This window comes from Amphibalanus amphitrite, unplaced genomic scaffold (assembly GCF_019059575.1).
Source record: "Amphibalanus amphitrite isolate SeventyFive unplaced genomic scaffold, NRLGWU_Aamphi_draft 000124F_arrow, whole genome shotgun sequence".
NCBI classification, from domain to species: domain Eukaryota; kingdom Metazoa; phylum Arthropoda; class Thecostraca; order Balanomorpha; family Balanidae; genus Amphibalanus; species Amphibalanus amphitrite.
In genome coordinates this window covers 259,778-386,727 of record NW_024881619.1, presented here as the reverse complement: position 1 = coordinate 386,727, position 126,950 = coordinate 259,778, and the positions used below count along the sequence as shown (strand labels likewise).

The following is a 126,950-nucleotide window of genomic DNA, read 5'->3' as shown; positions in this document are numbered from 1 at the left end:
AGTGGCCTAAAACCGGTGAGAAAACTAGATTTGGGGGTACCCTAGGGTCCCTAGGTTAATCTCTATTATGGTGTGCCCCCCCAGTCGGAAAGTAGTTCCCGCGCCCCTGTCTTAGATCTTTGCGATCGATCGTTGAGTCAAAGACTGCACCGACTGTACACTTGTACGGTAAGGTGAAATTAACATATGCTACCTCAACCTGTAACAGCCGTTCTATCATCTTTCGAGTAACCAAATGTTAATTTTCAGCCTAGCTCCTACTATCGTGATGCTCATTTATCCTCCGATCAGTGGCGTATCCAAGGGGGGACCCTGGGGGTCCTAGGATCCCCCCTGGAGCAAAAAAAAATTTTTTACTCGAAAAAAAATTGAAAACACTTTGAGGGCCCTTTTCACCACTTACATTTTTTTTACATAATGAAAAGAATCAATTACATTTTTAGGGACCCTTTTAGGACTATCAGAGGACCCCTTTAGGCCAACGAGGGACCTTGTAGAGTAAATTAAGGGCCCTTTACAACGAACAGGACCTTCTCAGGCACACAGAGGGCCCTCTCAGACACACAGAGGGCCCTCTCAGGCTTTCAGAGGGCCCTCTCAGGCTTTCAGAGGGCCCTCTCAGGTACTCAGAGGGCCCTCTCAGGCACTCAGAGGGCCCTCTCAGGCTCTCAGAGAGCCCTCTCAAGCACTCAGAGGGCCATCTCAGGCCCAAGGGCCTTCTCAGACATCTCAAAGAGGTCTAAAAGAGCCCTCTGAGCTCAAAGAGGGCCCTCTGAGATAAAAAAGGGCCCTCGGAGGCAACAGAGGGCCCTACAATGCAACAATAGAGCCCCCTGTGGTCACCAAAGGGCCCTCTGAGGCGAATAGGGGGTCCTTTTAGGCAAACAGAGGGCCCTTTGAGGCAAACAGAGGGCCCTCTGAAGGGGCGAATAAAGGGACCCTCTGAGACGAACGGGGGCCAGAGCCCAGAGGGCCCTCTCAGGCACTCAGAGGGCCCTCTCAAGCACTCAGAGGGCCCTCTCAGGCACTCAGAGGGCCCTCTCAGGCACTCAGAGGGCCCTCTCCGGCACTCAGAGGGACCTCTCAGGCACTCAGAGGGCGCTCTCAAGCACTCAGAGGGCCCTCTCAGGCACTCAGAGGGCCCTCTCAGACATCTCGAATAGGTCGAAAAGAGCCCTCTGAGGTCAAAGAGGGTCCTCTGAGATAAAAAAGGGCCCTCGGAGGCAACAGAGGGCCCTACAATGCAACAATAGAGCCCCCTGTGGTCACCAAAGGGCCCTCTGAGGCGAATAGGGGGTCCTTTTAGGCAAACAGAGTGCCCTTTGAGGCAAACAGAGGGCCCTATGAAGGGGCGAATAAAGGGACCCTCTGAGACGAACGGGGGCCAGAGCCCAGAGGGCCCTCTCAGGCACTCAGAGGGCCCTCTCAGGCACACATAGGGCCCCCTCAGGCACACAGAGGGCCCTCTCAGGTACACATATGGTCCTCTGAGACACACAGAGGGTCCTCTCAGGTACACAGAGGGCCCTCTCAGGCTCACAGAGGGCCCTCTCAGGCACACATAGGGCCCCCTCAGGCACACAGAGGGCCCTCTCAGGCAAACAGAGGGCCCTCTCAGGTACACAGAGGGCCCTTTCAGGCACACAGAGGGCCCTCTAAAACACACGGAGGGCCCTCTCAGCTACACAGAGGGCCCTTTCAGGCACATAGAGGGCCCTCTCAAACACACAGAGGGCCCTCTCAGGCACACAGGAGGCCCTCTCAGGCACACAAAGGCCCTCTGAGACACACAAAGGGCCCTCTCAGACACACAGAGGGCCCTCTCAGGTACACATATGGTCCTCTGAGACACACAGAGGGCCCTCTCAGGTACTCAGGGGGCCCTTCCAGGCACACAAAGGGTCCGCTAAGACCAGCAGAGGGCCTGTTAAGACGAACAGAAGGACCTCTGAGGTACGAGGGTCAATTTCAGGCCACAAGATATCCTATGAGGCCACCAGACGGCCCTCTTAGATCAAAGATGGTCCCTGGAGGTCACCAGAGGGCCCTCTGAGGTGAACAAAGGGCCCTCACAGCCACCTCAAAGAGGGCCCTCTGAGATCGAAGAGATCAAAGAGATCAAAGAGGGCCCTCTAAGGCGAATGGAGGGCCTTCAAAGGCCACAAAGTGCCCTCTCAGGCCACTGGAGGGCCTTCTGAGGTGATATGATGCTATGTCAGACCACCATGAGCCCTATGAGGTCATCAGGCCCTCTGAGATCAAAGAGGGTCCTTGGAAGTCATCGGAGGACCCCTTGAGGCCCCTTGAGGCGAACAAAGGCCAGAGGGCCCCCTTAGACACCACAAAGAAGTAAAAAAGATCCCCCTGAGTTCAAAGACAGCTCTCTGAGATGTACCTAATAGGGCCATTTGAGCCTTTGAGGGCCCTCTGATGCCACAGAGAGGCGCCCGCTGATACCAAAATAGGGTCCTCTGAAGTCTGAAGCCACCAGAGGGCCCTCTGAGGCGAATAGCGGGTCCTCACATCCACTTTAAAGAGGGCCCTCTGAAAATCAACTGGCCCTCGGAGTCAGTGTCCCAAAATTGTATTTTGGCTTGGGTGTCAACGTCCGTGAAGTTAGCGTCGTATTCCGCGACGGATTCAGCGTCGAGTCCGAATTTCAACTAAACGCAACCTATCCGATGCAGTTTGGGACGCTGATTCCGAATATCGTATTCATTTCAAATTTCAAGGTCATCTTCAAGGTCAAATCACGGATTGAAATTGAGACCCCGATTTTTCCTACACCGATCGTCCGATCCGATTTCTGAAGGTCGCATTCGAAAGCTAGGGTCTGAATCTCGAGTTCCCTAATATATACCTTATTAAAAATATTTGACCTTCAAGGTCAAATCACGGATTGAAATTTTGAGTCCCCTATTTTTTCTACACCGATCGTCCGATCCAATTTCTGATGGTCGCAATCGATAGCTAGGGTCAGAAACTCGAGTTCCCTAATATATACCTTATTAAAAATATTTGACCTTAAAGGTCAAATCACGGATTGAATTTTTGAGTCCCCCAATTTTTTCAACACCGATCGTCCGATTCGATTTCTGATGGTCGCATTCTATAGCTAGAGTCAGAATCTCGAGTTCCCTAATATATACCTTATTAAAAATATTTGACCTTAAAGGTCAAATCACGGATTGAAATTTTGAGTCCCCCTATTTTTTCTACACCGATCGTCCGATCCAATTTCTGATGGTCGCAATCGATAGCTAGGGTCAGAAACTCGAGTTCCCTAATATATACCTTATTAAAAAATATTTGACCTTAAAGGTCAAATCACGGATTGAATTTTTGAGTCCCCCAATTTTTTCAACACCGATCGTCCGATCCCATTTCTGATGGTCGCATTCTAAAGCTAGGGTCAGAATCTCGAGTTCCCTAATATATACCTTATTAAAAATATTTGACCTTAAAGGTCAAATCACGGATATTCAACCTTAAAGGTCAAATCACGGATTGAAATTTTGAGTCCCCCGATTTTTTCTACACCGAACGTCCGATCCAATTTCTGATGGTCGCATTCGATAGCTAGGGTCAAAATCTCGAGTTCCCTAATATATACCTTATTAAAAATATTTGACCTTAAAGGTCAAATCACGGACTGAAATTTTGAGTCCCCCTATTTTTTCTACACCGATCGTCTGATCCAATTTCTGATGGTCGCAATCGATAGCTAGGGTCAGAAACTCGAGTTCCCTAATATATACCTTATTAAAAATATTTGACCTTAAAGGTCAAATCACGGATTGAATTTTTGAGTCCCCCAATTTTTTCAACACCGATCGTCCGATCCGATTTCTGATGGTCGCATTCTATAGCTAGGGTCAGAATCTCGAGTTCCCTAATATATACCTTATTAAAAATATTTGACCTTAAAGGTCAAATCACGGATATTCAACCTTAAAGGTCAAATCACGGATTGAAATTTTGAGTCCCCCGATTTTTTCTACACCGATCGTCCGATCCAATTTCTGATGGTCGCATTCGATAGCTAGGGTCAAAATCTCGAGTTCCCTAATATATACCTTATTAAAAATATTTGACCTTAAAGGTCAAATCACGGATTGAAATTTTGAGTCCCCCTATTTTTTCTACACCGATCGTCCGATCCAATTTCTGATGGTCGCAATCGATAGCTAGGGTCAGAAACTCGAGTTCCCTAATATATACCTTATTAAAAATATTTGACCTTAAAGGTCAAATCACGGATTGAATTTTTGAGTCCCCCAATTTTTTCAACACCGATCGTCCGATCCGATTTCTGATGGTCGCATTCTATAGCTAGGGTTTAAATCTCGAGTTCCCTAATATATACCTTATTAAAAATATTTGACCTTAAAGGTCAAATCACGGATTGAAATTTTGAGTCCCCCTATATTTTCTACACCGATCGTCCGATCCAATTTCTGATGGTCGCAATCGATAGCTAGGGTCAGAAACTCGAGTTCCCTAATATATACCTTATTAAAAATATTTGACCTTAAAGGTCAAATCACGGATTGAATTGTGTATTGTGCCAAGCCAACCACAGACCCAGCGGCCCATTTACAGTGGCAGTCATGCCCATAAAATACAAAAAAAAAACACTACATACTACTACAAAGCACGATACATTGTCTCAGATGAATTTTTGAGTCCCCCAATTTTTTCAACACCGATCGTCCGATCCGATTTCTGATGGTCGCATTCTAAAGCTAGGGTCAGAATCTCGAGTTCCCTAATATATACCTTATTAAAAATATTTGACCTTAAAGGTCAAATCACGGATATTCAACCTTAAAGGTCAAATCACGGTTTGAAATTTTGAGTCCCCCGATTTTTTCTACACCGATCGTCCGATCCAATTTCTGATGGTCGCATTCGATAGCTAGGGTCAAAATCTCGAGTTCCCTAATATATACCTTATTAAAAATATTTGACCTTAAAGGTCAAATCACGGATTGAAATTTTGAGTCCCCCTATTTTTTCTACACCGATCGTCCGATCCAATTTCTGATGGTCGCAATCGATAGCTAGGGTCAGAAACTCGAGTTCCCTAATATATACCTTATTAAAAATATTTGACCTTAAAGGTCAAATCACGGATTGAATTTTTGAGTCCCCCAATTTTTTCAACACCGATCGTCCGATCCGATTTCTGATGGTCGCATTCGATAGCTAGGGTCAGAATCTCGAGTTCCTTAATATATACCTTATTAAAAATATTTGACCTTAAAGGTCAAATCACGGATATTCAACCTTCAAGGTCAAATCACGGATTGAAATTTTGAGTCCCCCTATTTTTTCTACACCGATCGTCCGATCCAATTTCTGATGGTCGCATTCGATAGCTAGGGTCAAAATCTCGAGTTCACTAATATATACCTTATTAAAAATATTTGACCTTAACCCGCGCCCTGCTGGGGGGGGGGGGGGTGTTTGAACACCCCCCCTTGTGGTTTTTCGCGAATATCTCAAAAACGGCGGCGTGGAGCGCCGCCGTTTTGGTACACCTTATCATACATCAATTCTACACATGTTGTGAAAATTTCAGACCAAGGTCGTTCAAGGTCAGGTCACCAGGTCACTTGAAGTGACCTCACCTCATAAAAAGTTTAAATGTCTGTCATAGCTACACCGAGTGACCGATCGCTTTGAAACTTTCAGCGATTGCTAAGAGCAATAGCATGTACAAAATGTATATCTCAGAATTTTGATATCGATGACCTAAGGTCAGGTCAATTTTGCGACCTCCCCATTATAAGTCAATGGGAGAAAATGGAAATGAGCCTCTTTTGGATGAAAGACATTATAAACACTCCCAAACACCGAATTACAAGTTGTTTAGACACACTGAACTTAAAAATGGTGTCCGTGACCCTTGTTTATGCCCTGAGGTCATCTTAGGTCACGAACGGTATCTAACAGTTTTTCGCAAATAACTTTTGATAGAGGCATGCTAGAGCGATGAAAACGCCTTAGATGTGTTCAGGTCGATGATACGGATCAACTGATATGCAACATGACCCTTTCCGGTCAGGTCATGACCTTGACCTGAGGTCAAATTTTCAAGTTGACCTTTCAAGGTCAAGTCATAGTTCATTCGATGCGCCTTGACGAGAGGAACACGATGCCGGTAAAAGTAAGCTCGTACAATGCTTGGGTCAAAAGTTATTGCAGAAAAACTGTTTCCGAAAAAATCGGCTATGTTTGCAGTTTTTGCCCCCTGCAGGCAAAACCGTTGAAGTTAGGTCAAATCTGAGAGAATTACTCAGAAAGGGCGTTAATAGGGCTATCGAATGCGCTTTTCCGCGGCGCTGTAGCTCTATTGGTTCCCGAGTTATGCGTTGGCTTCTTGGAAATTTTCGACATTCGACCTGGAAATCGGCGAAATTTTGCCTTCAATGACCTCTGGTGACCTGACCTTTGACCTGACCAAAAAATTGACTGAAGTGATTTCGTCATTATATTTTACGCTCTTTCGAACGCCGCCTTCCGCGTATCGCTACGTGGCCCAGGAGCCGAGTTACAAGGGGGGGTGTTCAAACACCCCCCCCCCCAGCAGGGCGTGGAAATCCAGGACCCCCAGCAGGGCGCGGGTTAAAGGTCAAATCACGGATTGAAGTTTTGAGTCCCCCTATTTTTTCTACACCGATCGTCCGATCCAATTTCTGATGGTCGCAATCGATAGCTAGGGTCAGAAACTCGAGTTCCCTAATATATACCTTATTAAAAATATTTGACCTTAAAGGTCAAATCACGGAATGAATTTTTGAGTCCCCCAATTTTTTCAACACCGATCGTCCGATCCGATTTCTGATGGTCGCATTCTATAGCTAGGGTCAGAATCTCGAGTTCCCTAATATATACCTTATTAAAAATATTTGACCTTAAAGGTCAAATCACGGATTGAAATTTTGAGTCCCCCAATTTTTTCTACACCGATCGTCCGATCCAATTTCTGATGATCGCAATCGATAGCTAGGGTCAGAAACTCGAGTTCCCTAATATATACCTTATTAAAAATATTTGACCTTAAAGGTCAAATCACGGATTGAATTTTTGAGTCCCCCAATTTTTTCAACACCGATCGTCCGATCCGATTTCTGATGGTCGCATTCTATAGCTAGGGTCAGAATCTCGAGTTCCCTCATATATACCTTATTAAAAATATTTGACCTTAAAGGTCAAATCACGGATATTCAACCTTAAAGGTCAAATCACGGATTAAAATTTTGATTCCCCCGATTTTTTCTACACCGATCGTCCGATCCGATTTCTGAAGGTCGCATTCGAAAGCTAGGGTCAGAATCTCGAATTCCCTAATATATACCTTATTAAAAATATTTGACCTTCAAGGTCAAATCACGGATTGAAATTTTGAGTCCCCCTATTTTTTCTACACCGATCGTCCGATCCAATTTCTGATGGTCGCATTCGATAGCTAGGGTCAAAATCTCGAGTTCCCTAATATATACCTTATTAAAAATATTTGACCTTAAAGGTCAAATCACGGATTGAAATTTTGAGTCCCCCAATTTTTTCAACACCGATCGTCCGATCCGATTTCTGATGGTCGCATTCTATAGCTAGGGTGAGAATCTCGAGTTCCCTAATATATACCTTATTAAAAATATTTGACCTTAAAGGTCAAATCACGGATTGAAATTTTGAGTCCCCAATTTTTTCTACACCGATCGTCCGATCCAATTTCTGATGATCGCAATCGATAGCTAGGGTCAGAAACTCGAGTTCCCTTATATATACCTTATTAAAAATATTTGACCTTAAAGGTCAAATCACGGATTGAATTTTTGAGTCCCCCAATTTTTTCAACACCGATCGTCCGATCCGATTTCTGATGGTCGCATTCTATAGCTAGGGTCAGAATCTCGAGTTCCCTCATATATACCTTATTAAAAATATTTGACCTTAAAGGTCAAATCACGGATATTCAACCTTAAAGGTCAAATCACGGATTAAAATTTTGATTCCCCCGATTTTTTCTACACCGATCGTCCGATCCGATTTCTGAAGGTCGCATTCGAAAGCTAGGGTCAGAATCTCGAATTTCCTAATATATACCTTATTAAAAATATTTGACCTTCAAGGTCAAATCACGGATTGAAATTTTGAGTCCCCCTATTTTTTCTACACCGATCGTCCGATCCAATTTCTGATGGTCGCATTCGATAGCTGGGGTCAAAATCTCGAGTTCCCTAATATATACCTTATTAAAAATATTTGACCTTAGAGGTCAAATCACGGATTGAAATTTTGAGTCCCCCTATTTTTTCTACACCGATCGTCCGATCCAATTTCTGATGGTCGCAATCGATAGCTAGGGTCAGAAACTCGAGTTCCCTAATATATACCTTATTAAAAATATTTGACCTTAAAGGTCAAATCACGGATTGAATTTTTGAATCCCCCAATTATTTCAACACCGATCGTCCGATTCGATTTCTGATGGTCGCATTCTATAGCTAGGGTCAGAATCTCGAGTTCCCTATTATATACCTTATTAAAAATATTTGACCTTAAAGGTCAAATCACGGATTGAAATTTTGAGTCCCCCTATTTTTTTCTACACCGATCGTCCGATCCAATTTCTGATGGTCGCAATCGATAGCGATATATATAAGGGAACTCGAGATTCTGACCCTAGCTATAGAATGCGACCATCAGAAATCGGATCGGACGATCGGTGTTGAAAAAATTGGGGGACTCAAAAATTCAATCCGTGATTTGACCTTTAAGGTCAAATATTTTTAATAAGGTATATATTAGAGAACTCGAGTTTCTGACCCTAGCTATCGATTGCGACCATCAGAAATTGGATCGGACGATCGGTGTAGAAAAAATAGGGGGACTCAAAATTTCAATCCGTGATTTGACCTTTAAGGTCAAATATTTTTAATAAGGTATATATTAGGGAACTCGAGATTTTGACCCTAGCTATCGAATGCGACCATCAGAAATTGGATTGGACGATCGGTGTAGAAAAAATCGGGGACTCAAAATTTCAATCCGTGATTTGACCTTTAAGGTTGAATATCCGTGATTTGACCTTTAAGGTCAAATATTTTTAATAAGGTATATATTAGGGAACTCGAGATTCTGACCCTAGCTTTAGAATGCGACCATCAGAAATCGGATCGGACGATCGGTGTTGAAAAAATTGGGGGACTCAAAAATTCAATCCGTGATTTGACCTTTAAGGTCAAATATTTTTAATAAGGTATATATTAGGGAACTCGAGTTTCTGACCCTAGCTATCGATTGCGATTTGCGACCATCAGAAATTGGATCGGACGATCGGTGTAGAAAAAATAGGGGGACTCAAAATTTCAATCCGTGATTTGACCTTTAAGGTCAAATATTTTTAATAAGGTATATATTAGGGAACTCGAGATTCTGACCCTAGCTATAGAATGCGACCATCAAAAATCGAATCGGACGATCGTTGTTGAAAAAATTGGGGGACTCAAAAATTCAATCCGTGATTTGACCTTGAAGGTCAAATATTTTTAATAAGGTATATATTAGGGAACTCGAGTTTCTGACCCTAGCTATCGATTGCGACCATCAGAAATTGGATCGGACGATCGGTGTAGAAAAAATAGGGGGACTCAAAATTTCAATCCGTGATTTGACCTTTAAGGTCAAATATTTTTAATAAGGTATATATTAGGGAACTCGAGATTTTGACCCTAGCTATCGAATGCGACCATCAGAAATTGGATCGGACGATCTGTGTAGAAAAAATAGGGGACTCAAAATTTCAATCCGTGATTTGACCTTGAATGTCAAATATTTTTAATAAGGTATATATTAGGGAATTCGAGATTCTGACCCTAGCTTTCGAATGCGACCTTCAGAAATCGGATCGGACGATCGGTGTAGGAAAAATCGGGGTCTCAATTTCAATCCGTGATTTGACCTTGAAGATGACCTTGAAATTTGAAATGAATACGATATTCGGAATCAGCGTCCCAAACTGCATCGGATAGGTTGGGTTTAGTTGAAATTCGGACTCGACGCTGAATCCGTCGCGGAATACGACGCTAACTTCACGGACGTTGGGTGTCAGAAGGGGAAATAGGTCACCCAAAAGGGGGATAAGAGTGGACAATTGTCAGTCACAGGGCAGCCGGAGCCCTCTGAGAAGGTCACTTGAGCCTTACACCAGAGGGCCCTCTGAGGTGATATGAAGGCTATGTCAGGCCACTGTGGGCTCTATGAGGTCAGCAGGCACTCTGAGGAAAAGACTGGCCCTCTGAGGGGAACAGAGGGCCCTTTAGGACAATCAGAGGACTTTTTAGGCCAACTAGGGGCCTTAAGAGGTCAACAAAGGGCCCTTTGGGACACAAACAGGGCCTCTCAGGCCACCAGGGGCCTCATGTATTAGACAAACATACGGCCATCTGAAGTAAAAGAGGACCTTTTGAGGTAAACAAGGGCTCCTGGAGAGAAAACAAAGGGCCCTTTCAGGTACCCAGAAGTTCCATGGAGGCCAATAGAGTGCCCTTTGAGGCCAGTGATGGTCTGCAGAGGCCATCAGAGGGTCCCTCTGAGGGTAACAGAGGGTCCTTAAGACGACCAAGAGGCCCCCTTGAAAATGCAGGTGTCACAAGGCCCGGTTTGCATCAAAGGTCAGGTAGCTATGCCCAGTTTTTGCTCTCTGTTGCCGACGTGTTCCGAGCTGTCGCAAAAAAACAACGATGTGGTGGTACCCACCCTCCCACTCGGCCGGCCAGGGTCCTTCTAACCAGGGATGCGGAGCCGTGGAAATTTCAGACGTCTCCGGCTCCAGCTCTGGAGAAAAAATCGGATTCGGCTCCGGCTCCGGCTCCGAGTAAAATGGTCCGGCTCCGGCGGCTCCGGCTCCAATACTCAGTACATCCTCTATACAATTAAATACGGGTGGAAGAGAAAAGATGAATGATTCGTTCACGTTGCTTCTGTATTTGCATAACAAGGCTATTTTGAATACCACATGTTTTACTGCCTTGTACTGTCAAACCGAACTATGTAGGTCAATAATTTTTTCCTCTTCAAAAAAAGCAGCCGGAGTCGCCGCCTTTTTGGACGGCTCCGCTCCGGCTCCGGCTCCGGGCAAAATATGCCGGCTCCGGCGGCACCGGCTCCAGCTCCGGCTCCACACCCCTGCTTCTAACTCGGCTTCTGAGCCACGTACCAGCACGCCAAAGGCAGCGTTCGAAAGGACGCAAACAATAATGACGAAATTACTGTGGTCACTTTTTAGATCAGGTCAAAGGTCAGTTCACATAGGTCATCCAAGGCTAAATTTCGCCAATTTTCTGGTCCAATTTCGACAATTTTCAACAAGCCACCGCATCACTCGGAAATGAATGCCGTGCCGGGGAAAAGCGTAGTTAATAGCTCTTTTAACCCGCGCCGGGCCGGTGCTCTGAGATTCCGCGACGGGCCGGAAGGGGGTGTGTTTGAACACCCCCCCCCCTTCTAACTCGGCTCCTGGGCCACTTAGCGACACGCGAAAAGCGGCAATCGAAAGAACGTCCAAAATAAGGACGAAAACACTTAGGTCATTTTTTTGGTCAGGTCAAAGGTCAGGTCACCAGGGGTCACCAAAGGTAAAATGTTGACTATTTCAACATTTTGGAAACTGCCAACGACTATCTCGGGAACCGATAGAGCTACAGCGCCAGAGAAAAGGGCATTCAATAGCCCTTTTACAGACCTTTCTGACTAATGTTCTGAGATTTGACCTCAGGTCAACGGTTTAGCCTCCAGAGGGCAAAAACTCCAAAAATAGCCGTTTTTACAAAAAGCGTTTTTTTTAATAACTTTTGACTCAAAAGAGTCATGACATTACTTTTGCCAGCATCGTGTTCCTCTCGTCGAGACGCGTCGAATGAACTATAATTGGACCTTGAAAGGTCAACTTGAAAATTTGACCTCAGGTCAAGGTCATGACCTGACCGGAAAAGGTCATGTTGCATATCAGTCGATCCGCAACGTCGAGTCGAACACATCTAAGGCGTTTTCAGCGCTCTAGCACGCCTCTATCAGAAGTTATTGGCGAAAAACTGTTAGATTCTGTTCGTGACCTGAGATGACCTCGGGGACATGACGAGGGGTCACAGTTGCCATTTTCCGATTCAGGGTGCCAATTTTACTTACATCTCGATGTTAGAGAGTGTCTAGAATAGCGTTCGTGCAAAACAGACGCTTTTCAATTTTATCCCATTGACTGATAGGTAATGGAGAGGCCGCGATATTGACCTGATCTTAGGTCACCGATATCAAAATTCCGAGATAAACATTTTATAGATAATGTTGCTCTTATCAATCGCTGAAAGTTTCAAGGCAATCGATCAATCGGTGTAGCTATGACGAGCATTCTTATTTTTTCTGAGGTGAGGTCACTTGGCGTGACCTGGTGACCTGACCTAAGGCGACCTGGGTCTGAAATTTTCACAACATGTGCGGAAAAGATGCACAAACAGGTGTGCCAAAAACGGGCGCCGCCGTTTTTTGAGATATCTGCGAAAAACCGCAGGGGGGTGTTCAAACACCCCCCGGCCCGGCGCGGGTTAACACCCGTTTCGCCGTTTCCATCCTCAGGACATTCAAATCCTTCTCCTCCATGCCGCAACCCATGATCCAGGCTGGACCTGGACGGGAAACTTTATACCATGCGGGCGGCTCCCATTGGAGCGCACTGCAGCTCCTAAGGAAGCACACTCGTAACCGGGTGCAGTGAGCACTTGGGGGGCTGGTCGGCCTGTCCTGTTGGACAGGCTCAGCCCCGGTGACTCACCAAGGTGCCCGCCCAGACCAATGTCTCCCTCAATTCCTATCATCCTTCCGGCCCTGAAATGGTCTGGTCAGACCGAAAGGGCCGGAAGGATGATAGCCCAACAAAACAAACAAAACTCTTTTGACATTCTTTCTGTAATTTGTGCTCAGATTTGACCTAGGGTCAACGCTCCAGCCTGGGCCCAACCCAAGGCGGGGCTAAACTGTGCTCAGATTTGACCTAGGCCTGTTAATTGTACACCTTTTATCTCGGAACATTTTTATGTATCTACAGCTCTGTAGGGCTGACAGCTCTTCCTGCGAAACCTTTTTTGGGTCGAAAATGGCAGAACATGACGTCATTTGCGGCCAACCTATCATAGCCTCTGGAAAAAAAAAAAATTGGTCATAATGTGTAAAATGGATGCCCGTAGACGTCCTGAAAGTTTGGTTGGGATATCTGCAGTCATTTAGGAGATAGCTACGGAAGAGGACAGGGGGCCGTTTCGTCCCCCCCCCACGGGACGCGGGTTGAACGCCCTTTCAACTCAAGCTACAAGGGCCCTTTTGCCACTTAAGGGCCCTTTAAAACCCAGTCAGTCAAGGGCCCTTTTGACTGCGGATCCCCCCTGAGAGAAATCCTAGATACGCCACTGCCTCCGATCTTGTTTTGAATGAACCAAGAATGAACAGCCTTGTTCAGAATCCCATTCGGAGGTTCAACCCTCGCCCGTATTGGTGTTTTCCAGCCGTGAACGTATAAGGGGGGGGGGGTGGACCCCCTCACTGGCGGATCCAGACTTGCGTTTTGGGGGGGGGGGGCCAACTCCTGCAAGTAACCAAACCTAGGGTACCCCCAAATCCTGTTTTCTCATCGGATTTAGGCCACTTATTTTTTCGTCACAGCCCTGAAACGATAATTTTTTTTAACTAAAAAGAAAAGAAAAAAGAAATGGCAGCCCACCCAACCCGAGCCTTATATTACTTTGAAAACACTTCAAATTGCTTTTGTCGACCAGTTAGACCGCTCCGGGCCGGCGCTTGGCGCAGCCTTCGCGGGCTGGAAGGTGTCGGTTGGACTCCCTGCCGTTCGGCCCCTGATCAAGCTAGAGCTCGCGGAAAAAAACAAGCGTGTTGCCCGTGAGTGACGAGACGAAGCCTATGATACCCGATTTTAAGGTCCTTGGTCATTGGTTGACCTTCCAGGGCGGTGTTTCACGGTCGCGCTGACGCCTGACAGCCGCTGCCAGCGCATTCCGCGAGCTAAGGTCAACCTTCGGTAGTGTTGTGGGTTTGGCTTGTTGATGTCTCCATTGAAACCAAAAGTGTCATCAGTGCTGGCAGCGGCTGGTAGCGTGCCGTGAAACATCGCCCAGGTCAGATCACAGACCCAAAAGACGGGAAAATCAGGACATGTCAGAACCTCCTAAAGTAAGGCTGTAATAGTTTTGTTTTGTGCTGATCATGAATTTCATGTTAGTTTGGATCATAGATGATGTCTTCATGCGTTTAGGCCATGTCAGGGTAGGTCAGGTCAGGTCAACCAGTAGGGGTACTTTACTTATGGGCGTCCGTATAGCAGGTGTCCACTACCACTGGCAGCTACATACGAGTACGTAACATGATACGAAGGCATCAAAACTACTTCGTAAATGTTCAAATGGTTGCTAAATGCTAAATTCAAAATCAGCTAAACGAAACTATCCTATGAAACATGTTAAACTCGGAAAAGTGCACCGAGGTCATCAAAGGTCAATGACCTGACTTGACCGTAAGGTGACATTGACATCCACCCTAATGCATGTGAGCAACATCATATCACATGTTTGAGCGTTTTAAACCACGAAAAGACTGTAAACGCGCGGATAATGTGAGCCGACATACCTATACGCCGAATCGCGATTCCGGCCAAACATGGCCTCAAGCATGGCCAAATATATGGTGCGTTCGGAGAGGCACATTCCACGTGGAATCCGTTGAATATTCCATGCGCGCGGAATATTCCCGGAGATTGCCGCCGTTCAGAGAGATATGCCTCCGAACGCGGCACGGGGAATATTCCCGGGGACGGTGAATATTACATGTTCTCCGAACGCACGGATAGTCTCGAGAAATAGGCCACAGGTCAAAGGTCACTTGGGTCAGGGTCATGAAGTTTTCAGACTTTGTAAACATGAGAGTACGTAAGTTTCGTCGCGATCGGCTTCATGATAACTTACACGATAACTTCACACGTCGATCGAGAGGTAAAGTATGCAATAAGAACTTCTTGGGTGAAGACAAGACCAACACTTTTATCAAGCTCACATATTTTTAATGATACGGTATTTTCTCTCTACCTACTACGCTACCTTCTCACATTCATTTTTCTTAAGTGTTTTTGGGGACCAAAATATATGTTGCCCCCCTTTCAGGCTTGGGGGGCATGACCCCGTGGCCCCCCTGGATCCGCTAGACCGAAACTAACTAGGCCGTTTTCAAACGGTCTGATATTTCAGGTCATGGTTTGCAAACGGCCAGTGTTTTCAGGCTGTTTCATATGGCCTGACTGGACCAGGCCGTTTGCAAACGGACCAAATTTTCATATGGCCTGTAACATATATTCATATTTCAACATCTGTTGTAGCATCAAATGCTGATGAGGTGCACTCAAAAGCTGGAATTGGTCCTCGGATGCCGTAAGGACCCTTTTAAGAAATAAGTGACCCGACTGACCCCATAGAGATTGGCCTGAGCTCTGATCGAAATAAGTCTTTTACTGTTTCGCAGGAAGGGACAAAAAGGTCCCTCATATGCTTCTTGTGCAATTACCAAACAAAACAAGTTTTTTTCAACGCAAACTCAGTGAGTGTTCCTAAAAAATTTATTGCGCATATTCCGTGAATGAAAAATTGCCGGGTCATGTCAGGTCAGGCTGCCAGAGCAAGTTTATTAACTTGACAGTTGTCAGTTCAATCGATATGTATGCAATAAGACCTTCTCGGGTGACGACAAGACATGACGACACTTTATGAAGGAAGCTAGTAAGCCCGGTAGTTTCTCCATAGGCGCGGGAACCGGGGGGAGGGGCCAGTGGTGGCAGCTTGCCCCCCCCCCCAACTCTGGGGCCGTGCGGGCGGTTCCCCCACAACTTTCAGACGGAATACCGCCCTTTTTCGCCAATGTTTTCTTTTTTGTTGAAAAAGCCAAGGGATGAAAAATAAGTGGCCTAAAATCGGTGAGAAAACTAGATTTGGGGGGACCCTAGGTTGATCTCTATTATGGTGTGCCCCCCCCCCCCCCAGTCTGAAAGTAGTTCCCGCGCCCCTGGCTTTCTCTACGCTATTGAATCACGCTGCTGATTCTAGTAGGTATAATCTACTACGCAACACCTTCTTACATTAATTTTTCTTCAAGCGTTTTTGGGGGGGGGGGGGCAAAAGATATGTTGGCCCCCCCTTTCAGGCTTTTGGGGGGGGCCATGGCCCCGGTGGCCCCCCCCCCTGGATCCGCCAGTGACCCCCCTTGCCGTTTCGCCCCTGATCAAGCTAGAGCTTCGCGGGAAAAACGAGCGTGTTTCCTGTAACGAGAGGAAGCCGATGACCCAATTTTAAGGTCCTAGTAGGTCATTGGTTGACCCTCCAGGTCAGGGCAATGACAAAAAGTCGGAAAAATCGGGACCTGTTAGAACGTCGTAAAGTGTGGGTGCAATAGGGGTTTCGGGGTGCTGATCACGAATACCTACCATGTTAGTTTTGATCACAGATGATGTCTTAATGCATTTAGGTCAGGTCGGGTCAGCGCAGGTCAGGTCAACCAGTAGGGGTCCTGCCGGGCATTCGTAGTAGGTAGGTGTCAACCGCCTCTCACAGCTTCGCAACATGTTACGAAGGCGCCAAAACTACTTCGTAAATGTTCATATGGTTGCTAAATTCTAATTCATCTCCAAAAACTGGCCTAGTAACATGTAACTGTCGAAAAAGTGAACCGAGGTCATCAAAGGTCAATGACCTGACCTGACCTTCAGGTGACTTTGATACCCACCCTAATGCATGGGACCAACATCATTTCACATATTTCAACGCTTAAAACCACGAAAAGACTGCAAGCGCGCGGCTAATGCGAGCCGACATAGACGCCGAATCGCGATTCCGCGGCCAAATATGGTCTCGAAAAGTAGGTCACAGGTCAAAGGTCATTTGGGTCAGCGTCATGAAAATTTCAGGGTAGGTGTAAATTTGATCAACTTGAGGGTACTGAAAGTTTTGTCGCGATCGGCCGCTTTTCACGCGAGTTATTCGCGAAAAACCGAGGGGGGGGGGGTCCGTTCGACACCCCCCCCTACACGGATGAGAGTTATTGACGAATCTGGCGTAGGTCAGTGTATCGTGTCCCTCCGCCAGACCACTCGAGTGCTGACATAACACTTGACAGTGCGGCCTGCCCCCTTCGAACGAGGTCATCTCCCGGCGTCGCCGTCGTCGTGCCCGCTGACCTGACGACTGGTGTACCGCGGCGAGCCGCTGTTTACTGCTTACAGGGTGCAGCAGTGTCCGGCGAGGACGGCTCGCGAGCACATCTCCGCTGCCCCGCTGCCCGAGCAGCATGTCCGCCATAGCTTTGTTGGCCATTATTGTGGCTTGGTATGTGCTGAAGAGGATTGTGTCGTACCGTGGGAATTTGCCGCCCGGTGAGCATCCATCTGAACGTTGAATTCTGATTTCTGACACAGAACAGAAACAGAGGAGATCAACGAAATCTAAACAGCTTCTGTTCAAGGGCTAAATAACCCAGGGCCGTTGCTAGGCAAGTTTCGTCATGCGCGACGAATGCATGGAAAAGGGTTGGGACGCTCGACCCTTCGACCGTTCTCCCCGATTCTTACCAGACACCTCGAGCCATTGCTCTGTTTTCCGCCCCCACTCCTGACGCACCATTACACCGGGCCAGGTCCGGTCAGCATCCCTCTGCTGGGAAGCTGGGAGTTCATCCAGCTCTGTTGGACCGGTGGTCGCCTCGAGGACCTCTGCCGACGACTCGGGGCCAAGTATGGACCCATCGTCTTCTTCAGGATCGCTCTGGATACGCCCGTGGTCGTCATCCGCACATATGACGCTCTTAAGGTACCTACTGTGCGGCCATCGGCGCTACCGTTATCAGGTTGTTTTTAAAGGAGCTTATTTTGAGCTTGAATGATGCTGCCTTTACATATAGGGTCACTGGTTGTCCTGCAATTGTAATTGCGATTCAGCCATAAAACTTTACCACAAGTCTAAGCAGATCATGAAACCTAAATGTTTGATTTAAAATGTTATGTGGATAATCATATCTAGATAATAGAAACATCCGATCTACAAATGTTCTGCCTTATGCATCCACAGGAGGCAGCCAAGGATGTTCGTCTACACGGGATGACCGGGACTTACCTGAATCGTCTGGCCGGGCATTGGGACAACCTCGGGGTGAGCTTGGCCGACGGATCCAAGTGGCAGCACAACAGGAAGTTCATCATCCGCACGCTGGGTAGACTGGGCTTCAACAGAAACAAACTTGAGACTCTGGCCAGCGCAGAGTGCTCCAAGCTGGTCGAGGACCTAGTGGAGTTGAAAGGACAAGTGGTCAACATTGAACGGGAACTTACCGGAGCCATAGCAAACGTCACGCTTAAGTTCATCATGAACTTTGAATTCGAGTCGCATGATCCTCGAATTGGCGAGCTTAAGGACGCAAGCTTTCACATCGTAAGACTTTTGGCAAATATTCAGTCTCACCTGGACTTCTTTCCGTGGTTGGCACACTTCTCCAGTCAGAGATCAGACGTGAAAACATTGGCTAGATCCCTGGACAAGGTGAGCCACTTCATCAAGGCTCGAATCGACGAACATATCGAGACGCTAGACGAGGCTCATCCCCGGGATTTTATCGACGAGTACCTACTGCAAATCCCCAAGGCGGACCACGACACCTCCATCGAAAACCTGCTGGTGATGCTAAAGGACCTGCTACTGGGCTCTCTGGAGCCCCCTCCCATCGCGCTCTCCTGGACCATCCTCCTTCTGGCGAAGCACCCGGAGGTGCAGGAGCGGGTTCGTGCCGAGCTGACTGAGCTCCTGGGAGACCACCGTGCCCCGACGGTGGAGGACGAGCGCCAGTGTCCCTACACCCAGGCCGCCATCGAGGAGACGCTTCGCTTCGTGACACTGACACCCATCAACCGGCACTCCACCACGCAGGGCGCCACGAGCCTGCGCGGCTACCACATCCCTGCGGGCGCCATGGTACTAGCGGATCAGCACTCACTGCACCATGACCCAGCCGTCTGGGGCGACCCGGACGTGTTTCGACCGGACCGCTTCCTAAGCGAGAACGGCGCCAAGCTTCGCGAACAGGTGCGGGCGTTCGGCTTTGGGCCTCGCGTCTGCTTGGCAGAGGCTCACGCCCGGAGTCTTCTGTTCGCGTTTTTGGCCGGTCTGCTGCGAAGGATCGAGTTCCACCTTCCAGAGAAAGGTCAGGTGGCCACCATGCCTGTGCATCAAGTATTGTCTCGACCCAGTGAGACGCTTGTGGTGCCCTTCCCGCGTTAGTGGATGCGTGACGCCGGGATACATGCTTGTGCCGGTGAGCGACGAACTGGGCAATAGCAATAGTTATGGCCGTTGTGTTAGTTGTACCATTGTACCAGTTGGACTTCTGGGCTCTACTAGCGGGAAGATTGTTCAGTTTTGTTTAAAGCTGATCCGTCTTTGCGAGTTAAGCTGGCTATTTATATATTCATTACCTTGTAAAAGAACAAGCTTCCGACGCTTTTAATTTGATGACGGTCAATATTCAGTGGTGTGAAAGTGGCTAGTCAACGGTCGATTAGATTGTTTGGTGCAATGTAATGTAAGGTAGTTCCATGTCCAGAAGCCATTGATAGGTATTGATTTCTTTTAACACACGACGCTTTTGATTTTTGAGGTCAGTAAACGTTCACTAACGCCAAGCATTTGCGATACTCTCCATTGGGAAGAAGCGTCTGAAGTGCGTGCAGTGAGGTGCTGTTATAACACGCGTTTGTAAGAATAAATAAATCGTACTGACCATTGCTCTCGTTTGGTTCGTTTCGCTTATATAAGTACGAGTTAGTTTCGTCTATTTATTTCGTTGGCATTTATTTGTTGTATATTGAGCAATGAGCATGACCATCACTTTAACATACGATAACAGCAGACGTTCTCATAACATCCTATGGTTACCTGGCAGCATTCAACAGGAAACGACATCGGCATCATTACACACGTTATTCCCTTTATTCCCAGAACTGTCCATCTTTAGGCAGCACTGATAAGTGATCATCCTCCCTGCTTTAGGACGACGGCTAATCCAGGCAGCCGGCACGGTGAAGGCAGTTTCAGAAGGAGCATTTACCCCGGAGAGACTGAGAGGCTGAGAGGCTCGTCCCACTGTCCCAACGGGACGGACTCGGCCACAACAGCGCACTGCTGGATGTTCAAACCAATCCAATTTCCTCTTCTCTCATCTCGGGGCTCTAAGTGGTCGAAAAGCTGAAACGGTCGTCCTCTCTCCCCAAAGAAGCCATCACAGTTCAGAAGAACGATCTTCGCCCGTCGCCGTCTGAGATGTTGGTGGAATATTTCCTTAAATGGAAACATCTTTAGCAGTGTCGTTATGCAGTACAATGAAAGCCACACCATTCAACACATTACCCGCAGTCACAATTTCCCACCCGCTTCCTCTGTTATCCCCTGCAGCAGTGACCCGGCTCCCGATCTCCATCCACTTCACACAGAATGTCCAGCAATTTAGAGATGAAGCGCTGACGGAGCGCCGGCCCCGCGTGGATCTCGTCCTCGCACTGGTCGAACGTGTCCTCGATGACGGCGTCTGTGGAGACGTTCAGCTGTCGCACGGGCCTGCAGACCCGCTGCGCCACGTCCATGGTCTCTGGCAGCATCGAGGACCACACCGCCAGCCGAGGGACCTGTAACGGCGGGAGGGCGGAGCGGCGGTTATAGTGGTGGGCCGGGAGCGAGGCTGTGCTGCGTGCGGAGTCGGGCACTCAATGGGCAGCCGAGCTTTTACACTTTACAGTTATGCCCCAGGTCAGAATTTGACAAGACAGACAAACAACGAGAACTTTCTTTTGACAATAACCTATGGTCTTTTTAGATGCACTGATTTGAAACAAACACTAATCGTTTCACGTTTGACCTAAACAGAGAAAATTAATTTGCTCCCCGCAGTGAACTGATTGGAAGAGATCTAGCAAAGGTTACTTGTTCACATGGTTCGGATTATAAAAAAAAACATTTTTTTGCAGCCTATAGAAGTAATAGCAATCAAACTTTACCGGTAATCCTCGACCGCTTCGACGCCTGGCCTAATGTACCGAAGTCCGAAACCCATAACGCGTTTTTTATATCACAAATAAGACATCTCCAGCCACGACTCACCTGTCTTTGAAGCTCGTAGAAGAACGGGTGCGACGCGGTTATCCTTTTCTGATAGTCCATATCCTTTTTGCCGAGACCGAGGGCATCTGAGGTGATGGCCTCTTCGAGCCTCCAGACGACCGTCACTAGCTCGGAGAGCTCGCGCAGCACGGCACGCAGCTCGGTCACGTGCTCGCCCAGCTTGATCATCCAGGCGGTGGGCGAGTTTTCGATCACCACTAGCTGCTGGATGCGCATTTGGATGTACCAGAGGCCGCCGTTGAGCACCACGAGATCCGGACAGGCCGGCGGCCGCGCGCGGCACTCGGTCGCTATCGCCCGCAGTTTCTGCACGAAGAGTGTGTAGAGGAACGGTCTGCGCCAGAACTCGACGCTCAGTACGTCACTGGTCAGGATGTTGCTGCAGAATTTTCCACGGATCGGACACATGTCGCGCGTGGCGAACAGCTGAAAGTCGTGCAGCGGCCCGGGCGGCACGTCCGCGGCGCTGATGTCCTCCGGCTTGGGCCCGATGGAGAGGTGGACGAACTCCTTCAGCTGCTCCTGCAGGATGCGGCTGCGCGAGTCGCCGATAAGGACCAGCCGCGCCGGCCGTCCCAGGCGCGCCGCGCGCCGCCGCAGACAGCCGCTCGCCTGCTCGGCGGTCTGGGAGTCTGAGTGACACGGGTCTCGGATGGTGTGGAAGTGGTGGTCCACGCAGCCGAGCAGCGAGGAGTCCAGCTGCAGGATCCGCAGGCAGCCGGCCGATGGCCACCCGCTGACCGGAACACGATCTGGCGGCGGGGATAACGGTTAGGTTATCGTCATCAGACAAGCTCGGGTGCCGTGCAATTATGAGTGCGTGCCTGCCCACTGTTAGTTGTAAGGCCTCACTTATTCAATAATTTTGAGATATTTATGACTGAAAGTATTTCAGACTCACAATACTCGGCATAGGGCATTGCATTGTTCTATGACCATCTTTTTTTTCAAAACAAAATTCCATCGCCTCTGTACCTAAATTATTGCACAGCTGCCACGTCAAATTAATGTCACAAATGCATGTTCTGGGCTCTGGCTATAATCATGATGGTCTTCAGGATACTCACCTGAATTCAGTCTGACGGTGCAAATGAACCCCAGCACAGCCAGTCCACAAACAGCGTAGAACAGCTTCTGCTGTCGTTTCAGCCCGACGGCCATCGAGCTGGAGCAGCTACAGCCGTCTCCACGCCGAGCTGTTGCAGCTCACCAGACTGCTGGCTTCTCTTCAGATCACCAGAACACGGCAAGATCCCCAGAGTTTTTTTTTCAGCTTGCCGCGGGCGCATGGACCCTTTCTTCTGTCGATGGTTCGTCACATCACTTCAAGCCATCTAATCACAGCTCCAGCCCAGCCCTTACCACAGCACCTTCATAGTCGACACACCAGTCTCTTCTGACCACTGACCACCGAGAACTGAGCGCACTGCTGAGAGCCGACTGCTGGTCACTGAGAGTGCACGCGGCGCCGTCCACCGGTGTGCCGCAGCCGCGGGCGCCTCTGCACTCACCGTGCAAGGGTCAGTGACCCATCTCCGGACCGGCGAGAGGAGAGCAGAGACGGCAGCGCCGACCGTGGCCGTGAACCGAGTGTTAGAACCGCTCAGCAGTCAGCACTGCAGCGGGGAAGGTGATTTCTGTTGTGAATGACCGCGAATTCTTTATTTCAAAGGACTCTATGCACGTTTGTTCAATCGTCAAATGAAGCCGAGACTTCTGATGCTTTTAACATTCATCTCCATTTGGCATTTAGATTCATTGACCACTTGTACCATTGTGATTGTTGGTTTGATGCTTACTCAATTCTAGATGTCTTTTTTAATAAATGCACACTACGAACGGATTTGCGGACGGTTCTCGATGCAAAATCAGCCTGCCGTTGCACTCATGCTGCATACCTAGATAGGTATCTTACTTTTCATACGCTTATGTTATTTGCGGTAATCAGGTAATAATTGTGTTAGCAATTCTTTTATTACGAATGACGTTAGTAGGCATGCACCGTTGTCTTGTCACAATATCTAACTATATATAGTCTGTAACATTCAACTATTATAGTCTTCAACTATTATAGTCAGCTACCCTGCAGCGGTGCGCGGAAACCGCAATGCCTACGATACTTGAACATTCGACGCATAGATGTCGCTAGTATCGAGCCCCTGAGGGTATGCTGTACCGCAATACAGTAACCCGACTGCTGCCAATTAGGGACTTTAAGGCGCGATTGGAAGGTACCTATGCTTCTGAGCAGGAAATGGGATTGCGTCTCGCTTCGTGCGAGTGCGATGAAGCCACTGGCGGATCCAGGGGGGGGGGCCACGGGGGCCATGGCCCCCCCAAAGGCCTAAAGTGGCCGGTTTGGCCCCCCCAAAACGTCCGAAAAAATGCTAAGAAAATATACCTTGAAGGAGGTTTTTAGCCACTTGGTGAAGTAAAGCTTTCCACAGCATAATATGGAAGCAATATGGTAGCAGTGAGGGTCAGTCAAAAGTTGCGCGAGAGGAGTCGACCTTAAAAAAAGACTGTTGTTGGCACGTGTTTATGGCGCGGCAGCTGGTAGTTGGCGGTGTTTCGCGTGGTGTGGCATCACTGGCCGATCCAGGGGGGGGGGGCACGGGAGCCTGAGGTGCCCCTGACAGGTCCATGGTGCCCTTGCTAGGCCTGTGGTGCCCCTGGACCCTGGCAGGCCTGTGGTGGCTCTGGCGGGCCTAGGGTGCCCCTGCTAGGCTGCTGATGCCCCTGGGACCTGACAGGACTGCGGTGCCCCTGACAAGCCTAAAGCGCCCCCAACAGGCCCGTGATGTCCCCGACAGGCCCAAGGTGCCCCTGCGTGATGCCGTGATGCCTGCGAGGCCGGCAGGGCCCCTGACAGGACCATGGTGCCCCTGCGAGGCCGGTGGTGCCCCTGGCAGGTCTCTGGTGTCCCTGACAGACCTGGGGTGCCCCTGACAAGCCTGTGGGCCCCTCACAGGCCCGTGGTGCCCTTGCTAGGCCTGTGGTGCCCCTGGCGGGCTGGTGGTGCCCCTGCTAGGCCGGTGGTGCCCCTGACAGGCACCACCCGGGCACCAAGGGGGGTCATGACCCATGTGGCCCCCCTTGGACCTGCCACTGATACATAATATATTGATTTGTAAAGGCTACACCGGTGGTGCCCCTGGCAGGCCTGTGGTGCCCCTGCTAGGCCCCTGGTGCCCCTGGGCCCTGACAGGACTGTGGTGCCCCTGCTAGGCCTCTGGTGCCCCTGCAAGGCCGGTGGTGCCCCTGTAAGGCCTGTGGTACCCCTGCTAGGCCTCTGGTGCCCCTAACAGGCCCATGGTGCCCCTGCGAGGCCGGTGGTGCCCCTGGCAGGTCTCTGGTGTCCCTGACAGACCTGGGGTGTCCCTGACAAGCCTGTGGGACCCGTCACAGGCCCGTGGTGCCCTTGCTAGGCCTGTGGTACCCCTGGCGGGCTGGTGGTGCTCCTGCTAGGCCGGTGGTGCCCCTGCTTGGCCGGTGGTGCCCCTGCTTGGCCGGTGGTGCCCCCGGGCACCAAGGGGGGTCATGACCCATGTGGCCCCCCTTGTATCTGCCACTGATACATAATATATTGATTTGTAAAGGCGTTATGGCTTATGCAATATGCAATTGCAGGCACTTGGTATCCCTCACTTATCCCTCATTGGGGGCTCTGGCAGGCTCCTGAGGGCCCACGTCTATCTCCATTCTCCGGGAGCCCTAGACGGGCTCCTTTGGGTCCTTTCAGTCCACTACAGCATAAGAGGTCTCCACGCAAGTCCTATACATCTGAGGGCGTACCCTGACGTCTGAGGTACCCAACTGCAGCTCCAATGGTGTCTTTCACTGGCGGATCCAGGGAGGGGGCATTTAGGGCCATGCCCCTTTCCCAGAGGCCTAAAGTGGCCCGTTTGCCCCTCCCCAAACGATAATGAAACATAGTTCAATCAGTGCGTGGCCCAGGAGCCGAGTTAGACTGGGGGTGTTTTACCACCTCCCGGCCCGCAAAGGGACCCAAGAACTGACTCGAAGCGGGTTAACTGGTCGACAAAAGCAATGGTAAGTGTTCACAAAGTAATATAAAGGCATGGGTCGGGTGGACTACCATTTATATATTTTTCTTTTTAGTTAAAAAAAATTAATAGTGTCAGAGCTGTGACGAAAAATAAGTGGCCTAAATCCGATGAGAAAACAGGATTTGGGGGTACCCTAGGTTTGGCTCCGCATGAGTTGGCCCCCCCCAAAACGCAAGCCTGGATCCGCCAGTGGATGAAGCTGTTGGCGAATGAGCCTAAAGATCGTAAGGCTGTTGGAGACTTTGAGCTGGGAGTGTGGGCCATCGCGACCGGTCCATGGTAACCCATTTATCTACTGTAAATTTGTGACTGTATCTAAATATCTATTTTATAACGATCATGACGAATCTATTCCATGACGCGCCCGGCGACACACACAATCTGGCGAATCTGGCGAAACAGATGACACCAAAATGTCAAACGAGGGCCCGGCCCATGCCTTCCTCGCTTAGTGGGTATAGGTATTGTTGCGATAAAATGTATACATATAGGCTATAATAGGCACTGAATATGACCGACACATATAGGTAGACGTACTTGCCTAACCGGAAAGTGTACCTATACCTAATGTCTTAGAACGATCTTCGTTATGTTTCATACTGTCACGGGTCTCAAGTCATTTCAGCTGTGTTTATCAGCATTATTAGGCTCCTAAATACTCAGCATATTGATATAAATGCAGGTGCAAATAGGGTTATGTATTAGAGTCAGGGCCTCGGCCAAGGAATTTTGACTACTGGGGCAAATCGTCAAAGTGTGTTGGCGCCCTGCTGGGGGAGGGGGGGGGGTGTTTGAACACCTGCGGTTTTTCCTGCGGTTTTTCACGGATATCTAAAAAACGGCGGCGCTCCATCATCCATCAATTCTACACGTGTTGTAAAAATTTCACACCAAGGTCATTCAAGATCAGGTCACCAGGCAAGGGCGCACACAAGGGGGGGGGGGGCACACGGGCCCGTGCCCCCCCATTCGAGTTGGGAGGCCCAACTCGAAGGAAGGGGCCCATTTGAGGCGGCCGAAGGCCGCCTCAAATGGGCCTCTAACTAATCCTTAGACCACCGAAGACCGTGTACAAAGGGCCCTCAAATGGCCTTAAAGGGCCCTCAGATGGTCTCAAAAGGCCCTCAGATGGCCTCGAAGGGCCCTCAGTTAGCGTCATAGGGCCCTCATCTGGTGTCAAAAGGCCCTTAGATGGTGTCAAAGGGCCCTCAGATGACCTTAAGGAGCCCTCAGATGACCTCAAAGGACTCTCAGATGGCCTTAAAGGGCCCTCAGATAGCCTCAAAGGGCCCTCAGCTAACGTCAAACGGACGTCAGAAGGCCTTAAAGGGTGTCAAAGGTCCCTGAGCTGGCGTCAGAGGGCCATGCCCTTGCGTCAAACGGCTCTCCGAAGGCTCTAAAGGGTCCTTTGCTGTTGACAGAGGGCCCCCAGCTGGTGCCAAATGGCCATCAGAAGGTCTCAAACGGTCCTGAGCTGGCGTCAAGCGGCCCTCAAAGCCTCAAGGGGCCCTTAGAAAGCCTCAAGGGGCCCTTAGAAGACCTCAAGGGCCCTCAAAAGGCCTTAAAGAGCGTCAAAGTGCCTTGAGCTAGCGTCAGAGGGCCCCCCAGCTAATGCCAGAGGGCCCTGAGCTAGTGTCAAACTTAAAGTGCCCTTAGCTGGTGTCAGAGGGCCCCAGTTGGTGTCAGAGGGTCATCCATTGGCGTCTAATGGCCATCAGAAGGCCCAAAAACACGATCCTCAGCTGGCGTCCAACGGTCCTCAGCTGACGTCAAGAGGCCCTCAAAAGGCCTCAAAGGCCCCTCGACTGCTCAAAGGGCCCTTAGAAGGCCTCAATGGGAACTCAAGAGACGTTAAACGGCCCTCAAAAGGCTTGAAAGGGCCCTCTGCTGATGGCAAAGGGCTCGCACCTGAGTCAATAAGAGCCTTGTCAAAAAACGGACCTGAGAAACCTCGCCGGCCCTGGTTATCTGCGGGACTCCTACACTTACCTGAATGGCCCCCGTTTACTGAGGGGCCCTGGTTATTGATGGGGTCCCTGGTTACTTAAGGGGCGCCTGGTTACCAGAGGGGCCCATGGTTACCTGGTGGGCCCCTGATCAATTGAAAACCCCTGGTCATCTGAAACGCCCCTGATTACCTAAAGGGTCCCTAATCACTTGGATTCAGTGACATAGCAAGGGAGCGAGGGGGTACGTGCCCGTTCTCGGGTTTAGGGTTCCTCTCGAAACCGAGGGGCCCTGCGGCGCCAGTTGGTAGCAGAGGGTTCGCGCTGGCCGCACTTCAACTCGGAAGGACACCACAGGGCTTGTGGGGGCACGTTATTGGCTCCTATGTAGCCACAATTATCTTCATAAAGGCCCAATGCCGGTTTCTGAGAGACCTCGCCGGCCGCTCAGGGCCCTAATAACGGCCAACGAGGGATTGGCTGCTATGGCTCCACATCCGTCTGTGATAGACACACGGTCCACACCAGTGTTTCTAAAGGCACCCACAACGGTAACTGCGAGGCCCCTCGCCCCACCTCCAAGGGACCCCCACCAGCGCATCTTAAGGGCCTACATCGGCGGCTCTGAGAGTCCCCACACCGACGCCTCTGAGGGCCACGTACCAGTGACTCTGAGGGCCTCTTACCAGCCTCCGAGTGTCCTTGCCAGCCTATGACGGGCCACTTTCCACTTGCAGGCCATTTTGCAGGGCCACACACATGCCAATGATGGCCCCACCTAAGCCCTAAGACCCCGCAACGGCGCATGTGAGGACCCAACACCAGCGCATCTGACGGCCTTTCACTGGCACCTCTGAGCGCGCCACACACCGGTGACTCTGAGGAGCTCGCTCGCTTCGCTCGCTCGTAAAATACCATGTAAATTAGGCATTAGTGTACATTAGGCACACTCCTCGGGCATAAATGATACTTTTGCTTGCCGATTTTCCACATTTTCTCATGCAAAGACCGTTTTAAAGAGCCCGTCTGCCAGTGAGACTGGACCCACCGTGCCTCCCTCATCGAAAGGTCCAGGATACATCCTTGCCTGAGCTGACCCCGGGCCCCCGGGTGACTCGCGGGTCCGGGATCCGCGAAAAAAAAACATACTAAAAAACATGCTAGCGTAAAAATATATATGTTTTGAAAATTAAGCTGGTACCGAAATAATTGTTTTACCTACCATGCATTGACAAACCAATTGCTCAAGCTTCAAACCAACCGAAATATAGCCCCGTGGGCCGTTTTTTTGGGGGGGGGGGCCTTCGGCATGGGGGGCCCAGTTCGAAGGTCGTGCCCCCCCCATTCAAAAATCCTGTGTGCGCGCCTGTCACCAGGTCACTTCAAGTGACCTCACTTCATAAAATGTTTCAATGTATGTATGCCGTAGCTACACCGAGTGACCAATCGCTTTGAAACTTTCAGCGATTGATAAGGGCAACAGCATGTACAAAATTTATGCATCAGAATTTTCATATCGGTGACCTAAGGTCAGCTCAATTTTGTGACCTCTGTTATAAGTCAATGGGAGAAAATTCAAAACCACCTCTTTTGGACGGAAGTTATTCTAAACACTATAAAACACTCTACGTGACTTTGACACTCTGAACAGGAAAATAGCACCCGTGACCCTTGTTTATGCCCGAGGTCATCTCAGTTCACGAATGGTATCTAACAGTTTTTCGCTAATAACTTTTGAAAGAGGCATGCTAGAGCGATGAAAATGCCTTAGTTGTGTTTGGCTCGACGATGCAGATCGACTGATATATACAACATGACAATTTCCGGTCAGATCATGACCTTCACCTGAGGTCGAATTTTCAAGTTGACCCTCAAGGTCAAATTGTAGTTAATTTGATGCGTCTTGACGAGAGGAACACGATGTCGGTAAAAGAAAGCTCGTGCAAGGCATGAGTCAAAAGTTATTGCAGAAAAACTGTTCCCGAAAAAATCGTCTATTTTGGTAGTTTTTGCCCCTTGCAGACAAAGCCGTTGACGTTAGGTCAAATCTAAGAGAAGTAACCAGAGAGCATGCTAATATGGCTATCAAATGCGCTTTTCCGCGGTGCTGTAGCTCTAATTGGTTCCCGAGTTATGCGTCGGCATCTTGTAAGCTGTCAATCTTCGACCTGAAAATCGGCGAAATTAATCGCCTATTCCACCATACCGCGCATGGCCGCGTATTGGCCCAATCTACCGGGCCGTTTACGGTTAGTAAATAACTACTCCTATACCCACCTGTGTAGCGGCACACCAGCCAGGTGAGTGACGTCCCCAATGACGTCACTCATCGTCACTGATGACGTCACCGACACGGCGCGGCACCGGTGGCCGGTCGGTTGCCGTCGGTCGCCAGCGATTGGGTCAGTTGTGTTCGGCGACGGCGTGGCGAAGGTTTCCCGCACGCAGTCGACGCTACAGTAGCGGTTCCAGACGAGGAAGAAAGAGGACGAGAGGAAATTAAAGGTGAGGATGGGACTGAGGGAGGTGGGTTGCCCTGGTGGGAGCTGTGGTGGCGATGGGTTGGTTCACTTGCAGGTTAGCTGCGTAGAAGGCCCCGGGGGCATGTGTGGATCGCCGGGTGCGACGCACACTGCGCAAAAACCGGGGCTGGACTCGCTGCGGTGTAATAGAGGCACTTTTTAGTGAATTTTTGTGTGCTGTTATCTGTTTTATGTCGACGGCCGTGCGATTTTAATGGCCCGTTTTACGTCAGATCACCATCCAATAAAAAATTCATGCTCATGGGTGAAACTTTGACATCACCATTGGGGTCCCAAACGTCCAATGGGGCCTCCATTTAGTGGGGGCCTCCAAGCAATTAGGGGCCTCCAATTGCGAAAGCGGTAATTTACGAACCACGCCAGGGCCTCCTCTAAGAAATTTTCATTGGGGGACCAGAGGCTCAGAAGCCAAACCTGGGTACCCCCAAATCCAGTTTTCTCATCGGATTTAGGCCACTTATTTTTCGTCACAGCTCTGATGCCATGATTTTTTTTTTGAATATTGATAAAGAAATGGTAGGTCACCTGACCCTACTGGTGGATTCAGGCCAGCAGGGTGACATTGTATGTAAATATCCCCCGCAGCATCCGAAATCGACGAAAATTTCTGGCTTTTTCACTTTTGACAATAAAACACAATGCCTTTATTATAGAAAAAAAATTAACGGCACAGCATTGCGCAAGGAATCTAGCCGTAAGCCGACCCCAGAAAGTGTGAGGGTTAACCTTCGCCCGCACCTGGGGGGAGGGTCGCCACCCCCAAGTTAGTTTTTCTGTTCTACACTTAACATTTTTAAAGCTAGAAACCTGATTTTTTTGTATAGCTGCTTTTCTATCTTTTCTCAGCGTCCATTGAGAATTTCAAGTTTCTGTGGCTTTTGGGTTTGAAGATACGAGTATGACCTTGTTCTTCAGGTCATGTCATGTCCTAAATGACGAATACCCAATATCTTGCGATGGCTATGGGCCTTGTGAGCTTTTGACACGCTGATTTCGGCTTTTTTTGCCAGTCTTACCTCCCACCTATCATTGAACATGTTGTTCTGCGATGTACAGATGTCAGGGTTAGGGTCAAGGTCAACCTAGGTCATCTAAAATTATTGCGCTTTAGGCAAGCTGAATTTACTTTTCGTGAAATTTCTTTGACTGTATGTTTAGTAAAAGCTTCTCAGTTCATGATCAAGTGTAATAGGGACACACAAACCGATCTGTGCACACATCAGTACATAACAGGCATACACAGACATACAAACACATATCATTGACCTTGACCTAACTTGACGTGAAATGACCACAGCCAGCAAATTAGTCGGATAGTGTGACAAAGAGCTGTTCTAGCTGGCTTGGCACTAATACGGCAGCGTCATCGGTATATGATGGGTTGGCCCGCTGCTTGTGTAGGTATCTTATTCGACATCACCACAATTTTTTCTTACAAGATTTTAAGCCTTGCGGTCAAGAGCAACAGATTCTTTGGGAAGAGACGGATCCAATGATACCAATTTTACCTCATCAGGTCAGTCATTGACCTTCCAGGTCAGGTCAAACTAAAGAATGTTGCTGTTTGGGGTCACCGTTGCCCGTTGGAATATCACGTGCGCTGCTCATCATATACCGATGACGCTGCCGTATTGTGGTGCCAAGCCAGCTAGAACCTCTTTGTCACACTATCCGACTAGGTTTTTGCTGGCTGTGGTCATTTCAGGTCAAATTAGCTCAAGGTCAATGACATGTGTTTGTATGTCTGTGTGTCTGTGTGTATACTGATGTGTGCACCGATTGTGAATGTGTCCATATTACATGAGATCACGAACTGAGAAGCTTTTAACAAAAATACAGTCAAAGAAACTTCACGAAAGTAAATTCAGCTTGCCTAAAACGCAATATTTTTAGACGACCTAGGTTGACCTTGACCCTGACCCTGGCATCTCTACATCATTGAACAACATGTTCCATGATAGGTGGGAGGTAAGACTGACAAAAAAGGCCGAAATCAAGGTGTCAAAAGCTCACAAGACCCAACGCCAACGCAAGATATTGGGTATTTGTCATTTGGGCTATGACATTACCTGAAGAATAAGGTCATATCTCCGAAACCAAAAACCACAGAAACTTGAAATTTTCAGTGGACGCTAAAAAAGGATAGAGCAGCAGCTATACGAAACATCCGACTTCTAGCAATCAAAATGTTTAGTGCAGAGCAGAAAAAAAACTACCTAGGGCGGGGGGGTTGGGTGTGGCAACCACTGACCCCCCCCCATGTGCGGACGAGGATTACCTATATCTAAGTAATTTGAATATCAGAAAAATGATTTATTAAATCAGGTATTCCAACAGAGTCCCGCTTTTTTATAGGTGACCTCCGATTTGTGTTGCATCTAAGTTGCCCAGGGGGCCTCTTATTTGTAATTGTAGGTACAGTACAGAGAGCCTCCTACTTCGACTACTTGCACAGAGAGCCTCCTAGTGTACATACAGCTAAGCTTCTACAGGTCGAGCGTCGGTCTCTTGTACGTACAGAGAGCCTCCTACTGTTACAGAGGGCCTCCTGTTTGTCTAGGGGGCCTCCTATTGGTTATCGGCGCCTCCTATTTGTCCAAGCGGCCTCCTATTCGTCTATGGGGCCTCCTATTTGTCCAGGAGGCCTCCTGTTTCTCCAGAAGGTCCCATATTTATCCAGGGGGCTTCTATTTTCCAGGGGGCTTCCTCTTTATCTAGGGACCTTCCTCTTTATCTAGGGGCCTCCTACGTGTTCAGGGGCCTCCTATTTGTCAAGGGGCCTCCTATTTATCCAGGGGTCTTTTATTCGACTAGGGGTCTCATATTTGTGCAGGGGCCTCCTATTTGTCCAAGGGTCTCCTACTTGTCCCGGGGCCTCCTTTTTTAAGGGACTCCTTTTTGTTAAGGGAGCCTTGTATTTGTCCAGGGGGCCTCCTATTCGTACAGAGGGCCTCTAGCTCCTACTTGTCCATGGAGCTTCCTATTTGTTCAAGAGGTCCCCTATTTGTCCAGGGGGCCTCCTATTTGTCCAAGGGACCTGTTATTTTTCTAGGGGGCCTCTTTGCCCAAGAGGCCTCCTATTTGTCCAGCGTGCCTCCTACGTGTTCAGGGGGCCTCCTCTTTGTCCAGGGGACCTCCTATTGGTTAAAGTAGCCTCTTTTTTTCCAAGCGGCCTCCTATTTATCCAGAGGGCTCCTATTTTAGGGGGCCTCCTCTTTATCCAGGGGGCCTCCTTCTTGTTCAGAGGGCCTCCCAATTGTCCAGGGGGCCTCCTTTTGTGAAAGGGGCCTCCTATTTGTCCAGAGGGCCTCCTTTTGTGAAAGGGGCCTCCTGTTTGTCTAGGTCTAGGACCTTCTATTGGTCCAGGGGGCCTCCTATTTTTGCAAGGGGCCTCCTATTTATACAGAGGGCCTCCTACTTGTCCATGGGGCCTCCTATTTGTCCAGGGGGCCTCCTTTTGTGAAAGGGGCCTCCTGTTTGTCTAGGTCTAGGACCTCCTATTTGTCCAGGGGGCCTCCTATTTTTGCAGGGGGCCTCCTATTTGTACAGAGGGCCTCCTACTTGTCCATGGGGCCTCCTATTTGTTCAGGGGGCTTCTTTTTTTGTACAGAGGGCCTCCTATTTGTCCATGGGGCCTACTATTTGTCTAGGGGCCTCTTATTTGTCTAGGGCCTCCTATTTGTCCAGGAGGCCTCCTGCTTGTCCAGAGAGCCTCCTATTTCTCCAGGGGGCCTCCTACTTGTTCAGGGGGCCTCCTATTTGTCCAACAGGGCCTCCGATTTGTCCAAGGGGCCTCCTATTTAAACAGAGAACCTTTTATATGAACATCGGACCTCCGTTTGCAAAGTAGCTGGTGCGTCTCGGGGGCCTCCACTATTGGGGTCCCAAAATGACAATTGGGGTCCCAAATGTTCGCATTGGGGTCCCACATGGGACCTCGAAAGTATACAAAGTTACACCCATGTTCATGCTCCAAGTTGCTCCAGCTGCTTTAACTTTCACCGTCTGCTTAGCCATACTATTTTTTCGATCGTGTTCTCCAATAGACCCTCTTGAGACAGCAACACCGACAAACTGTGCCGAAGTCGGTATCGACCGCTGGCAGGTGGGTTTTGTCTACCGTCGCCGCCCGGCTCGGGAGGGCGGTCTCCCCTCCCCCTCCCCCCGAACTGGTCCGACCTGATACAGCAGCTCGACGTGGACTGCGGCCCCAGTCCATCTGTGTGACACTGCCGGCTCAGCAGTTACGAGACCATACGTCAGTGACCCTGTCGGCCTACCCGAAACGCCATGGAGCTTAATTCAGGTGGTGGGCTTTAAATGACAGCTCCAGTCTCCAGCTTGATTTACGACACTAATTTCGACTGAAATATCCAGCTGTTTGACACATATTCCTCATCGAACACCATCACTGCCACAAACAACGAATAGTCATTTCCATTCCATTACCCTCGAAGCCGTTTCGTCCTCTACCAGCTTGGAGGTCATCGTCGCAGCCATTTGGGACCGAAGGTCACGCACGCCCAGCCAACAGTGAATACAATGACTCTCACAGGGCGGCTCACGGCGCGGGCGGTGGGGTGAGCGGTGAGCGGTAGGCGGTGGGCGGTGAGCGGCGGGCGGTGAGCGGCGGGCGGTGAGCGGCGGGTAGCTATTGGGCCCTGCTGCCTGCGGCGCTGTTGTAATGGCCGTTTTTGTAGACAGAGACTGCCAGGACATGAGGCCAGGGTCGGCTGTTTTGTAATAGGTTTGGTCCGTCCCACTTTGTCCTCGAGAGACATTCTTCTGGAAGGAAAGTCGGCTGACATAGCTGGCCTGGTATCGTTGACGATGGAACTGGGGCAGCGAGAGCATGATGGTTTTAAGGCCTCAGACTTCAGAGGTTGTGTGATCGCTTCACCTATGTGTTATAACTAGTCACCTATCTATTTGGCATTCTAATGCGGACAAATGAATTCACACAGGCGGCTGTCATGGAAATGGGTTATGTATGACGCTATACATGGCCGCTGAAGACTGCAGGGAGCCTGTTGTGTCTGAATTATTTGTTAGCATGGCTAGGAATGCCACTGCAATGATAGCATACCTCCGTCGTTTTGCCATTGAAAGGGGTGCTATGTTTGTTGGAAATTCTTACAGTGCTCGTGAAATTATGCTCATGTAAACAACATTGATAGCGCACGTTCATTGTTTTTATTGGAAACGCGATTTAATTTTCCTGATTCGGGAGCTTTTGCTTCATGCTGGACCAAATGGTGTTTAATGTTAGGCATGACACGACATTCATGTATTAAATTCAGACCGGTTTCGAATCACAAGATTCATCTTCAGTGACAAAACTCTTTTCAAAACTCTTTTCAAAACTCTTTTCAAAACTCAAAACTCTTTTTTGTCGTGTCATGCCTAACATTAAACTTTATATTACTTTTGATTCCATCAAAAGAAAGACTTTATGATATAAATGGTGTTTATTGCTGGGCCGGGCATAGAAACATAAAAAATATTTTTGAAGCGCTGTGACTCGCCCAGCCCTCTATCGAACACTGACGCGACGGTCAGATATGGCTACCCTACCAGCTCAATCTCACTATTGACATAAACATTTACTCTCAGAAACCCGCTATTCCCAGTCTGCCGGCGGCAGGGTATTCGTCCCTTCGTGTGCCTCAGGTGGAGTCGCCTGATGTTTTGGCACTGCGCCAGCCGCCAGCCGACTCCGACTGCCTGCGGCGCTGGGTGACAGGTCGGGGACTAACCTGCACCTCCCTGCGGAGCGCTCACACGTGCCACATTCCTCGAGCTCAAATATCAGGGAGGTGTGATGTTTACAGCGCTGGAGGGAGTGGCTATCATGGCTGTGTTGGTGATGCGGGTCACCTCACGCTGGGCCCTTAGGTATTCGGTTTTTATTGACCATCAATAAATGCGAAGATAAAACAGACAGAATGTTCTGTACTGAATTACACGCGTCATGTCTTTCGTTCTGCGAGAAACCGTGCAATATTTGGGATATTTAAGGCTGCTGAACCAGACCCTGTCCGCATTCAGGAAATTTTTCGAAGTAACTTGAGTATGTGACAAAAAGGCCAAGTATTCGATGGTTCTTTTTGCATTGGCGCACACAACTTCTCCAAACAAGTGTCAGTAGGTACATTTTAGGCATTCCTACTTGTGCATTGAAGCTCAGAGCCATGCTTCAATGAGTTCGCACACCGTCTTTCCACCCAAGCAATACCTGCCTGGCCGGCCGTTACTACGCTGTGTTGAAACCTAATCTTCCGGGTCCTATCCGCCCACCCCGCCCGGTCCGCCCCGCCTCCGAAGTGTGTTTAGCCTGAGGCTACCGGGCCGTCCCGCGTGGGCAGCCGAAAATACTCGGCGAGTCGGTCGAGCCACTCGCCGCCGGAGTCGCCTCACTGCAGTAGACGAACTGCGGCTCGGAGACGCCTGACGCCTGAGAGACCGCCCGGAGACGACTCCGAGATAAGAGACGGCTGCGAGATAGTTCGGAGACGGTTCAGAGACGGTTTGAAAACGACCGAGAGACGGCTGAGAAACTGCCCGAAGACGACTCCGAGATAGGAGACGGCTGCGAGATAGCTCGACGACGGTTCAGAGACGGTTTGAGAACGACCGAGAGACGGCCATGGGAGACGGTTTGAGGACGACTGGGAGACGATTCAGAGACGCCTAAGAGAAGGCTCAGAGACGGCCGAGGCGACTACGGGAAACGACTGCATGAGGACTGACGTAGCTGGGAGTCGGCTAAGGAGACGGTTTAAGAATAAGCTAGAAGACGACTAGCAGACAGCTCACAGACTAGGCATGCACAACGATATTCTTTTCAAGAGCGCTTGCAGATAAATGAGAACTTTATCAACGCTGAAAGGCGTAATGAACTGGGTGGTCGTGAGAAGTTTGAGCATTTTCTCTTTTTTTTGCACGATAGAATGGATTTGTAAATGATTGGTGTGTTACAATCATTGCAATTGGACATAAATTGATGCCTTTTTTATTTGCATGAATGAACTGTAGTTAAACATGACCGAAATTGGGAAATTAAACAAGTATGGTTACAATGAATGCATTTCACATAATTCGTGTGTCATTGCCAAACGGTTCGGGTCTTACCAACCGGTCTCGATGAGTTGATGGCAGTTTATAAAACAATATTCAATCAGTGGCTTTGTATGCCCAGCATGACGTCAAAACCAGCCGCACTCTGATCTGGCTTCCCGAGTATGCTTCCACCAACACCGGATGAAGTCATCACAAAGTCCTGTGGTGGTTATGGTGACGTGTCAGAGCAAGTGTCATCAGGAAAGTTTGATTTAATGCTTCTTATGCATTGGATCATAGACCACTACATACCAGTTAGGTAGGTCACTGCTGGCTTCCACAGGGGCTCCGCCACCGCGGATAGGGGAAGGGAGGGGGGGGGGGGTCATGGGGGCTCAGACCCCAATAATTTCACTCCCGCAATGCAGCCTGATGTATAAAAATGTGCATTTTTGGGTTAGACTCCCCAATCCATCATGAGACTGTGGCGGAGCCCCCGCCCCCGAGCTTTCGTTGTATCTGAAGAATAATGTCAGGGCTGGTAACCCTCTTGCGTGGCACGAAAATGATGTGATGCTTCGCTAGATAACTATGTTGCGTGATAAACGGATTTGCACCTTAATTGCTAGGTGAAATTGCAAATTCCGATCTGAAGATAACCGTTCACATTTTACATGGACTAACGATATTGCATTTACGCTGAATTTTCACAAGGCTTTGCGTGATGTTCGCCGCACTAACGTTTTAATTATTAGTTAATGTTACTATCTGTCTTAGGTTTTAGCTATTAATTAACTATTTAGACAGCTTACCTACCCTACAAAACATTTTATAGTCACATTGGTTTTGTAACAGGCACTCAAATGTTTTTAGCTGCATCATTTTCTTTACTTCTTTGCTGCGTTTTATGTCCCGTATGACGGCACGGCAGACGGCGTGTCTGTAAACGGATGAGCGGTGAGTGTTTATTGTTTAAGAAGCAAAAATATTTCGGCATTCTTTAGCCCGGATCACACTTATCAGAGTTTATGCACTGACAATATAAATTCCGGAATTGTGGTCACTAACCTTCCATGCAGTGCTGCACTCGGCCAAATGGCATGGGTGTTTTCAATCGTCTTTATAAACCGCATTAGTTCGATTTTCCATCTTTTCCCACCCGGCTCCGGTGTGGAAATGGCTCGGTAGCCTCAGTATTATCCACACCTGTGTCGTCGAGCTTTGAGCTTTCACAGCGTAAAGCCGTACCGAGCTTGCTGAGCTGACGCCATGCACCCGGCATGACACAGCGTTAGGGTCGCACATTTGCGCACCTGTCTTCACCAAGAGACGCCAAGTCATGTCACACCCTGGCCGGCTGCGTCATGTTTCTGTGAGCAACTGCGACTGGGGTGTGCTAGTGTCCGTGGTGCTGAGGTATGACTGTGGTGCGTGTCGCTGTGGTGCTGAGGGATGCTTGTGCCGCTAAAGTGACAGGAATGGACCACTCAGGAGACCTCTCGCGCTCGTGCTGTTGTTTGGCACGCTCTGGAGCGTGGTTCCTCCCTGCAGAGGCTGCTTAGCATGTTTGGTGTCATGTTCTAGGCTGTTTTATGACAGAGGTCGTGTCGGCACCAAAGGCTCGGCTCCGCAGTTTATGCCCACCACCACGTTAGGTTGATGTCATCAGTCATGTAACTTATGAGTCTTGGAAAGAGACGCGTGCTTCTTGCAAGAACTCGTGTTAACTTTCAGTTGTCCTTATACCGTAGGCTGTATAGACACAAACAATCCATACTAACACCAGTTTGAGCCTTGAGGCTACTCAAATGCATTGTGCAGCCTGGCAGACGTGTTATTGCTTCTGCAGTCAGTTAATGGAACGCCTACGAACCATGCCTTTCCATTGAGCTCATTTGGAGTCCGGAGCAAGTGGCGAGCTGATGAAATGCAATGACTGGAATGTGTTTCATGTCTCCGAGATGGGCTAGGTGGAATTACCGCCTTGTCAACGGAGCGATAGTGACCATTGTATGAATGGATCATGCCCCCAAATTTGTCTGCCAGTCTTGTTAAAAACGCTTGCGGTCTCTCAGACTATTGCTACATTTGTTTGCTGCCGTATTATTCATCAGACGGCAGACAGCTATGACCTTACGCTCTGCAACAGCGCCGCCGTTCACAGGGTGTCCTCAGAGGTCGGTTCAGCGACCCAAGCTGTGGGCTTTGATCTTTGATAGCCGCGTGGCGTGCGCCCGTTTCGTGATTTGCTGCCGGTTAGAACTCGGGTGCGTGACTGCGGCCATCCGCGCCGCCTGCCACTCACGACTCCTCGTATACCGGGAATCGGCGGCCCGAAATTAGGGCCGGAAACCCTCACACTGACAGCGGCGGACTCGGTCGCAGGTGGCTGCTGGTGGGAGCTCTCGGAATTCGACCGTCATTGACTTCATATGGGCGGACGTTTGTCCCGCACCCCGAGTCTATTTGGAACCGGAGACTGGAGAATTCTCGGTATCCGACGCTTGTTTGCTCCAAATTGCTGTCGATAGCCTGATAAGCCGCTGGGGTGCGTGAAATCGCTGAAATTGGGAGCGTCATGCCGGCTCGATGCAGTGCTCCACACGAGCTCTTCGATTAATACGCGAGGCCGGAGCTTCTCTGACTTGCAAGGTTTGCCGTTTGGTCACTTACTAACAAAAATGTTTTGCACTTGTGATGTTACGGTAATTAGTATGTACTTGCCCGTGTGCTTACGTTTGTCATTTATCTTTTTCCATGCATATTCATTCAGCTACGAACTAAAATGTTATTAGGTGATGAGGTAATGCGGTAATGAGGTGATATTGACTTGGAGAATGAATTAATGTTATAATGAATACTCTTATGGTTAACACTAATGGTTCATTCTTGTCTCTGGCCAATGAATGCTATTTTCAACCACTCTAATTTGGACCGAAATAGCCTGCAAGCTGCAGTTCTACGTGCCAAACGTCTCCCCCTTTCAATTCACGACACATCGACCAAACACACTCATTAGCTAAAGTCGCTAGCGGCAGACAGCCCTAACAGCGGTGCCCGGTGGATGCCGACTGGACCGCGCAACCACGAATCAGCCATACATAGTTTACAGCAGCATATGGGTGCCTGTCCCTCAGCAAGGTTCTGTAGTCCCCGCGATACGTGGGGCTCTACATATATAGCTTCAAGGAAAACCAAGCGGAAGCCGAGAATAGGAGTGATAATGCTCTTGCAATGCGGCAAATGGTGTCTGCGAGTTTATCATTTATCAACACCAAAAAAAAAAATGGTTCTTGCGATTTATATAGGTCTGTCGCATGTCAATTGTGACAATCGGACTGATATGCAGTGTTTAGGTTGATGTTATCTTTCTAATACTTCCATGGTTTGTCTATTTCCTGGTTAACCCTATTAGTGGCAGGCTCCTGGCTACCCCATATTAGTGGCAGGGGGGGCTGTTTACGACCCCCCCTTGATATCTCGAGATCTAACCGGCCGATTTTCAAAATTCAAACGGCATTCGATTTGACTCAACGAGATCTACATTTCTAAAAAAAAATAAAATTAAAAAATGTCAATAGGGGGGTAGAGGGGGGTAAAAACGGGCAAATTGCAGATACATTTTAGACTGTTTATCACGGCCAGGTTTCTGAACCAATCTTAACGCAACTTTTGCCGATCGATAGAGAATGAACCAGGAATTCACATGGATCCTAAAAATATGCATTTTCAAAAATCATAGGCGGATACAGATCATTGAGATTGGGGGTACACAAAAAGTATAGTAAATAAGGTTTTTGTTGGTACTGTTTCCAAAAAAGGGTGGCAATGGTCTTGTTATGTTACAATTTTCTTATGAGAGAACGACTAAAATTGTATTGGTCATGCATAGGCGGTGTCAGGGCACCTATGTTGGGAGGTAAAAAATAACCCCCCTTTTTGGACGCCTGGATCCGCCTATTATAGCAAAAACGTGTCAAAAGAGGATGCACAATAACTTTGTATATGTTATCACATGATACCTTTCATTCACTGTTCGTAAAACTGGTGCAGCATCGTGATCTTCGCCAAATGACTCGCTTCACGAATAGGACCCCCCAATTTGCAGTGCTCTGGAGCCGCCCCTGGTAAAGTTATGAACTTGAAATTTTCAGGGAATGTGCCCAATTTAGTTTTAGGAAAAGTCAGAAAATTTCAGCATCGTAGCTTCAGCGGTTTCGGAGATATTCCCGAAAAACCTGAGGGGTGGATAAAAACAACCCCCCCTGCCACTAATAGGGTTAAGACATAGCCTTATCGCTCCAATGTGCACCAGTTCCTGCTTAACTTCGTGCGCCAGCATTTAAACATATCAACTGGCAGAGCTTTTTAATAGATAAATGTTTTGTGCAGGACAGGGACAGGATCTATAGATAAACACGCCTATATGGCTTCCTTATCGTAGCATGTTGCGTATTACATAAACATATCTTTAGTACCTAACTACTACCTATAGCTAGACGCTGAATTCAATTGGAAACTTTTGGATTGTCTTCCGAAAAAAAAACAGTTGATTTTTGACGTAGGCCGAATAAATGGTATGCCGCGGTAGTATGCTGAAGCATTTATGGCGTGTTTATACATGATATGTTATTTTTACTAGTCTTTTTAACGATAACTTTATGGGCCGGAAAAAAAACTTATTAAAAGGATCGTAAAATAAGGCCACTGACCAGCTCATAGGCAGTTTTGCGTCTTGCCCTTCATATTCACTCCGTCAACCCTGGGCTCACACTCTATGAACTAAATACGGGCACTGAGGGCCACCAGCACCAAATCAGAAGCCCCACAGGGGTTCCCTGTTCGCTGATGTGTGTGCACGAGTGCTTGCACAGGCAAAGCAGGTCATTGTTTGTCGCGCACTTTGTACTAGTATAGCCCTTAGCGCGCTTTACGCTGCGCCAGAACGTGACTGGAGAATGGAGACGAAAACCATACACAAGGCGTGCTCTGTGCCGCCCGTGAGAGAGGCGACCTAAACCCAGCTACTCAAGACTTTGGGCAATGTTGACTTAATTTAGCGGCTGTTTACTCTCCGTTCTATAAAAAGCCTCAGACGAACTCGTTGATCGGGCGGCCTGGCGGTATTTTCAGCTCGACATTCCGGCCGTATCCGAGGCAGCTGGGGTGTTTATGGAGCCGTCAGCTCAGCAGCTCTGCTGCATATTGTGAGCTGCGCGAGGTGATCAGTTCCAGCTGCAGCCTCTGAACTGAGGTGCAGTTGTGGGCCAGATCAGTAGCAGGTCGAGGGTGACAGCTGCACAATTTGACACCCCCGAAAAGCCCCAAACACTAACTAATTTGGATAACAGCGCTCGGAAGGACATGGAGTTTAGATATTTGTTCTCTTTTATCTCTTTTTGGGTCCGCCTGTGCCCTGTGGGCCTAACCCTAAAAATGCGCTCTGGTATAACTGCTGTTTATCACGAATAACACCATGATCGTGTTGCTTGAATAGATCAAGAACCTCTAAAAATAGACGTCAGAAGAAAGGTCCACTTGAAATCAACAAGCTGAACTCATTAGTTGGTAGGTACCAAAACAACTACTGATAAAGTTACATTAATGAGAAAACGATTGGACATTTAGGCAAGGAAGCAGCCGGCCCATCTTTTTATAAGACGCGGTAGCTTTAGCTTTAGCAAGCCTAAACTATCCTGAAAAAATAAAGAAGCTTAAAAAAACGCTAAACCCATGGCTCAAGTTTGGCTTAACTCCATATGGTAGAGTCCATCTAATTAAATCTGTTGCATTGTCACAGTTGGTATACACAATGTCAGTAATAGAGAAACCAGACAAACAGCAATTAAAAGAGATTGAAAAGATAATGTTCAATTTTATTTGGAACAAAGGCAAGGATAAGATAAAGAGAACAACAATGAAAAATGACTATCACTTTGGAGGACTAAAAGTGCCAGATCCGTCAGTACAGGCCGACAGCCTTAGAATAACATGGGTCAAGAAATACCTTGACGATGATACCCGAGGGAAATGGAAAGACGTGATGAAAAGCAAACTCAGTGTTACGGATACCCTTAGTATTTTTGAATGCAACATAGCGAAGAAAGAGTTATGCGATGTAGTGCATAATCCTTTCTGGATAGAGACGGTACTTGCCTGGCAGACTATCTCACAGGGTAACAGTTTAACTGAGTTGTCGATCATAAACGAGTCCCTTTGGCTCAATCAGGCATTGCGATTAGATAACCATCCCAGCATTCCGAAAAGAAGGATGTTATCGAATGGCGTATTGAGAATTAAAGATTTGTATAATGCCAGCGCTAGGCGTATCATGAACTGTGATGAACTACAGAGGAAGTATAATTGTGGTCACTTCCTTACCTGGCACACTATTTTGGAACGAATTCCACGAGATTGGAAATGCAAACTGAACAGGCCCGAACAAACAATGAATCATCATGAGGTTGATTTATACGAGGAATTAAACAATACTTACAAAACGGCAAAGTGGTCATACAAACAAATGATAAATCTCACTGTGACAACTACTCCTAATAAAGCTCAAGAAAAATGGGAACGCGAACTACAAATCCAAACAGGCTCATGGAAAGAAGTCTTTAAATGTATTTATGAAAGCACAAATGACTTCAAAATTCGCTGGCTACAGTTACGTCTATTACATAGGATTTTACCTACAAACAGGCTCCTGTTTTTATACCGTATTAGGGACGACGAAAAATGTGATCGTTGTTCATGGCCCGTTGAAAGCATCTTGCATATTTTTTGGAGTTGCGAATCCAGTAAAACCTTTTGGTTAGAATTCAAAAGAATGTTCTCGCTTGCCACGCCTCTTGTGCCGTCGGTGATAGTGCTGGGCACGTGTGAGCGCAACGGACCATTGGCGGCGGCGCCGCTGCGGGCGGCGCTCCTGCTCGGTAAAGCTTACATATGGCAGTGTAGAAATTTGGGGAAAAGACCAGATGCACCCGGTTTTATCACGTTTATAACAAATTACTTAAATGTGGAGCGATATATAGCTGACTGTACTAATAGGGTAGATGTCTTCTGTCGTAAATATAGCCAACTGTTGACCATGCTCGGTGGAGTGGGAGCGAGGACGGACAGTCAGCGGAATATACTACCACGCGAAGGGGTTGGCTAAGCGTTCGCCGTTCTGTCCGCCAGGCAGCGACGGGCAGTGGGCCGACGAGTGCAGTGGTGCCGTTCCACCCGTCGGTCGCGGCGCTTCGATCGCACTGTGCATCGCTGTCACCGACGTAATGGTCACACGTGACCCCTGTAAACCAGTTTCCGCCGCTTGCAGGAAGCGGGATTGTGTAAACAATGTAAGTGCATGTTAACACATCCAAAGGTTTGTAAACGAATGCACTGAAAGATGTACAAATAAACAAGAAAGTGAAAAAAAAAAAAGACGCGGTAGCACACTATAGCCATACATATAAAATTAACATCGGTACTTATTCAGACCTTGTGTGTGCCTAGTTGAACAAACAAAAACGCCAAGCGGCCTCTCACACTCCGTCCCGTCTATTGATACGCGTCGCAATATAGCTCAGACGGTCCATTCGCATGGGCGGGGAGGGGTGGGGGCGGGGCGGGGGGGGGGGGGGTGGCGACTGGCACGCCCGCGGCGCTTGAGTGGGCGGTGGGTGGGGCCGGTCCATTCAGGGGAGGGGAAGTAGGAGGGTGAGGCGGGGTCGCCGGTCAGTTCTGTGCCGTCAGTCGCCCACGGCGGGTGCGTGCTAGAGGTGCAGCTTGTATACGACTCGACGTCCTTTTACCTGCTAGACTACCGGGCGCTTCTGAGTGATTGTGAAACATTTTAGCTGTTTTAAAAGACAAGTAAGTAATAAGTTCACTGTTTATAACTAGCCGGCTAGTACAAAAACAAAGTCCATTGTAGCCGTTTATAGTATCTAGAGGTTAGTAGGTATTTAATCGGCCATTGACCAGCGCCGATTATCCCTGTCCACTTTTCACCTCTTGTGCGTGCTGGTGCGCGACTGACCCACATTCACGGTGTGTTTCCGCGTGGTGTGGAGCGGTCGAAGTTTGAGTCGGTGGGCGGCGACACGCCCCTGGCGGTAGGACCGTGGGCTGTCAGTCGCGGGGACTGCGTGGGACAGGGAGAGAGAGCGAGAGCCGCTGATAACGGGCGTGGGGGTAGAGTGAGAGAGGAGGAAAACGGGGCGTGTGGTAGAGTGAGAGTTGGTCAGGTTTCAGTCCTCCATCGACTGGCGGGTTGTCCTGACGTGCCAGGTGAGAACTGGGGGAGGTAGCCGGTAGGACCGTTTGTTTGGATAACTCACGCTGTTGAGCATTGAACATGTCAGCCGAGAAAAAAGCCGCGCTTCATTTAATTGTGATATGCTTAGAGCTCTGTGCCGTAAAACAAAACTAATCTGTGAAATTTTCTTGCATTGAGACGGGCACTTATATGGAACATTTTGCCCTACAACCAAAATATCCAAAAGGTACCCGAAATCGATTCTGAGCGAAGCGACTCACCCTTGCGGCATGTGCCCTGTCGTGTGGGTTTTGTATAGCCCAACTGCATCCTTTCAGCTTGGCCGCCCCGACATATCCGAACCGCAATTTGTTTATTCAATACAAATTGTCAACAACGCGCACTAGACACTCTGTCAATTCATTTCACACTGTTTGTGCTTACAACGTTCTCTGAGGCCGGTGCTCCGGTGAGAGATTGATTGAGGCTTTTGTCAAAGCCAATAAACTTGTATTTTACTTGGAGGGAATTCATTTATCATCTGCTACCGAAAGAAGATTCAAAAGTCAAATGCAAATGGGATCTAAACAGCAGTTTTTCCAGGGCGGCTGCTACACATGCACGGGCATTGGTGCAAAATCGCTCATATACATCATTCGTTCGCTTTTTTTTCTCCATAAAAAGCAACAACCATGGATGCTCCTTGTTCATGCCATTCCTCTATCACGCCAATGTCCTATGGAGCTAACCTGCTTAGGATGAGCCCTGCTTACGGCCCTGCTATAACATACCTTTTGCATAATCAATGCGCATCTACCAGTGCTTACATATCTGTGCAGGTTTTTTGTTATACGTGCGGTCGCATCGGGCCGACGCCGGTAGTTCGCGGACCGACCCTGCGTACGGTACGGTTCATAATTCACATGGTACGAAAAAATGATAGATGCTTTATATGCTGCGCGGCATATTTACGGCCCCTTCCGTCAACAGTATTCCTCATCTTGCCGATAATTTGACTCTATAGCTGATGTAGCTAAGCAATGCCAAGCTATGCTAATTTTTAAACCCGTAATCCACAAATTAATTGCCAACCGTGCAAATGCCAATAAGCCCCGCTGAAGCACCCCATATCCCACCTGTGTGTCGTGTAGTGGCCACTGGCCTGTCTGTTTAAAGTGTCGATCAATGTGGCTGAGGAGGGAGGAGGAGGGGGAAGGAGGAGGGGAGGAGCTGAGGAGGTCGGCACAAAGTGACATTCAGCATTATTATCACCGCCGGCGGCGGCCGGACAGGCGAGGTCGTCTTGTATTGACCCAAACGATCCGATCTGTCGCCCGTCAGGACGGGTCCCAAAGCCGAATACAGGCCGAAGAAAGCACATACGAGTGGTATGTGATGGTACTTCATGCACCACATGCATTCATAAGCGCATCAAATGACTAAGCTGCGCAGAAATGTCCTGTTTTTAATCTGATACATTCATGATATTGCGCTAATTCCCTAATTCCATAAATGAATGCGCTTATTCATGTATCTAAGAATATAGATCCTCTGCTCATTATAAATCAAGTGATTTGAATGTTCTACCGTTTTCGTCCATGCATGCTTTATTGCTTATACAACTGTGCTTGGTGTAATTAGCAGCCCCGTTGCTGCGCAAGGTTTCGCCGTTTATTTTTCAGCGCCTGTTACAAGGCTGGATGACATATTCAGCTTCAATCCCACATTACAAATCGTTTCATCATTTAATTTTTTTTACGCATTTTTCATTTTTCATTTTATCATAAATGGCATTTTATCATATTTTAGCCCAGCGTACTCGGGCTAGATATTATGCACAATTATATACAAACATCCAAAAGAGCAAGATATTGATCATTGATGCTTTGTGGTCTGAGCAAAACTCTGTTTTTGCTACCTACTTGAGAGTTTTCAAACAGGAACACTTGATATAAACGTAACAGGTTGTCAGCTATTGGACAAAAACACAACAACGATTTTTGTGCATATCATTTGTCCGGGATATAAATTTTCCCAAAGTTTTTCTTATATCTGAATGAAAAATTAATGCCATTAGTTTAGAAATCGCTTATTAAACAACTCGCCAAGTGCCCGAGAGAAATACCGAGAGAAATATGATATAATGTAACTGATCCGAGTGTTGTTGCACTTTGCAGGGTGCTTAGAACGTCACGTGACCCGGCAGTGAGTGATCAGCTGATCGAGAGTCTTTCGGCAGTCAGCTGAGCGCCACTGAGTCACCGTCAGCTGAGGACGTCCCGAGTCAGCCTCCAGGGAGAGCCCAGAGTCAGGTGAGTCACTCGGTGGATGGCAGGGACAGTCACTTCAGGCACCGTGCTACTGCTTCGCGTGGTGAACGAACATCATACGTTTCCGTGTCCGAAAGGCTTGTCGGTAAATGTTGCAGGACGCATGCCGTTTTAATCCTTTTTAAGGCGATTCCGACTTCCAAGCCATGAAGGCAGCAGTCAGATGTTGCCATTGGAGTATTCCACAGAACTTATGGGACGTGGTGACCTGTGGCGTTTAGAAGCTTCATTTTACGATTACGACTGTTTTATTTCATGCTAGCGTATAGCGCTCTTTGCATGATCGTTTATTCCGTATGGTGCTTGCGGAGTAAATGTCACATTTGCATTTGCAGCTCTTGAGCAGCAGCAGAATTTGAAGTGCGCCCTAAAGTCTAATCATGAGCCATGGGGTTGATGGTTTTACAACATCTACGACACTTACCGTCGCTAATGCCACCTTTTCACTGACCCTTATGGTTCTAATACACCGTTTAATTTGGCATTAAACCGGTGGCCAATGTATGCACTCGCCATGTTCATGTCAAAGTAAATTGCAACGCCCACGCACCAGCTATTGGACACTGGCCACTGGCCTATGGCCAGCGACCCCAGTCATAATGACATCATCGATCTATGGGTTGGGTGAAAGTGGACACGTGAAAGGACATCCTGACCTAAGTGCTATATTCCAGACTCCGTCTTTTGGCATCTATGCATTATTGCAGTATGTACAGTACTGGAGATGAGCCATGGAAGTCTGTAACCTGGTCAGCCCTCGGATCATGTCTCTGGTCTGGCATGCATATGCAGTTGATTTGTTGGGTCACTACTGCGTCGTTATTCATCGAACTGCTATTGAACAGCACCTTGTCGAGAGCACGTCTCGGTCCGAGTAGTTCCGATATCGGCCACTGTGTCGCTGCGGCAGCTCACCAAATCGTTGTAGAGGTCGCCACCAGAGCTCAGCTCGTCCGTCCGGTGCGGCTAGTCATTTGCGGATCTATGATTTGCGGTATTGAAGACCGGAGCAGCCTCTGGTGGTCAGGGTTTCAAGCTTCATCTCATCGTCGCTCGCTAGGTGGCAGGCTCAGTACCTATGCTGGTCGGTTTTCCTGCGCCACTGGCCCACTTGCACTTGGCATTGCACCGAAGCAGTGCCAAGGGATGGACTCCTGGCACCTGACTCATCCGATCTTTCAATTATCAGGACTAATCCATCCTCATCCCTGATCAAGCTACCCTACTTCGTGCTGACTGTGACTGCCATCCCAATTCCCACCCAACCGACTGGTGAGTGCGGCTCCTCCGGACTGACCGTTTGAGCGGCTGGTTGGGGTGACCTCACACTGGGGCACTTCCGTTCAGCACAACAGTCGGTGGTTGTCTCAACTCTCAGGTCTCAGTCAATTTTCGTTCCTTGCCATACCACCTAACGATTCTGAATTGGTCTTCATTTGAACCGAAAGTGCCTCACCTGGCAAATGAAAACACAACAAAGTTCTAACAAATTTGATGGAACATTAGTTGATATTGATAAGGTAGTAGGAAGAAATACAAATAAATTTCCTTAAATCAATTCTTTGGCAGATCGCTAATAAAAATAAATAGTACTGGCCACTGACCAACACAAATGTGATTCGGAAGTGGAAAGTCTCGTTTCGTTTTTACTTTTTCCCTTTCGTTTTCTTTGTATTGTCTCACCCCGTTAACCACCGAAAAATAGAACTTAAATCTTAAAAACAATCTTGGTTTGTCGGTAATTAGCCTTCACCCGAACGAAGGGGGGGGGGGGGGAGAAAACCGCGGTGCGCAGCGCCGCGAAACTTGGTACCTAGCTCATGATGGATCAATTTCGCTTTGACAGCATCGTGTGTGAAATTTTTAACCCCGGATCACCAGGTCACCAGGTCAAGTTAAGTGACCATGCCATGATGCCTCTAAGAAACTTTGTGATTCATTCATTCCTACAGCTTACATCCCAGAAGCATGAAACTTAGGCTATTGTGTGAGGGAATCAGTACTCAGGGCTGGTAAAAATGGTTTTGGTGGCTCTGACCAAATTTTCGGCCATGAAAAGTGGCTCCTAACACGCGTAACAGAATGCTTGAAAGTGCGGTGAACAACGTCCTTTTTCAGGAACACCTTAAACCTCATCAGTAACTATTTTAGTTTTACTTATAGCTCACTGATGTATCCTGATTTTAGGACATCGCCTGGTGTCAAACACAGCAAAAGAATGTAGGTAGGTATATAATTTCTTCTACTTTTGTTTAAGCTCAAGCTGGTTGGTGACAGAAATGTAAGGCACAAATGCATGTAAGGCAATGAATGTTGTTGACAAAAAAAAAAATATAATACTGACTCACCAACAGAGGAAATTTCATCATCTCACCCACTAGCATAGATCTTCCGCAGGCTGGTCATTGTCTGCATCATCTGAGATACACATGATTGATGATGTCCTACGCTGAGAACTGAAACACAAAGGCACTATAAGTGAAAGTCTAATATTAATTTTAGTTACAAAATGCCTGAAATATAAATCATGATTGCTTATATAAGCATATTTTGAGTATGGCGTACCAAAAAGAAAAACATGCAGAAGAGGAACATATCTTAATCTTCAAAATTTATTTTGATTTTGTAACAAATATGCTAACCATACTGGGTTGGTTGGCAAATAAATGAGTATCTTTAGCCACTTGAGTTAGGTATCCGTATGCATCTTCAAAATAAAAACAAGCGCCATATTTATGTCTAGCTCCACAGCTTGACCAGCTTAAAATATTGAGGTAGGTGGTCTATGATATTGCTATGAGATGTAGGTACTATACAGAAAAGGAGCAACTTCAAATCCAAACAAACAACAACCAACATACCATGAAATGTACAGTTTGCCCGTGCCGCAACCAGCCGCAACCCTGCATGCCCTGCATTGATAAAAATGAAAAGGCCACTTGAATATCATTATTTGTGTTCTAAACTAGTCGGTAATACAGTGAACCGCCAATGGTAGAAGGCTCTGTGGCTCCCCGTTCCCTCAACACTAGGTCCTCATCAACTGATAAAAGTTACGGAGCCCTATTCTCCGTAGTGTTAAAGGGACTATCCCACCTTTAAAGGAAAAGGGCCACCTTCGTGAAATATGAAGATATCGTTGTTTTTCATTTTGACATTATTATTTTTCATTTTCTTTTTAAAACTGGTGCCAGAAGTGCACAATTCGCGAAAAAGTATTTAAAACTAAGTAACATATTGGTACTATGTTGATACTCTCTACGGCACCTACTGTATGATGGCATAGCGATGACGTCACACTCAAGCCAATCAGCGTTCAGAAGACAGACTCGTCGGATTGTGTCAGATAAGCTGATTGGTTAAAGCTGAGCTGGTTGGAGCTGATTGGTAAAAAACCAAAGCCTCGCCGCGGGTGGCTGTATTGTCGGATAAGAACGCATTCCTGGGATAAGGACGCATTCCTGGCGTATTTTCTTTTAAAATTGCCGATAACTACGAATGGAGGCCGAAATCGGCCGTAAGGAGGTTTACAGATAGGTTTTCGGACACGGGCTACAAGATGGCTATCTCAGTTTCAATCCCCATGTTAAAGGTGGCCCTTTTCCTTTAACATGGGGTTTGAGTTGAGATAGCCAAGTTTGCGGCGAGGTTCAGAAACCACTATCTATCTAGGTTGCAACCCCCGCGGCCTCTTGGTGTTGAAGAAATTCGTTCCCTTCATTTGAAAATGGGCCTTGTACAAGGCCCTATCTTCAACATGGAGCGACCGTTAGTGTGACGTCACCTCGTTTAGTCATTCTGATTTAAATGGGTTTGTTCGTTGAAAAATCGCTTAAAACATGGTCTGAACTTTGTTGTGGTGCCTACAGAGTAAAACGAATCAGCTTTATGACAGTAATGTGGCCTGGGGAAGGAGGTAATTTTGGGCTGTGACGTCACATATATGAAAGTTTGTGTTTGGAATATGGGAAGCCTAAGATGTTTAATGAAAAATAAATGCCAGAACCGTGTTCCTGGTCATCCAATCTATAAAGTCGGGCACAATTTAACTGGTTTTAACAACATTTTAGAAGGTGGGATAGTCCCTTTAAAGCTGGAAATCGACTGATGGCTCTTCGACTGATGAATGCTGACGCTGTTCGCGGTAAGCATTTACAGCTATTCTGAATAGGCTACCAGCTTTGTACTTTTTAGACAAACATTGCGCATAAGACCTTATTGGGAAATTGAATGCTGCTACTAATTTAATATTCGTGCTCAGGCATCTTGTATTTAAAGGTTTGTCGTAGAAATAAAATGAAAATGTGAAACAAAACTTAACAGTTATCCTGCACATGCATACTTGTGTTGAAACGCTTATTTCTGGCTCCCTAAATAGCTTGTACAGCTATTGTTCTGGCTCCGATATTATCAGCGAATCGGCGCTTTTTACCAGCCCTGTCAGTACTAACAATTTGCATATCTTGGAATTTTTGTATCGGTGACCTAAGGACAGGTCAGTTCAATTTTGTGACCTCTCCATTATAAGTCCATGGAAGCAAAAATGAAATGCTGTTTTGGTCTACATATAACACCCGCAAACGTCGGAACGCATGTGAATATGACACACTGAATACGAAAATTGCACCTGTAATCCCTTTTATGCCCCTCAGGTCATTTTAGCTCATGAACCGTAACTAACAGTGATTTGAGAACAACTTAAAATAGAAACATACCTACTAGAGCGCTGAAAACACCATGAATGTGTTCAGCTCAACAATACGAAGCAAATGATATGAACAATGAACATGACCTTTTCCGTGACCTTCACCTGAGGACAAATTTTTAAATTGACCTGGAAAGGTCAACTTATAGTTCATTCGACGCGTCTCGATAAGACAAACGCGATGCCGGTAAAATCCGCGTAATACAAGCTTGGAGTCAAGTTGTGACATAAATTTTTTCATCAAAAACGTCTAATTGTGAGTTTTTGTTCTCTGTAGGCTAAACCGTTGACCTTAGGTTAAATCTGAGGACACTATCCAGAAAGACCTTTGACAGAGCTATCGAATGCGCCTTTTCTCGGCGCTGTAGCTCCATTTCCGAGTTATACGCCACTTTGTGAAAAGTTCTCATGATCGGGAACAAAAGTCGCGATAATTTTATTTTGGTGACCTCCAGTGACCTCAGTCATGACCTGATCGAAAAATGACTGGGATAGTTCTGAAAGATTTTCTAGCGAGCTATCTATTGCTTTTTACTGCGTCTTTCTAGCTTGCTTACTTTCTGAGATAATGTGGTGTGGCCAAAAAGGCCTCCCACCATGGCGAAGTTGGGATGCAGCCTTGTGTCTCGTTTATTTGTCTGTTTATTTTTTTTTTTTGTACCTACATCGTCGGAGGATGCCAAGTAAATATTCTGTCACGCCCACGTTTGTTCGAGTCAATATCCGGTGACTGACATCTGTGAGAAAAGCATCTTGAGGCAATATAGGCTTTCTGTGCATAGTTAATTACCCAGTAGGTAAAACAATTAGGTTTCATATCCATATGCGTAAAATCGAAAATTAATTTTCTTGGGAGTGTAATTTTTTTTAGTGAGTTTTGATGACACTCGAGGGCTGTTATTACCAAATTCACTGCATTGGCAAATATCTTTTCATGTTAGGTATCAGATTCGCCCACTCATACATCAAAATTATCTCGCTAAAAAAATGGAGTGTCGCACACCATGACTGCCCGGCTCATAGAGGCCCGGCTACTCTCAAGTTGGCCCGGCAATTTTGTCTAAACTAGCTCGCTAGGGGACCAATAATAGTTAATGACAAACGTTATATCAAATTAGAGGATAGTGATATCTTTTTTCTATTTCGTGACCTCTATCTGCTCTACACAAGCCATCAGAGCTTACCCTGAGCTGCATTTACCTGGAGACCCACCCTTCTATTGTGGATGCAGATGACTCGGGCGGTAAACCACAAGAAGTGAGGAAAGATTTCCGGTGACAGGGCTACCACTAAACCGGTTCCCCTGGGTCAATGTGCTGTCATAAGGAGGAACATAATTTACAATAAATACATCACAAGACTTTGAAATAAAAGAGTAACGATAAAAAAGGAAACAGTCAGTGTAGGTGTGCGTGCGTCCGTGTGTGCGTGGGTCTGTTTGTATGTGTTTTTCTAGCAAAGCTTGGACCAATTCAGATACTTCCATCTAATAATTGCACCAGTTAAGGTTGTTGCGTAGAGGCCTTTTTTCTGGGCCTAAGCTCAAATTTACATTGCATACGTATTTTTGTTAAAGCGTGCATGATGTGAACCGTATATTAACCCGTCATGCTTGCCGCCTCATGAACATAGCCTACAAACACATTTTTTCCGATCACAATATTTTTCTCCGTAAATACATCACCTCTGCGTAACTTTCTCCGTCTGTCAGTGACGGAATATTATGTTAACATGACAAAACTGCAAATACGTAACCGGCTTGGCCTCGGACCGCCACCTAAAAAGGCGTCATTAACGACATACCAGCGGCGCAGTTAGAGCCGCTATATCACTCCCAGCTGTATGGGTCGAGCCTGGGCACGGGTAGCGCTTACTTTCCCGGAGGAGCCGCTGATTTTGTCGGCACGTTTTCCTCATTGGCGATCAGCGCTGCTCAGGCCAAGGCCCTAAATACAGGCGGTCAAAGAGTCTCCCCTGGTTGCTGTTCGTTCGGTCGGCAACGGTCACCCCTTCCTGCAGACGTATTTTTGCTCCTTCCATATCCGTATCCCCGATCAGTTGGCGAATAATTGTGTCATGCTTCTTCCTACGTCTTCGTGTGATCAAAGTCATGTGGTGCTATTTTTAGCACGTATGCAGCTATTTTAAGCACTAGTCTTCATGACATTTTGCAACTGCTCGTAACATCTCACCTTAACAGCATGAAATGACATCATATAGCACGGTGGCCGTTGGGCGCGATCCCGTCTCGGAAGCACAGCTCCAGCGACGTCATCAGTCCCCTGACCGGTAAATTGTCTATAGACGAGATATTGTAGCACCTGGCTGTGACGCGGCGGGGCTCTACCTTGGCGGCGACTGCGTGGACGTATTTCCCAGCGGCTCCCCGATGTGCCCATCGCCGACCGTTGTGAGCTGTGGATCGTGGTTGGGACGATCGTCTTTGCGTAAGATTTCTGAGTTATGGAAAATGTTGGTATTTCTCACGATCATAGGCTTATTTCCAGAATCACATTCAGTACTGAGATTTATGGAAAACGTTGGTAATTCTCACGATCATAGGTTAATTTACAGAATCACATTCAGTATGTGGTTGGGAAGTTGTCTCGCTACTGATTCGCTATTGCCAGAAATTGGATGCATGGCACGGCGTTGGATATTTCCCACTGACCGTTATAGCCCGCGCGCGTCCTTGAGTACACAATGCTATGTATGTAAGTATTTACGATCATGGGCGATCCACACATGGCGTGGTGATTGCTGCATGGTGCGGCCCGGCCGGGACTGTTTGCCCTGGGTAATGCTTTGCGAACCGTTTCAGTTCCTACACGGCGTCAATGAGTAGTTGTGCTCCAATACGCTCAGAACTTGTCCGAGAAGTACAGTTTGTGTGTCCTTTCACTGGCAATCAGCTGACGGTTTGAGTGGGCTGAGCCACTGACGTCTCACTTTAGAGCCGACCGATCTCTCATAAATACTGGCATCGTGTTAGCGATAGATTCTGCCCGGTAAACTAACTAACTGACGTGGTTTGGCCGCACAGGTTCTGCTCCTTTCAGTTTCACCTATGCACTCCTTTGAACTCGGCAGAGGCACAGACATGACTTGTCATCCATGTCCTGACTGATTTGTGAGTGTAATTTTCGTTCAAGTAATCCATTCGTGTTGGAATCAACACATTGTAAATATATTTTCGGCTCACCATTTACGACGCCAATTTATTCTATCAAGCGCTGGCTCACAGCATATGGGTCGACAAAAAATATTCTGTTAGATTTAGGAAGTTTCGGTAGGAAACCGATCAGAGCTTGTTCTGATGAGGTGTATTTCCCTGCAGAGTCGAAAAGATGTGCTCGTTGATCGTGCATTTCTGTTCGACCGGCGCCAGGTGTTGATCGATTGTTGCTGATAATTGTTGTTGAGTTCAAAGGTAGACAGGGAAGGTTTAGCCGGACTACGCACGTTCTACGGAACAGCGCCCTGGATTTTACTGATGTTAAGCTTGTTATTGCTCTTGTCTGCAAGCATTTCAATATTTTAGTACATAAAGGTGCTTTTTAACCACACCGCATTAGAGGATATCCGCGTATTCTATTCGTGGGTTTAGGCCAGAAAAATCACTTATGGTAAGTTGCATGATTTACATCATGTTGAGTAATACAGTAACACACCAGCTTCCGACTGTGTGACGTCATGTCTCACCAAGATTCATAGTGCAGAAACAGGTACTCTTTTTCAGTCTCGTCACTTTGTTCCCCGCAAAGCTACAATGTATGTATATCTACCGGTGTTGGTGTTTTACATTGCTCAGTCGGCATATGACTGCGTAGGGCTGTCCGGTAAGAAGACGGGAAAGTACACAAAGAAAAAAAAAACAGCACAAGGAAAAAAGATAAAAGAACACAAACTCCGGCACCTGAGACAGCCTTAGGACACCGCTTATTACAACAAACTAAACCATTGTTTTAATTTCTTATTGTAAGCTTGTGGTATTTATCTCGCCGATTTGTGTCGAAGGCATCGTCACTGAAAACTGCTCGGTCAGTTTGCTATGCTTTCCAGTTGACTACAGAATCGTGCTCCACTTTTCTCAGGCAAGCAGTTGCCTGGAGTGGTAGACTGTGCCGCATCACACGCGCTTAGTGACACGGTTACAGTTAAATGATGTGACCCAACGCTCACCATGGGCACAATCAATTGTGTGATGCTCATTAGCGTTCCAGTCAACTGATAGCTTCTGAAGAGAGGAACATCACATCACTCTTGTCCATGAGGAGATAGGTGCTCTTGGAACAACAATGAGAAGTCCATGTATGTTAACGTTCACAAGATTATTTAGTTACGAGCAGGGAGCTGCATCAGAAAATCAAGTTTTCTGTTTTACTTTTCCAACTGAACCAGTTTTCTTCTCTTTCGACTAGCCGAACATTCCTGCAAACGGTAGAGGGGTGGATGCAACTATGCCTTCAGGGTAAATCTCCCTGTTGTCTGAGTCACGTTCAGGGGTGTCTACTCCACAACTATCCATCTCTCTCTCTCGGTACGAAGTAGAGCACAAAGCCGGTGGACCATTTAAGAGCGTCCCCTTCCCTGTACCCGGCCGGCCGTCGGCAATAGGTCACGTCTGCGGCGGCGCCGGTGGGTCGCCGGCAGCTGGGGCGGCAGGCGCTGCCCCCGGCGCGGCTTTGTACCCCGCCGGCCGCAGACAGTCCTCCGCTGGCTCCCGTGAAGGGGCCGTGGCGTGCGTTCTAACGAACCCGACTGCGGCTGGCCGGCCGGCGGTCAGTCGTCTCACGCCCCACTCCGGAAAAGCGCTCTAAACGGGAGCGAAATGACCGGGTGGTGGTGAGACGCCTTTCTCAGTTCCGGTCGTCTCGCTTTGCGCCGCTCCCGGCAGTCCGGAAATGAGTGGCTCATGGGCCTCGCCGGACATTTCAGCTCTAAATCTGGGTAGTTGAGGCACTGCCGGAGCACTGAGCGGTTCCTGGACCGCGGACTGGACCAGACGCACACTCAGCGGCTGTCCTCGGCGCTCCGGAGAGGTCGTTAAGGCGATCCTCACATCGTGCACCGTAGTAGCCGCGCGGCCAGTTTCTGTGTACATACACACGGCCTGAGTCACGCCGCTATGAAGCCGTGTTCGCGAAGTGCCGTCGCCGTAACTTATGGTTGCCGTCTGGGAGCTGGCGCAAAGGATGGCTAGGTTCGGGGTACGGCGTCTCGGGCACGCGCGAGTCGCCTTGTCTGGGCTGCTGAAATGTCCTGATGGACGGGCTGTCCATGATGATAACTGTGAGTTTCAGTGTGAGCTGTGGCGATTCCAAGCAGATGCATTTTTCCTTTTCATCACGAGGTTAGTGTGAATATATACTTAGGTGGATGGCTCAGCATGTCTCTAGATGAAAAAGTCGTTTTGAGATCTCATTAAAAAGGCAATCAAATACACATTTACTATTTCTCATGTACTTTGCTTTTCCCGAGTTATTATGACTAACTATACTTACGTATTCTTTGCCCAACAGTGAACATGCTTTATTCAGATACCTAGCTGCTACGAAAACGCTCTCATTATCACGGGAAGACAAATTTTGATTACAAGTAGACAAATCATGCGTGCAAAGGGGCATTTTTAGAAAGCCACGTATATCATCTGCGGATCAGAACCAACTTAATTCAATTCTAGGACAATCGTTTTCCATAAAATTCGTAAGAAGATGTTGCCAAGAAATTTACACTGTCAGTCTTGTACTCACCGACGTTTACAAAGAAGCTATGCGTCTGAACTTCAGTATGTATTTGGGCTCAGACGCTCGCTTTTCATAACAAACAACGGTAGTCGGTAGGTAATGTTTTTATTGCAATTCGCGTACCATCCTTCTCGCGGACAGTGCTACAGAAAAGCGCATGATAGCTCTTTTAAAGTTTTTCCTGTATATTACTCTCATATTTGAACTGAGGTCAACGGTTTAGCCTCCAGAGGGCAAAAACTCACAATCTGATGCTTTTTCGGAAAGCGTTTTTCTGCTATAACGTTTGATAGGTACCCAGCTTTTATTACGTTGATTTTACGAGTAACGGCATTGCGCTGCTCTCGTTGACTTGAGACGCGTCGGATAATCTATAAGTTGATCTGAAAAGGTCAACTTCAAAATTTGACATCGGGTCAAGGTTACAAAAAAGGTCATGCTGCATATCAGTCCATTCACATCGTTGAGCTGAACAGATCTAAGATGTTTTCATCGCGCAAGCTAGCTCTATTCGTTCCCGAGTTATTCAAAGATTTGTGAAAAGTTTCAAAGCTGGGATTTCTTGTGTGATAATTACGAGCGAGCGAGCGCAGCGAGCGAAGTGAGTCTTTTCAATATAACGGAAAAATCTCAGTATGAGCAGTATGAGTATCAGTATGGCCCAGCCCGGCCCGGCCCGGCCTGTAACGCTTTTGAGAGGCTTATATCTCAGCAACCGCTGGACCGATTGGCCTGCGGTCTTTTTTGTTGGGTAGCCCCATTCCTTCTACCCCGTAATTGACTACTTTTGATACATCTCAGTGACCGTCGTGGCACGTGCCACGTGAAAAGCCAAGGGTGTTCAAGCTGTTTTGCAAAAGTAGTGATTTTGAGAGGCTCATATCTCAGCAGCCGCTTGGCGCTTGGGCGATTGACTTGCGGTAATTTTTATAGGGTAGCAGCATCCCTTCTACCCAAAATAGGATACTCTCGATGCATGTGGGTCACCCCCAGTGCACGTGCAAAATACAACAATAAGAGGTGCCAAATTTGTTCCCATTTCAGTAACTCGGTAATTACTTGGGCGATTTCGCTGAAACTTGGCATACAGGTAGGCATCCACCAGGCAATGCATTCCCATGTGTTGCGGTTAGGGTGCTACTGCACGTGCGCACGTGCAGGGGGCGTTTCCAGATCTCGAGAACGGCTGGGCCGATTGCGCTCAAAGTTGGTACACGGTTTGGGACCAGTTAGTAGGGTGCCGTGCAAAAGTCATTTTGGACCCCGTTTGCACGTGCGCACGTGCAGAATGCCGCTTCCAGATCTCAGGAACGGCTGGGCCGATTGCGTTCAAATTTGGCACACCGCTAGCGACCAGTTAGAAGGGTGCTTTGCGCAAGCCCGTTGGAAGCACCCTCTCGCCCTTCCGCACGTGCAGGGCTCACTATCTCGCTCGCTCGTTCTTCGCCCAAAAGGCGTTTTACTGGTTTTAGCTTCTGCACGTGCAGGGCTCACTATCTCGCTCGCTCGTTCTTCGCCCAAAAGGCGTTTTACTGGTTTTAGCTTCTGTGATCTCAGCAATGAGCTGATCGAAAAAAGACAGTTATATGTATTTCTGAAATATCTTACAGTGAGCTGATCTATTGCTTTTTCCGCGTCTTTCTTAGTCTCTCATATAATCGGGTGTGGCGAAATACGCCCCCCCCCCATCTTGGCGAAATCGGCTGAGATCCCATCCAGGCGCGAGCTAAGCAAGCATCAATGCTTTGGGCTGGTGGTTAAATGTTATCACATATTTGGAACTGCCTAGCATTGCAACGTTTGGCGCTATCATGTTCGGCCTTTACTCGCTTGACTGAGATTGTTTTTTTTTTTAAAGAATGTGTCTGAATTGGGCATTATCAATATTTTTGGTTTGCCTTTCATAACTGCAATCAATAAGACGGCATACAGCTGTTCTGTGCAACGGTATTTCATTCATCCCGCAGCCGTGCTGTAATCCGTTGCTGTACCTAAGTGACGTATGCATATGACGTCACACCACAGTCACACACACCAAAGACCCGAGCGCTGCACTTGCGCTGGCTGGGTCACTCGTTTATAAACATTTAAAGAGGATACTGAAGAGGCCTATCTTGTTAAATATAAACACACAACGTAGGAGCTCGTGCTTCGCTGGAGCACATGTAAGGCTGTTCATTTATGATAGGTCAAAGTCTCGCTATATCATCTCCACTTGCACGGGTTGTGAGTGACATCATTCAAGTCGCATGTTACGTCAGGGTAGGACGTTTCAGTTCTGGGTAATATTGCGCTACTTCTTGTAAGATGAGCGCTAAGGGTGAGGGACACGTTTTAGTACAGTCGAATAATGACCTTTTAGCTATTGGCAATCAGTATCACTTTTAAGTATATTTTTTTTAGATAAAACTAATAAACATAATGTTTAGAATCGTTCAACACTTTGTGAGGAGTCATACAGTATGAAATCTCCCCTCAATGGCCCGCAATGGCCCGTGTAGGTGCCGTGCCGTAACCGACACTTGCCAGGTCACGGCAGTGTCGGTACAGTTCCATGTTTCGTGACCCGTGACCCGTGATCCGTGACCCGTGCTGCCGGCACGGTGGGAGCTGGCCGGTGTCGCGCTGCAGCTAACGATGCCACTGGTGCCGGCCCTGCCGTGCTGCCTGTCACACCATTCCCGTCCCCACCACTCCGGCCAGACGAACTCGCCTCGCGTGTCGCTACTCCATGGTCGAAACTGAGCCGTGTCGAACTCAGAGAGGCGACATTGCAGGCACAAAAGCGCCGCAGAAGACACAAAAGCGCCGCAGAAAACACAAAAGCGCCGCAGAAATGGGCGCCGTCAAGGTTTCCGGACCGTCGTGCTCTGAGTGGGCCGCTTTGATTATTTATTCCGATGGTGGTGTGTTTATTCAGGACAGGGCACGTCATAACGGTTTCTCATCCCCTTGCACCACTGAGCCGACAGACAGTCGTGCCGCTTCAGCGTAACAGACCCATTGAGTCGCCACAGGAAGGGAGACACAGAGCGGAACAGCCACCGGAGTTTCAGTATCACCACTACAGCGGCGTCTCACTCCCGGAAATAGTGGTATGTCCAGCCGCATCAGCCTAAACTACTTCCACGCACACCAAGAATGACCGGAACATCCCACTATAAACCACTGAGCTGCTTATCCGCCCCCCCCCCCTCCACCCCCCACCGCCAGCGGGCGACCACTTTCCGCCTCGTCACCGGGGATTCACGCATAACCTGTTCCTGAATCAGCGGCGCCTCTCCGCGGGGAGGGAGGGAGGGAGGGGCGGGGCGGCTAGCAATGCAGCCGGTTTGGCGAACGCTGAGGCCACGAGGTTGTTGCTCAAGACTGCACAGCTCATGTGTTCAGTGAGCTAGATGACGTGAGCGCGAGGAGCACGCTGGAGGCGCCGGGCTGCGATCAGACACCCACCGGACTGAAAACGACCCTGGGACGGCCCGCTGCGCCGCGTTCACTGGAGCGCGGCACGTTCGGAGGAAGCCGCCGCCGCCCCGCCCGACAGTTTGTCCACATGTCACATACGTGATGTCACCGACTGACATTCGCCGAACGCCATCCTCCTCCGCTGCTGCTGCTCGGATGGCGTCACAAAAGTCTCGGTCGGACCGTTCTCACGCGATTGGGGCTCAACAGGACCCTCAGGTTGTCCTCTGGGTCCTAGTCTCTTAGATTCGCCTCTGGCCACGATAGACGGACCCCTGGCCATGATCAGCTGATTTCTACAATGACCACATGTGGGCGCTGTCGATGTGCGAGCTTAGATGAACAGATGGTGTGCCGATGTTTTTCTCTTGTCCTTGGCTGAAGTGGTAATCGGAAGTACCGTTTAGAGTTGTGGACAATTGATAAATCAGGGCAATATTGGTGACCTATGATAGCTGGTGTAGCGTTGGATAACTATGTTTCGTCTTAGTTTCGGGCTACACTGAGTCAATGAGACGCTGTCGAGCATAGTCGGTTGATTGTTATTGGCTCCAAACGCTGCTGTACCGGGTCATCTCGCATTGATGTGCATATTCGGGCCTAGAAAACGAATACGTTCCCGCATAGACCTCTGTATACAGAGGTCTATGGTTCCCGCCAATCTCAGGCAGCTTTTGCCAAATTGTCAGGGAACTCAGATTTGTTTTTCACTAGAAAAACACAATTCTAAAGAATAGTGTTTTAACTATTGACAACATACCTTCGGTTATAGCTCCTATGTTTTATCACGACTTACTCTCCGCGAGTGACATGGAACGGAGTCCGCTCCGGATATTTTTGGCCCAGCTCGGATTGATTCGGAACGCGCCCCGATGGCTCAGGATCAGATCCAAATTGTTAGGGATTGGAACCAAATGGTTCAGGATCGAAACTGATTATAGGCCGAAACCTCAGGCGGACAGCTGATTTTCAGATGTCCCCCGGTCGTTGCCAGGAACTCCGACAGCGTCTTGGTCGCCGCCTCCAGGCCTGTTCTGCTGAGTGTTTATTTATTCTCGGAAATGGTCCATGGGACAGTCCCGCTATGAATGAAGCTAGAGAAATATTACCTAACCGTTAAACATTTCCCAAATAAGTATAAAACTACATTTCTGTGTACAAAACTGTACTTCTGTGTATGAAGTTCCGTTTCCTGAGCTCGCCATTCACGGAGTCGGTCACGGGCCAACTTCTGCGCACATAGAGGCCTACTGCGCCGCAATATTTCTACTTATCATGCCTTGTCGTGGGACTGTACGTTAGCGTACGTTAGCGTATAGATGCCAAAGACTCGAGCAATGAGCACAACTGGTTTTAGTGCTTGCCGCACATTCCCCATTCCAGAAAGGATCCCAAATGTTAGAGCTCAGAATTGCTGTTTCACCACCAGGGAAAATAATTAGAGGTCAGTGTTGCAGAAACATTTAATTATAAGCAATGCACATTTAGCACGTCAATGCCCATCTCCGCTTGTGTCAGTATATGCTTAACGGCAGAGGACGATACACAAGCAAAGGAACGACGCATGCATATTCAACATTGCCACGCACCACTGCATTGACAAGTTCATGGTGTGTGTATGAAATACATTGTGATGTTTTGATCGGACACCTGCATAGTTCAACTATCGGGAACACCTGCCTAATCTGAATTGAGCTAGCCGCGTCCGGAACATTAATTCATAGAGCTTACCGAACAACCCTCGCAGTCCGGTCAGATTAAACTCACCGTCACAGAAATTTCGGATTGAATACCAAACATCTGCTCGCCATCTTCTGCAATATATCAAGCCACGCGTACATCCTATATATCCATTCACGTCATGCACATTATAGCGCCAGATTCGCGGGCTGAACTAATCCCAAGTTTTACTTTTTCGAGGCACGCGGCGAGGATTTTGCCGCGTACCAGGTCGCCGTTGTTTCGGAACAGCACTTGACCGGTTGTTCGTGTGAATCATAGCACCCAGCCCGCACTGAACCTGGAAATCAGGCGAACGGCGTGCGATAGCGCATGTGCCAATTTTTGCCAAACGCGCCCTTTTGCTGGTTTTAGTACATGTAAGCAACGGGCTGACGACCTTGCCAAGTCTTCCTGAAATGTCCTTTCCTGTACGTGCTCCGAGCGTTACGAGACCAATGTGTGTCACTGGTAGCGAATAAATCCAAATTTGGACGCTGACGGGGCTCGGCTGTGTTCTGTTGAGAAAAGTCTGGCCGGGCAGGGAGCGGGGAACGCCGGTGGTGAGCGAGGCCCCTCGTGGTAACAATGGAGAAACACCGCTGCCAAACGTCCGCGGGTGGTCCAAGCCGCAAGAAACTCATTGTTTGAGGCGCTTGTTGAACAGGTGGATGGTAAAATACAGGCGAGGAGCCTGTGTTAGCTGCATGATTACATGATGCAACCGTCTTATAAACTAGACACCTTGGTGCATATGGGTACTGCCACATTCAGAAAGGGTGTTTCTGGGTGGGTGATACGCAGACACCTCAACAATACTTTCCAGAACTAATCGCGCTGATGAAGTGATTGAATGTTAATCCCTCTTTCTGACGTTCCTTTGAGTCTAACGCTGTGCAAACCGCTAAAATTTAGCATATTCGCAATTTCAAACTACTTGCCCACCTCGTCTGTCCAGTGTTCTAAAGCCCGTGGCGCCCCTCCTGCCCTCCGCTCCGCTCTGAACCGAGGACCGGAAGCGGGCGGTCTCCGTCGGAGGACCGGGTCCAAACGGTGGCCTCTGATCGGTCCATGACGTCCCTCCGTCCCCACCGGCGACCAATCACAGCAGAGAACGCACGCCGGCGCGCGCGCGCGCTCAGGAGAAAGGGAGACTGGAATGATCGGTATCGCTCCCGAACGTTTCGGCGATGGTGGAGGACTACTTAGGCTATGGCGCGGGCTGATGGCGGTCAAAAGCGAAGTGGAAAGGAGAGAATGTGCACAGCAGACAGAAGGATGAGGCGAGAAGAGGAGGGATATACGATGGTTGCTGTTGATAAATTGGAAGATGATAACATGGATGGATGCTGTCATAGACAGAGAAAATCGCAGTTATTGGAAGGTAAGGGAGGAGAACCTACGCCCAAAGGAATGCATTGGTAATCATCATGACGCACTTAAAATCTTGCATTGGTGCTATTCTTTTCCAACACAAGCTATTTAACTTCACATTCACTGAGCCACTTTACCAGTTTTAGACCGCTTCAAAATTCATGCCTCATGACTCCCTGCAGACTCATGACATACATATGAACACTCGACCCTAAACAGCAACACATTGTGATTTGGCCCTGCATTTTAGCATCACAATCCACCACGCTTCTACCCCGCAAAATGAAGGTAGTCTTTGATAGCCTTTTTGCTATTTATTGATGGCAATTAATTTTTTAACTTGCCGTCAACGTTTCAAAAAAGTACGGTGTTTGACAAAACGAGCCCGTCGAAACAGGCGTGGACAGACATGCTCCCGTTGCGATATCAGAATGGTGCTCTCTGTAACGTGGTCCCCGAACGACTCATCGAATCATCAAACAAACTTTCTAAAAATGGCAGCACAATAGGCGGACGAGCTAATTATGTAACCGATGGGACTCGCTAGTGCGCTGAGAGTCGTCAAACCATGCTTTCCTGCATCATTTACAAAATTGAGTCGCAGGCCTTCACAAAAGTTCCTTTCTAGACAGGGGCGTGCATGTTTCGATAAATTCATGCCTTCCTCTCGCTGCTGGCTGCAGTTTCAGTCGAGTCGTCTGCTGAATTCTGTATGGTAGTTGGAAGAGTGTCACTCAAGGCCACAGGCCATGGTTCGCTCAACTGGCTCGCCGCACTGCACCATGACCATGAATGTCAGATATACGTCAGACTTCCGTTTCTAAATCGGGCCCTCGCTGACCGAAATAGCTCGAATGAATGGTAGTGTTTAGTAGCTGTTAGCTCTGAACTCGGCCCGGTGCAGTTTTCAGTGGCAGTGCTATACAGAACTCAGTATGATAGGTAGGTTAATTTCTGCAAATATTGGCTTGAATACATAACGAACTCATCAAAATTAAGGATCATAACAAGCTGCTCAAACATTTTTCTTTCTATTAAAGGAGGAAAGTATTTTATTATTTATATTTATTATTTATTTATATTTTTATCTTAATATTTTTTATTTTCTTGGTATATATTTTTTAACGTGAACCATTGCGAAGGAAGACTCCAAAAATAACAGCTTTAAACAGAAGCCTCCAAACTCTGTGTTCTGTCACTCCATTTATCAGCTAAAACTGCTTTGCGCGAAGAAGAACGGAGTCAATTGTCACAAGATTGTGACAATTCCCCGAGGACTCGATTGCTAAAACCTTTCGTTGTAAGATGGCGTTGCTAGTGGGATTGAAGTTATCACTGTGTTATTTTGCAACACAAATTTCCCAGTGGCTGTAACGAATAACGATGATGCCATAATAACAGGTAAAACTAAACCTTTACGATCAAAGGTTGGAAAGTCGATGAACATTATGATGCTGAACTGATATGGGCGCAGAAAATTTGCCTTTTTAGTTTTTGCCTCTGAGAATCGGAACCTCCCATATGCGCAGCCTCGCAAACTGTTTCCGGATGCAGGTCGCGCAACGATTCTCGCTCACCGTTAACGAGAACAGTTTATCTAATCTCGGTGTCTCGCCACTGTCCAATCGGCCGGCGCGGCGCGTCCGGCGCTGACGACAATAAGGCACTCAGTGGGCCGACGGGAGCCCAGCAGCTGTCCGGCAGCACCGGCATCGCGCAGGGCGACGACAGCACTTTGTACCTGCCGCCTCCGCCGCCCCCGCCGCCGATAGCTGCCCAGCTCTGCCCGCCGACTGCACCTGTGCCCCGCCGCTGCTCCCATGGACCGGTGATGTCCGATCGCCGGCCCACTCCCAATTCAGCAGGTCGTCACCGCCAGATTACGAACCGATAAATCCAGATAAGCCGTCTCAGCGAGCAATAAAATGCGGCGACAATTATAGCTTCAGTCAGTCCTGCGCGGAGCTGGCCGAGCAGCCGGGCTCGCTCTGATTACTCCCACGCCGGCCAGACGACGATAGCGGTGCGTATTGCGTCGACACCGGCACTCCCGGATACGCGCTACGTCATCGGAATGCGTTATCGGGTCTGAAGTAGGTTCCGGTGATTCAGGCGACCCCGAACGGTGAGAAGACGGCCTTGTCCCCTCCCCCTGTCAGCGTGACACGCCCCAGTTCCCGTTGGAAGGTTTGCCGAGGGGGCGGCTGTCGCTGGCCGTCGGTGCTGGTCGTCGGCCGCCCGTTGCACGTGGTTGCACCGCCGGGCCGCGCGCCGCTCTGCCATGCAACGTATGACGCGGTCGGCAGCCGCCGGGATTTCGAGCCGGCGAGGTGACGTCACCTTGTCTGACGTCACGGCCCCGCCCACCGCACTGCGCTCAGCCAATGGAGACGGCTGGTGAGCGAGGCGCTTTGGATGAACGATATTATACGTGTGTACGCTATGAGGTGCATTAGTAGCACGGCAGGAGTCGGTGAGGCGACATAGGCGGCCGCGGCTGGTCGGTAGAGCATACGGCGAGAGCGAGAGAGATAGCACAGAGAGCGAGAGAGAGCGCTATCAGAGGACGAGCCGTGATGGAGTTGACGTCGGCGTCGCGGGGTGACAGCTCCGAGTGCAGCGCGTGCCAGTGCAGGGTGCCATGTGACTGCGGCCACGGGCCGCTCGACTGTGCACACACCGTCACACAGACGGCCCATGTGCACGCCGTCGACGGCTCGCGGAGGCGGACCGTGCCCGTGTCGGCGGCGACGGTACGACACAGCACACCCTGCCTCCACGCATTCCAGTATTTATTCAAACGTGAGTACATCGTCGAATTGTATCAGTCGAGCACGGACCGAAAGGTTTGAGGTTCTAATTAATTTTTATTGTCGTAGGTATAAGAGTTTCTGGTATTCCGAGCGGCTGTAAGGTTCCTATATTTTGAGTTAACTATGATTGGTAATTTCCAAACTATCACCGTTTTGCACGTAAAATATGCACACATAAAATGCACATACTAACCGAAGGTTTGTGTTCAATAGTTAAAAACACTGTTCGCTAGAATTGTGTTTTTTATTGAAAATGAAAAACGAACCCGAGTTCCCGGACAATTTTGCATACACCACGTACTAGAAGCTGTAAATAGCGGATGCATGGTTTACTGTTAATTTTATTTTGAAGTTTTGTTTTTCTATACAACGAAGTACGAACATCAATTAAGCTTAGCAAAATTCAATATCGATAGGTCCCTTTCATTGCCTGACGTCAGAGTCCATGAAATACGAAAATATATTTCCTTATATGCACTGTTATATTTCATTGTGTAGTTGACCGGACCGAACCTACCTATCAACTGGTGGATGAACAATTGGCCGACACCAAATAACTTCTCTCGTAACTGTACTCCATTTTCTAACACTCGGCATGTTCTGTTTTGAATGTGAAACTATCTAGTTAAATCCACGGCAAAGGGTGGGTAAAAATCGCTGGCATTGCTGGCATTTCGGCTGCGCGCTGATCCGCTCCCCCGTTCCCTGCACCCCTGTCACACCATGTAGATTGGGGATGTCGTTTGGTGAGCGACCGACAAACTGGTCGTGCGCGGCGTCGGCGGAGAGCCAGCTTACAGCGTGATTTGACGGAGGACACGGAGAGCGTGCCGACCGTCTCTGCCCGGCCGCGGCGACAAGCTGGGTGCGCTCAGACACTCGCGCCCATTTCCATGCTTGCAAGGCTAATCATTTTGCCAGACTGTTATGTCTAGGTGTCGGGGGATTACTGGAGTGGCGTCTGGGCGCCCACCTGGCTGTCCACTGCCGTTCGATCGGGTACGCTGAAAACATGATGGACTCACAAAAATCATCACACCGAACACGGTCTGTACGATAACCCGGTATGCAGCGTATGATGCAAGATGATGCCGTATGCATGACGCAATTAGGCGCGGTGCCGGACTGTTAGCCGGCGCGGGGTGTCGGTCCGAGGCTCACTGGGTCGCCCCGCCTGCAGCCGGCATGTTCCTGGTACCATCCCGGCGTGGTGTTGACCCGCGGTTTCGTGAAGCGCCCATGGGCGGCCTTGCTGTGGCGTCTGGCGCGGCGCGGCGCGGCCGGCCGCTCGGCCTGGCGCCGTGGGGGCTCAGCAGCAGGGAGCGAAGCCACGGTCCCCGTCCCCATGCCTGCCGGTTGTTGACCCCACAGCGCATTTTCACTGTCGTTAGAAAGCCCCCTTCTCAGGAGACGAGCGGAGAGAAAAATGCGGGTCGTTGACTGTTCGCGTGCCGCTGGTACCGCAGAGAGGACCGCCGTGTGTCCCCTGCCCCGTCTGCCCCCCTGCAGTCCTGACGACGACCGCAAGCCGCCGGTTATCTGTCCAAATCTGTCGGCCCGCTGTAGGTTAGAGGGGGCGTGCGACTGTGTCAGCGGGCCGCCGCTGAAACCGGTCTGTCGCCCCGTCCCATCACAACAGCTCGGCGGCCAGTCAATGGGCTCCGATCGCCCTGTTCATAAACGGACCGTATCATAGCGGCAGCGGCGGCCGCGCTCAAGGCGCGGTCGGCCCGCTGTCGAATACACTCTCGAGATAGGTCGGGATTTCACTAGGTCACTGCCGGCGTGTCTGACACATTTTTGGCCGCGCGCGCTCAATGCGCCGTCTTCGCCGCCGTGCCATTAGTCGTGTGAGGTCTCAGGACTGTCAGGTGAACTCAGTGCACGGACACACAGTTCGGCACCGGGTATATCGGGCAGTCGGACTGGCCAACACGCCGCGCATCGCATCGAACAGCGGCAGACGTGCGTGTCGATTCAAGTGTCGCGCGCTAAACTCACGTGGTCGCCACGTGCTGACGACACGTTCCGACACGTGAGTCGCCGTCGGCAGGTGTCGACGGCGGCGGCGGCGGCGGCGGCGGCGGCTCCGAACAATTGGAGGGGAGCTGAGCGGCCTCGTGCCGGCGAGACCCTGTGTTAGTCAGCCAGGGAACCTGGCCGTCCCTTCCGGACGTTTTCTCAACGAATCTGCGTGCTGTCGCTGCTCGACACGGCTTAGCACGGATAGCCAGGTGTCATGATTATAAAGCGTGGGTGGCAGGATCAAGACTCAGCAGTTACAAAGTTTGTTCCGATGTCTGAGTCCGGTCCACCGTCGCCGGCTCCGTGGGTACCGGCTGCTCCTCATGACGCATCAGTTTGCTATTCTTTCGCAATGACGTAGGTTTAGTTCTAACGTAACACAACGGCCGGTGGAGAATGTCGGTCCCAGTGCGGCCTGGACATCGGCTGACCATGACAAGGTCGGCCGTGTCCGTCCCGTTCCGGTTACCGATGACCCGGTGACCGGTCACGGCTCGCATGTCTCAGGTGAACGCCTCCCAATGGTTACAGCCGGTGACGAGTCCGGACGGCGGCGCTGCGGTCAGGGATCTCCCTACCACCGCTCTGACGGTGACCCTGCGCCGGCCTGGACAGGACATCATTCCATTCACCTGTGCGGCATGGCTCGGCGGCGCGCCTGACTGGAGCCAGTGACGTCCTAGTCACACACTCACTCACTGGCTCACACTATCAGCTGGGGCGCCGGTCTGGCTGGCGCCTGGATCGCGCCGTGATGACGTGTCGGATGACGCAGCAGCGGGGGAGGCCTCGGAGCTGTCGACGAGCCGACATCTTTATCCGCCGGTATAGTGGCCGAGCAGCTCGACTCGACCTTCTCCGCTCGACCTGCTAGACCCGGCCGACTCTCACGGGTCGGCCCGGCCGGGGCGCAATTTCGACCGGACGAGGGCGGCGACCGGTGCGTTGACTTGCTGCCTGGTAATTCGCCGGTGTTGAGTCGGCTGTTCGCTTGCTTGCGATTGCAAGGTGGCCAGGCGATTTGTTGGTTTTTGGTGACGAATTCAGGCCGATACTGCGCATTGCCAGGCGGCGTGGAAAGAAACGTTTTTAACGCCTGGTGCCGCCTTTTAGCTACTGCTGAGGCACACAGTCAAACAGAACAGTGGCACGTAAAGTACAGATCAATGAGGCGATACTATTGCCTCTCGTGACGTCAAGCGCTACCTGAAATGAGTGGCATGCATTCCGATGAGTTGACGTGGACGGGCACCAGACACTGCCCAGAGATGAGTCGGGACTTTCCATCAGGTACCCCGTACTCCTGACGCTGAGGACTGCCCGTGTGGCTCCTGACCTCCCCGCTGACCTCTTCAATCACACCAGTAACCCACTGGCGGTATCCACCGCAAGTCCCGATCGTGTGACGTTTCGCGGAGTGTCGCCACAGTCAATGCCACAGAAAGGCCGTGAACAAATTTTAGAAAGTGGCCTGTGCAGGTAGCCGACGACAGCGCGCGCGCGGCTTCATGAGAGCCTGCTGACACGGCCGACAGATTAGGCTGTGGTGGAGAGAAACACCAAAAATCGCCGAGGCGTAATTCTCGCGTGAGAAGCTCCTTAATGCCTAGTTCTTCAACTGTCACAAAGCAGCCAGCTGTGTAGTGTGTGAACTCAGTTCTCAACGAAATTCAATCTAGAAACACATTTTTGCTTCTTGCGATGTGCTCGTTTCTTTTTTTAAAGCATAAATCCATTTTACCGTCTCGTTCGCGTCCAGTTTTTGTCTAAAGCTGTCTTTATACGGTGGCCGATCGCGTCACGCGGCCGGGCTGTGACGTACCCCCTCCCCCCTAGCGGCGTTCCAACGGTCCGGAAGACGATCCGGGCAACGGAACAGCTCACACGAGACCGCCGGCTTCCCGCTAACAGTCCCAATAAAGTAAACGACGAGATAAGACCCGATGAAAGGGCACCGCACGAGCCGCGCAGTAGTCGCAGGGGCAGCGCTGACCCGGACCCTGCCCTGGTTGAGGGGACCCGCGACGGCAGGCGCCGGGCGCAGCGACATCGTGACAGCCACCGAGAGCCGGACACCAGTCGTGATTTCGGCTGGTGTCGAAGAGCTCGCCCGTCTGCACGCCTGGTGAGGCTGATGGTGTGGACGATTGCCGTTGACATCTGTGTGCACTGACGACGGCAGCTGGCCGGCACGGACACAGCCAAGGGCGAGCGACTGTGATTGCCGGCATTCCGCAGGGCTGCTGCCTTGGTGCCGCATTGTTTATTGATGCACATTACCTCTATTGCCTTGTCGCTATCAAAGCGATTATCTCTGGTTGATTCTTGCAGCATGTGCTACTAAAGCGCCGCTTGCTAGTCGCTGCACTTCTGAAAGTGTCCGGATTAGTTCATAAATCATTCAATAACTGGTTAAGACACCACGCCGCTGAGCTTCACCAGCCTACCCTAAGACTCTTCCGGCCAACTGTCATCCAAATCAGCATTAATCATCGTGCTGACGGGTCTGCGGCTATTGGTTCATAATGGACCACTATACCGCTATCGGGGCGGTGACGGGTCATGAGAGCTTCCCTCGCTCAAATACCAAAGAGCTGTTGGTATCGTTTATTTGCCGTATCACGTCCCCAGGCACGTGCTGGCTGTGATGACGAATAGTCCCTCTCTGGGACTCGGCTGGAGGCGTCGGGTCCGTCCGATACCAGCGCCTGGGGAGATGTTCCGGTCGGCGGTGTCTTTAACCGCCCCGGCGACTGACCAGTGCATGCCGCCAACACGGTGTGTGTACACAGTGACAGGACACTGTTCTGCCGCGCCCAGATGGCTCCGCGTCAGCGACACACACCGGTCCGCAGACAGACACACACACGCCGCTGTGACGTGACGTCCTACACAGATGACGCAGTCGGCGCGGTGGTCAGAAGGTCGGCCCTCTCCGCTGACGCGTCGCGCCTGCTGGCAGATGCTTATTATTGGTGCAGGGGCGGCGCGGTCTCAGAGACGACTATGATGTCATGCTCGGCACAAGGTCCACGCGCGGACGGCCGCTTTGTTCGCCGATCGGTCGCGGCTGACTGCGCGTGCAAGACGGACCGGTCGAGGTGCGCCGCCGGTGTCCCGGGTGCGCCGTTGGTGTCTCCGGCCGCGCGGAGGAGTGGACGGCGTTTACCTGCAGGTCGCGGTCGCTCCTGGCGCGGACGGTGGGCCACCACCTGCGCGCTGTCCTCGACTCCCCTTCGCGCCGGTCAGCGTGACCTCGATGACCTGAGCTGCGGCCCGGCAACAGCACGCCGGAATGTGTGTTCGGTGCGCCGCCGGCACCGGCGCGGCGCGCCGGCGGTGGCATTAGTTCTGCAGCGCGCCCGGGCAATTCTCTGTCATTCTCATGGTCGGCCTGTGTGTGCCGCGAGTCCGTTAGGGTGGGCTGGCGGCGGCTGACGGCTTCACTGCGCAATGACATCGCCCTGCAGCGCCGTCTCTGCCGCAGCCGCGCCGCCTCCGCCGCCGCCGCGCCGACACCGCCGCTCCGCCGAAATTACCGCCCTCTCCGTGGAATGGCGCAGCGCGGCAAGCGCGGCGCACAGCGCGTCTGCGCCGCTCGTTAAACACGGCCAAATGGCGCGGTCGAGACGGCTAGTGCGGCGAGAAGTGACGTACCCGCGGCATGGCGCCGCACTTGCCGCTGTGGTCCACCGACCACCGTCTTAATTGGGATGGCGGCCAGAAGACAGGCGATTTTTCCTCCCCCGCAACCGGCTTATCAGTGGTGTTTGCGGTTGAGTTTATTCCGTGATGTGTTTGTTTACTTTGTTATTTAGTGTAATTTAGTATAATCCCATGTCGGTGACATCAACCTGTTTCAAATCTCCTAAGCCGGTTGAACGGCAATGAAATGAATGGGGTGACGTTTGTTTCAATGAAAACGACAGGTATTTCTGGCATGAATCGCTTGACATTCGCCATCAGATTGACAAAGCGTGTACGAAATGCCAAAATTGGCGGCATAAAACTCAAGCACGAGTCAGGCCCGTAATCGGCTGACGTATGAGGCCATTTTTGGTGCCTGCGCCGTCACCCGTGCGCCATCCCGTGGAACTCCTCCGCACGATGTCGGAACGTTTAATGACGTCCTAGTTCGTGGAGGAGCTCTGTGTATGTGTATGCGCGTGGCGCGGGCGGCTGCCGTCTATATCAGTCGCCGTGTTTCTGTTCGCCTGTCGTGTGACTGTGAGTCACAGCGCAGTCCGCGGCACCTGTCTGAGAGCTGTAAACGGTCGCCCGGCGCCCACCTTGACAGGGGTGGTGTCGTGTGCGTCGGTGCAGTCTCCCGACCACACCGACGACGGTGGCCGTCCGTCCGTCCCCGAGTGTGGGACACGTGCCGCCGCTACCCCGCCCCAGCCTGCTGTCATGTACGCGTGTCTGTGTGAACCGACCTCTAACAGCCGCCGTCTCCGTTTTGCAGACCCGTCAGTATTTCTGTTCCTGTTTTTATCGTCACTCTCACCGGCCATGTCGGCACCGACGGCGAGACGCTCTCAGTGGAAGAACCCCTGCTCGATCGAGCACTCTCAGGCGTTCGATGGCGACGTCAACATGCAGGCGCCGCCGGACGCCGTCATCTTGAACCGCATCATCACACTCAACAATCGGGTGCGGCCCGAGGTCGACATGAAAATGGACGCATTCGTAAGTACCCCACGCGCCACCGGCGGGCTAACGGGAGTGCCACTCGATGGGGCAGGCAGCGACCAGTGCTGGGATTTCAGGGGGAAATTCCGATGTCAAAAATCTAGCCGCAGCGTTTTTGGGCGGCCAGCGCGGCAGAAGGGTGGTCCGGCTGGTGCCGCCGACCGATAACGTTTTACAATGCAGTGTTAACACCGCGCTGACATGACTTTTGGCCACCGGACGAAACGGAGCCGGTCGCCCGATTTCAGCGAACTCGAGAACGGCTGAGTAATAGCGGCTGGCCGTTAGCGATCCGCCGCACGCTACCGATACCACTGCCGGTCGTACAATAGCGCTCGAACGCTGCCGAACGGGGAGAGGGGCCATCCGCGTCATCACTTCGGCCTTTGGTGGAGACATTCTTTGTGCATCACTGGGCAAATATTACCGACCGTACTGGCGTGACCCCACTCCCAGTGGATAAACCCGAAGGCTGGTCGGCCAACGGCTCACGGCAATCAGCCACGACGACCGGTAACGCCTGAAGGCAAACGCCGCCGCCGGCGGGATTTCCGATCGAGTTCTGCTTCCCTTTCCATCCGGGAGGGAAGCGGGGCGACGCTCCCACCGATCGGGCGGACCCGATCGCGACTAGTGGTCCGCGACCGACCCGGGCCGGGCTTCCCGGGGTGACTGGTGCGGTGCGCCGCCTCCTCAGTCCTCACCTGGCCTGCGACCCGTGTCTGCGGGCGGGGCGGCGGGGCGGCGGCAGCGGCCAGTGGCCACCCCTGGCAGCCGCGCTGCACCGGCTGGCCGGCAGGGAGCGGCTGGCAGCCGGCCGGCGCGGCCCGACCTACCCCAACACTGATATCGACTGTAACAGGGCCGCCGCCGGCAGCCGAGCCGTGATCGTGCTGACCGAGCGGGCCGGCGCCGACGGGCGGCGGGCGGCGGCCCACTGACCGCCCGCCGCCCGCCGCCACCGCCCGCCGCCACCGCCCGCCGCGAGAGGCCCGCGCCGGGCGGCGGCGGCGGCTCTGCAGAACAGGGGAAGGGGACCGGCGCGGCCCCAGACTGCTTCACAGAAACGATGCAAACTGAATAAGGATGCTTCGTTTACTCTTTCTCAAGAAGCATAACTCACCTGGTGATCATTTACGAACGTTGACCGACTTATTGATGAATATTTACCGCCGGATAAACGGAGCAGTGTGTGCGTGGCGAAATCATTGCGGCCGCGCCGGTCGCTGCCGTTTGAACTCAGCGGGAGTCGGCGCCAGGTGACAGTCGGTCGGCGGCGGTCCCCCAGTCCGGTAACACCCCGGCCTGACCGTATTAATAAACCGATCTCGTACTCAAAACAAACCGCTCACTCCCGGAAAAATCTGACGCATATTGGCGTGAAGTGTCGGCGGCTGGAGGACGGCTGTAAAACAATGTCTGTCTCTGAATCTAGCTTTGCTGACTCACGGAGCTTGCTCACAACGCAATGGGTACAAAACCCAGCACATGTTTCTAAACGCTTAGCGGGATTTTGTACTGTGTTTCAGCAGCGAATCCTGCCTCTAATGGCATTTCAGTGGCGTTATCTAACGGCTCTGAAACATCGAGAGAGACGACAAGCGTCTGTGGTAGCAAATTACGAAAAATGTGACCACTTCAGTGACACCGGGACCAATTTACGTCATCACTCTGCGCTCTGATCAGCTAGGATACTAAAAAATAACATTGTTAGTGGTTAGCAAACTGTTTGGTACCAATAGTTCACAAGCAGACGTTTGCTAGTTTATTTGTTTTTTATCTGTTTGGTTATCTATCTTACTGCCGATGGGGGCACCCATAAAATTTCTCGCAAAATGAGTTTCTTCCATTCCTGCTAATTGTCAGTCTCAGCCCTTTGGGACAAGCAATTTATCGGGTCGGCAGACATCAAGCTTGATTGCACCGAACATTTCAAATAAATAGCTTTTAGGGACAAGCTCGGAACAAATCGGGGCACACACTCGCATTTAGTTCCTCTACGTCGTGAGTCTGTTCTGTTTACGATCACGTCATTGGAATGTGTTATCACTGCTTGTCTGGCCGGTTGAATGGCGTACGTCGTCGTCACGTGCTTTCAGTGCACTTGTACCCTGAAAAAAGTGAGACCAGCTTCGTCACAAGATAACGCGATGCGACATTTAGAGGCCCCGGATCTGCGGCCCACCTATATGACGGCGAGAAACTTAAACAACGGAAGACCGTCGCAGAACAAGGGCGGTTAGAGGCGCCCTGTCTGGCACGAAACTGGCGCACCCGGACGTGGGGCGCGTGGCGGAACCGTGCTCAGCGCCTGCACCTTATCGAGCGCTTCCAGTCGGCTTCAAAATCCGGCCGGTTAACTGTAGCACGGCTTTGCCGACGTAAAAGGCCAATCGCGAGGCCGTGCGGGGTCGATCATGAAGCTCATTACCTGATCATCCGGCGGCAGCCGCGCACGGGCCTGCTGAGGTGTTGCACCACCAGCGCGCGGTGATCTCGGCACCGATTCGCAGCGGCCGTTAACGACCGCGTTCCGGCACCGGCCTCTCCCGGTAAGCGGCGAGGGTGAGCTGGCGCCGGCGGGGGGCACGCTCCCCGAAACTGGCCGCCTTCCGCCGAGCGCGGCGGCGGCGGCGGCGGCCGAGCCCGCGCCGGTACCGCTCCGTCCGGGGCCGGCCCGTCTGCCCCCCGGCGGCGACTGGCCGCGAAGGCCAAACGCCTTCCCGCGATGCTGCTCTTCGCGTTTCCATGGAGCATTTGCCGCGCGGTGCCAGCCGACACGTGGGTTTTACGGAGTCTAATTGACCCGCGCCCTTGCTTTGTCTTTCGGCCGCCGCCGACCGGTGTTTCTACGAAACTTTCTACGGCTGCCCGAGGTGCGGTCGGGCGCGGCGTGGCGAGGTGGCGGTGGCTGTCCCCTGTCGGGCGGGGTTCCGGCGAGCACGCCGATCGGAAATGCTTTCGCGGGCCGTGCCGGGACGGCGCGCGACGCGTGTGGCACGCACGTCCCCGGAAATACCTCACCGACACCGCTCCGCCGCCCCCTCCGCCGCCGCCGCCGCGCGGCAGACCTTTACCCCAATCATTTCTACCGCCACCCCCGCCTCGCTGCCTTCAGATAGCGATCTCGGCGGCCTTCAATGGGTACAAATCGCCGGCTGTCTCCTCAGCGGCGGCCGCGCGCCGTTTGAACGTCTGAGGCGGCGGTGGCGGGCTCGCGGCGCGCTGCCCGGGGCGCCGGGGCAGACAGACGACTGGAAGCGGTGGTTTTCCGGCCGCGCAGGTGACCAGCGGCCTTTCAGAGAAGCTCATCACCGTGTCATCGGGGAGGAGTCGGTCAGCGCCTTCAGGGCGGTCCATATACTTGCGTCAGAACGGCGGCAGGTTGGCTCAGCGGTCTGGCCGACCTGGTACGGACGAGCTGACCTGCAGGGTGGGGTGACCAGACACGGGAAACTCCGCCGCCACGCCACCTCTCGCGCCGTTTGAGGCATTCGACATGGTCAGCTTCAGCGGAACGCAGCCTTCTGAGAAGGCCAAGATTGGAAACGTCCAACGAAGGACGGATCATCGTTAGCCTCAAAGTCGCTGCTGCATCGGTGAAAGTAGGTGTGGGTGTGTGGTGGTAAATCGGCCGGTCCTGCGGCTCTCTGGGCGCCGAGAGGTGCCTCTCGCGTGGCCCTCGCCCACCCGTCAGTCACCACTCCACAGAGAGCGGCCATGGCGGCCGGCCGGCACCGGGTGTTGGCTCGCGCGGCGCCGGCGGCCGCGGCACGGGTCGGCACCGGCCGTGTCCGTCGGCCGTCAATCACGGCGGGTTCGCTGTCTCTGCGGCCGCCGGTGCCGAATGTCTTTCAGTGCCGACTGCAGCAGGGCGGTGCCGGCCGGGCTAACAGTCACCTTGCCGCTGCGGTGACCATGATCGCAGGGAGGCTGCTGATTTACGAGGCCGCCCGCCGAGCCCGCGTTGACACATCGGCCGCCAGCACGCCTGCAGTCGGCGCTCTGCGCAGTCAGATCGGCCGGCTAATCACCGGCTAAGGCGCTCTTACCGGCCATCGCGAGCTCCTGAATCACCGGACAGCACCGGCAGATGGCCCGTGACGCCGACACCGGGAGGTCCCCACCACAGGTGCTCTACCTGGCCCGCGGGGATCCCCTCTTGCCGTCTATCGGAGGCCCGGCAGCAGCGCCGCCCCTGAGACCCAGCGCACCACACAGCCGACAATCCAGCGGAGCGTGTCACATACCGCCGGCTGCAACATTCCCACACACATTCCATGTGACGCTACCGCCGCCCGTGACGGCAGTGACGCCTGTGACGCGGGTGATGTCAGAGTGACGCCCGGGCACGCGGCGGCAGAGCCCGGCGACTGGACGGGGATGTGGGCGGGCAGGAACGTGCTCGACAGAGCGCGACTGGAAGCGTGCGGCCGCCGCTGACTCACAAGGTGACGCGGCAGGTGCGTGTCCGGTCCGATCCGCCCCGCCGGACTCTGCTCCGGACTCTGCCGGACTCCGTGTGAACTCTGCCGGAATCTGGCCGGACTCCGGGCGGCCCGGGCGCGGCCGACACTGTCGTTTGATTGGCCCGATTATGCTGCATTCGCGCCGCCAGAGTGCGGACGGCGCCATTTCATTGGTGCACCCGGAGCGTTCGCATGCAACGATGGCGAAAATTGTCGTTGATTACGGTTAAGTGTTTTATATGGGAGGATTGCGGCCAATGAGCGCAGGACGGCCGCTCGGTGCGGCCAATGAGACCGCCCAATTTGCTGGGCTCTGGGGCGCGGCACGAGCTGGTGACAGGCGGGCCGAGCCCACCGGGCGGATTAGAGCCGCTGCAATCACCAGCACACCTCCGTCGGCACGATTACGTCACCTGCAGCGACCATTTGTCTCGTCGGCGCCTTTTATTGCCGGCCTGCAGTCGTTGCGGCCACGGACAATGTGTCCTTCAATTAGAGCTGAGCATGTCACTGATATGGCGTGTCGCGACGTCCTGACAGGCGTCATCAAACCGTGTCCTGCCCACGCTCTAAGTTTGCCGCCTCGCCGCCGATCTTTTTCTAACCGCCGCCGCGGCCGCTGCTGTACCATTTCCTTCCTGTCGGTCGGCCGCCGCCTGCCGCGCCGGCTCTCCATTTGGCTATCTGGAGCTCGATGACAGCCGACAGATGACGTCATCAATGACGACACGTTACGTCGCCCGGTGACCCGGCTGACACGTCACAGCTCGGCTGTGACGGCGGTCGCGTGCGCCGCCCGCCAGTCTGCGGCCGGACCTCTGGCTGGCCTTCTATGCAATCCGTTCCGTTTGCGGCGCCGACGCCGACGCCTCGGATTCCCCGCCAGTGCGTCAGCGTGCGTCTTGAGATGACCTGGGTTCCGGAGCTGACGCGGTGTTGCGTCACCAATGTTCCGCTTTCTTCATGTCCATGTTTGCTGCGCCTACTGCATGTGGTGACATAGGTCACGCATTCGCGGTGACGCGATTTGTGACTCGCCGCGCTGAGTGACTTGCGGAAAGGGCGGGTGCTCCCTGTGCGGGCCACGACCCGCCCGTGCCTGGCACTTGTCTCGCCTGACTCTCCTATATTTCACTGTTGCCAGCGCTGTGGCCGTCAATAGGTATTCAACCCCACCCCGACCCATTCGGGCGCACCTCCACAGCCGCTCAGACAGACAGACAGACAGACGGACAGACGGATGGATCCGGCCAGACGGTCAGACACAATTTGACCGCGCCGATGGCCATCCGCTGCGCCGACGCCCTTGCAATGAATGGTGCTGCGGGATCGTCCCTGAGCCGCCTCTCTCTCTCTCTCTCTCTCTCTCTCTCTCTCTCTCTCTCTCTCTCTCTCTCTCTCTCTCTCTCTCTCTCTCTCTCTCTCCGCGGCCGGCCCGGCTCGCGTGACCCGACGTCGGTCAGAGCCGGCCGCTCTCGGCGCCACGTTCGACGGTGCTACATGATGTCACTGCCAGCGGCCGGGCCGCGCGGCGCATTCCGCTCGGCGCGGCGCCGCGGCACACCAGCGCAGGGCCGCCGCCGGCCACTTTGGCTGCAGAGGAGCGCCGCGCCGGCACCCGCCCATGGCGCACGCTAATAGTGCAGCCGTCCGACTGCTTAAAATAGTCGGCCGCTGAGAGGGCTGTGTTTTGTTGCGGGTACGGCCGGCCGCTGCGGCCCTCAGACCGGCGGAGAGCGGCGCGCCGTCTTCGGTCGGCTCGGGCCGGTCTGGGTGCGAAGCTGCTTACGGCCGCCTTCCCGGAAAGAAGCGAACGGCGTCGGGCGGCGGCGGCGGCCGGCGGCGAGTGCATTCCTGGACCGGCTCATCTGGCGGTCGCACGCCGCCCGCCCCCGCCCCGCCCCCGCCCCCGCCCGCCGTGACCCCGGGAGACACGCCCAGCCTGCGTCTGGGGCGGCGACCGAGAGGTCAGCCGCAGTTTCAGATAGGGGTGCTCGTAGACATACCGGGGACGCAGCACTGCACATTCCGTGGCCCGCTCACCACGAGCAAAAGGTGGAGATTAGTGCTCCTTTTTTGTTGTCTCGTAAAAAGTTACGCACGCGTGCAGTCTCGGCATTTCGACCCATCACGAAAGTAGCCTCGACGTTAACTGAACCAAAATAACCCGCTTGAGACGTTTGCCGAGCGTTTAGTGTTTTCTTCCCACAGTCTGCTTGCTAACCGCCGGCACGAAACGCTAACTTTCCTCGCCTGGCCGCGCCATGCCGTTGGAAAGCCGCACTCTTTCGTTTCCGTCTTTTCGGCGATTCTTTCTGTTCCGTATTTGGTCGACAGGGCGCCCTCCAGACAGCACTGACCGCTGTCCGACGCCAGTGGGGCCCGTTCGCCGTTACGGCGGCGACGACAGGCGCAGCTCGCCGCAAACGGTAATTAGCAGTTCGTGCGCGCCTCAGCCGGGCACGAGCTCAGAAAACGAGCCGCCAGCCGGATCTCGGCGAGTGCAGCTGCCCGTCTGCCGCGCCTATTGACCCGCCTATTAGGAGAGCAGTTGAACCTCCCTGCCTCTCCGGTGATAGAATCGCGCGGTGTCTGTGAGACTGGCCTCTGTCGACTGACCCACGCTGCAGTTGGTTGGGCGTGCCGCGCTCTTCCCCCCACTGCAGTGTCGGTCTCCGCGAACCCTCAGTGCAGCGGCGCCCAGCAGGCCGGGACGCTCCGGACGAGGGTGTCGATTCTCGGACGCGCCGGGCCCGCTCCGGGGAAGCTCCGTTCCCGGGAGACTGTCTCTGAGCGGCTGGGTCACGCGGTGCCGCTGAGGTCACGGCTGATGGCGCCGCGTTCAGTCGCTGCAGCGGGCCGCTCACGGGCCGCTCACGGGCCGTCAGTGTGTCCGTCACTGTGTCCTGTCCGCTGTGTATGGACTCTGTCGGTGCCCCCGTCATGTGTCCCCGCGAGCTGCAGCGCCGGCTGCCCGCCTGTGAGTCAGCCGGTAGTGGCACGAGCGGGGCGGTCGCGGCCGACGGCGCGGCGGGGTGGCGACAGGCTGTTTACCTACCTGGACCGATGAGTCAGCGTGACGGCCGCGAGCCCGCTACCGCCGCGCCGGCCGACTGAGAGTGAGAGTCGACTTTTTCGCGGTCCACTGGGCGCTAGTGATCTGGCGAGGGGAGGGGTGGGGTAAGGGGCAATGTTGACCTCGCTTCTTCATCGACGCCGTGTGTTCGGAGTTAGCCGTCGGTCGTCACGCGGTCCGTGGCCACGACCAGATCTAATCCCGACCATCCGATTAGCGCCAGCGAGACGCTCGGCACCGGCCAGTACCCAGAAGTCGTTCGGCGGCCGGCGGACGGCCGTCTCGCCGATCTCGCAGCAGTGTCTCGAGCAATCATGCCCGCACCGCGCTGCCCTCGAGCCACCTAACCACCTTCTCCGCTGTCCACAGGTGCGGTCCACTTACCACGTGGACGAGAGTGAGATGCTGCGCGACTGGGGCCACCACAACATGAGCTGGCTCGGCTTCGTGCGCGAGACCATCGCGCAGGTGGAGGCCAAGCTGGAAGCGCAGGACGACGTCGACGGGCGGCTGACCCTCGGCGACGCGCTGCGCATCCACTTCGCCGACCTGCAGCGGCTGGCCATCGGGTTCGAGCAGATGACGGTGGACGCCGCTCTGTACGGCGACCCAAACCTGGACAACTTTCGCAGCCTGCAGAACGGCCTCATGGAGGTAAGAATCGCCGCTAATTGCCGAGGGTTGGTGGGCTGAGGCGAGATAGCTCAGAGGGCTTACGACGCCTCTAGTGATTTGTTAGGTGGATGCGTGGGTGGTTGTTTGGTGGTTCGTGGAAACTGCTGATCTCATAGCTGCTAGTTGGCAGTTAGCGATTGATTTTCGGATTGTTAAACAATGTCCGATGGCAACTTCTCACATAATAGGGCCATTGTTTTCTCTCTGCGGTGTTTGCGGGCGCGTGGTCTGCTGAGCCGCGGTGATCTGACCGTCCGTCTCTCTGGCCCGTCAGTTGCTGTGCGAGCTGCAGATCTCTCTGCTGGAGAAGCGTCTGACGGCGGACAGCTCCGTCACTGCCGACATTATGGGACAGGACGTGCGCGACCTGGACAGCAGTCGCGAGCGTAACCTGCGCAACTGGGTCATCATTCGCGAGTACAAGGTGTACCTGGCGCACCTGCACAAGGTGTTCGGCTCGCTCAAGGCGCAGCAGGACGCCCTGCCGCAGTGAGGCGCCGCCGCCGGCACCGAACGAGAAAGCGGGAGGGTGGCCGCGGCCGCTGCCGCTGCCCCGAGACGGCAACCAAAGTCAGCCGCTGCTCCTTCCTGGAAGAGGAGTGGCTGCGTCCAAAGCGTGCGCAGGGCATGTGCAGCTGGGCATACTGCCCGCCGGGGCGACCGAGCCGAGAGCGGCAGCGCCAGCAGACAGAGCTAGCTGCCACGTCGCTGCCAGACGCGCTCGCCACCCGGTCGCGTTGTTGTGTTCGCCGTTCGTTGTTTCTGTCTCCTACACTCGTCTCCGGGGGGCGAATGTTGTGATATGTGCACGGCGCGGCCGCCGAAAACCTAGTATTATAACTAAGATCTGACCAACAGTACAAAGTGAGCCGCGTGCGGCGCGTGCGGGACGGCGCCGGCACGCTCAGTAGGTACACTACTAGGCGCGCTCGACGGACGGCCGCCGGGCCAGCGCGCGGTCTGCCTGCCCCGCGCGCCGGCCCGCCAACCCTGCTGTGTGTGGCTCCCGTGGCAGAGAGGCAGCTACCCCGAGTTGATGTATGATCCAGAGATGTTCCTGCTCCGACCCGTGCCCTGTGATATTGTGTATTTATTAGCGTTCCCGCGTTTCTATTCTGTTTAGTTCGCCTTAATTATTAACACCTTCACGCCCTTTTGATATAAATATATGTAGATGCCTATGTAAACATGTACACAGTTGTTTATTTGGTGACTGCTAGCTGCTATAATAGCTCACACGGAGAGCAGACTCATCATCTTCATGCGATTCAAACGACAGTCAGTGCTGGACAGTGGACAGCGCACCATTCGAAACCACGCATCGATAACTCTGCCGGACACAGTTTGAAGAGGCCGTCGCGGGATCCTCTCGACCACACAGAACACGATCATGAGCGATATTCCAGCGATGAACAGGCTGCCTGGTGACCAGCAGAAGATGCGCTGGCGATAAAGCTGTATAAAATAGCATCCGGAATGACACCTTAGCACCAAATGATGCAGTGGCATACTGCTGGTATTTCAGCCATCAGATGCTCAGCCGCATGCTGAATCACAAACGTTCAGGGATGAATATCGGCACTAAACCACACGATTTACACGTATAGGGCTGTGGCGGTTGCCGATCACTTCGAAACCGGTGGAACCGATGGAAGCGATGGAACAGATGGAATCGATGGAAATGACACCGAGGGAAACTATCAAAGCCTTCTTATCTCTGACAATGTCTCTGTGGGACCAGTTACCATTGAATGCTGGTTACTAGACCACGGAAATCTATGCTTTGAATTTCAGTTATAACGTTCATTTGCATCCCTCATTTCCCATTCATTTCCCCCATTCATTTCCCTCCCTCCTCCTCTTTCTTTTTCTCTCTCGCTCTCTCTTCTTTCACCCTCTGTCTCTCTGTCTCTGTTTCTGTCTCTCTCTCTCTAGCTTGAAAAAATCTGCTGTCTCCTGTCACGCTGTAAGACAGCGAACGTCACATGGCCCCGATATGGCAGACAATGGGCCTCGTCAAGTCGTCAGTACTGACTGTTTTCCTTGGAGTATGTTCCCCTTGCTCAGCCCCAGTGCCAGTGCTGATCTCATTGCGGTATACCCCGTGGAGGTGATACCCGCGAGGGCGCAAAGACAACACGCAAAATGTTCGGTCTGCAGCGGTCACAAAATACCAAAATGTTCAAAATACCCGATTTTGCGTTAATCCTATTAGTGGCAGGCTCCTGGCTACCCCTATTTAGTGGCAGGGGGGGGGGGGCTGTTTACGACCCCCCTTGATATCTCGAGATCTAACGGGCCGATTTTCAAAATTCAAACGGCATTCGATTTCGCTCAACGTGATCTACATTTCTAAAAAAATAAAGATTAAGAAAATGTCAATAGGGGGGTAGAGGGGGTAAAAACGGGCAAATTGCAGATACATTTTAGACTGTTTATCACGGCCAGGTTTCTGAACCAATCTTAACGCAACTTTTGCCAATCGATAGAGAATGAACCAGGAATTCACATGGATCCTAAAAATATGCATTTTCAAAAATCATAGGCGGATACAGATCATTGAGATTGGGGGTACACAAAAAGTATAGTAAGTAAGGTTTTTGTTGGTACTGTTTCTAAAAAGGGTGGTAATGGTCTTGTTATGTTACAATTTTCTTATGAGAGAACGACTACAATTGTATTGGTCATGCATAGGCGGTGTCAGGGCACCTATGTTGGGAGGTAAAACATAACCCCCCTTTTTGGACGCCTGGATCCGCCTATTATAGCAAAAACGTGTCAAAAGAGGATGTACAATAACTTTGTATATGTTATCACATGATACCTTTCATTCACTGTTCGTAAAACTGGTGCAGCATCGTGATCTTCGCCCAAATGACTCGCTTCACGAATAGGACCCCCAATTCCCAGTGCTCTGGAGCCGCCCCTGGTAAAGTTATGAACTTGAAATTTTCAGGGAATGTGCCCAATTTAGTTTTAGGAAAAGTCAGAAAATTTCAGCATCGTAGCTTTAGAGGTTTCGGAGATATTCCCGAAAAACCTGAGGGGTGGATGAAAACAACCCCCCTGCCACTAATAGGGTTAGCCAGCGATTTTTATGCGACAATTTTCTGGCGACAATTTTTCATGTAGTGGCTTAAATAAGCAGCTGCAGCCATTGTATTCCTCTAAACAAGGCGCTATATGAGATGCAAGCATAATCTGACCTTAAAAGATAGGTAGAAAAAGACATGTTCTCAGGTGAACGTCGAGGTCCTAACTTAATGGAGTCATCAGCCATCAGATGCGCGCTGATGCTGCACAGCACTTAGAGGACAACACTAAAGAACAAAGATGTAGGTAATTATGCAGGATATAAGTTTGCGGTTTTGCATGTTTGCTCAAATATGACTAATTTGTTATGCAACCATATTTCAGAAACACCTCCACTCTCCAGTCACATACCTACGCCTCGTACCAATTACATTACCGTGTAGTGTGTAGCCAAGTGTCACCGAAGGCTTCTATAGCGCCATTGGTGATTGGAACTAAGAATACTCGGTTGTCCTTTTCCAGTGCCTGGCTACCTAGTCTTTTTCCTGACTACTTGTCCTTCCGTGCACGAGCGCCAAGCTGGCAGTCGGCCAAAACATGACAACTATCAATAGATCGCGATGAAACAGTTTCGTGGCGATAAAATCGCAACTGCGCCATTGGCGTTGAACGGCATTGAGCAGATAGCTTAAACAGTGGCATACAGTGCCACCGATGGCTCCCTCTAAGCAATAACAGCGATTGCCTTTTGTCTGCCTATGGAAACTGGGAAGCTTGGTGCCTCAAACTATAGCTTGTTTCTGGCCCCACAGCTTCTGGATACAAGTTCACCATTTTCTTGCGTTAACCCTCGCATGTGTAGGGGGGGGGGGGGGTCGGATGGACCCCCCCATGATTTTTCGCGAATAACTCGCGTAAAAAGCGGCCGATCGCGACGAAACTTTCAGTACCCTCGCATTGATCAATTTTACACCTACCCTGAAAATTTCATGACCCTGACCCAAATGACCTTTGACCTGTGACCTCTTTTCCGAGACCATGTTTGGCCGGAATCGCGATTTCGCGTATGTCGGCTCGCACTAGCCGCGTGTTTGCAAGCTTTTCGTGGTTTCAAACGTTCAAACATGTGATTTGATGTTACTCCCGTGTGTGTCAAGGTCACCTGAAGGTCAGGTCAGGTCATTGACCTTTGGTGACCTCGGGTGACCTCGGGTCACTTTTTCGAGTTTTACATGTTTCTAGGCTAGTTTTTGGAGCTGAATTCGAATTTAGCAACCATTTGAACATTTACGAAGTAGTTTTGGTGACTTCGTAACATGTCACGAAGCTGTCAGAGGCGGTTGACACGTACTACGAATACCCGTCACGACGCCTACTGGTTGACCTGACCTGACCTGACCCGACCTGGTCTAAATGCTTCAAGACATCATCTGTGATCAAAACTAACACGATATTCGTGATCAGCATCCCGAAAAACCCCTTAGCAGCCACACTTTACGACTTTCTAACAGGTCCCGATTTTCCCGACTTTGGGTCATTGACCTGACCTGGAAGGTCAACCAATGACCTAGGACCTTAAAATTGGGTATCATCGGCTTCCTCTCGTCACGGGCAACACGCTCGTTTTTTCCGCGAAGCTCTAGCTCGATCAGGGGCCAAACGGCAAGGGGGGGTCCAACCGACCCCCCCCCCCCCTACACATTAGAAGCTGGCAAACGCCGCACACATGCGAGGGTTAAGGCATCTTACCATCTAGAGCACATTTCACCGTTAGAAGAATGAATTACATTTAAGCGATTGAACTCATTGTTACCCCGTCAGATGAGATATGAGACAAAATGTTTTCGATGCCACACTGCACTCAAATTAGCATGCCTTAGAAATAGGTACAAATGCTTTTCACCACATTTGGCGTTAAATCTCCACTCACAGAATCATTGCATTAGACACCGCAAATACTTTCAAGGCATGGGAATTAGGTACCCAAGTTGGTATCCACTTCGAAGGTCGGTGCTTTTAAAAGTGTTTAATACTTCTATTGCCATTACTAAGTAGTTTCTTGCACGATGCAGAGTAAATTTCAATAAATATGAAGACTGCTTTGCTATACGCGTGGCTGGTAAAATTGGATGTTGTCTTTGCCACTTCACTAGATGGCGTAAGACGTCATAAACGTAACATTTCTGCAGCTTGCAACCACTCTCCACTTGTGTGTCAAACTCGACAAAATTGCAGCATCGTGGCAGCAGGAGGGGGATTTTACTGCTCTAGACCACGACTAGACTGGGCAAGCACTGCTCAGCACAGAAACATGACACAAAAAAAGCCGCCTCACTTTCGAGAAGTGGTCACAGCAATGAAAACAGTATGTCGGTGCCAGCTGTGCCAGCGTGCCCGGCCCATCGCTCTCATTTCAGTGAAGTTCGCCTGTCAGAATGCAATCCACTCCCTTTCAGAGTAACGCCCCACATAGCCGAATCGGCTCCGGGAATCATCGATAGTTCACGACAGTGCTTCAAAGAATGACCTGCAGCCGTCGGCTGATCGGCAAGCTGTCTGACGGCATATCACCGGTGCCGGCACCCGGCTACTGTAAAGGCCGATTCACGCGGTGATCCGATCGTAATCTGCTCTGTAATGACGGTATAAACGGCACATAAACTCGGTACGGACCCGCGGCGGAGGGCCGGGTCAGTCTGGCGCGGCCGGAGTCTCGGAGAGCTGTCGGGTCCAGTTGGGCGGAGGTGCGGCTGATTAGACAGCGGCTGTCACAGGACACATGGAGCACGAACAGACGGTCACAGCTCGACTGACAGTCTAACTAACGGAGTTGTGAGCACATGCAGTTCAGCTCACAGGTGGACCACTAGCTTTAAGCTCAACTCACAGCATAACTAAGGAATCACGAGCCGATAACACGGGTCAAATCACTAACGATTCACGCGATTTGATTCATTAACCAGTGTCAAAACTCGACTTACTTTGACTAGGCCACAGCCTGCCTTAACGACCTGTGAAATCAGATTGAAGTACCGTAATTTAAATGTTAAGGTCAAATGTTCCGAAAGCCAGACGACATATTTACAGCAAATGGACACTATCAGGACATCTGGGAGCAATCTGGCATGGAAGACTCACGCGATCTTTGGCGATGTAAGCTATTAACATTGATGAGCAATGATAAATTGAGACTTACCACGAAAGGGGCGTTTGTGAGGATGTGATTTGCCGTTTATAGCAAGACAGTGTTAGGAATACGTATGTTGTGACTTGTGTCCTATGCAAATAATATTTCATAACAGCATAAAGTATGCATCTCTTCTGAAGAGTGCCAAAAATGTCTAGAATATGAAAACAGGGTCCCAGCCATCCGTTATTGATTACAGCGAGCTTGCAGTTTGAGACATTCGTAATTCCTTCAGCTTAAGACATTTTCGTGTTCATGTCATTCATAAAGTAGCCGTTGAGCTGCTAGCTAGTGGCTATCCATCAGCAGTTTAAGGCACGTGCTAAGGAAGGCCATACATGAAGGCAATTTCGAGACACCCACATAAACCTTTCACTTTGATCTGGCTTAGATAACAGTGGGCACTTCCATAAATGCGCAGAGCTAAACACTGCCTGACACAATCGTTTTACTATTTGACCTTACCTCCACCGGATTCCTCAGTCCATCCACTGTCGGAAAACCGAATTCTTCGACGTTCGCCAATGCTGGTTTTGAATGCAAAATCGAATGGCGTACTTTGCTCAGGCTAGTTTCATGGTGAGATCATTTTGAATCATCGTGTCAAGGTAGTCCGTGCCTTCTGCCAGCTAAGCTTCATGGTATTTTCTACTTTCTTAGGCTCATGCCCTAGGCAAGACTCGTTGTTCGATAAAATAAAATGGGCTTTGATAGACCTGGCAGAGACCCTCCATTATATAAACTTGTCCATTCCATAAGTGCGCGAACTTAGCCTAAAGAAAACTGAGCTCGTGGGATACCTATGCATTGTTCTGTGTGGGTAGTATTGTATTTCATACAGGTTCCCACAGCTCCACTTAATCTTACATGAGGTCAATCAGTTCATTCACAACAGCGTTACTAAAACTGGCAAAACAGACACGTTAATATCAAACAAAAAGCTAGAACAATCTAGATGACAACGTTCAGCCGTGTCTGATTAAAACTACGCCTACGCCTATGGACTGCTTACACGTGATTCAAATGCAGGTGTGATTCAAATTTGGCACCGCTTTTGACACCGACCACGCCACCTGCTGAGTAGAGTAGCAAAAACCTTCCGCTTGAGGAGGCTACACATAAAACTGCGGAAATGACCGCTGCAAATGACCGGCTGCACACGCACTCCTTTCAGGGCGTTGGTGATAGTCGCAGCGGGGTTGACTCACGCTGTGCTCCAATCGCTGGCTGTCAGGGCAGCCCCTCTGTGGGGTGGTACAGTGGTGCCACAGTGGCCAGTTGAGCGCCCCATGGAGTCCCCCTGTACGGGTGATGTCACTGAAGGGAGGGGAGAGAGGGGGAGAGCTGCGTAGGGGCTGTGGTTAGAGCGGAGAGGGACCGGATGGAGGGAGTTGGTCTGTGGTCTGTGGTCGGCCTTGTGATGGTCTGCAGGAGCCCTAGTGATGGTCTCTAGCAGTCACAACTCACACGTTGAGATAGATACAGATGGATATACATACATACCGGGTGGCCCAGAAAAAACGTTCCCAACTTTAAATCAATATTTCTCAGAAAGTGATAAAGATACAACATTGAAACTTCGAATAGTAAATGCGGCACACATTTTCAGTAAATGGTGTGATTTTCATGGTGTTCGGTAAATAACTTTTTAAACGGTTCGTGTTTCAAGCATGCCATGTAAAAATTACTTTTTTGCTTCGATGCTGACTAAAAATGTAAATGAACGGGTCACTTTCACACCGCGGCACCGCGGCCTAGAGCCATGACTTCTACTGGCAACTAGTCTCATTGATGGTTCGGGTCTCAGGATGACACATTCCCTCGGGCAACCACGATGGCTCTGTGCCAGCGGCATCGGAAAAAGTTTCCAGTTTTCTAACCATCTTGTGGCTCAAATGCTTTCCTGGCTGACATTCCTGGGAAAAGGTAGCTTTTCACCCAGTTTTTTTTTTGTCATCTGCTGGCAATGCTGTTTTTCATACGCTATTCTGTGATCTTCTGGCACAGGAACCAGTCTGCTTTAGTTTGTTTTCCTTAACCGGTCAATTTACTGTTTGATCTACTGAAAGGAGGGTAATCAGCAGTAATCCATGCACCGTGCCACTCCTGCTCGAAACATGAATTGGTGTTGAAACGAATGACATCCATGAGCACCATTTTGCTCAGTATTTGAATATTTGGCACATAAGTGAGACAAAAATATTTAAAATAAAAACATACGTGTTGGTTTCATTCACGTGCTCTATTTTTTATTCTTTTTTTATAACATGGGACGTCTAACCCAATCATCACTATCGTTTGACATCGGCAAAAAAAGCAAAAGCGTCTTGCTTAACCCTCGCCCTGGCAGGGCATTTTTCATAACACGGCCTGGCAGGGGGGGGGGGGGGTCGATGCGACCCCCCCCCCTCGCGATTGGCTCCTATGGCACCTAGAAACACCAAATTTGGTAGGTAGGTGGGCCCCCCGGAGTTCTCGCCCCTGTGCAAATTTGGTTGCTCTAGGTCAATATTTAGGGGGTTTTTGGGGGGTATAAATGTAAAAATTTCGCTAAAAACAGGTCAAAAGTTTTTCGCTTATAACTTTTGATCTAATTAAGATAGAGCAAAAAGAAAAGCACCAGTGAACTCAGCACGTCAAGGCGCGTCGAATGATATACTTTTTAGCTTGCTTAAGTGTACTTAAAGTTTTTCTTAAATTTTAAGCAAACTTAAATTAATAAATTAAGTTCAAGTTAACCAAATTGCATCATATCGCATATCATTCGATTCGGCTGATCACAAGGAACACAATGATACCATTTTTTAAGCTCTAGCGTCATTATGTGCCAAGCTATTGGCAAAAACGTCATTTGACCTCAGTTGACCTCATTTGACCTGACCCATGGATAAGTACACCAAACAAAGAAGCACCAAGTGACCTGCTGTTAAGTACCGTGGTTTCAAAGCAAAAAAGTGATAGAACAAAGCGGATATCTCCAGTATTTTCCGAATTTAGTATTTTCCCATAGGCTTAACATTACGACGTAATGACCTCTAACTGACCTCAGGTCAGTGACCTCAAAAAAGCCGGACTATATGTTATACAACTCGGTGAACTTAGCACATCCTGAAAGTTTGAAGGAAATCAGTCGAAAACTGTGAGTTGGACAGGTGTAAAAAGAAAATTGAAATTTGACCATGACCTTGTACCGGTTTTTCTGACCTGGTGACCTGACCCAAGGTCACCCGGACCTGAAATTTTCAGGTCATATGTAAAAAGGTTGCCCCATAGGCTGTGCCAAATTTGGCGGCGCTGCGCGCCGCCGTTTTTACGCTATCTTCGAAAAACCTTAGGGGGGGGGTCGCATCGACCCCCCCCCTGCCAGGGCGAGGGTTAACCCTCGCCCCGTTGGGGGGGGCCATTTTGGCCCCCCCCTGTGGTTTTTCCTGAATAGCAAGAAAACGGCGGCGCGCAGCGCCGCCAAATTTTCAGTACCTTCCCGGGCATCAATTTGACACCTTCACACCAAATTTCAAGTCTTAGGTCACCTTAGGTCAGGAGTTATTGAGGTCAAACTGAGGTCATGTTCGAGCAAAAATGAGCAAAAAACATGCAATCTTGAAACGCTCACCAAATCTACAGTTATCAAGCAATTTCAAAGTTCTTTATATGGTCTAGTAGACAAAAAGCGGCGCTACAAAACTGCTATCTCGGATTTTCAAAATTTTTGGTTTTTGACCAAAAAAATTCAAAAAATTGATTTTTTTAGAAAAACTTTGAAAAAATCCAAAAATTTTCCGAATTTCGAAAAAACCGGAATATATGTGATAGTCCCAGCGCTCTTCTATATACATACCAAATTTCAGATCGATATCTCGTTTTTTGGCCAAGTTATAGCGAAAAAACTGTTCAAAAATGATGACGTCAAATTTTTGAACTCAATTTTTAGCAATTCTAGACCACGTACGGCAAAACAAAGACCACCATTGAACTCCCCGTGACGAGCTGCATCGATTCGATACCCATTTTATGCAAAAATATTAACTTTGAAATTTGACCTAATTTGACCTGACCTTGACCTGACCTTGACCTGACCTTGACCAAAACGTGATCTAAGCTGGCCCCAAAGGCTGCCTGACCCATATAATCGCATTTGTCATGTAAAATGGACCATAAAACATGTATCACACGACACTTTCATATTGTGACCCCCCCCCCGTGACCTGACCTCTGTGACCTGACCTGGTATCAGTGACCTCAAATAGCAAAATATGTGTTTGAACAAAATTTCCCCATCGATGATTTTCAATGAAATGCATTTTACTCGATTTTACAACGCATTTCTTGAAGTGCCTGTAAACGGTGAAAATTGGACCTTTGACCTGACCTGTGACGTCATCGGTTTGACCTAGGTCAATAAAATTGGGTCACAGGGTAGTTCCCCGTTGGGGCTATCCAACGCCGTTTACCGCTTGTCGCTATGTTGCGTGGTTCTCGAGATCTTAGGGGGGGGGGGCCAAAATGGCCCCCCCCCCAACCGGGCGCGTTGCTCGGCAGAGCCCAACGGGGCGCGGGTTAACCCGCGCCCCGTAGGGCTACCGGCGGACCCTACCACCCGTAGGGGGGGGGGGGGCGTTTCGGCCCCCCCCTAAGATCTCGGAAAGTTACCGGCCGATTTTCAAAATTCAAACGGCGTTCGATAGCCCCACCCGGGAACTACCTTGTGACCAAATTTCATTGACCTAGGTCAAACCGATGACGTCACAGGTCAGGTCAAAGGTCAGATTTTCACCGTTCACAGGCAATTCAAGAAATGTGCTGTGAAAGCGAGTAAATTGGTAATTTATTGAAAACCATCGATGGTACATTGTTCGTCAAACACATACTTTGCTATCTGAGGTCACTGATACCAGGTCAGGTCACAGCGAGGTCAGGTCACCGGGGGGTCACAATATGAATGTGTCGTGTGATACATGTTTTATGGTCCATTTTACATGACAAATGCGATTATGTGGGTTAGGCAGCCTTTGGGGCCAGCCTAGGTCACGTTTTGGTGAAGGTCAGGTCAAGGTCAGGTCAAATTAGTTCAAATTTCAAAGTTGATATTTTTGCATAAAATGGGTATCGATTCGATGCAGCTCGTCACGGGGAGTCTAATGGTGGTCTTCGTTTTGCTCTACGAGTTCTAGAATTGCCAAAAATTGAGTTTGACAATTTGACGTCATCATTTTTGAACAGTTTTTTCGCTATAACTTGGCCAAAAAACGAGGTATCGATCTGAAATTTGGTATGTGGATAGAAGACGGTAAGCACTATCACATATATTCCGGTTTTTTCGAAACTCAAAAAACTTTTTGGATTTTTTGGCGAATATATAAAAAAAATGTTTTTTATTTTTGGGGGTCAAAACTCAAAAATTTCAAAAATTCGAGATAGCAGTTTTGTAGCCCTGTCAATTCTACACCTTTTATGTCTTGATCATTTTTCTGTATCTTCAAAGCTGTAGTCCTGACAGGTCTTCTCGCGAAGGTCTTTTTTCGGTCGTAAATGACAGAACATGACGTCACTCTGACGTCATTTGTGGCCAACCTATCATAGCCTCTGGAAAAATTTTTGGTCACAATGTGTAAAATTGATGCCCGGAGGGGTCCTGAAAGTTTGGTGGCGATATCTCCAGCCGTTTAGGAGATATCGACCGAAAAGGACAGGGGGGGCCGTTTCGGCCCCCCCCCCTACGGGGCGCGGGTTAATTCAACTCACGATTGCCAGCTTGAAAATGATGGTATAGTGTTATAATTTGGCATACCAATGCGCAAAGAAATGGCGCAAGCTTGATGAAAATTTTGGCTCGTTATTTGTACTCGTATTTGATATATAGGCCTCCAAAGTTCGGAACGTTTTTTCTGGGCCACCCGGTATGTATGTGTCGGTCACCTGCACCGGGGCACCTAGGGGGAAAAGCATGCTGCCAGTCTAGACTTAGTGCGCATGCTGCAAGTGTGAATAATGATTCTTAAATTCAAAGAGGCAGCCTTTGATACTCTATAGAGTCAGACCTGCAAGTAGAATCGCTTCTCAGCTGGACAACATACACGTATGTCTACACGTACGTATGTCTACACGTATGCTGTATTTCTTCCCAAGGTTTCAGCAGTCAAAACATATGCTGGTAAACACGCCTTTCTATGTAACAAACTGGAAGCTGTGACTTAATTTCCGTTTTTCCTGTTGGAAAATTGACGATTATCGACTAGACAAGCTTTTTTGCATTTTATTTTTCGCAAGCATTCATATGTTTGTCTTTATGCTTCTTGTATGCGTGTGTTAATTTCAAGGAAGGTCCTGTGACAATAGGAGGCACCCAGCCCTTTCCATTTTTACCGGACGTTCCACCACTGCAAACAAAACTCTGCAACACGCCTCACCACCCTCCGCGGGTTTCTCACGAGGTGTCGCTCGCCCATCTAGTGCGCCAACTTCTCTCTCAGTCCGTCACCACGTCACATAGTCACCACTCATCCAATCACCACTCACCAGTCATACAATCACAGACCACAGTTCACCAGTCACACTGTCACCGGGCTCACAGTACATATAGTATAGAGCCAGGGCACCCATTCCCTATGTATGGCGATCTGTGACCATTTGGGGAGGACTCGAAATCAGTGGGCAGAGACCCGACCCATATGTCACTTTTGACGTTGACAAGGCGAAGCGCGGACTGCCGGGTCGATGGATTTGCGTTTTGCCCGTGGTTTCAGCGTTCTTTCAATCAGCCGCTCGGATGATCTGACATTGGAGTCTGTTTTTGTGTGGTTTTCGCGCATTTTGCCTACTCCCACGTAATCGCTATTGTTTCTGGAACGAACAGTTTCCGGTGGTGACATCTTTCCTTTCCGGTCGCCCGCTATTCCCTTTTGCTTTTGTCATGTAGGTATCTTCCCGATAATCAGACATCTTGTTCAAAGTAAGCGTTTCTAGCGTTCTGTCTCACTGCCGAGCCCAAACTCTGCGGAATTCTACACCACCTTTTCGCATAGTCAGGTGCGGTGGCTTAGGGCTAAATCAGCAGATTGGGGCCATTTTTCTGTGATGTCCCCGGAGATGAACTCCCGTCTCGGTCGGCCGTCGCGATGACTCGTTACAGCGTCCGGAAACCGGGTCGTGCTGGTCGCGACGGCGGCTGGCGGCCAAAGCCTCGCTCCGAGACCGGCCGGCGCACTTTTTTCATCGGTCGCCACATGACAGGCGGTGAGCGAGCACGACTGGTGAGCGCGACATGCCGCACACGGTCCTCCTCGACACAGTGAGTCATCACATTTGCGACATATTTCGAGTACAGGGTCGGTAAAAAGGTGCTGAAGTGCCATGCCTTTTGGTCACGATAATCTGCTAATCATGTAATGTGAGCTAAAGGATGATTACCTATTGCGACTTGATGATATCTTAAACTAGGTAATCGGTATTTTTGCATGGTTTGATGATATTAGCTTATGGTTTTAGATTTTAAGTGATGCTTTACATAACAATTAACGGTGAAATAATAAGTGATGATTTTACATGTCTAGCGTTTCGCGAAGACAATGAAACGAACAGCATCTGCTCATGTGTGTGAAGTCATCGTTGAAAATCAGAAGAACATGCACAACACAACATGATCCCCTTGTCACATGTTTCTTTCCCTTATCAAATGGGTTTTGTTATTTTAACATCAATGAGCATATTTACAGAACGTTTGCACCGTAGGTACAAAGATTTTCTTGACATGCCTATTCAACGCCCGACACAAGCTGCACGCGTACTTGAAGCGCAGCCAAAGCCCTGGGGCGACGACCGGCCGAACTGTTAGTCAGCCAATCAGCGCTCGAGACCGCTGACACGCAGACCGCAGCACTGGCCCCTGTCGCTAGGTGGCGTCAGGAATCTCAGCAAGGAGAATAGTTGCATGTGCGGGATCAGCCCAACAGAGGCAGTGAGGACAGTGCGAGATGACTATGACAATGTTATGCGGTGAAAAACGGCCACCGAAATTTGATATTTTAAGTTTATTGAAAGTAATCGATCAGCAGAGCGACAGAGCGATGTGTTAAAAGCTGTGCAAGATAATCTAACTAGCCATCTTACCAGACCGGAAGACCATCTAACCAGGTCAGTCCACCCAGCCTGTACCTTGGTGGCTTGCTGTGCCATAGTATTATTTTGGAAATGCTTGATAAAAGTGAAGACCTTTGAACGATTATCTGTCTGTGGCAAGGCATTTAAAAAAAGGTTACATATACACACCACATTTAGCATGGGTATACTATACCAAAATAGTTTTTAATAACACTAAATCAGGGATGCGGAGCCGTGGAAATTTCAGACGGCTCCGGCTCCGGCTCCGGGTGAAATATCAGTACTTAGTACATCCCCTATGCAATTAAATACGGGTAGAAGAAAAAAGACGATGGGATTGGTACACGTTGCTTCTGTATTTGCATAACAAGGCTATTTTTGTTTTCAGGGGCCTTGACTATCTTCATATTTTGAATACCACATGTTTTACTGCCTTGTACTGTCAAACCGAACTAGGTCAATAAATTTTTCCTCTTCAAAAAAAAGGAGCCGGAGTCGCCCCATTTTTGACGGCTCCAGCTCCGGCTCCGGCTCCGGGCTATATTGTTTCACGGCTCCGGCTTTGGCGGCTCTGGCTCCAGCTCCGGCTCCGGCTCCGCAACCCTGCTCTAAATATATATTTCTAAACGATATATTGATTTTTAAGCACGCTACCCTTGCATACAACATCAAACTTCGCTTCCCCGACGTTTTCTGATCAACTTACGGGCTGACCTAGATCGTTTTCCCATTGCACACCACGTCTATTGATTATAATCCGTCTATGCCACTCCTACGCAGCTACCTCCGCGAGCTTACGTTCGTCTAACAAAACACCCCTCAGCGTAGGGCGTAGGCGTTGCCCCAAGGCGCAGTTCAGAGGAGCCATACCAATACCTGTGCGAGGTCTGTTGATGTCAGTGGGTGCACTGCACAGCGTATGTCAGGTCAACTGTCAACATGGCACCACAACTGTCAGTATGTCAGGTCAACTGTCAACATGGCATCACAACTGTCAGTGTGTCAGATCGACTGCCAGTCCCATGCTTTAGGGATGCAAGAAGGTAAATTAAGCGCCGCACAGTGGTAAAAATGTCCTTGGGATACTCCGATGAGAAACGACGTTAGCCTATTTTTTTTTTAAATGTTTTATTGTTCCAACTTTGTTTTATGGACAGTCCTTAGTTTATACAACAATTGAGCAGAGGAGTTGTCACCGTTAGCCGTTAAAAAATATGAAACTTAATGCCGCAAATGCACTTTCGAAATCAATGTTTATTTTGGTACAGGCTTGATCCACTTCGCTCCTTGATCGAAATGAAAAACACCGTTCCAAAAGTCGCACATTGCGGCTAACGAGAGAAAATAAACTAAGAAATAAGTTGAAACATAAAGATAAACCTTTCTTGAATGTCACTTTGACACTTGTTAATCAGTGAATGCATCGTCCTTGGCTTTGCATATTTACTTTCACTGTTTTAGAATGAGCTATAATAATGACCCCGTTTCAATCAGTTTCTCATCCCTTTTCCTTAATTTTCTAAGCACAAAAATATGACAACAATTTCGTTGCTAGGCAACAAACGCACAGTACCCCCCGGTCGCGACATCCTCCCCCACCAGTGTTCACAAGGGGGAACACGAAACATGTCACTCGCGATACAGGCCACACGTTCCTGACACCCCTCGGTGTCTTTCACTCTGCACTTAACGACCACACCGTGTCAGCTCTGAGCACTAACGGCCCATGCCGATTCTGTCACGGCTCGCGTTGACCTTACGCAGGTCACAAATGTGGGTGCTAGCCACGCGGATCATTATCAATGTCTTCGAACACAGAACGTACCCTCTCCATCAAGATCAACATTACTTTCACGGTTCGTCTCACATGAGCATCACATATTGGGCCAGTTGGCCGTGCACCCGTCGCACGGATTCTCCGATGATTCCGATTTAGAGGCTTAGTTGAGACTCTCCAAGAGACACAACTTCGTTGTCGGGCGAACATACGTCCCACTCTTTGTCTTCACTTCCGCTGATCTGACTCCTCCGTCAGAGCCTGGGTAGACTCTTGTGATGCGTCCCAATTCCCAGTATCCTCTAGGACTCTGACTGTTGACGACCAAAACTACGTCGTCTATCTGCAGATTCTTCTTCTCTGTCTTCCATTTCTGTCTGTTTATCAGCGTAGGAAGGTACTCCTTGAGCCACCTTTTCCACAGATGTTCAGCGAGGATCTGTACTTGTTGCCATCTCCTCCGTCCAACAACATCAGCATCAGCATCATTGAATACCCCTGGCGGTAGTCCTTCTCTTCCATCAGATGAGCCCAACAAGAAGTGGTTGGGCGTAAGAGGTTCGGGGTCTTGAGGATCACTGCTAATGTAGGTCAGAGGACGGCCGTTGATCATGAATTCGACCTCCGCTAGGGTCGCCTGAAGAACGTCCTCCGAGACGCATTTGTTTCCTAGAACCACTTTGAGGGAGCGCTTCACCGAGGCGATCAGACGCTCCCATGCACCGCCCATATGCGGGGCGGCTGGCGGGATGAACACCCACTGGATGTTTCTCTGACTCAAAGCATCGGATATCTGTGCCTGATTCCAATGTTCGATGGCTTCTCGCAGTTCTCTTTCGCCTCCGACTAGATTAGTGCCATTGTCCGAGTAGATAGTTCGAGGTCTACCTCTTCGTGCGATAAAGCGGCGCAGTGCCATGATGAAGCTACTGGTGTCCATCAAAGCAGCTAGCTCCAAATGGATGGCCCGAGTGGCGAGACATGTGATCAGCAGCACATATCTCTTTTCTGTCTTTCGAAACTTCTTCACCGTCAGAGGTCCGAAAAAGTCGAGTCCGACTGTGCTGAACGGACGTCTCATGTCTAGACGGGCCTCTGGCAAGTCTGCCATCCTGGGTGGCTGAGGCGAGGCGCGACGGTTACGGCAGAATGCACACTTCCACAGGTGCTTCTTCACAGCTGACCGCATCCGTTGCACCCAGTACTTCGATCTCAGCTCACAAAGTGTTCTTTCCAATCCCCAATGCATGACTCGCTGATGTGCATCGACAATGACCAGTCTGGTGATCTCACTCTTGGCGTCAAGAATGACGGGGTGTTTCGTGTACTCGTCTAACGAAGTCTTGCTCAGGCGCCCACCAACTCTCATGAGGCCGTGTTGATCTCGGAATGGAGACAGGTGGTCGAGACTAGCTTGTTTCATGCAGGTTTCTTGATCGTCCTTTATTATGCTGATTTCAGCCGCAACAATTTCTGCGCTGCGTAGTGGACCATCAATGACTTCTGTGCCAGCAACCTTGCTCTTCACGTTGCTGATGAATCGCCTTATCCATGCGACAATGCGTCTGTAACGAGTCCATGAAGAGAACCGCGCCGGGTCTATGAGCTGGGACAGTAGAGAAGTGATCTCTTCTTTTGGTGAACTAGCATGACTTGTCGCACAGATGGCTGCTGACCTCTTGACTTCTACACAGTCTGGACTGATGTCTCCTACGTCTTCTTGTGGTGGCCAGTGCTCTTCTTTGCTTTCTAGAAACGCTGGGCCTAGCCACCACTCTTGCTGGTTTTTCAACTCTGACAGAGACTTTCCTCTTGAGCAGAGATCTGCCGGATTTTCTGAGCCTGGCACGAAGCGCCACTGATCTGGGCTTGTCGTGTCGTGAATCTCAGATACACGATTCGCCACAAATGTGTGGTATCGCCGACTTTCGTTCTTCAAAAACTGCAGCACCACTTGACTGTCTGTCCAGAAGACGATTCGCTTGAAGTTGTAGTTCATTTCCCTTTTGATAAGACTGGCTACTCTTGTTGACATGACGGCACCTTGCAGCTCAAGTCGGACTATCGACAGCTGTCGCAGAGGTGCGAGCCTAGTGCGAGCCATCACAAAGCGACTGTGATAGTAGCCGCTGGACAATACTCTGATGTATGCTACGGTACCGAACGCTAATTCGGAGGCGTCGCTGAACATGTGCAGCTCGTACTGAGCGTCAACTTCTTGTTCCGGCGCGCCATACCACCGTGGAACACATGCGTCCTCAACATGCTGAAGCTCTTCTTGCCAGCGTCTCCAGATATGTAGGGTTTCTCCTGTGATTCCTTCATCCCAGCCTAGCTTTCTTTCCCAGAGACTCTGGATCAGTTTCTTCGCCACTAGTGTGTAGGGCGCCACGATCCCTAAAGGATCAAACATAGACGCGACTTGCTTCAGGATTCCTCTCTTCGTCGGCGGCACCGCGACTACGCTACACTTGACGGCCAGGTAGTCGTCCTGCGGGGTCCATTTGCATCCTAAAACGCTGCAGTACGACTTGCCCGACGAGTCTATCTTCAAGACAGCTCTTTCATCAACCGGGACTTCAGCCAGCACCCTCTCCTCATTGCTCATCCACTTCGTGAGGCAAAACCCTCCTTTGGCGAGGATGCTGGAGACTTCTCTTTTCATATTGAGTGCAGCTTCACTGGAACATTCTGACTTGACGAAGTCATCCATGTAAAAGCTGGTCTGAACCGCTTTCTTGGCTGCTGTGGACTCTTCTGTGCCAGTGCAGCCGTCTTCTGCCGCTCTCTGTAGTACAAAATTTGCGATCGCTGGGCTGCACTTCGCGCCAAATATTGCTACTTGCATTTGGTACATATCAGGCTGTCGTGTGGTGTCAAGGTTTCGCCACCAGAAACTTAATGCTGGCTGGTCTTCCTGGCGAATCCTGATCTGGTGGAACATCTTCTTGATGTCTGCTACCATGGCAGTCTGTTCCTCTCTGAAGCGGAGCAAAATTCCAACCAGATTCTGCAGCATGTCCGGTCCCTTCATCAGCTCACTGTTCAGGGACACTCCCAGGTGTGTCGCTGCAGCATCAAAGACTACCCTCAGCTTGGGTTTATTGGGGTTTACTACCGCGTGATGTGGTAGAAGCCAGCGCTTTTTCAAACGCTGATCGGCTTCTTCTTGAGACAGCTTGCGTGCGTGCCCCGCTTCAACATAAGCTTGGAGCTCGGCTTCATACGCCTTAGCCTTTTCCGGGTTACGTAACAAGCCTTTCTCAAGGCTCTGAAGTCTTCTCATGGCTGATGCTCTGTTGTCAGGCATTCTCTGATCTTTGCCTTTCCAAAGAAGTCCTGCTTCGTATCGGTCTCCGCATTTCTTCACTGATGTATCTAGGAGACGCAATGCCCGCAGGTCTTCTGCTGAAGCTTCCCCTTTGAGCTCAACTTTCGTGCCAAATGAATCAGTCTTCCACCACTCTTCGACACACTCTCCGAGATGCCTGTCTTCTGTGTCCGCACGGTGGATGAACATCACCTCTCTGGTTTGAGGTGGGACGAAACCAGCGATCGTGCCGGTCAACGTCCAGCCAAATGCCGTGCGCACCGCCACCGGTTCTCCTGCTCGTCCAACTTTGGCTTCGCGTTGAAGAACGGCTTCAAGGACATTAGCGCCTAGAAGCACCTCCACTGTTCCCTGTGAGCAGTCAGGTATGTTTATGCCTTGTAGATGCTTCCAGTCATCTTTCAATCGTTTAGGAATGTGCTGTGCTCGGACGTTTACTCGCGGCACAGAGAACGCTTCAGGAACAAGGATCTTGCGGTCAACATCTTGACCTTCGCACAAAGGACTCAGAGTCAGCTGGACCCTTTCAGACCTCTTGGTACTTCCTCGTCCTTCAACATTTTCGATGCATAGCGACTGCGCTTCGCCTGAAATCTTCACATCTCTGATGATTGCTTCCGAGCATAAGCTGGTCTGAGATCCTGGATCTAGCAGGGCCAGCGTGTCTCTAAATCTTCCATCTTGGCCGTGCACTCGAACGGGAACTATCTGGAGAAGCGTCATTCCCTCTGCTGGTCGGTTTCCCGTTACTGCGGCTATGACTCTCTGGTCACCACCGTGAGGCCTTACACGGTGACTGCCGTGCAGCATCTTGTGGTGTTTCATCCTGCACCCGTCTATTCCACACTTCTTAGAAAAGACACAATTTCTGCTCATGTGGCCTTTCTTTAAGCAGATGAAGCACATTCCTGAGCTGAACACTAGCTCAGCTCGGCCATTGGCGTCTCGCGCTCTGAATGCTTCGCAGTCCTTCAAATGATGCTTCCCGCTGCAACACACACAAGTGTCAGAATCGAGTGAGGCTGTAGTGTTTGTAGCCAGTGTCGCCAGTGTCTTTTCTTTTGTCTTTTGATGTTGTGCTCCAGTTGCTGGTCTGGACTGCCAGGCGCGTTTTTTGACTTGATCAGTGTCTTGAATTGTCACGGCAGTGAGCTTCTGAGAGATCCTCACTTGTTTTGTGAGCCACTGGTCGAAGTTGATCAATGTAGCTCGGGCCGGCTCCATTTCAACGACGTGTGCGCTCCAAACGCGCTTCATTTCTTGCGGCAACTTCTCCACTATTCTACGCAGGTTTTCTGTGCTTTGAAGGTCTCCTTCGTACTTCAGGTTCTGAAGAACTGTTACGGCAGAGTGAACAGCTGAGTGAAACCGTTCCAATCCTTGCAGATCTAGATCTGCTGGCGACGGGCATGCAAAGATAGCCTTCATTTTCGCCTGCACAATGTCCTCTTGTCTGCCAAAGCGGTTTTCTAGCGCGTGCAGCGCTTCTTCATAGAGAGTCCCTTCGTAGAGCATCCCACTGATCAGCTGCTGCGCCGGACCCGTTACTGCGTTTTGTAGATGCGCCATTTTTTCAGTGGAGTTTAAGGTTGCTTGATCGTGCACCAATATTCGGAAGAGCGCGAACCATCTTGGCCACTCTCCCGGACTACCACTGAAGTTTGGCAGCGTGATTCTTGGGAGACTTCTTGCGAACAGAGATTCAGATTGCGTTGGCACAGGACGGGCGCTGGACGGCAGAATAGGCACATGCACTTCAGGGCTGTCATCTTCAGACTCCTTTTCAGCTGGGGAATCGCCTTCGGTTTGAGCTCCTTGCTCTTCAACTGCGGATGCCTCACCATCAAAATCCTTTCTGCGGTCCCAGCTGAGCTCACTCTCAGCAGCTGCGGTAAGGCGCGCTTCTAGCCTGGCTAACTCTTCGGCATCTTTAGCGGCTTGAAGCTCATTTTTTCTTCGCAACTCTTGTTCTTCCCTTTCTCTCAGGTGTCGCCGCTCCAGAAGCTTACGTTCCTTTTCTTTCACTTGAAAAGCAATGTCAGCGCTTCGAGCAGCTAACGAGCTGCTGGACTGGTGAGACTGAATTGAGCCCGACACTATAGATGGTGTTTCACCTTGTCTGGATTTCAAATATTCTCGTATGCATTGATATGCTTCGTCGTGTTGCTGCTCTGCAACCTTCATGTAATCGACCGCTTCTTGAACAAGTGCTTCATCTTCTGCTATTGCTTCTTTGAGCTCTTCGTTCACTTCTTCTAAAGACTCAAGTGCAGCGTCCAGCTCCTTAAGCATGTCGACCAGCTGCGTCCTAGAGCCTCTATTTTCAATCATTACTAGGGCTCGTCTTCTTACTCTGGTGAGATTTGACAGCATCCTCCCACGCTTCCTTTTGAAATCAGATGCTGACATGATTGGTGCAAATAAATCAGTGTATCTTAATCAAAGTTGATAACTTGAATTCAGACGCTACATTGGTTTGCATCATGCTACTTTATATCTGAGCAGCTTCTCTTAAACTTATGCTGTGCAGTTCATCTTAGAGTTTTGCAAACATTTTGGAACTGTCACCGTTAGCCGTTAAAAAATATGAAACTTAATGCCGCAAATGCACTTTCGAAATCAATGTTTATTTTGGTACAGGCTTGATCCACTTCGCTCCTTGATCGAAATGAAAAACACCGTTCCAAAAGTCGCACATTGCGGCTAACGAGAGAAAATAAACTAAGAAATAAGTTGAAACATAAAGATAAACCTTTCTTGAATGTCACTTTGACACTTGTTAATCAGTGAATGCATCGTCCTTGGCTTTGCATATTTACTTTCACTGTTTTAGAATGAGCTATAATAATGACCCCGTTTCAATCAGTTTCTCATCCCTTTTCCTTAATTTTCTAAGCACAAAAATATGACAACAATTTCGTTGCTAGGCAACAAACGCACAGTACCCCCCGGTCGCGACAGGAGTACTCATCAATATTCTCACAATTTGCTGCGCATTTATGTCCAAGTTAGTCCCGCTTTAGTCCTGAGTCCATTCCAATAAAATCATCCCCTATCGAATGTCTGGCCGATAGATGTAAATGGTGCGGCAGTGATCTCATTCACCGATACCATGACGTGGTCCAACAACTCTGGCACGGCGACACGCATAACTCTGCCGAATGCCTGGCAAATAACGCAGAGATGAACTCGACAAAAGACCTCGACAACATCGCGCACTATGCAGTTAGGCCGGCCGGAACGTCGTCTAACGGCTTCAGAAACTCCTACGACCAAACGCTGACATGTTGCAGGAATGGCTCTGGAACCGATCGTCTCCTACGACGCACCCTTATTTGGTGATCTATCAATGAAACTCGTTCTTTTTGTGTTTGTTTGTTGGTATCAGCGTTAGTCATGAAGATAGTGAATTGATGGTCAGTAGAAGTGACGTGGCCAGTTGACGAATCACCAGAATCTGGCTCTTACAAAATCATTGCGGGAAGCAGAGCTCGTGTTTATGGAAGATAAATTGTTTTGCTTCTTCTTTGTAACCAAGCCACTGAAAAAAAAAACGCTACAATAAATCGGCAGTTACCGTGCAATTATTTCCATTGCTTCAACTGCATCCGATTATTTCATTGTCCTTCTTCCGTCTATTTATTCATATTCCTTCCGGCTCATGCATACATGAAAACAGAAAGATTTTGTCTTCTCTAGTTCTAATGTTAATTCATTCATGATGTCTAAGAATGACTGGCAAACATTGAGGCCCCTGTCTACTTGATCAGAGGTGGAGACGTAAATTGTTTCTCCACATACGGCGGCGCTGACCGATGTTCTCAGTCCTTCACCTGATGCACTTGTGTCGCTGGCTGAGGGCCTTATGCAGCGCCCTGCCTGAAGCCGTATGCAAAACCCCGGTCCGCTGCCTTTGGTGGTTACACACGCGGTATGATCTCGATATGACTCAGCACACCTTCTCCTCAGAACGGAAACACCCCGATCTACTCTCTGATTGGAACGGAACCGCGAGCCGGGGACAGCTCCGTCCCGGGGAGATAGCAGTTTTTATTTTGGGGTTCCAGCTAGCGGACGCATTCCTGTACAGGTGATGTCTTAGTTGACATCGGACGGCACACGTTTTGGACGCTGGTGACGTCGTTTGTTGTTGTCATGGTAACCACAGAGATGCGGGTGGGCTGGTCCAAGGCCATATATAGGGGCTGGTCAGATCCTCTGAATTTCTGGTTTGACCTGTGGTTACTACTAATTGCACGGTCGATGTGGCATTTATTCAGACTAGTTAACTGGCAGGATGCATGTTTCACACTAGTTTTTGTTGCTTGTCTTAAAGCAAAACGAGCAATGAGTTCCTTTGCATAAGAACTTCCGACGAATGATATTTATAGAATTTATTCACTATAAACCAAAGCCAGCAAAACGCATCATGTAACAAGTTGCTTTGAGCCATAGCTTCGCATTGCGCACTGACATGAAATTATTAGCTGGCTAGTTGATAAACTGATCAATTTTAAGGTTGCTGGGCTTCAACAGTAGACGGAAAAACAGCGACGTCAGTTTATATTTCTGAAACCTGATTTTTATGTAACAAGACGATCGCCAGTTTCTGATGTTTCCACTCCTTACATAAACAAACCAGAATATTTGTGTTGCGCAAACTCTCTGCTTGCATTCCGTCACTTCTCTGCAGAGCCCTGTCCGATAGATGCGTTGATCGGAAGTTCCTTTCTGCCGACCATGGGAATCGCTGCTCGCTCGTGGTGCCCCGATGGCCATCGGTCGGTGCACCGTGGCAGGATTTGAGATGAGGCCGGCTCATCCGGCGGATTCCGGCGCCGCCACCAGCACCCCTCCCCTGGAATGTCGTGCCCATTCCGAACACGCCGGCGGAAAAATCGGCCTCACGACGCGGCTGGCAGACGATGTTACCTGCCATGTCCATTCGTGACGGCGCAAACGAAGGTGTTTTTCGCGAGGTTACCGATAATCTGGTCCTGACAGATCTAGGTGTTGACACCAGTTAGCTACAAAGGACTGGTGCAGAAGTGCAGGATGAAGCGGTGGGATATGTGTGTGGCGGGAAATTTTTGACGTTACTGATCCATGAGGACTGCCGTTTGTTAAAAATTTTTGTCTCAAACGAATTGTGGATACCTTGCAAAATTCGTATATTGAATATTCGTATTTTGAATTTTTGTTGCTTATATTTTATTGATGGAGTTAAGTGCTTGTGCGAGGAACATTGTAATAGTTATTTGAAAATAGTTATATAAGCATGACCTTTCCTCGATATTTCGAGGAAATTGAGGAATCGAGGAAAGGTCATGTTTATATATTTTCAAATAACAATTGCTTATATTTTAGTCCACATTCAGTGACAATTAACTTTCCTTTGAGCTTTTAGACTTTTGCCGGGTTTTCCTTTGACTGACGCGTTAGGTACGAAGGTGGTGTAAAGATGGTATTTTAGTTGTTCATCCGTCATCGCGTGTCATTTTACTTATGGTAATCATAGCACAGTTCACTGTATTAAATTGGGAACCATACGCACCGTGGAAACAAAGATACCAAATGATCTCACTGATCTGTTGAGCTTTGATCCCGGCTATTGGTCGTCGTGCCGAGTGCAAATGCTACTGATTGCCCCAACAAAAGTCGTCACTCTATAAGGTCATCAGTGTTTGTTTTCTGTTCTCACTTGGCGCTACCAGCCGTCCGTCTAATCACCCGTCCTCGGTCGTCCGCTCTGAGTAGCACCCTGGCTCCCGGCGCCATTAGGCACTCATCAGACCCGGTTCCGATCGATGCATCACCCGTCCACTGTGCCGGGGCTGCGCGGTCGACACTCTAACCCCGCTCTCGGCACAGAGCACCGCCGACAGACGGCTCCCAGCTCGGTAAACAGATGTACGGACCGGTTGAAAGGAGCACCGCCAGCGGCCGCGCTGACACTGCGCCGCTCTGTTTGTTTGCGGCCAGCTCGTGTGTGTTTTCGCTCAACTTATTTCGCACCTCGCACGACTGCCGACGAGGTAGGTTAATTCATTTAGGCGTTCGTGCTGGACTTTGCTGACGAAGTAAGCCTGTTTGAAATAAAATTGTGCAACATGCTATACCGTTCCCATGGTCTCGCGATGGCCTTCCGTGTTTGGATTTTTCAAACGTTCAGTTACGTCAATAAACCGAAGAGTACAAAGCAGAGGGGTTATTCATATGCACATTGCTAGCCTTTCTGGAAAGTCATTCGTCGATTATTGGCAGTGGATTTACATTTCCAGTGGAGAGACGATTAGCACTGACGGCGGCCTTCTCTCGTTCGGTATAGGGCGAACCACCGGCTACCGGGCTGGCTGACTGGGTCTCATCTGCATAACTCCCGAATCAATTTGCTTTACAGCCATGGGAAACCTGGCAGCGGGCGAGCGATCTCCAAACGAGACCTATGCATGTACCGGTGCGCTACAGGTACGGAATGGCCTGTTTTAACGTAGTCTGTATCCGAAGAGCAAATGGAAAAGAATTACTAGAACCGATTTCGAGCGACCACTCCGAGAACTCGCAGCAATGCCGTATGGAGCATGCGATCAAGATATGACTCGACACTGTCTGTATTTGAAATTGCTTTTCGCACATGGCTCTGTCATTTTTGGTCAATGCTCAACATTCTTATGCAGGCGCCAGAGTGCGAGACCTGCCCATTTTTGTGACCGTGATCCCGGGCTGCTCCGATCGTCTGTCGGACCGTGTCTGCCCGTCTGGGGCAGCAGCGGTGGCGACCCAGCGCGTTCCTGAACGCGAACGAGTTCTGGCGTTCCTCACCTCACCGAGTCTGTGATTCACGGGATCTGGGTCCGCGCGCGCGCGCGAGCCCCAAGCCGGCGGGCGCTGGCGGGCGCGCGGCAAACGTTCACCGAAACCGTGCACAGCGCCCATCGAGACTGCCCCGCGGCCCAGGTAGTAAACACTGCAGATATTTGTGCACGTGAGATGGCTCGTCCCACGCCACCGAGCGGCTGGCAGCGGCTGGCGGCGACGCGCGCAGTGTGCCGAACTGGCTGACCAGTGGGCCGCAGGGGTACCAGGGCAGGTCAGCTGCAGTTGCTGCAGCGCTCTGCGTGTGAGATGACGGGATGAGCCACCAGATAAGCTCCGGCGAGGGCACTGCTCGCCGAGCAGGCCAATGTCCTACTGACGGTAGCAGCGGCTCTCCCCGTCTGTGAGCCGCTGCGTTCTCTGCGCTGTCAGCACGCGCTGCCCCCCCCCCCCCGCGATCCTCGGCCCAGAACATCGGGATCACAGGATCAGTTCCGTTACATGGCAGCGACAAGGCAGTGTCTGGGCCAGAAACGGTTCCGTCGTATCTAACTGACGGTCTTTTATGGACCAAGAGCAGCTTCGTCTGGCAGTTTCAGTCTGGCAACTCGACCTCAGCTCCCCCACCCGCCCCCATGGATGCCGGTACCACCAGCGGAGGGGACGGGACTCGGGCCGGCTAATGTCAACATGGCCGGCGCCCGGGAGGCGACGGAGGCCCGCTGCCGCCGGCCCGCTCACCGCGGGTGTCGTGGTGGACGGCGGGCCAGACGCGCCAGGGGAGGAGGAGGGGGCTGCGGCTATCAGCCGGCCGCCTCGGACGCTGGGGTTCTACCCCGCCGTGTAGAGCGTCCACAAACCCAAGTCAGGACTAACACCAAGTATGACCGGGAACAGCTGCTGGCAGTCCGCAGACTGCTCTGCTGGGACGACGCGACTAGTGACGTCACCGAGAGGATCAGGGTCAGCCTACCCCCTCGTCTGTCTCACCTGATCCGCCGTACCAGAGCTCACGCACACCAATCAATCAGTGTCGTATGTGGGTCCGGCCGGCAGCACCGCGCGACGGCCCGCGCACCAGAGGAGCCCAGTCACAGAACCCTCACCCAACCGGCCCGACTCACCATCTCGGAAACCCGCCGGCTCACAAAGACAGCAAACACCGGTCTTTTGATCGGCGTTTTGAACATTCAAAGCCTGAAGCCAAAACTACTAGAACTCACCGAAGAACTAAACCGTCACGATTTCGACGCCTGCCTCCTGGCCGAGACCTGGCTGCGCCCTTCTACTCCAAATCGACTTCTCGTGATTCCCGGCTACTCTCTCAGCCGAGTCGACCGACCAGACGGCAGCGGCTACGGCGGGGTCGCCGTACTGTCAAAAACGGATATGAAAACTGTGACCATCAAACCGAGCACATCCCCGCACCCCGGCAGTCTCCTGGAAACCCGGTGGATGTTGTTCAAGCTCGAACGAAATCGCCAGTTAATTGTTTGCTCTGTGTACCGGCCGCCCCGACAGACCGATGCCGCTCTGCGAGCTGACTTTTCGGACCTCGAGACGCAGTTACAGCGTGTATTAATTGATTTTCCCAAGATTCCATTTATGATCTGTGGCGATTTAAACTGTGATATGTTGAAGGAGGAGAGTTTTCGTGCGCGTGTACACCTCAGTGACTTTTTATCGAATTATTCTCTTGAGCAGCTTGTAACCGTTCCAACGTACACTTCCGGCTCGTTGCTAGACGTCTGTATGGTTAAAAATAGAGAGCTTGTGCGTGATTGCTCTGCATCCTTTTGCCACTTCAGCCCACACAAACTCCTTCGTGTGTCTATTAACGTTCCGAAACAACGCAAAAATCCTACAGTTGTTCAATCCCGCTCGATCAACCGTATAGATGTCGATGCCCTGAACTCTGACCTGATGTTTGCCGATTGGGAGGGCGTGTTTAGTGCCACGAACGTAAGTGACCAGTGGGATGCTTTCCTGACCGAATTTCTGCCGATTTTTGACGATCACGCACCTATAAAGAATATTACCATCCGTAATCCTACAGCACCACCAGTTACCCCCGCCACACTTAAAATCATGGATCAACGTCGTACCGCGTTACAGCAGTTCGGTAGAAAGTCGGAGGTTTACAAAGACTTAAACCGAACTGTCCGGGCCGCAGTGCGACGAGACCGACGCGGCGAACTTCACAGAGAGATTAGTGGGCGGGGTCCCAACAAGGTGTGGAAAAGTATTAGGTCGGTTGTGGCTGGTAAGAAAGACGGACCTAGTGTTCAACCTGATGTATCGGCTGACGTTTTAAATTCTTTTTTCGTTTCTGTGGGTCCCCGCGTCGCTACAGAGATCCGTGACCAAAATCCAGTTGTTGAGCAAATTGGCCGTTTGCCGCGTGTCGTAACCGGTAGATTTAAGCCCAGACCTATCTCTCTCGGTGAACTCGGTCACACCGTTTTCAATATGCGCAATTCTGCCGCCTGTGCGTCTGATGGCGTCTGCATTCGCATGCTGAAAACTGCTTTCCCATCTATCGGTGACGTTATCCTTCACATCATTAACACTTGCATCTCAAGGTCCGATATCCCCTTTCATTGGAAACACTCTATAGTTCACCCCATCTTCAAGTCTGGAAACCCATCTGATCCCACTAATTTCCGACCTATCTCCTTAGTACCTGTCATTATGAAGGTGGTCGAGCGAGTCATTCACAAGCAGCTCTATCGCTATCTCTCCCAAAACCATCTTCTGGCCAATACCCAGCACGGTTTCCGACCCCGGCACTCAACTGAGACAGCACTTCTGTCCGTCAGTGACCAAATCCTGGCCGCCACCGATAGGGGGGATGTCTCTATGCTATGCCTTATTGATTTAAGCAAATGTTTTGATGTCATCAACCATGAGTTATTACTCGCTAAATTGGCAATGCACGGCATAGAGACATCCTGGTTCGCCGCTTATCTCCAGGGTCACACACAGAGTGTGTCATTGAAGGACGAGTCCGGTCGCCGGGTATTATCACAACCTCTCCCCAACTCTATGGGCGTCTTTCAAGGCTCGGCACTCGGTCCCTTACTCTTCACGGTATTTTCCAATGATCTATCACTTTATTCTGAGGATGCAGCAGTCTTCCAGTACGCTGATGATACTCAATTGTTGGTGAGTGGCCCTTTAAACGACCTTAGGGGACTCATCTCGCGCTTGGAAGCGTCACTGGCGTCTCTCGACCATTGGTTCAGTGCAAATGCTCTTAAAGTAAACACTGCTAAAACTCAGCACATGGTTTTCGGCAGTCGGCAAAATTTGAGAAGCATACCTGCTTTCACCGTTTCTTTTCGCGACACCAAACTAGTGCCATGCAAGCAGGTGGGCAACCTGGGCGTTATCTTCGACGGCACCCTGTCCTGGGACGCGCATGTGTCCGAGCTCAGTCGCCGATGCACGGGTCTCCTAATTGGCCTCTCCCATGTCCGCCACTACCTCCCCGACGGTGTCACCAAGACACTAGTGGTGGCTCTCGTCATGTCACGGATCCAGTACTGTCTCTCCGTATTTGGTAATGGTAGCCAAAAGAACTTCGATCGCATTCAGAAAATTCTTAGCTTTGCCGCTAGAGTCATTTTCGGTCGCCGTAAATTTGATCATGTCTCCCATCTCCGGGACCAACTCGGTTGGATGGCACCTAAAACAATGGCTGAATACCATACCCTTATCACGGCGCACAAGGCCATCCAGAGAGGTGAACCCGAGGAGATCGCGACCCTATTTTCCAAAAATTCCCAAACACGAGCAAGGTCTACTCGCCAAGACCACCTTTTCCACTTACCGCGACCCCGACTATAGAGACCGGAAAACGTAGATTCGCCTACCGTGCCGCGGCGCTCCTAAATACTCTCCCCCTCGAGCTAACGCAGTTGCCTCCAGCCAGATTTGCCCGTGCTGTAAAAAAGGGGCTTAAGCCTAGCCAGAGTAGCCATAGTAGCTAGCCTCATGACTCTTGGACTATGAAAGGCAAACGAGTCTGTGTGTACATAGTTATGAACGCGGCTTCGTGCCGGTTACACCAAGTATGTGCGTGTTCGGCGTCCGCGTTGTGTATTTCGTATCCGTAAGTGTGTGCGTTTTCTTGTGTAGGTACCTATTTCTTGTGTTATCTTCAACCAGCTCGGACTCGGAGTGTAATCGCCACGCCGATTGTGGATTGCTCTTGATCGTCAATACATACATACATACATACATACAGTTGCAGCAACAAGAGCAGATACGAAACAACACTGGCTTGAAAGTCAGCATTTCCATGCGAAAAACCATGAAACAACCCATCGCATCGCTTTGTATGGCTTAATTAAATCAAGGACAGCAGCTAAATATACTATTTGTACGGACCACGAGCAGGCTCAGCTGCAGTTCACAGCTGTAACAGGAGCGATTCCGTCGCATCGACGCGCGCTCTGTGATTCTGTCTGTGAGCGTGCCGGTATCGCCGTTTTTGGCCGACGGTCCACCGTCACAGTCCACCTGGGCACGTGGGGTCCAGGCTGGGAATTTGATCTAATCAGCACAATCGGACATCCGGTTTATCGTGCACGAGTGTGATTGTGGAATGCTGCTCAAAGGAACTTAGGGATGACTGTCACTTTTATCGTGTGCTCAAAGCGTGACTACAAGCGATATTTTTATGTCCGGTCGAATATTGGGCGTATAACTGGACTAGTAAATGCCGAAAGCATTCGAAGAATGAATTTTGTTTTCCATTTCCTAACTTAAAGCCCGAGACAGACTGGAAAATGTTTTTCAAAGCGAAGTCGTGCGTGAAAGGCTTATCGCGCCCCACAAGACCACCGTGATTTAATCTCATTCAATGCGGCAATCGTACCACGCGCATACAAGGTGACGTGTCACATCAACTGAACGCTCTGTGGTATGCAATTTTGACGAACACAGCAGTGTTTAGATCATTCAGATGACCACTGAAAGCTTATGTAGCCAGCGAATTTCCATTAATTCTTCTTCGCAATAAACGTCAAAATGGTATTGCATAGGAAATAACTGATCCATGCATTTTTCAAGCAGTTTAAAGATTATCCGTCCAAAGAATGCGTTACTTCAATTACATAAAAGGAATCGATGTGTTTAATAAACAAGTCAGGAAGCGCATGCGGGAGCTGCTCCGTGCATGAGTTCACCCCATGCGGCAGCCACCTTCGGTATTCCCCGCCCTTCATACTCGCCAGAGTAGTCATAGGTAGTCCGCAAACGGACTGCTCACAGATATTCAACGCGTGCTTGCTTTCGAGAATCCCTTTTGTTATCCAGTGATTCCCGATGATACAATCATGTTAAATGTGCAGTGGCTGTGTTTCGTGTTTCGTAACAATGATTTATGTTCTCCTGAAATAATGTGACTGGAAGTGTTTATTTATTTTATAGCATATGCACCTTAAACAACACACAACACCCACACACAAAATGCACAACACACACGGCTATCTACACTAAATGCTTCTTTAAAACTATCAAGTTCTTTCACAACCATTGACATATCTCACAGTTCAACAACATGATAGTCTATTGCCGATCCATAAAGCCTCATGTCTCCTCGCCCGCGATTTCGGTCCGTTCGTTGTGGTGATGGAACAAAGCGGTTTCATCGAGACTGTGTTTGGTATAGGCCCGGCAACAGAGCCGGCTGGCCGGTGGGTGGTCGAAGTCCGATCTTCTAACGGGGGTGTGTCAGTCACCGCCGGTCTCGGCCACCCACGGCCGGCCGCCCGGGCCGCCCCCGCCCCCGCCCCCGCCCCCGCCGCACTGCACTGATGACCGCCGGTGACCGCCGGCGCCGGTCCTGTCGCACCCACTTCGACACCTCACCGGATGGAGGGACCGAGGTCGCTCTATTGAGCTCAGAGGCTGCCGCACCCACGCAGCAGAGAGAAGGGTAAGACGGTGAGACCGGGTACCGCCCACGGCTCACTTTGCAGTCCATCCACCGTGCGAGAGCCGCCCCAAAACGTTCTGAGAACAGCCCAACAGACGTCCCGAAAAAGCGCCATAAAATCGCCCGAAATAACCCGAAAATCTCTTTAAAACCACGTTAGGACCATCCGAGAACCTCCCCAAAACCACTTGAGTTGCGCTCTAGAACTTTCCGACCACGCCCTGACACCACCGCTTCCGCCGAGCGCCGCCCACTGCTCGACCAGTCATCGTATCTCTCCTGTCCCTTCATCCTTCCACCTCCTCTCCCCCGCTGCTCCGCCCGGGCTGCCCTCTGACACATCCCCCCCCCACCGACCCCACCCACCGAGCTTCCAAACATCCCCCCTGCGGCGTTCGTGCGTATCGAGACCGGCGCACAATGCGTCCTTCGTGAGTCAGGGCGCGGCACGGGGGTTTTCCGGCGGCCAAATGCGGCCTCTGAGCTACTGTTCGCCCCGCCGTGACCTGACACGCGGTTATTATAGACACCGGCGGAAGGAGACGATGTGTCCGGACCCGGATCCGGACTCGCTGCGTGTGACGGTGGCGACGATGACGTGGATGACGTCACGGCGTGACGAACTGTGACGTCACTTGCCGTCGGAGATCCGCCTGGTATGGTTACAGAATGGGACCGCCGGATTCCGTTATGTAAACACCCGTGACTGGCTCGGCTAACTTTAGCGGCCGAGGAAAACAACTCGGCGATGGGCGTTAGTTCGCAGGATCAGAGATTGCTCGCCGCGCGGCCGAGTCCGCCCACGCCTCCCCGGTATAGGGTGACCGCCAGTTAATGAGATGTCTAATGGCTTATGGCAGTGAAACCCCGGCACTTATTAGCGCGTCCGTTTTGTGAATGAATCAAGTGCGGGTATGAGGCCTTTGTCCGGCAACTGTGTATCACTGGGAACCCCTGGTGGGCTCGCGGGTCGCCGTCACATTCATTCTGAAGTACTGGTATGAATGGACCACCCTATCCCAACTGTCCCTTCTGTCCCTCCCAGCCCACCGCCGTCTCGTCCTCCGAACGGACAACAATGGACGGCGCCACGCCATTCGATCCGCTGGAGGTGCGTACAGGGTGGGTGGGACGAAAAGGAGGTGAATGGATCAGTTCATTACACATGGGCGGCACTGCACGGAGTCGCTCGATCCTCTGCTCATTTCGGAGACACTCGAAACCAGCTTGAGGATGTCGGTGGACCCTCGTGGACACAATGGAAAGACGATTAATTCCGATTTCCGCACAGCACCGAAAGCGATTCGGAGAAGGGCCAGGGGCCAGGTAAATTCCGACCACCGCTCCCAGCTGAGTAATAGGCTGGGGGGGGGGACTGGGGGTCGGTGGGGGGGGGAGAGGTCGGTCGCGGGCCATCTGACGTAGGTATACGGTACGGTGGGCCCGCGCCGCCGCCGCTCGAGGGATAAACACCACCCCTGCAGAAGGCAGAAGTGCGGACAGGTGAGGCAAATGACTCACAGACTCTGCGGCTCTTCATCGCGACCAAGTTTGGCAGCGTTACCCTGAGCTGCCAAACCGTTCACTAAACCGGCAGAGTACGGCATGACATTGTCAAACGCTCTATAAGAACCACTTTTTATAAAAAAAGAGCTGATGAACATATTGCTCTCTCCTGCATCTTTTGCCTTATGGTATCACATTTTGTTTACAAAGCAAATAAATAACCAAATAAATGAATAACTGGGTAAACACATAAAATGTGATCTTCGCCACTCTAGATTAACATGAAAACTTACAATATCCTCTCTGTTATTTAGCACAATTTAACTCGAATAAAACATCAATTAAAACATAAATACGATATATTGATTCATTACTCTTGTCACTGCAGCCTTCAGTCGTTTTTATACCGCTCTAGGAATGCATGTGTTTTAATGTAATACATTCATGTTTGCATAAACTTTACTATACATGACTTGGCACATGTTAAAACCGTTTACATATGAGCTCTCTCTAAAACGCATGAGCCTTGAAGCAGCACCTGTTACCCTAACTCCGGCTGGGACACTAGACTGAGTTGCCATATCTGAACAGGGACTTCGGCCCAGGTGTAGTCGGCACGAGGGGTCATCGCCGTAGTCCAAAATGTGCTGGCACTGGGACCCCATCAAACAGCCTGTACCGGGTATCTGAGAATTCGAACATAACATAACCATCATTGAGTTACATAGCATTTTTGATAGTTTATCATTTTCCTAGATTTCTTATGAAGTGACATCGATCAGGTCAGATTATGTGTTGGTTGCATAGTTTTTCGTTTTCTGCGTGGTCATATGAGGAAACTCGGTTGGTAGTTTTTAGAACACACCCGGTAGAACATTGGTTGGAATGTGACTCGTCCAACCTGTCCTAGGAATTATTTGGACATGACACCTAAAAGGGAGGCTGTCATAGGTTGTCAGCTGTTCATATGGCTCGTTGATCTGGCGTTATAAGTGTCAAATTTATTTTCTCACGACATGGATGTCTTATTACCTATTGATGTCTGCACATGTAACTCGAGAAAATAAATCATGTAAGTGCGCTCAAACCAGCGTGAAAGTGCGATGTCTCATTTCATCACCGGCGTTTAATCACCAGAGCGGCAAATCCCTGTAGATTACCGCCGTACGCGGCGAACCTGCAGACTCTGCCTGACATGTTTTTGTTACGTGTCTTCGTTAATAAATCAGTCAGACTCAAGTACGTTATGTTGTGCCATTTTTACTGTGGTTTCAGTTATTAATGGCCATAAGGAAATGGTTCAATGTACAGGTGTGGCACGTCCCTCTGAGTCACTGGGTCGGATTATCGCCGATTCCAGTCGCTGTTTCCGCGTTCGCAGTGGTTTTCAGAATTAGGAGAATATCTCGAAGCCACAGACGGCCGCCGATTACGGCATACGCAGTAGCCACGGCAGTAAATGTGACATTCCTGATGGGCGAAAAATGGGTCTGCAGACAGATTAGGACCCGCAGCTCCGTGGGAGTGAGCTGATCTGCTGTTTGTTTGTCGTCGTGTTATTGGCCGCTCTGCAGTGGCCTGCTGGCCGGTGGGGAGTGGACGATCAGACGGCCAGTTTCCTGTCCGGACAGACGTATCCGCTTACCTTCCCGGGCCTGGCAGACAGCCAATGAATCCTGTATTTGTGATTTCAGTTCTGACCATTGTGATTGTCCCATGGGTCTTGTCCTCGCTTAGCCCGCGACCTGGTGGGGGGGGGGGGCTATTTTTTGCCCCCCTCCAAACTTTTCAATATATCTCCAGAACCGCTGCGCCGATCGTCACCAAACTTTCAGTACCCTCCCGGACATCAATTTTACACATTGTGACCAAAATTTTTTCCAAAGGCTATGATAGGTTGGCCGAAAATGACGTCAGAGTGACGCCATGTTCTGCCGTTTTCGACCCAAAAAAGGGTTTCGCGGGAAGAGCTGTCAGGCCTATAGCTTTGCGAATACAGAAAAATGATAAGACATAAAAGCTGTAGATTGGACAGGGCTACAAAACTGCTATCTCGGATTTTTGAAATTTTTGGATTTTGACCCCAAAAAATAAAAAAATAGATTTTTTGAATAAAATAATCGAAAAATCCAAAATGTTTTTTGAATTTCGCAAAAACTGGAATATATGTGATAGTCCTTACCGCCTCCAATCCACATACCAAATTTGAGATTGATACCTCTTTTTTTGGCGAAGTTATAGCGAAAAAACTGTTCAAAATTGATGACGTCAAATTTTCAAACTCAATTTTTAGAAATTCTAGACCCCGTAGCGCAAAACAAAGACCACCATTAGACTCCCCGTGACGAGCTGCATCGAATCAATACCCATTTTATGCAAAACTATCAACTTTAAAATTTGACCTTTTTTGGCCTGACCTTGACCTGACCTTGACCTGAACTTCACCAGAAAGTGACCTAAGCCGTACCTGATAGTCTTATAACCAACACCATTGAGCTGGAAATGAAAAATTGGCCATAAAACATGTATCACACAACCTTAGTAAAGTTGGGCTCATGTGACCTGACCTGTGACCCTTGGTGACCTGACCTGTGACCTGACCTGGTATTGCCAGTGACCTCTAATAGCAACATATCTACTAGGCAACTGACGCCCTACCGCTGATTCTCGACAAAATGCGTTTTCCTCGGTGTTATAGCGCATTCCCTAGAAGACCCGTGAACGGTGAAACATTTCATCTTTGACCTGACCTGTGACGTCATCGGTGACCCCGAGGTCAATGAAATTTGGTTTCCCTAGACAAATTTGACAGGCCTTTCGAAAGCCGTTTGAATTTTGCGGATCCGTCCAGTAGTTTCGGAGATACGAGGGGGGCAAAAAATAGCCCCCCCCACCAGGTCGCGTTACAAACAGACCCCACCAGGGCGCGGGTAAGTATATAAAAGAAAATTGCTTATACAGCTTTCCCAAAAAGATGGAACTATTTGCTGTGTGGGAGGCAGGTATCTGCATCTGTAAAGTGGAAAATACGCATGTAAACTTCCGAGCTCACGATGAAACTCACAGCTTTATATGTATGTGCACAATGCATGCTCGTGTACACTTTGCACTCTTGACTCCAATGCAACGTGCATCCATTCATTACCTTGTGAAACATTTGTACTATTTGTCCTGGAATGCACGACGAAAGCGAGCTACTTGAACAACCCGTCCTCAAAGTATTGTCAATTGTGATGCATTTTCATATCTGTGCAGTGTGCGGTTTAGCCGGTCCCGTAGCTCAGTCGGTAGAGCCATGGTAGAGCGTTAGACTCCGCGAAGTGAGAGCGCGCGTACCCGGTTATAACAGTCCGGGTTCGAACTCGAAGTGCGGCAGACGCTCGATGTTTATGAGCCTCCTGGTGGGTATGGTTGCGGTTGGTGGCAGGCCGTAGCCAGGCGAAGTTAGTGAGGGGACCGGCCGTGCGCCGCTATGTGCGTACGTTAGACTTTGGACTCTAAATTCTGCCATAGGTCAGGAATTGCGAGATCGGAGGGTAGAGGGCTGGGTCAGCGCAACAAGCTCTGCTTAGCGGGGGCTCTTTCCTTGTGACTCTTTCCAATCAAAATGTTCGGACAAAATTTATAAAGAAGTGTCCAGTCCTATCCATTCTATGCCTGTCACATCGTGAAAAATGTAGATGAAATCCTTTTGCAACAGCTGATTTCTTATACGCTCTTTTTATTCTTTATTTTCTAATTTTCTTATAACATCGTCGCTTGGATTCGTGGTAACTGATATGCTCCATCCATATACCATCGGCTATCATGACGTACCATTTAGCTAACTATTTACGTTAGCAATGAAACATGATTAGATGCCTAACCAGGCACGATGACCGTCACTTTTACGAGACGCATGGTACGTGACCTCTCCTCTGAGCCCCAAGCGTCTGACTGCAGGACAGACACCGGAGACGCCCACTCCCCCCCCACCCCTCCGTCCTTACAGCTGCCTATGTACTACGTCATCGTATCACGACATTTACGGCGAACTGTGCCGCTTGTTTATAGCTGCTGCTCCAACGCCCGTGTGATGAGACTTCTGCCTTCAATCACAGCTGGGTCAATCGGTAAATACTAGTCAAATTGTGATTGATGTATGAGACAAGAACGCAAACTATTTGACGCACGACCGGCTGTTACAGCATCCGACATTTGAGGTCAGGGCAGTGCTGAAATATCAAAGGTGCTAGAAGGGAAAATAAAGCGTGGTAGTGAATACACTACCACCTTGTGCGACCGGTAGGCTATTCGCTCATAGTTCATTACCGACAGGATATTTTGAGCCCATTCAATGCACCGCAAGTTCCATTCCTCGCAAGGCACGACAGCCTTCATTCCTTTTAAATTTACATTATTCCGAAAGAGTACCGCCAAACAATTACCTTCAAAGCTTCCGAAGGTGTTCATTTTCTTCTTTTAAATATCCCATTGTATGACAGCAGTGGCGCCGACGCGCTATTGACAGACGATATGCACTAAAAACAGCCAGTCGCCGGAACTGAGTGGTCGCATTCACAGGCTCGGCTCACCGTTTAAATTCCTGGCTGTTTGCCGATCGGCGCGCAGACCTGATTTCCAGGAGCGTTCGGCATTTCCGCGGCCGGTCTCTCTCTGGCGCAGCTGGCGTATCGGCGCAGACCAACAACACGGGCCGGGCGGCGCCGCGCCGGCCCGGCCGGTCGGCGCCTAATTTATCGACGGGCGAGTGCAGCGCACCGGCCGGCCGGTCAGAAGGGGACCGTGTCACCCGCGGGCCAGTGAACATTCCATGGGCCGCGGCCGCCGGATTCCAGCGCGCCGCTCTGGACCGGCCGGGCCCACCCCGCCGCCGTTATAGACAGTTCCACGAAGCCGCCATCGGATGGGGGTATTCACTGGAGTTTCTCGGACGCTTTCGCGAACGCCACGTGCCTTTAGGTTGTCCGACAATGTTTCAAGTACGTGTTCGTTTTGTGTGAGATGATTGTTTTGCGGTCTTGGATACATGACTTGCATGACTTCCTAGCATGTTTCTCATTGATAATTTGATGTAATAGCAAACGTCGTTCGCCACACACTTGCTATAATTAAAACGTCAAATTCGAAATACGTGAATAAAGGCTTTTGAGGAAACTCGCCGGTGACTTGCATATCTATAGCGGCGGGAAGTAATAATTAAACGAATTATTTTGTGAGCCTACGATCGAATATCAACATCCTCATAGCACGATATCCCCGGATCATATCCGTAATAGTTCTCAAACGTTTTACGTCATGAAGATATTTCCTACTCGTAAACTACGCCACGTATAGTCCAGAAGCGTGAAGCTTAGCATACCAATGCAATGAGCTGGGAAATCAATTTACGAGTATAAGCCGCCGCTTCTTTGGGAGATATTAACTTTCTCAAATAAAGTTATCTAGAATCTGGAAGTTTTCTGCTGATATCGGAGCTTCACACAATCCGATAACCGATGCAATCCAATATCCAATAATCGCTTTGTGATCCATCAGAAAGAAAGTTTTGATTATTATTGTTTTTCTTTTTATGTGTGCATTCATACCTTTCTGCTAATACTTTTTTATTATGCAATACATTCTTAAGCTGCAGTTTGAAGATAACAGCAACCTATGCCATTTACGTCTTTTGTTATGCATATTTTATGTCTCCATACCTACCTTTTACAGCGTCAGTAAGTGATTATGCTTTTATTTTGGCTGCCTCTATTACTGGTGGGATTTTTTGGGGCCGATTTCGCCCCCTCGATATCTCGAAAACTAAACGGTCGATTTTGATGGGACGAACACCATTCGATTTCTCTCATCGTGAAATTTCAGATTGGTTATGAAAAGGGGAAAACAAAATTGGGAGTCCTGGGAGTAAAAATTTTCCCCCAAAAATCACGTTTTACACCTCATTACTAAAAAAGCTACCGTCTTTTTTTTCTTGACCGATTTTGCAGAAACTTCAGCGGACTATTCTTCATGAATACACATTCACATTTCATACACATTCCAGTTTTTTAATCTCGTAGGCAGATTCAGTTAAGTTAAGTTTGGATGATGTTTGGAGTTTTGTTGTCATGATAGAAAGCAAGGGTTGTTGAATATCGGCATGTAACGTGCGAAATATGCAACGTTAACACAAACACATGTTTTCGCTAAGCATAGGCGGATTCAGGCACGCTTAGAGTGGCGCAGTGCTTTGCAGTTATATTCACTTCGCTATACCCCCCCCCCTCCCGCCCCTCTCACCTGTATGCGCTTATTTTAACATTTTCATTGTAAAATGACGTCACGTAGTCTATAGGTGCATACATATGTCGGGTGGTGCCACTGATCACCAGTACAAAGCTAAGTAAATTGCTGCTTAGCGGCAAACGTCGGAACAGTGAAAGCTGGACCAAAACTACCCTCGAGACTTTGGTCTTGGATACGCCTATGTGCACGCTAGTAACTAAAAAAAATTGACACAATGTTCCCAATGAATAGCTAGGAAAGCCCAAGGCCGTATAAGAGAGGTAGAATCATCCCGCAATTTCCAATGGACCGGTCGCTAAGCATTAGCGTGACGTCACTGGTGGATACCGCGCGGCGCCCGGCTCCAAGCCGTACGTCGGGTACATACATTTGGCACTTTATCATTCGGTATATCGGTATATAGGGCCTTGTTATCGTTGCTATTACTGAACGAAACGACAACTAATGACTCTTAATAACTTTTTTACCCACCTAAAGCTGATTTCTTTGCCGATACATTGCCGACCCGAGCCCCAGGGTTGACAGCCTTGGGATATTCGGGTCGGATGGGCGACCTCGCGACGGGAGAAGGAACGATTGCAATTGTTGTGTCCCGCACCGCCGATTGCATTCTCTATCTGCACCCGGAGGGGGGGGGGCAGGGGGCACGTGTCCCCGTCGGACAGGGGGCCTCTCGGGCCCGAGGGGCCCTGCGACGCCAATTGGCGGCTGACTGTCCACGCTGGCATTTTCGACTCAGAAGGGCCCCACAGGGCTCGAAAGAACACCTTATGTGCTCCGAATAGCCACACTTCTCTCCATAAGAGCCACACACCGGCTTTTTATTGTTCCTTGTCGGCATTTGAGGGCCCCTTGCCGGCCTCTCAGGGCCCATTGGCGACCTCTGAGGGCTACTTGCCGGCCTCTGAGGGCCCTTACCGACCTATCAGGGACCAGCAGCTCTAAGGGTTCTACACACGCCTGTGATGACCCCCTTAGTTGAAGGCCCCCACAACGGCGCCTGCGAGGGCCCTCACTGGCGGCTGTGAAAGCCCCAAAGCAGTGCCCAGCTGAGGGCCCCACACTGACACCTCTGAGTTCAACCGACACCCCTGAATGAAGTTCCAAAGGCCCAAACCAGTGCTTCTTAAGGCCATATATCGGCGGCTCTGAGGGCTCAACGCCGGAGCCTCTGACGGCCTAAGACGGGACCTTCGCATCGGACGGCCACTCACAGATGACTTTTGAGGGCCCCGCACCGACGACTCTGAGGGCCCCCACCGGCGTCTGAGAGTACCTTGCTGGTCTCTGCGGACTCCACAGGGCTCCTGAAGACCCCGCAGACCTCTTAAGGGCCCGTTGTCAGTCTCTGAGAGCCCCTGTCTGCTTATAAAGGGTTCGAGCCAGCAGCTCTAAGGGTCCCACACCCGACTGTGATGACCCCACACTGCAGTGTCTCTGAGGGCCCACAATGGCAACTGTGAGGAACCTCACCGGCGCCTCTGAGGGCCACACACTAGCACCTCAGAGGGCCCACAGTGGCACCTCCGGGGCCCCGCACCAATGCCTCTGAGGGCCCACACCAGTGCCTCCAAAGGCTTCATAACCAGCGGCCCTGAGGGCACTACACCGGTGATTTTTGGGGGCCTACCGAAGGCACAACACAATCCCTTAGTCTCGCTGAGTTTCCATCCCAATCCCATACCGGCTTCTATTCCTATTCCGGCTCTAGCAATTCCCCCCCCCCATGGGTCAGCGGCGCCGCGCCAGTGTCGGTGCCGGGGGCCAGCGCCATCGGGGCGGCAGTCGGCCACGCGCACTCAATGGTTAGCGCTTAGCACCGGCGGCTAGCGCACGCCCGGCGTGTTATCGGCCGTGAGCCGCTCCATAACGAATGCAGTAACTGGTCGATATAGGCAGTAAGCAGATGAGGAGATGCAGATGGATTGATAACCGGCAAGCTTTTGTATTTTACGAGGGCGAAGGGTCGAAGTCGGCTGTTAAGCCGTGAGCGGATTTTATTAGATGCCGGTTCACTATGACCTTTATCCTGGTCCTGGTCCGCTGACGCACTCTTGGAAAGCCGAATCACAGCAAAACTCCATCCACGACTGTATCTATACCGCTTACGCTTTTCTGAAAACGTCTGCGTTTGTCCTAGGCCCGGCCGGCCGGCCGGCGCCGATTGGTGATCCACCAGTGACGTCACTGGTAGTGTTAAGCTGATTGGCGAATAATACATGGGGAGAACCGAGACGACATCCCCCTGGGAAAGCCACTCAATTTTGAGGCCCTAGCTTAAGTGCCTTTCCGTCGAGAGCAACAACAACAACAACAACAACAACAACAAATACAGGCGAGGGCCGATTCGGCCCACTTCACCAGCAATTGGGTTAAGCTTCTGTCATCGCGCTCAATGGGTCCGAATATCGCATGTGTCGCAATCCTTCTGGAAACTAAGGCTGTTTGCAAACGGCCTGAGTTTTCAAATGGGCTGTAACACAATCATTCAAGTTTTCTATTCACTCACAAACTTCTAATGACAAAATTCACGAGTAATGTCACTTCAGATTCTTGGTTTCCAACCCATGTCTGCAATCACGCATGACGTGATCCTCTCATCTTTGGTCTCACTGAGAGACTCACCACTGTGGAATGGCACCCGGTCACTGTTACACCGCCAGATCAGGTCAAAGATCCGCATACCGAGTAACGCTTACACAGCGGCGATGACGCTATATCGTCAATCAGCCGGGCACGCGCGGAGGCGATACTGATACACAGACGGCCGCCACTTGACTCACGAGCGGCTCGAGTCATCGACTCCACCCCCTGACTCAGGCGACTCGGGTGACTCGACAGAAGGTTTCGGAGAGACGTCGGACGGATAAGTCGGCCTGTTAGATTGCGAACGATCAGCTGGCAGCTTTGGTTATGCGACCGGTCAGTGGGCTGCAGTGGTTTATCTGACCGCAGCGGCGCGCTGACACAGCATACCGACCTGCCGTGATGTATGTAGAGTACCGATGTCATTACGAGCGAACGGCCGCGGCGGCGATCGGGTGAGGGCGGCGTTACGGCCGTCGGCGCGCCGTCTAGCCGAGCTCGAACTCAGAGACCGGCTGTCACTGCCGCCGTTGGCACCGCACAGATTGCCACTTGGCCGGCACAAGTGTGCACTTTGTATTCAGTGATTCGTAAACTGTCCCTCGTGAACGCTGCAAGCGAAAATGAACGGAGGGAACCGGAGGAGGGCCTTTCCAGCTGGTCATTCCAACCTGCTCGCTTGATGTCTTTGTTTCGTTATTGGTGCTGGACATGATCGCAAATAAGGCACAGACATATGCATGACCGGTGTGTCGATTGATGCATTTGATGCATCAAGTTGATTTAGCAATGATACGATAAAGTCATGTCATACGATAAAGTTATGATCGGCCGCTTTTTACGCGAGTTATTCGCGAAAAACCTTGGGGGGTTGCATCAACCTTGGGGGGGGGGGGGGTGCATCAACCCCCTAGGGTTTTTTGCGAATAACTCGGTAAAAAGCGGCCGATTGCAACAAAACGTTCAGTACCCTCGCATTGATCAATTTTACACCTACCCTAAAAATTTCATGACCCTGACCCAAATGACCTCTGACCTGTGACCTCTTTTCCGAGACCATGTTTGGCCGGAATCGCGATTCGGCGTATGTCGGCTCGAATTAGCCGCGCGTTTGCAAGCTTTTCGTGGTTTCAAACGCTCAAACATGTGATTTGATGTTGCTCCCATACATTAGGGTGGGTGTCAAGGTCACCTGAAGGTCAGGTCAGGTCATTGACCTTTGGTGACCTCGGCTCACTTTTTCGGGTTTTACATGTTTCTAGGCTAGTTTTTTTAGAGCTGAATTCGAATATAGCAAGTAGCAACCATTTGAACATTTACGAAGTAGCTTTGGTGCCTTCGTAACATGTTACGAAGCTGTCAGAGGCGGATGACAGGTACTACGAATACCCGTCACGACCCCTACTGGTTGACCTGACCTGACCTGACCCGACCTGGTCTAAGCGCTTAACGACATCATCTCTGATCAAAACTAACACGATATTCGTGATCAGCACCCCGGAAAACCCCTGAGTAGCCACACTTTACGACTTTCTAACAGGTCCCGATATTCCCGATTTTTGGGTCATTGACCTAACCTGGAAGGTCAACCGATGACCTAGGACCTTAACCCACGCGGGGCTGGGGTCTCCAGCCGAACGCGCGGGGCTGGGGGGGGGTAAATTTAAATCCCCTGTTATCTCCCTAAATAATGGTCTGAGTTGGAAAATTCAAACGCCAATCGAAAGATCTCATCACGAACAACTAAAAACATGTACTTAATTTAAAGTTTGAGGTCAATGTCAAGGTCAGGTCAAGGGTAAAAATTGCAAGTTCCTAGAGTATCGGCCTTGCACCGTAGTTGCCGAAGAATGGTGTCATGGACTGAGACTGATTGCCCAAAACGTGTTCTTAGGCTACCAAGACAATATTCGTTGCATACAATATCATTCAGAGGTCGTGGGCAAAGGTCAGGTCAGGTCAGGTCAGGTCACCAAAAAACAAAATATAGAAAAGGGGCATGTGCGACACATGTTTTATGGGTCATTTTACTCATAGAATTCAATAGGCACACCGATAGGCGTTATCACAAGTGTATTCGCGGCCATTGGGGCGACGTAAGAAAAGAAGAAAACAACTGGCCCCAAGAACTTTAAATTATCAAATAGCATGCACCTTTTC

The 126,950-nt window shown here is 50.2% G+C and overlaps 4 protein-coding genes across 7 annotated transcripts; 2 read left to right on the top strand and 2 right to left on the bottom strand.

Moving 5' to 3' along the window:
- The first annotated feature begins 17,338 nt into the window (after positions 1-17,338).
- On the top strand, positions 17,339-19,882 carry LOC122381659 (cytochrome P450 2J4-like). Its single transcript, XM_043366080.1, has 3 exons — positions 17,339-17,485; positions 17,746-17,918; positions 18,177-19,882. The coding sequence occupies exons 1-3, from the start codon at positions 17,401-17,403 to the stop codon at positions 19,377-19,379; spliced, it is 1,461 nt and encodes a 486-aa protein (XP_043222015.1). The 5' UTR covers positions 17,339-17,400; the 3' UTR covers positions 19,380-19,882.
- A 50-nt stretch (positions 19,883-19,932) lies between these two features.
- LOC122381660 lies at positions 19,933-22,885 on the bottom strand. Its single transcript, XM_043366081.1, has 3 exons — positions 22,340-22,885; positions 21,252-22,024; positions 19,933-20,779 (listed from the first exon to the last, which is right to left on the bottom strand). Exons 1-3 carry the CDS (start codon positions 22,431-22,433, stop codon positions 20,537-20,539), a joined length of 1,110 nt encoding a protein of 369 aa, XP_043222016.1. The 5' UTR covers positions 22,434-22,885; the 3' UTR covers positions 19,933-20,536.
- Positions 22,886-29,676: 6,791 nt separating this feature from the next.
- LOC122381661 lies at positions 29,677-83,421 on the top strand. Of its 4 annotated transcripts, none has more exons than XM_043366083.1 (5): positions 29,677-29,793; positions 47,316-47,450; positions 73,782-74,005; positions 81,923-82,207; positions 82,503-83,421. In XM_043366083.1, the coding sequence occupies exons 3-5, from the start codon at positions 73,829-73,831 to the stop codon at positions 82,719-82,721; spliced, it is 681 nt and encodes a 226-aa protein (XP_043222018.1). In that variant the 5' UTR covers positions 29,677-29,793; positions 47,316-47,450; positions 73,782-73,828; the 3' UTR covers positions 82,722-83,421. The 4 variants fall into 4 exon arrangements, with proteins under 4 accessions (XP_043222018.1, XP_043222019.1, XP_043222020.1 ...); XM_043366084.1 differs by lacking the exon at positions 29,677-29,793 and adding an exon at positions 44,609-44,753; XM_043366085.1 differs by lacking the exon at positions 29,677-29,793 and adding an exon at positions 44,924-45,170.
- Positions 83,422-98,485: 15,064 nt separating this feature from the next.
- Positions 98,486-99,511, bottom strand: LOC122381651. Its single transcript, XM_043366067.1, has one exon. The coding sequence runs from the start codon at positions 99,509-99,511 to the stop codon at positions 98,486-98,488; it is 1,026 nt and encodes a 341-aa protein (XP_043222002.1).
- Positions 99,512-126,950: the final 27,439 nt, after the last annotated feature.

What these genes read in the sequence shown, in the direction of transcription:
- LOC122381661 (XM_043366082.1), top strand. Translation starts at nt 67,055, where the DNA reads ATGGAGTTGACGTCGGCGTCGCGGGGTGACAGCTCCGAGTGCAGCGCG. An exon ending in ACATGAAAATGGACGCATTC is followed by an intron (nt 74,006 to 81,922) that starts GTAAGTACCCCA and finishes CGCTGTCCACAG; the next exon opens with GTGCGGTCCACTTACCACGT. An exon ending in TGCAGAACGGCCTCATGGAG is followed by an intron (nt 82,208 to 82,502) that starts GTAAGAATCGCC and finishes CTGGCCCGTCAG; the next exon opens with TTGCTGTGCGAGCTGCAGAT.
- LOC122381651 (XM_043366067.1), bottom strand. Translation starts at nt 99,511, where the DNA reads ATGCGGTCAGCTGTGAAGAAGCACCTGTGGAAGTGTGCATTCTGCCGT.
- LOC122381660 (XM_043366081.1), bottom strand. Translation starts at nt 22,433, where the DNA reads ATGGCCGTCGGGCTGAAACGACAGCAGAAGCTGTTCTACGCTGTTTGT. An exon ending in CACCGTCAGACTGAATTCAG is followed by an intron (nt 22,025 to 22,339) that starts GTGAGTATCCTG and finishes CCCCGCCGCCAG; the next exon opens with ATCGTGTTCCGGTCAGCGGG. An exon ending in TCTACGAGCTTCAAAGACAG is followed by an intron (nt 20,780 to 21,251) that starts GTGAGTCGTGGC and finishes CCGCCGTTACAG; the next exon opens with GTCCCTCGGCTGGCGGTGTG.
- LOC122381659 (XM_043366080.1), top strand. Translation starts at nt 17,401, where the DNA reads ATGTCCGCCATAGCTTTGTTGGCCATTATTGTGGCTTGGTATGTGCTG. An exon ending in CCGTGGGAATTTGCCGCCCG is followed by an intron (nt 17,486 to 17,745) that starts GTGAGCATCCAT and finishes ACACCGGGCCAG; the next exon opens with GTCCGGTCAGCATCCCTCTG. An exon ending in GCACATATGACGCTCTTAAG is followed by an intron (nt 17,919 to 18,176) that starts GTACCTACTGTG and finishes ATGCATCCACAG; the next exon opens with GAGGCAGCCAAGGATGTTCG.